At 40.6% G+C, this 144179-nt stretch overlaps 3 protein-coding genes across 5 annotated transcripts in view; 1 reads left to right on the top strand and 2 right to left on the bottom strand.

Moving 5' to 3' along the window:
* The window catches only part of LOC115232403 (4,5-DOPA dioxygenase extradiol), a 4069-nt gene extending 2539 nt beyond the window's left edge, over window positions 1-1530 (bottom strand). Inside the window, exon 1 of the mRNA XM_029802259.2 lies at window positions 894-1530. Coding sequence (XP_029658119.1) covers window positions 894-1338 — 445 coding nt within the window. The 5' untranslated portion in view covers window positions 1339-1530. The remainder of the gene's footprint in view (window positions 1-893) is intronic.
* Window positions 1531-16130: 14600 nt separating this feature from the next.
* LOC115227230 lies at window positions 16131-57895 on the bottom strand. Of its 2 annotated transcripts, XM_036500667.1 has the most exons (16): window positions 57788-57895; window positions 54529-54566; window positions 52413-52464; window positions 43876-43945; window positions 42207-42380; window positions 37789-37835; window positions 35647-35803; window positions 34823-34996; window positions 33196-33248; window positions 30426-30591; window positions 29069-29245; window positions 28086-28333; window positions 26061-26135; window positions 24118-24332; window positions 19579-19723; window positions 16131-17171 (listed from the first exon to the last, which is right to left on the bottom strand). In XM_036500667.1, the coding sequence occupies exons 1-16, from the start codon at window positions 57797-57799 to the stop codon at window positions 16944-16946; spliced, it is 2031 nt and encodes a 676-aa protein (XP_036356560.1). In that variant the 5' UTR covers window positions 57800-57895; the 3' UTR covers window positions 16131-16943. The 2 variants fall into 2 exon arrangements, with proteins under 2 accessions (XP_036356560.1, XP_036356561.1); XM_036500668.1 differs by lacking the exons at window positions 52413-52464; window positions 54529-54566; window positions 57788-57895 and adding an exon at window positions 46612-46912 and having other exon boundaries at window positions 30426-30597.
* A 30384-nt stretch (window positions 57896-88279) lies between these two features.
* LOC115229571 (protein FAM76B) lies at window positions 88280-125956 on the top strand. 2 transcript variants are annotated; one of them, XM_029799902.2, is made up of 9 exons: window positions 88280-88520; window positions 102819-102883; window positions 106935-106995; window positions 110294-110449; window positions 113447-114234; window positions 117031-117108; window positions 119620-119770; window positions 121974-122075; window positions 124374-125956. In XM_029799902.2, the coding sequence occupies exons 1-9, from the start codon at window positions 88440-88442 to the stop codon at window positions 124485-124487; spliced, it is 1596 nt and encodes a 531-aa protein (XP_029655762.1). In that variant the 5' UTR covers window positions 88280-88439; the 3' UTR covers window positions 124488-125956. The 2 variants fall into 2 exon arrangements, with proteins under 2 accessions (XP_029655762.1, XP_029655767.1); XM_029799907.2 differs by having other exon boundaries at window positions 119623-119770.
* The last annotated feature ends 18223 nt before the right edge of the window (window positions 125957-144179 follow it).

Genomic DNA, 144179 nt, shown 5'->3' on the forward strand with positions numbered 1-144179 from the left:
GGCCGCACTACTAAAAATATTCAACGTAATTCTTTGTGAGATACGCCATTCAGTGCCGTCCCGTGGCCCGCAGTTGGCCCATGGCGGTTCTCTACGTTGGTTACGTTTATAAAGAATTGCTTACGTGAAGCTCAAGAGATGCTACTGTCGTCACTTCCGATCAATTTACTGGGAATGTCGACCTCCTCCGACCAGACTTTAAATTGAAGGTTACCAACATCCCCGTGAGCCAACCGTCGACCATGTCCCTGCCCACACGGTACATCGTGTGTTTTTTGAATAACTTGGAGATACGGACAGCAGCAACTGGTGCTCTTCCTGCAGGTATGCTCTTGGGAAATCCATAAAGAAGTTTGGCTGCTATTTCTAACGTCTCGTCTATTTCAACGATAAACCAACAAGGAGCACCTGTAAGTTTTGGGTTGACGTATACGATGGCGGTTTATAGTAGCGACGTAAACAAAAATCTCTCTCTATATAAAGCTGAAGTTGTCTGTGTATGGCAGGTTTGGTAGCCTTCAACTAACACTATCTCCTCCGAGACCCTGCGGCGCAAGTTGACCAAAATTGAGAGTATGATAGAAGAAGGCTTGCTCTTCCTTTCAAAGAAGAAAAAATTCAAATCGGACCATGTTAATACCAAAAATTATTTATATAAAAAAAGGTGCTTTTTTTTCTATGAAAACCCCCTTTTTTCTTTACGATTCTTTGACTGCTGTGTTGTCATTTTTCGGTGTATTTCAACCAGAAAAATGTTCACTTAAAGAGAATAACAAGCTACATTATGCAAAATGTTTACTTTTCAAAAATTCCAATTCTAAAGGGTCGAAACAAACCCGAGCAACGCCTGGCAATACTGCTAGTGAATAAATAAAATTTGAGGGTTAACTTACTTGGAATGTCGGCTTCTGGCCAGACCAAGATAAGGGGCACAAAAACGCCATGGTCTAAACCACGACCACGCACCTGCCTGCATGATATACCGTGTGTCTTGAATAATTCGGTGACACGGGCAGCCACAGCCGGAGCTCCTTTTGCAGGCCATTTCAGGTCATACATGCTCTTGGGAAATCCGTAATAATCAAAGAACAAGGAATGGTTTTGGTCGTCCATGACGCATGGGACATTCTCTTCCCAGTGGGCGCTCACAACTAGGATCGCCTCTGGCCGTTTGTTCAGGTGAGTTCGTGTTAGATTTTGCAGGAATTTCGCTGCCTCTGAGTCCCGATCCATTCCACGCATATCTGGATATTCCTTGACATCCATGAAGAACGAAGGCCCACCTCCATGCGATAAGAAAATAACAGGCTGTACACGATCGTTCGAGTGACCCGACATAATTCTATTTCAATATTTGCTGCGAGAGTCGAGCTGACAACTTCCAACTTGTCACTTCCACTCTTCCTCTCTTTCACCCTCTCTATCTATTGATCGCTTTCTTTTCTCCATGTCTCACCTGTATTATTATTCCTTCTCTCTCTCACTCTCTTTCTTTAACCTTCACTCATTAATGGATCTTGTTAAATTTCTTCTCAAATTTTTACCAAATTTTTTTTTAAATTTCGACATTACTCTTTTACTCTTTTACTTGTTTCAGTCGTTTGACTGCGGCCATTCTGGAGCACCACCTTTAATCGAGCAACTCGACCCCGAAACTTATTCTTTGTAAGCCCAGTACTTATCCTATCGGTCTCTTTTGCCGAACCGCTAAGTGACGGGGACATAAACACATCAGCATCGGTTGTCAAGCAATGCTAAGGGGACAAACACAGACACACAAACACACACACTTACACATATATATATATATATTATATATATATATATATATATATATTATATATATATATATACATATATATACGACGGGCTTCTTTCAGTTTCGGTTTGGTCAGCCCAAGGTGCCACGCAGTGGGACTGAACCCAGAACTACTCCTGCACCTACATTGTGTAACCTTTTTTTATTGTACTTTATACGCACTTTTGACAAGTTGTGGTGCACCTGAGCACTGTATACAATAATTTCATTATTATTATTACTATTATTATTTAATTTCTAGTGGAAGTGTGTGTGTGGAGGGGGGGGCGATGAATGCAAGTTTCGTCTCCAGCTTTCAAAACTACATTTAAAAAATTATTCTAGAGAAAATACTTGAAATTTAACAAGATCCATTGTTGTATCTGTTTCGTATATAATTGGTGCCAATTAAAATTAACCCATAAGAACAGTAATGCACACTTAATAAATCAATTAAACTATGATGCCGAGAAATGACAACATTAATATACTGCAATAACTTTATCTACACTACAGGATGCAGCTAAAACAACCCATCAGTTTCGCCGATCTTGATAAACCTTTCAAGAAGAAACACAGAATACATCAATGCAAATAACGATAGTAACAAAAGCGGGGAAACACGATAAAACATTAAACTACATAAAGACACCATCGCTGCCTGTTTGAATTTTGTTAGTGTCACATCAATAGCCATGAGAAATAAGGTTTTTCTGTCTCATCTGTAATAACAATGTTGTTAAACATTTTTTTTTATTCGTTTCGATCATCCAGGATAGCCAGATTATTTATTTCTGTATATATCTCGTTACTATTGGTTTCATTCTAATTGACGACGCTATAATCAATGATTACCTCTTCTTTTTTTTTTCCTTCAACTTTCATCTGCCCACTTCGAATTACACTGGTCAACAAAATACAACTTTCATTTTCTGGCATAAAATCTTAGAGTTGTATTAGACTTAATTTTAGCAGGATGATTCCAAAACTGATCTCAGATTTGCTTTATCACATAACATTTTTGTGCCATCAGTATCTGCTTTTATTTCTTCTTTATGCCTTTAGCCCTCCAATATGGAGTATCGGCCACTTATAGGTGAATTCCATGTCGCATAATTTTTCGCTTCTGTACTTATACTCTGCCATGAATGTCCCCCTTTCTCTAGTTCCTTTTGTGTTGATCTACGCCACGAGTTCTTAGGCCTACTTTTCTTCCTATATCCATCCGGTTTCCACTCTAAAGCCCTTTTCGCTACATTTGGTGAGTCTTTTCTAATTGTGCTACCAATCCACTCTCAAAGCCCAACCCCTCATCCTCGTCGTGAGAGATGGAACCAGGTAAAGCTGGCGCTGGTGAAGTTGAATGGGCTAATCACCCGTGCAATGGGTTTTCAAATTGATTACGAAAACACTGATACTTTTATTTACCTGAAGTATATCAAAAGTTAACTTTACACCACTATTTGCAGGAATTTTGGATTGTCATGCTAATTCTGAATAATATGTTCAGGCGGAGTTTTGCTTTAAAATCCCATCTCTTCTTTTCAGGTGGGAACTAAACCACTGTGCTCTAGTTAGGGATACAACATCAAAAAGAAGGACGTGCTGTAACGACCCCTGATATTTCTGTTAAATCTGTGGAGACTTCACTCCACAGCCTTAAAGGCACAAATATTAATAACTTTGTCGAGGTGTCTCTTGCTTACTTTAAAATAACTCTCGGAGACTAGAATAAAACCTGTGTTGAAGCAATTTATCAAAGCTCTCGATCAAAGTGGAGACTGCTTCAGATGTAGATGTACATATTTCTTTACTACCCACAAGGGGCTAAACTCAGAGAGGACAAACAAGGACAGACATAGGTATTAAGTTGATTATATCGACCCCAGTGCGTAATTGGTACTTAATTTATCGACCCTGTAAGGATGAAAGGCAAAGTCGACTTCAGAACGTAACAGCAGATGAAATACGGCTACGCATTTCGCCCGGCGTGCTAACGATTCTGCCAGCTCGCCGCTTCAGATATATATGTACAGCCTTTCAAAGTCTCAGTAACGAGAAAAAGGCAGGAATATTTGATGGGCCTCAGATAAGAACACTCCTCAGGGATCCACATTTTGTTACCACAATGAGTGCGGTGGAGGCTAGAGCTTGGAATGCCTTCTCTGATGTGGTGAAGAATTTCCTTGGAAACAGGAAAGCTGACAAGCATCAAGAGATTGTGCAGGAGCTGTTCTGGGGCTTGCAAGCAGCTGGATGTAGAATGAGCATTAAATTGCACTAATAAGATGGTCCCTTGTGTGAGTTTCCAGGGAATGTGGGCGAGGTTAGTGAAGAACCAGGTAAACGCATTCATCACGATGTAAAAGTAATGGAAGAACACTGCCAAGGCTGATGGGGCTCAAATATGTCAGATTACTGCTGGAGCTTGATGGGAGGCATTCCGGAAGCCGTGCACAAGAAATCATCAAATAAGAGGAAGTAATAAGATGATCGTGGAGGCACATGGCCTAGTGGTTAGAGCACGGACTCGTGGTCAAGGGATCGTGGGTTCAAATCTCAGACCAGGCGATGTGTGTGTTTATGGGTGAAACACCTAAGCTCCACGCAGCTCCGGCAGAAGGTAATGGCGAACTTCTGCTGACTTTTTCGCCACAACTTTCTCTCACCCTTTCCTCTTGCATCTAGCAGCTCACCTGAGATGGACCGGCGTCCCGTCCAGGTGGGAAACCTATTTGCCAAAGAAACCGGGAAACTGGCCCTTATGAGCCAAGCATGGCTCAAGAAGGAACAAGCAACTGTTCCTTCTAAAGGAGGAAACAATAAGATGACCAGAATGAATGACCACAATGAACAGAGATTTTGTATTCATAGAAATTGTAGTTGTGATACCTGTGCCGGTGGCACGTAAAAAGCACCATCCGAACGTGGCCGATGCCAGCGCCGCCTTGACTGGCGTCCGTGTCGGTTGACACGTAAAAAGCACCAACCGATTGTGGTCGTTTGCCAGCCCCATCTGGCCCCTGTGCCAGTGGCATGTAAAAATCACCCACTACACTCATGGAGTGGTTGGCGTTAAGAAGGGCATCCAGCTGTAGAAACACTGCCAGATCAGACTGGAGCCTGGTGCAGCCTCCTGGCTTACCATACGCCAGTCAAACCTTCCAATCCATGCTAGCATGGAAAACGGACTTTAAACGATGATGATTTTGCTATGACCAAGCTTAATTCTTACCTGCTAATGTGCATTTTTTACTCCCATAGCTTTGTGTTTTGGTTTATTAGATTAAAAAATGACATACAGTCTATTAAAAATTGCATCTACGTATGTTTAATTCTTCCTTAATGAGAATTAAATAGCTGTTTCTAGCAAAACTAAAAGATTTTATATCTCAAAAATCTGATCTGATAGACAAAATCTGATGCCAGATTTTAGATCCATCATCATCGTTTAACATCCGCTTTCCGCGCTAGCACGGGTTGGACGGTTCGACCGGGGTCTGGGAAGCCAGGGGCTGCACCAGGCTCCAGTCTGATCTGGCAGTGTTTCTACAGCTTGATGCCCTTCCTAACGCCAACCACTCCACTCCAGTACCCCAAAATTAGCTAAAAACCATTGATAAATAAATTGCATCGTGGAAGGTGTTTATAAGCCATTTAAGAAACACACAAAAACCGTTAGATTCACGTCAACATTTAAATTTAATTTGTGTCTCAAAGCGACGAAAATATTTTGACACAAATTAAATTTAAATGTTGAAGTGAATCTAACGGTTTTTGTGTTTTTAAATGGCTTACAAACACCTTCCACGCTGCAATTGTTTTCGTTCCAGCACACGAACTCAGATCAGGTCACTTGCTATGCAAGTACATCTCCATTGATAAATCTTGTGCCAGAAAATGTGATGACCAGCATTATCATATCAGCTCCATTTTCGCTACAAACACGGAGTTGTATATTCCACTATTTGGCATTCTTTCGATATTGGTACACAAAGCAATTCACCCATACAACCTTCCATCATGACACAAAAGGGGCTTAGCTGAAAAAGTCGGTGAATGAGGTCCTCCCCTCCTCACACTTTGCAGACCAATGCCGAAGGAACACCTTCCATTATTTAGATTTGGGGAAATTTCGAACCTGAGTTTTCATTCCTACGGTATTTTTTGATATTATTATTATTATTATTCAGACATATGGCGTAGTGGGGTTAAGAGCACAGACTACTAACCCCAAGATTCCAAGTTCGATTCCAGGCAGTGAACTGAATAATAATAGTAACATCGAAAAATACCTTAGGAATGAGAACCCAGGTTCGAAATTTCTCCAAGACACCTGAAGAAGGCTGGAGGGTATATCAGCCAAAACGTTAACAACAAAGATGAGGACAAATATCTGTCGAGTGTAAATAATGTACATAATTCCTCATTATTTCATTCTCTCTTCTTTGTCCCCCACTATCTTCTTTTTTCTTCAATGTTCTGATTTGTCTCAATCATTATTCATTATTCCCATCCACGTGTGTGTGTTTACACAAACACAAGAAACACTATTTCTTTCAAACATTATATTGAAAACACAACAGTTTTTTTTTTATTAATGATTTTTCACATTTTCTTTTAAAGTTTGGCACAATAACAGTTATAAATGCGTTAATATTTTTCAGTCTCTCATCTTCTAAATAATGTACTTGTTAGTCATGTTTCTGTAGTATTTATACATACATACACACACATATATATATAATCATATCAAAGGGAAATAGAAATTTTCATTTCCAGTGGCCTTGCATGTAAAAATTTAGTCCAAAGACTATGTATTAGTCATAAAATACAGTGTACATTTAAACACATGAGGAATCCACTCGTGGGATTCAACATGCTAGCTGTTCTTTCTAGCATGCTGAATCCCATGAGTGGATTCCTTATGTGTTTAAATGTACACTATTTTATTATATATATATATAAAATATGAATTAGAGATAAAACCACTATTATGCAACTCAAACAGTGATAGACATAAACCAATACATAAATAACAAATAATATATATTTTTCTAAAACATATAACTAGTTTTTTTTTATAACTAGTCTATCACTGTTTGAGTTGCATAATAGTGGTTTTATCTCTAATTTATATATATTATATATTTATTTTGGGAAATTTGATTTAATACTAAATTGAATTTTTCCCTGTAAGTTTGGAGTTATACTCCCTAATACTATTATTATATATATCCCATGCTAGCATGGAAAGCAGACGTTAAATGATGATGATATATATAATCATTAGTATTTGTTTTGGTCATTAGACTACAGCCACAAGGTAAACCAAACTGATTTAAGTTTGGTATTATTTTATTGTTCACTTTTTGATGAACTACTCAGTCACAGGCTTCCACACAGTTTCCATCCACCAGATCCACTCCCAAGGCATTGGTCAGCCCAAGGTAACATGCAGTGGGACAGAACATGGAACCACGTGATTGGGAGACTAAGTTCTCAACCCCATGGCCCTCTGTCTTTGGTTATGATGACGGGGGTTCCAGTTGATTCAATCAATGGAACAGCCTGCTCATGAAATTAAGGTGCAAGTGGCTGAGTACTCCACAGACACGTGTACCCTTAGCCTAATTCCCAGGGAAATTCAGTGTCACACAGAATATGACAAAGTGAGCCGTTTGAGTTATAGGCACAACTCATGTTTGACTGGAGCAATGTGAAGTAAAGTGTCTTGCTCAAGAACACAGCTCTCTCGCAGGAATTGTCTACTTTGTCCATAGTGGTCATCATTGTCTTGTGGCAAGCTACTGCATTCACCCATTGCGACTGGCATTCCGTTGTTTATAACCACGAAATTAATAGGCAAGTGGATGAGCACCCCACAGACACATGTACCCTCAATGTAGTTCTGAAAGAGATTTAGTGTGACACAGAATGGGACAAGGTTGACCCTTTGAATTACTGGTACAACTCGTTTTTGCCAGCTGGGTGGAGTGGAGCAACGTGAAATGAAGTGTCTTGCTCAAGGAAACAATGCACCGCTGGGAATCGAACTCACGACCTTACAATTGTGAGCCGAATGCCCCAACCACTATTCCATGCGGTGAAGGCACGTGGCCCCACCTGCACCAAATAAATACCACTGGCCGTACGACTGGGTTAATATTATCACAACCGAAATCCCTTGCAATGGTTTCTAAATTTAATACATTTTCTCTCTGTGGCTCAAGTGATGTTGGAGGCCTGAACTGCTGGAGGATTAACAGATGTTACCCCACCATCTGGCCCTTGGGTGCCTCTATCACAATCCACTCTGTTGCAAACATTCTAATCTAACCTCTGGTCCCTTTCACCCTCAACAAGTCTTGGAGATATTGCACTAAACTTATAAGGCACTTCTCTCTCTCTCCATTCATTAGTCATGTGACCATGGAAATAGAAAAATAAAAAACAAAACGATATTTACATTATTTAGATTTGGGGAAATTTCGAACCTGGGTTCTCATTCCTAAGGTATTTTTTGATATTATTATCACTATTTCACCTTACTGGCTCCTGTGCAGGTGGCACATAAAAAACACCATTTGAGCGTGGCTGTTGCCAGTAACGCCTGACTAGCCCACATGCCAGTGGCACATAAAAGCACCCACTACACTCTCGGAGTGGTTGGCGTTAGGAAGAGCATCCAGCTGTAGAAACTCTGCCAGATCAGATTGGAGCCTGGTGCAGCCATCTGGTTCGCCAGTCCTCAGTCAAATCGTCCAACCCATGCTAGCATAGAAAGCAGATGTTAAACGATGATGATGATGATGATTATTATTCAGGCATATGGCATATTGGTTAAGAGCACAGGCTACTAACCCCAAGATTCCAAGTTCAATTCTAGGCAGTGACATGAATAATAATAATAATAACAACATTGAAAAATACCTTAGGAATGAGAACCCAGGTTTGAAATTTCTCCAAGACACCTGATGAAGGCTGGAGAGTATATCAGCCGAAATGATGTGTTGACAACAAACAAGATGAGGACAAATATCCGTCGAATGTAAATAATGTACATAATTCCTCATCTCTTAAATATAGAACTGTATTCTCTCAATAATGTGTATCTCACACAGTCATACATGCAATCATATTTATTTAAAATTTCTTAAAAATTGGATGAGTGATGCCATGATGAAAAATAAGTTCTAATGTGAAGGATTATGGTTTGTAGAAAAAAATAGACATCATCATTCAGTGTGTCTTCCATGCAGGCATAGGTTGGATGGTTTGACAGGACCCAATAGGTCAGAGAACTGTACCATGCTCCAGTGTCTGGTTTGGCAAGGTCTCTATGGCTGGATGCCCTTTCTCACACCAGCCCCATTATAGTGTGGTGTGCAGGGTGGTTTTTGTTTTCATGCCACCCGTACTAATGAGGTTACCATGTAACTCACAGGACTGGAAAAGACCCTTCGACTGATTGGTGGTAAGGGGTTTTTGTGCCAGGTGTTGAGAGGCTGAAGCATGATCAACGGACAGGCACAGGTGTCTTGCTGTAGATGAGATACATGCCTACCCCACATAAGGGTGAGCAGCTGGAAAGAAGACGACGATGGGACCTGGAATGTTAAGATTTACTTCTCATTACAACACTTAGTTTAATAAATCTATTATTTTATCATTTATTTGTTTCAGTTACTAGACTGTAGCCATGCTGGAGCAATGCCCTGAAGAAATTTTGTTGAACAAATCAACCCCAGTACTTTTTTAAAAAGTTTGGCACTTATTCTATTGGTCCTTTTTGTTGAACTGCTAAGTTATAAGGATGTAAACACACCAACACCGGTTGTCAGACAGTGGTAGGGGACAAACACAAAAGATACACACACACACAAGATGGGCTTCTTCCAGTTTCCTATTTTCTTTATTGCTCACAAGGGGCTAAACAAGGATAGAAAAAGGAATTAAGTTGATGACATCAACCCCAGTGCATAACTGGTACTTAATTTATTGACCCCAAAAGGATGAAAGGCAATGTCGACATTGGCGGAATTTGAACTCAGAACATAACGGCAAACGAAATACTGTTACGCATTTCGCCCGGCATACTAACATTTCTGCCAGCTCGGCACCATATACAGGCTTCTTTCAGTTTCCATCAGAACCATGGGGTAAGGAAGCACACATCTTACCACACAGTCACACTAAATGCACCATCTGAGCATGATCGTTGCCAGCATCGTGTCAGTGGCACGTGAAAAACAACATTCAAGCATAGTCGTTGCCAGTGCCGCCAGACTGGCTTCTGTGCAGGTGGCACATAAAAAACACCTTTTGAGTGTGGTCATTGCCAGAACCACCTGACTGGCCCTCGTGCCAGTGTCAAGTAAAAGCACCCACTACACTCTCGGAGTGGTTGGCGTTAGGAAGGGCATCCAGCTGTAGAAACATTGCCAGATCAGATTGGAGCCTGGTGCAGCCTTCTGGCTTGCCAGTCCTCAACCAAACCGTCCAACCCATGACAGCATGGAAAGCGGATGTTAAACAATGATGATGATATAATGTAATCTTTGCTGAAATACTCAGTTACCGGTGCCAATGTCAAGTGATGGGAGGACAAACACAAAGACACGAACACACACACACACACACACATATGATGGGCTTCTGCATAGTTTCCACCCATCAGATCCACTCACAAGGCAGTTGAATATATAGAGTGTCATTTGTAGAATATATAATGTAATTACAAAATATAATTATAAAATACATAATTTAATTACAAAAATTAAAATTAGTAATCTCTTGGCACATGTCTATGTGACTAGTAACGTTTCCAAAGAAACAGAATAACGATATATATAAAGGTTTGTTATTTGAAGCACTACTTTACAGCTGGATGCTTCTCCTGTCACCAACCCTTGCTTGTTTTTCAGTCAAGAGATTTGTTTTTGTTGTTCCATTTGTTTTCAAAAGCAGAGTTATGAGATGCTTTGTTAAAAGGGGATGTCAACATGATGTCACCGTTTTTGCTTGAGCAGTTTTATGTAAAGATGCCACAGAATATAAACATTAACACACGCACCATCATCATTTAAGGTCCACTTTTCATGCTTGTACGAGTCGGATGAATTTGTTGAAGCAACTTTTCAGTAACAGCAAGCCCCTTCCAGTCACCAATTCTCACCTGTTTCACAGCAAGGTAACATTTCCCCATGACCAGACATGTTTTCATGGAAGATTGGAAATGAAAATCATCTCTTGTATAACAGTGATAGTTACTTACAAGTGTATTGTGGTAAGACAAGGAGACAAACACTTGCACCTACATACATACACACACGTATGTAAATATATATATATATATATTTTTTTTTTAAATAGGATAAAATCTTTATAAGAAATTATCAAGTAGTTAGCGTGAAAAACCTCGTAAGAGAAAAAATCTGTAAATTTTTTCAACTTTGAAAATACTTATTTATATTATATAGAGGGTACTATTATTCAATAGGTACCGCACTGCAAAAGTCCCTCCTAGCGTGCGGTACCTATGAATAATAGTACCCTTTGTCTCCCGATTCATACAAACCCATTTGCTAGCTCACGATTAACAGAACCTCTTTACTCAGCTACGGTGTTATATTAGCTATCAATAATGATATTCCCTCTGATTTTTCTGATTTTCAAACCTATTTATCTAATGTTTATTTATCGACAATGCCGTCCCCAGTCAAATTCCCTCACACCGCTTATTGTCACGTGTCCCTTGACCTCTCTCTCGCTATGTCCCCCCTTCCCATAACCATCATCGCCATGGTCCTCTATGCCCCCCCCTCCCCAAAACCATCATCGCCATACATAAAAGAGCCATCGCATTTATCGTTAACCCCACTCGCTTCAAAATATCTAAAGAATACGCACAGATCATGAATGGCTAAAAGTTAAGTGAATCGTCCAACCTCGCTACGACTACCTTCTTTCTTGCACTTATCCTTATTCTTTCTCTATTCTTCAATTTCCATCTCATTGTATTGTCCCTCATTCTTTCAGTATTCCCTCATTACCCTGTCTAGCTCAAACATTTTTTTTTTTTCGTTTAGACTTGTCTCCAGGTTCATAGCCACTCTGATTTTTCAATTTTTCAATTTTTCGTTTAGTATTGTCTCCCGATACATACAAACCCATTTGCTAGCTCACGATTAACAGAACCTCTTTACTCAGCTACGGTGCACCCGCCCTCCCACCCCCACCACGCATGCCGGAAGTTCCTATTCTCTTCCATCCCGGGGTTGCTTCCCATGAAGACTGCAAATGCTCTCACTATCCCTACCCCTCCCTAGTCTCGACCTATGTAAGGTAATGTTCATACAGTGCAAAATATGAAAGGCTAGCGTTATGCAGGTTGTACTGAAGGCTACTTTACTACTTCATTTCTTGCACATGAATTCTGCCAAATGCGAGCTTTCTTTTCAGGTACACGAAGCTACTGTCCACCGTCCCAGGGTCTCTAGAGCCCATGCCTTCCACACCCTCAGGGTTGGCACCCTCAACGTTGGCACTCTGAAAGGTAGGTCTGGTGAGATAGTCGAGATGCTTGAACGGAGATGTGTGGATATATGTTGCATGCAAGAAATAAGGTGGAGAGGAGGATCAGCTAGGTTCCTCACAGGCAAGGAACGCAGGTACAAGATTTTCTGGGCAGGGAACACTGACGGGGTTGGTGGCGTGGGTATACTTATCGCTGAGAAATGGGTAAAGTAATTGAGGTAATCAGAGTAAGTGACAGAATACTTAAGATTAGATTAGTGCTTCATCATAGTTTAGCAACCATTATATCAGCCTATGCTCCTCAGTCGGGGCTACCCGATGGACAGAAAGACCGATTCTATGACACTCTACTGCAGACTACCTCATTGACGAACGACAGAGACCTTATCTTTGTGGCTGGTGACTTCAATGGTCACGTTGGACGACATGCTGGGGGCTTCCATGGCGTACATGGAGGCTATGGCTATGGCTCCCGCAACGAGGAGGGAACCAGGCTGCTGGAGTTCTGCGATGCAAATAATTTTATGATTTGCAACACTAACTTCAGGAAACCTACCAGCCACCTAGTCACTTACCAATCGGGCCAACATACCAGCCAAATTGACTACATCCTTACAAGGCAAAGGGAGAGATGGCTGCTTATAAATGCCAAAACCTTCCCAGGTGAAGAATGTACCCCACAACATAGACTGGTAGTTAGTGACTTTAGGATCAGGACTAGGAGGACAACCAGAAGACGACAAATATGGAGAAGAAGGATCTGGAAGCTTAAAGATCCTGCAAATGGACAGAGATTTAGGGACATATTACTTGAAGCCTCTGACGAAGTAGAAGGGGATAGAGCATCACAGGGGGTAGAAGACAGCTGGACGTTTCTAAGGGACAACCTGCTGAGAGCCACTGACCAGATCTGTGGCTGGTGCAAAGTCCCCTCTCGACCTAGAATAACGTGGTGGTGGAACAATATTGTAGACAGGGCTATTAGAGAAAAGAGACAGGCTTGGAAGGTCTGGAAAAATGGGGGTAGCAGGGAATTGTATCAGACTGCCAAAAGAGAAGCTAGGAGACAGGTTTATTTAGCGAGAGGGGAAGCAGATAAGAAAAAATTTGCCAATGTTCTGCGCCGTGAGGACCAAAGACTGGAGGTGTTTCGTGTTGCAAGACAGTGTGTGAGAGAGAATCGTGATGTGGTAGGAGAGAAGTGTGTTCGCATGGAAGATGGTTCACTTGCGCTAAATGAGGATGCAAGAGAGAGGTTTGGAGATGCCACTATGAAAGGTTGCTGAATGAAGAAAATGAATGGGATAAAGAGAGTCTGCCGAATGTTGACCCAACAGAGGGACCAGCTATCCGAGTTGATAGTTCTGTGGTAGCTAAGGCAATTAGAAGCATGAAGACAGGGAAAGCCCCAGGCCCATCAGGAATCACTGCAGAGATGCTCAAAATGTCTGGTAGTGTCGGCTATAGCCTAGTCACCCATATAGTTAATCAGGTGATACACAAAGGGGTCATACCCAATGACTGGTGTAGCAGTATAATAGTCAACTGCTACAAAGGTAAAGGTGATGCCCTAGATACAAATAACTACAGAGGTATCAAGCTGTTGGACCAGGTGATGAAGGTTACGGAGAGGGTCATAGCCCAACTAATTAGAGAGAGAGTTAGTTTAGATGAGATGCAGTTTGGGTTTGTGCCAGGGAAAAGTACTACTGATGCTATATTCCTGGTAAGGCAGCTGCAGGAGAAATACCTAGCCAAAGATAAGCCCCTGTACCTGGCTTTTGTTGACATGGAGAAAGCCTTCGACAGGGTCCCCCGATCCCTTATCTGGTGGGCAATGAGAAAACTAGGGATAGATGAATGGTTAGTGAGAGCTGTGCGGGCCATGTATAGGGACGCCGCTAGTAGGGTGAGGGTTGGAAATGAGTACAGTGAAGAATTCCGGGTAGAGGTAGGGGTCCACCAAGGCTCAGTACTCAGCCCCCTCCTATTTATCATAGTCCTCCAGGCAATAACGGAGGAATTCAAGACAGGATGCCCTTGGGAGCTCCTCTATGCTGATGACCTTGCTCTAATTGCTGAGTCGCTATCAGAACTGGAGGAGAAGTTTCAGGTGTGGAAACAAGGATTAGAATCGAAGGGCCTCAGAGTCAATCTAGCTAAAACCAAAGTCGTAATCAGTAGGAAGGTAGACAAATCACAAACACCTTCAGGTAGATGGCCCTGCTCGATCTGTAGAAAAGGTGTAGGTAGAAACTCTATAAGATGCACCAAGTGTAAGCTATGGACACATAAGAGATGCAGCAATGTCAAAGGAAGGCTAACTAGGAAGATGGTTTTTGTATGTGGCAGATGCTCAGGAACAATAAACACTGAAAATGCTCTGAGACCAACTTCCGTCACTTTCCAGGGAGAAAAACTAGAAATAGTTGATAGTTTCCGTTACCTAGGTGACCAAGTCAGCAGCGGGGGCGGGTGTGCTGAAAGTGTAACTGCTAGAGTAAGAATAGCTTGGGCAAAGTTCAGAGAGCTCTTACCTCTGCTGGTGACAAAAGGCCTCTCGCACAGAGTGAAAGGCAGACTGTATGATGCGTGTGTACGAACAGCCATGCTACATGGCAGTGAAACATGGGCCGTGACTGCTGAGGATATGCGTAAGCTCGCTAGAAATGAAGCCAGTATGCTCCGATGGATGTGTAATGCCGGTACTCACACTCGGCAGAGTGTAAGTACCTTGAGAGAAAAGCTGGACCTAAGAAGCATCAGTTGTGGTGTGCAAGAGAGACGTTTGCGCTGGTATGGTCATGTGGCGAGAATGGATGAAGATAGTTGTGTGAAAAAGTGCCACACCCTAGCGGTTGAGGGAACCTGTGGAAGAGGCAGACCCAGGAAAACCTGGGACGAGGTGGTGAAGCACGACCTTCGAACTTTAGGTCTCACTGAGGAAATGACTAGAGACCAAGACCTCTGGAAGTGTGCTGTGCGCGAGAAGACCCGGCAGGACAAGTGAGTCCACAACCCGTGGCCTTCTACATGGGATGGAGCCAGCCTACGTATGCATACCTTCCCTTCTTGGGACACAAAACTCTACTTGTGAAGACGTGTTGCGGCAAGTGAGGATCAGAATCGAAATCGATCAATGGAAATTGCGGATGTGCTACCAGTGCCGGTGGCATGTCGAAACTCTGCTTGTGAAGACCCATTGAGGCAAGTGAGGATCAGAATTGAAATCGATCAATGGAAATCGATCAATGGAAATTGCAGATGTGTTACCAGTGCCGGTGGCATGTAAGAGAACTTTCTGTTTCGCGACCATTGCCAGCACCGCCCCGTTTCGTGTCCGTTGCCAGCCTCGCCTGGCCCTCGTGCCGGTGGCACATAAAAAGCACCATCCGTTCGTGGCCGTTTGCCAGCTCTGTCTGGCACCAGTGCGGGTGGCACGTAAAAAGCACCCACTACACTCACGGAGTGGTTGGCGTTAGGAAGGGCATCCAGCCGTAGAAACACTGCCAGATTTGACTGGGCCTGATGAAGCCTTCTGGCTTCACAGACCCCAGTAGAACCGTCCAACCCATGCTAGCATGGAAAACGGACGCTAAATGATGATGATGATGATGATGCAGGTGGCACATAAAAAGCACCATTTGAGCATTGCTGTTGCCAGTACTGCCTGACTGGCCCTCGTGCTGGTGGTACGTAAAAGCACCCACTACACTCTTGGAGTGGTTGGCATTAGGAAGGGCATCCAGCTGTAGAAACAGTGCCAGATCAGACTGGAGCCTGGTGCAGCCTCCTGGTTTCCAATACCCCAGTTGAACTGTCCAACCCATGCCAGCATGGAAAACGGACGTTAAACGATGATGATGATGATGATGATTTGAATCAACAATGCATATCTGATGGCTCTGAGATTTCAATGATGTGATTGCGCATTTTTAACATGACATTGTAGGCTATGTATAAGAGGCTGGATTTGGTCCGTTTGAACATAAAACATGTGGAATATTTGGGCCCAGATATGGCCAGTTTAAATGCTAGAGGGTTAAGCAATGGAAATGTAAATTAGAAAAATGAATGAAAGAATCTATTAAGGTCTTTGGATCAAGCAAAAGTTCTCTGGAATATTTCAGAGACGGAATGATATTTGCACCTTGTTTGAATCTCTTTAAGCAGTATTAACCCTTACTGCACAGGGACTGACTAAACTTGGTTCCATGCACGTGCACTTGAGACAGGGGACCAAGTTAAGTCGCTTCTGACAGTCAGGTACTTTCTGGAATTCTCCACATCTCAAATGACAAAGTATGCATAAATCTAATCAGCGCAATGAGGACTACTTACTTCCACAAAGCAATTTAGCTAAGACCAGGAATCAAAGCAAACGAGGGACACAGCTCGTTAGGGTCACCTCACTCCATTGATTGCTTCAAAAATATATTTTAAAAAATAAAATATAGAGAATAGTGCAACGTCTTGCAGAACCATTCCAATATTCTTGAACAGAAAAAGGCATGATTTGAAATGCTGACGCCATTCGTTTCTGTGTACCTTTCAATTGTCAAAAATGGTTTAAAATATGAGATAATCCCTAACACATGTCTGATAATCACACCCAACGTAAATCCTCTTGGCGCAACGTAGCTTGTAATTTTCTGGTATCTTTTGAAATTTGATGAGGTTTTCTCGCCACATTTTCTGAGCCTGTCTGTGGTAGATTCCTGCAAGCCCTTTTCGAAGTTCTTGAATGATTCCCTAAGGAAGCAGTTTTGGTTTTACACAGTGATTGGTTGGTTTCTCGTTTTTTCCTCTTTTCATGTTTAGTTTCTTTCTTTGGCTGAAGAGAAACGAAGAAATATGAAATGGAATTGAGAAAAAAAATGGAAATACATCATTTTTACATTTACGTGTGTAAAATATATATATATCTATAACAAAAACAAATTTTAATAAAGCGGGGAAATAAAACAAGATCTTTCAAAGACTCCCGGAATGAAATCCTCAACACATAAGAGACTTCCCCCTCTTCCCATCACTCCATCTGTTTCCTGCATTGTCTCTCCTCCATTGTTAAAAGTAAACAGAATAGAAAATATCAATCATATTTACTCTTTACTCTTTTACTCGTTTCAGTCATTTGACTGCGGCCATGCTGGAGCACCGCCCTTAGTCGAGCAAATTGACCCCGGGACTTATTCTTTGTAAGCCCAGTACTTATTCTACTGGTCTCTTTTGCCGAACCGCTAAGTGACGGGGACGTAAACACACCAGCATCGGTTGTCAAGCAATGCTAGGGGGACAAACACAGACACACACACACATACATATACATATATACGACAGGCTTCTTTCAGTTTCCGTCTACCAAATCCACTCACAAGGCATTGGTTGCCTGGGGCTATAGCAGAAGACACTTGCCCAACATGCCACGCAGTGGGACTGAACCCGGAACCATGTGGTTGGTTAGCAAGCTACTTACCACACAGCCACTCCTGCGCCTATATTTGTGTATAATGTTAATTTTAATTCTAAATGACTGTCTGTTCACATCTTTTCTCTTCTGTTAAGAAAGTAAAAAAAGAAAAGGAAAATCAAGTAAAGTGCAGGTGTGGCTGTGTGGTAAGTAGCCATATGGTTCTGGGTTCACTCCCACTGCATGGCACCTTGGGCAAGTGTCTTCTACTGTAGCCTCAGGCCAACCAAAGCCTTGTGAGTGGATTTGGTAGACAGAAACTGAAAGAAGCCCGTCATGTCATCATCATCATTGTTTAACGTGAACAAAATGAGAAACGAAATCATAAAAAACAAAAACATGAAAAACGAACTTCTTTTTTGAACAACAAAAGAAACAAATAGAGAAACAAGAGAGGCAACATGAATAACAATCCCATCATTAGTTGTCCCCTGTTTTATCTACTCTGTGTTTCGAATGTAGGGACAAGACATGACAGTTGTTCCAGCAAAGCAAATTTTAAAAAATTGGAGATTTGTGGAGGATTAAAGTGGTGACAAAAACAGGACAGTGAGAACAAAACAAGTAAAACAACTGGTAAGGGCTGTTAAGCGAAAACAGGATGGTGAGAAGAAAACAATAAAAACAAAATAATGTCGAATGAATGAGAACAGAGTCCTTAATACACGTTGCAGAGATCTTAAAACTGAAATAATTTGTCTCGCAACAGAAGTTTCACACTCATCTGATCATCAGGTGGAACTAACATGACACAGTATTGGTGGCACATGTCTGAGATTTGGTCAAAAAAGTATTGGGTCTGTTGCCATGGCAACAGAGCTAAGGCACAGATTGACCAGGAGTTCCAGGAATGCTTCCATCAATGGAAACGATGCTGGATAAAGTGTGTGGATTCAGAAGGAGACTTCTTTGAAAGGGATTCAATGCTGTTGTAGTTGCCTTTTATAGCACTGGTCCCAATTCTTTTTGATCAGAACTCGTATTATATTATAATGTATTATATATGTCATCCACATCATCATCGTCGTCCTTTAATGTTTGCTTTCCATGCTGGCATGGGTTGGACAGTTTGACTGAAGGTTTGCAAGCCAGAAGGCTGCACCAGGCTCCAATCTGATGTGGCAAGCTTTCTAAAACTGGATGCCCTTCCTAATGCCAACCACTCAAGAGTGTAGTGGGTGCTTTCTACGTGCCACCTGCACGGGTGCCAGTCAAGTGGCACTGGCATCGACCACGCTAGAATGGTGCTTTTTATGTGCCACCAGCATGAGGGCCAGACAGGTGGCACTGGCGCTGACCATGTTTGAATGGTGCTTTTTACATGTCACCAACACAGGGGCCAGTTAGGCAACAATGTGTATATCATCATCATCATCATCAACGTTTAACGTCCGCTTTCCATGCTAGCATGGGTTGGACGGTTCAACAGGGGTCTGGGAAGCCAGAAGGCTGCACCATGCCAGTCAGATCTGGCAGTGTTTCTACAGCTGGATGCCCTTCCTAACGCCAACCACTCCAAGAGTGTAGTGGGTGCTTTTTATGTGCCACCGACACAGGTGCCAGACGAGGCTGGCGAAAAGTAGAAAAAGATAAATAAATAAAATGAAAGGACTTAAGGTAAAAAAAGGTAAAAAGAAAAGATATCTAAGCAGCAAGGATGCTGGGGGGGTTGGAAATGTGTGAGTGTGTGGGTGAGTTTGTGTGTCGTGGGATGGAGGTGAACCCCCCCCCCCCAAAAAAAATAGAAGCAATTATTGATAGATTCCTTTACCGGGTAGAGGACTTTGCGAATTTTAACCATTTGCTTTGCTTTTGTTTCCATCAGATCCACAAGGTTGTCAATCTCCGTCTCAAGATCTTTGTGTAATTGGCTCTCACAGGTTTCATTATACAGTTTCGTTAAATTCTGGTGTTTCCTGTCAATCAAATATTTTAAAGATTCAAAATTTAGTCAAAAATGACTGAAACAAGTAAAAGAAATAAAGAATATTAATTACTACTATTATTATTATTATGTGAAGTCTATTTGCCACTTAAATGTGGTTAACCACTAAGGGTGGAAGATATTGTAGCTTGTAGCCCCAGGAGAACATCTCCAGCTGGCTATTGACACACTTTCTGTGCCCTATCGTGTGTCAATAGCCAGCTGGAGAAGATGTTCTCCTGGGGCTACAAGCTACAGTAGCATCTACCCTTAGTGGTTAGCCACATTTAAGTGGCAAATATACTTCACATTATTGTGCAGCTACTGTTTATAACTCATTCAGAGATTTATTATTACTACTATCATTATTATTATCATTATTGCTGCTACTGCTACTACTACTACTTCAGTGAATGTGGATTTACATCATCATCATCACCATCTTCATCAAGTTAAAATTCTACATGTGGCATTGGTTTCCGGAGTGGACAGCCTTGCTCTCACCACTTAAATTACAGGGTGGGCTGAATGCATTTTCCCATGCCACCACCACTAAAGAGATTGTCTCACAGAACTCAACTATCCTCTCTACACTCAGATTTTATTTGGAGTTGCCTTCACTATGGTTTACAAAATTTATATCCAGACTGATAATGTGTCAATTCACAAGGCTAATGTTATTCAAAATTGGTACAAAGGCATGGGCATGGCTGTATGGTTAGGGAGCTTGCTTCCTAGCTACATGGTTTCGGGTTCAGTCCCACTGCGTGGCACTTTGGGTAGGTGTCTTCTGCTATAGCCCCGAGCCGACCGAAGCTTTGTGATTGAATTCGGTAGGCGGGAGTTACGGCAGTGTGTGTATAGCTGCTCAGTGCCTCTCCGAAAGAGAAAGAGGGAATACAAGAGCAAAGCAGGCCACATGAACTGATCCTTTCAATCACCAGAACTCAATATAAGCAAACAGTTATGGTAGACTTTGGAGCAATAAGTGGGGAGCCACTTCTTTCGGCCAGAGTCACTGAAAGAAGTAAAGCAGGTTTCACTTAAAGAACGGTACAAATTCCCGTAAAAAGCATTCATAACCTTTATGAATTAATTCCTAAACACATTAACCCTTTCTTTACCAACCCGGCTGAAACCGGCTCCGGCTCTGTAGTACAAATGTCTCATTTTCACAAGATCTGAATTAAAATCTTCCACCAAACCTTAGTCACAATTTATGTTCCTAACACTAGCTTAATGATAACTAAGTTATTTTACTAAATTCTTTGTTGTATTTAAAGTAATTGAAAGAAACACAGAGCATCTCAAAATAAATACAGTAACGAAAGGGTTAAAGCTGTGACTGATGCCAAAGGTAAAATCAATTCTATATTAAATAATATAACTTCCATTTAACGAGGTGATTCCATTATTTTGTTCAGCCCCTGGAGCAATCAAACTTCTTGATCAAGTTATGAAGGTCACAGAGAAAGTCAGAGGCCAACTGATCCTTAATAGTGTAGACATGGATGTGATGCAGTTTGGTTTTGTCCCTGGAAGTGGCACCACAGATTCAATCTTTCTAGGGAGACAATTACAGAAATTCCTGGCTAAGAATAAACTGCTACACTGGGCTTTTGCTGGTTTGAAGAAAGTCTTTGACATTCAGTAATCTGGTGGAGACTGAAGAAACTAGGAGCAGATGAATGGTTTGTGCAGGGGGTTCAAGCCACGTACAAGGATGCGACAAATGAGGGTTGGCAATGACTTGAGGGATGAATTCAGTATGAACATAGGGAGTACTTCAAGGTTCTCTCCTCAGTCCCCTCTTATTCATTGGTCCTGCAATGCCCATCACAGAGGAGTTTAAAACAAACTGTCCATGGGAACAACTATACGATGATGATGATCTAGTTCTCATAGCTGAATCACTAAGGGAAATTGAGAAGAAACTACAGGCATGGAAACTAAAACTGGAATCGAGAGGTCTTAAGGTAAAGATGAAGGCTTTAGTAAGACCTTGGTAATTTTAGAGGAATGGCCCTGTTTGATAAACGAAAAAGGAGTAGGTATAAACTCTTTACACTTATTTCTTTATTGCCCACAAGGGGCTAAACATAGACAGACAAAGGGATTAAGTCGATTATATCGACCCCAGTGTGTAACTGGTACTTATTTAATCGACCCCGAAAGGATGAAAGGCAAAGTCGACCTCGGCGGAATTTGAACTCACAACGTAAAGGTGGATGAAATACCACTAAGCATTTCACCCAGCATGCTAACATTTACTCCATACACTGTACTTGATGTAAGGTATGGATACACAAGAGATGTAGAACAAGCACTGGCTGATTATCTGAAAATGTCAGCTTCATATGTAGTAGCAGCACTGGAGCAGTTCATACAGGCATCCAGAAACTGAGTCTCTTAAATACCCAGATGATTCATTAGAAGTAGTTGTTAGCTTTTGTTACTGAGATGTAATTAGCAAGGGAAGTGGTGTCTCTGGAAGTATTGTAGGCACAGTGAGAACTGATTGGAGAGAGTTCAGGGAGCTACAATCCCTGCTGATAACAAAAACGAAGATCTTTCCTGTAAGAGTGAAGGACAGACTGGGTGATGCTTGTGTCAGAACTGCAGTGCTGCATGGTGGTGAGACATGGGCCTTAAATGCAGATGGAAGACTGGAAAGAAATGAAGTGAGCATGCTCTGCAGAATGTGCAATATGAGTGTGCATGAAGGAGTTGGTAGAAAGGGCATTGGAGAAATGAAATGTGTGAAAGAAAGAAGACTGCACTGGTATGGACACACGATGTGTATGGATGAGGATAGCTGTACAAAGAAGTGGTGATCACTAAATGTGGCTGGAACTTGCAAAAAAAGGGATGGGACAAAGTGGTTAAGGCTGACCTTAGGACTCTGAGCTTGATGGAGATGACAAAGGACCAGTATCTCTGATGATATGAAGGGTGGCATGCATAGGCGACTGCTGGTCTTCCATAAACAACCTTGCCCAGATTTGTGCCTTGGAGGGGAACTTTCTAGGTGCAATCCCATGGCCATTCATGACCAAAGGGGGTCCACAAATCCCTTCAGGTAGATGGCCCTGCTCAATCTGTAGAAAAGGTGTAAATAGAAACACAATAAGATCCACCCAGTGTAAGCTTTGGACACATAAAAAGTGCAGCAACACCAGAGGAAGGTTATCGGGGAAACTTTTGTATGTGGAAGGTGCACAGGTACAATAAACACTGAAAATGCACAGAAAATAGACTCCATCAAGTACCAGTGGGGTAAGCTAGAGGTAGTAGATAGCTTCTGTTATCTTGGTGATCAAGTTAGTAGTGGAGGTGGATGATCCAAGAGTGTAGCTGAGGATAAGATTAGACTGGGCAAAGTTCAGAGAGCTCCTACCTCTACTGGCAACAAAGGGCTTCTCTCTCTCAAAAGGAAAGGCAGATTGCTTGATGCCTGTGTGCAAACAGCTATGCTACATGACAATGAAACATGGGCTGTGACAGCTTTGAACGTGCGTAGGCTTGAGAGAAATGAAGCCAGTATGCTTTGCTGGATGTGCAATGTCAGTGTGCATGTTCGACAGAGTGTAAGCGTCTTGAGAGAAAAGTTGGCCATAAGAGGCATCAGATGTGGTGTGCAAGAGAGACGACTACGCTGGTATGGTCATGTGATGTGTATAGACGAGGACAGCTGTGTAAAGAAGTGCTGATCTCTGTGGAGGGAACCGGTGGTAGAAGTAGGTCCAGGAAGACATGGGTCTTCAAACTTTGAGCCTCACAGAGGCAATGACTGGTGACCGAGACTGTTGATGTGCTGTGCTTGAGAGGACCTGTCAAGCCAAGTGCACTCGTGCTGGGGGCACATAGAGAACATCTTTTGAAAGTTTGGGCCTCATGGAGGCAAAGTGGCTGAGTTACATTTGAGTGTTGGGCCTCACGGAGGCAATGACCAAAACCTTTGACTTTATGTTGTGCTTGGGAGGAGGACCCATCAAGCCGAGCAGAATCGCAGTGATGGTAAATATCAGTGTTATGCAAATCAATATCCGTGCCGGTGACATGTAAACGCACCCCAGTGTCACTCAAATGGCACATAAAAGCACCCATTACACTCTTGGAGTGGTTGGTTTTAGGAAGGGCCTCCAGCCATAGAAAACCCTGCCAAATCAGACTGGAGTCTGGTGCAGCCTTCCAGTGTGCCTCTCCTGGTCAAACCATCCAACCCATGCCAGCATGGACAACGGACATTAAATGATGATGATGATGATGATGGGTACAAGCGACAAGCGTGCACAGAACCCAGAACCGTGCAGTTTGTAAGCAAACTTCGTAACACACCATCAAGCACAAACACAACTAAGTTCCACAAACAATGGCATTTCCTACCATGTCAATTGACAGAATTCTCTTTGGAGTTGAGCAAACAGGTCTTGGAGGTTATTACAGTTCAGCAAAGAAGAACTTGCACAGTCTGTCGAAGCGGTACCAGTAATTAGTCTTTTGTTTGCCGAAGAGTCGAGATGCTGACATTTGCTGTGTGGTTTCGTTAAAGTGAAAACGTCCTGCATGTTAACATCGGCGCCATCTTGATGGGTTAACGACTGGAAAGAGAAAGACAACGGAGTTATCCTTTATTTTTTATTTGTTGCAGTCATTAGACTGCGGCCAGGCTGGGGCACCACCTTGGAGAATGGTTGGTCAAACAGATCTACCACCCCCACAAGACTTATTGTCTATAAAAGCATGCACATACACACATCTCTCTCTCTCAATATATACACACACACACACACACACACATATAAATATAGTTCTGTATTTAAGAGATGAGGAATTATTTACATTATTTACATTTGACAGATATTTGTCTTCATCTTTGTTGTTAACACGTTTCAGCTGATGTACCCTCCAGCCTTCAGTCAGGTGTCTTGGGGAAATTTCGAACCAGGTATTGTTCACTGTTATTATTATTATTATTATCACTACTACTATTATTATTATTATTATTATACGTGGCATGTAAAAAGCACCATCCGATCGTGGCCGTTTGCCAGCCTCATCTGGCACCTATGCCGGTGGCACGTGAAAAGCACCCACTACATTCACGGAGTGGTTGGCGTTAGGAAGGGCATCCAGCTGTAGAAACACTGCCAGATCTGACTGGCCTGGTGCAGCCTTCTGGCTTCCCAGACCCCAGTTGAACCGTCCAACCCATGCTAGCATGGAAAGCAGACGTTAAATGATGATGATGATGATGATGTCACTGCCTGGTATCAAACTCGGAATATTGGAGTTAGTAGCCTGCACTTTTAACCACTACACTGAGGGGTACATCAGCTGAAATGTTGTGTTAACAACAACCAAGATGAGGACAAATATCTGTCAAATGTAAACAATGTAAAATAATATATATACAATGGGCTTCTTTCAGTTTCCATCCACCAAATCTACTCACAAGGCTTTAGTGGGCCTAAGGCTATTGTAGGAGACACTTGTCCAAGGTGCCACACAGTAGGACTGAACCCGGAACCATGTGTTTGAGAAGCATGCTCCTTACCACACAGCCCTACATGTGCCTATAATTGTGGACAGTATTTGGAAAGATTAAAATTTGAAAATTAAATATAAAAGTAATTAACAAACAAATGAACTCAGCAGAGAAATTTAACCACCATCACCACCACTGCTGGCCCCACCACGACCAAAATTGTTTGAATCATCATCATCAGCATTTAATGTCTGTTTTTCATGCTAGCACGGGTTGGGCGGTTTGACCAGAGTCTGGGAAGCCAGGAGGCTGCACCAGGCTCCAGTCTGATCAGGCAGTGTTTCTACAGCTGGATGCCCTTCTTAACGCCAACCACTCTGTGAGTGTAGTGGGTGCTTTTTACATGCCAGGGGAGGCTGGCAGCGGCCACGATCGGTTGGTGCTTTTTACGTGCCACCGGCACAGAAGCCAGTCAGGGCAGCGCTGGCATCGGCTACGTTCGGATGGTGCATTTTATGTGCCACCGGCACAGGTATCACAACTACAATTTTCACTTGACGTTGATGTTGATGAATAAGTTTGTATTTTGTGGGGGGAATGAAAAAATTGGCATTTTGAGGACTGTCCCTTTAGTCTGAGAGAGAGGGAGAGAGAGAGAGGGAGGGAGTGAGTACAATAATCTCAGATTGAAAAGTCATCCCTAAAATATCAGACCCCTCTCCTGGTTACATCAAACAAACTTTTCTAAGTTCGTGACCATGTTGAAACGTCCTCATTATCTTCAGCTACCATAATGGTCTCTGCATAAACACTAACTTTGAAATAAAGTTTACTCACTTACTTTTAAGGCCGTCTCTAATCTTTCCATTTGTTTTTTCTCTATTGCCAGGGCTTGTTCCAAAAGCTTAATCCGTTGCTAGTAAAAGAGAAAAGAATTTAAACTTCATATAACAGAAAATTACCAATTTTTAAATCTCACAACGAAAGATATTCACCAACAGTTCTTTGGAGTAAAGACTGTTTGCCAACATAACATGGCAGTCCTGGTTTAATTTAGCCCCAGGAGACATCATGTCCAGCTGGCTATACGACACGATCTGTGTCCCTATATTTTCGAACAAGGGTATCTAGCACCCCCACTCAGCTCAAAACAATATCCGTGTATAGTGATTTCTGTTGTATAGCCAATGGAGATGATGTCTCCTGGGGCTAAATGACAGCAACATTCATCCTAAACCAGGACTGCCATGTTATGTTGGCAAACAATCTTTACTTCGTAAAACAGCATAAAATTCAAGGTTGATATTTACTCTCTCATTGTTCATCATCATCATCATTTATCGTCCATTGTCCATGCTGGCATGGGTTGGACAGTTTGACCAAGGCTGGCATGCTGGAAGGCTGCACAAGACTCCAGTCTGATTTGGCATGGTTCCTATTGCTGGATGCCTTTCCTAACGCCGACCACTCCGAGAGTGTAACAGGTGCTTTTAACGTGTCACTGGCACAGGTGCCATTTGCTTGACACCAGTATCTGCCATGACTGCAATTTTACTTGGCTTGATGGGTCTTCTTAAGCATGACACAATGCGAAAAGTCTCGGCCATTGCCTCTGTGAGGCCCAACATACAGAAAATAAGAAATGGTTGTTTGAATCAAAGAATGTGTATTCTATGTAAATGTGTCTGTAAAATGCATTTTTGAAAGTTGAGAATATCAGAACGCCCTGAGAGAAAAGTTGGGCATAAGAAGCATCAAATGTGGTTTGCAAGAGAGACGACTGCACAAGTATGGTCATGTTCTACATATGGATGAGGACAGCTGTGTGAGGAAGTGCCACACCTTAACAGTGGAAGGAACCTGTGGAAGAGGTAGACACTGGAAGACATGGAATGAGATGGTGAAGCATAAACTTCAAACATTGGGCCTTGCAGAGGCAATGACAGGAGACCAAGAGCTTCGGAGATATGCTGTGATTGAGAAGATCCGGAAACTAAAGTGAGGTTGCAGCCAAGTATATCCAGCCCAGTTAAGTGTACCCTGTACAATATCATAGCTGTGGCCACTGGCTCTTCACTGGCTCCCATGCCGGTAGCACGTAAAAAGCACCATCTGAACATGGTTGATGCCATGCCCACATGACTGGCTCCTGTGCTGGTGGCACATAAAAAGCACCAACCAAATGTGGCCAATGCCAATACCTGCTAACTGGCCCTGCAGTGCCGGAGGCATGTAAAAAGCACCAATTGAGCGTGGTCATTGCTAATCCCATCTAACTGGCTCCCGTACTGGTGGCACGTAAAAAGTACCCACTGTAGTCTTGGAGTGGTTGGCATTAGGAAGGGCATCCAGCCGTAGAAACATTGCTAGGTCACGTTGGAGCCTGGTGCAGAAAGTATACAACCCTAGTGTTGATCTGCTAGAAAAAGCAGTCCAGTCTCTCTTAAACTACACCCTACCACAGTAATCCCTCACCATATTGCAATTAACCTATCGCGGTTTATTATTTAAGCTTACGCTGATTCCTTCGTGGTGTTGTTTTGCATTTATAATAAAATAAATATATACACATCTTTATATATAAAAGTAAGGTTGTGTGTTTGTCTCCTACGATTTAGATTCCTAACTACTCCCACATTTTGTGGGTATTAGCGTGCGTCTACGATGAGTCTACGATTTAAAAAAAAATTTACCATCATTTTTATTCCCATTTTTAATGCATTTCTTTGCTATTTTTTGGCTATAACTCTCTAAAAGTGCTTATATAGTTATTTCCCTTACAAACCCAAGCAACGCCAGGCGATACTGCTAGTTATTAAAATAAAAAAAATTTACAGTACAGTACTGAAATTAATGGAATACTTACTTCAGCCACATTTTGAATAATCGACAGTTGTAATATTTCTCGTTCAAGTCCTGTAATTTGGTCCAGAGATAATTGATGCGTTGAGGATTGATGAAGTGTTAAAGTTTTACTGCTCTTTTGATTTTCCAGCTCTTTCTGTAGGTTTACCTTGTTTTGCTCTGCCTTCAAAGCCAATTGCCTCAGCTGTTCTAAGTTTTTCTTCAGCAAAACACACCTTGATTTAATTCTGGCTATTGATGCAATTACATCTGGATGAAGAGAATAATTTCGAGTATGTAATAAATACATATTTCATTCAAATTTTTTATGCATGTTTTTCCATGTTAACATAGGTGAGACAAAAATGAGGTTTGTTTTATAGCCAGATGTCCTTCCAGTTGCTAACTGTTCCCTGTTTTTCAAGCAAGGGATCTCATATGTTAGAAGTTATTGAGGCAGCAAAGCTGGCTGATGGTTCATTGATAGGCAATGGCAACAAACACAGACATACATGCTGTATAGTGAAAGTGGTAGTAAAAAGCCATTATAAATAGACCAGTAAAGGTCGAGAGTATGTGTCAACTGTGTTGATAGTCGTGTCTGTGTTGATATAGTAATTATCCTGTGATACTGAGTGGATATTATAACGAACCAATTTTTTTGAGGATAATAACACTCCATGACTGGGGGGTCGTACAGTGCCAGATAGAACCATTCTATCGACAACTTTGGACTATAACAATATCTGTCAGAGCGACAACCGTCATCAAAAGACAGATACACAAAGTGGCAAATGACTGCTTTACAACAATACATATATGCACAATCACACATAACCAGCTTCTTTCAGTTTTCATCTATCAGCCCAGGGCCATAGTAGAAGACACTCGCCCAAGGTGCTACCCAGTGTGACTGAACCTAAAACCACATGGATTGGGAATTGAAAATTTTAAAAACACAGCTCATGATAAACGGATGCATATATCAAAATGCTACTATTTTACCTTGAGGATGAGTCCATCTTTCAGCTGTTGTTTCATTCCTTGAACTCCTTTGTGAATGATTTTTGTGATCATCTGTCTCAGTAGAGGCGCACTGTGTGGTATGAGTTACAGCTTGGCTAGGTCCAGATTCCAAAATATCAACATGCTGCTTATAACTTTTTAGACCATTCATTAAAGCTGGAAAGAAATCAACAAAACATACCGTAAATCCTCGAGTATAATCCGCATTTTCCCCAAAAATTTAAAGGTCAAAATCTCTAGTATGTACTATATACGAGGTTAAAAATGAAAAATATTTTCTAAGCAATGTCCAAGTCTCTATTTGCTGTCCGGCAATGTTTATTCAGACGCATTTTGTGATGTCGGGCGCGAAAATACCTTAAGCTAAGCCTAAAAGCAATGAAGTCATAAAAGAATCATCCATAACTTGCAGTAAGCAACATTTATTAAACGTTATTACTGTTATTTCTTTATTTTCTGCGAACAAAATGCACAAAAAAGCTACACGTTTGTATTACGTTATATATACAATAATAATAAAGGACGTTAGCGTATACATTTTTACAAACCAAGGACGTTATATAGACCTCCTTGACTCAAGTTAGAGAAGGGGTGCGTATTATACACAAGGTTTAGCGTTTTCAGAGGTACAGCTCCCTAAAAATCCACTGCGTATTATACACAAGGGCGAACTATACTCGAGGATTTACGGTACGTTTGGATATAATATAATCTTTTCTACTTTAGGCGCAAGGCCCGAAATTTTGGGGGAGGGGGCCATGGTACTTAATTTATTGACCCTGAAAGAATGAAAGGCAAAGTTGACCATGACAGAATTTGAACTCAGAACGTAAAGACACACGAAATACACTAAGCATTTTGTCTGACATGCTAATGTTTCTGCCAACTTGCCACCTTAATAATAATCTTTTGTACTCCAGGCACAACGCCCGAGACTTCGGGGAAGGGAGCCAGTCGATTAGATCGACCTCAGTATGCAACTGGTACTTAATTTATCGATCCCAAAAGGATGAACGGCAAAGTCAACCTTGGCAGAATTTGAACTTAGAACATAAAGACAGACGTGCCAAAATTTTTTTTGTGAATGAAATTGCCTGAAAATTCCCAGAAACTATTATTTTGTCCTAAATAACAACTGAAAAAAAATTTCATTGAAATCCGTTTGATAAAGATTGCATACGCATTAAGAACATGTTTCATTCTTTGATACAGATCATACACAAATCACAATTTGTATCACAAGTATTTGTTTTACACCCTTACAAATTAAGGGTCAGTTTGAACAGACGATCAGCATGAATGGGTTAAAGTAATACAAAGATAGAGAATGGTTTACCTTCTATGTTTGTTTCAGAAAAAGTGTAGACTGGTTTATCAGAAGTCTGATGATCATCGTTGATTGAAGGCTTTGTTGTTGGAAGTTTCTTGTAAGAACCAGTGCTGATATCAAAAATCTGATCTGAGTGTGGTCTGACATCACAACAGCTGGGAGGACTAAATATCTGTACCAAAGAAAACAGAGACTCATGTAACACAACAAAAACTGCACTGGAATAATAAGCCTTCCTTTCCTACATGCTTGGTCACATTTCGCTGAATGAAGGGAAACAACACAGAGCTGTGAGGACATTCTTCTGTCCTGCAAGGTACAAGGCAACCTCACTCATGTTGGTGCCACAATAAAATGTACCGAGTACAATCTCTAAAGCAGTTGACAGATTACATTGTTGAGCAGACTCTTTTAGTCTTCTTAGGGGATGACTAAGTACGTTGGGGCCATAATAAAATGCACCCAGTACACTGTATAAAAAGTCTGGTATAAAGAAAAGGTTCCAGTGTAGAATTTATGCCAAAATAAAATCTACAGAGCAAGATATATATTTTGCACAATTTGTACTGAGTAATTCCATAATGAAGTTGAAACAAACCTGAAAACACTTGGTCGTCTACTACTACTACTACTACCACCACCACCGTTGCCATGACTACTAGCGTTCCTAATCCTCAAATTGTCCCCAATCATGTCTAGGAGGGCAACTGCTCCTAATAAGTTTTTTATATATAAAGGATGGAAGTGGAAATAGTCCAGAAGTCTAAAACATTGCAATTTAAGAAGGAATTTAATAAAAATGATTTTGAAAAAGAAGATATTACTGGTTTCAATGAATCTCATCAGTAAAAATTTTATTAAAAAAATGGAGTAAAAACAGTTTATCTTCCGTCTGGGGATCAAGAACATGTCTGGGGGTGGGGTCAAGAATGTCTTGATCCCCAGACAGATGACAAACTATTTTTACTTCAAATTTTAATAAGTTTTTACTGATGAGATTCATCGAAACCAGTAATATCTTCTTTATATAATTTTTAAAATCATTTTTTATTAAATTCCTTCTTAAATTCTTGGACTTATTTCTGTGCTATTTCCACCTCCATCCTTTATATATATATATATATATATATATATATAATATATATATATATATATATATATATATATAAAGTTCAGCAACAATTTAGATTCAAATGAACATGGTACTTAATTTAGATGCACCAGAATTTTGTATGGTGTTATCCATAAAAATTTGCGAGGTGATTATAATAAAATGATGTAGTGCGAAACAATTGTACCAAATTACCGGAGTCATTCTTGTTGCTTATTTTTTAGTATATATATATATATACATACATATAGCTAGCTAGATGCAAGCCCATGATTCTGAGTTCAGTCCCACTGTGCAGCACCTTGGGCAAGAGTCTTCTATGCTCGCCCCAGGTCAATCAATGCCTTGTGAGTGAATTCGGAAGACAGAAATTATGTGGAAGTCTGTTGCATATATATGTGATTGTGTGTGTGTGTGTGTGTCTGTTACATTTTTGTGTCTGTTACATTTTTGTGTCTGCCCACTCTCCCCCTCACTGCTTCACATCTGGTGTTAGTTGCTGATGTTCCCTTAACGTAGAGGTTCAGCAAAAGAGACAAACAAAATAAGGACCGAACTTAAAAAGAAAAAGAAGTATAGGAGTTGAGTTATTCAACTAAACCCTTTGAAGTGATGCCCCAGCATGGCCACAGTCCAATGACTGAAACATGTAAAAGAAGGTACCTTTTATCTTTTACTTTATCACCATCATTTAACACCTGCCTTCCATGCTGGCATGGGTGAAACAGTTTGACAAGAGCTGGCCAGGCAGAAGCCTGCACCAAACTACTGTAACTGTTTCAGCAGGATGTCCTTAGACTGTGCCCATGCTGGAGGACACAAACACACCAACATTGGTTGTTAAATGGTGGGAGGGGGGGGGGGACAACCACAGACACAAATACAATTCACACACTGTGCTTGAGGAGACCTATTGAGTCAAGTACATCAACATCAGAAATCAAATGGAAATTACATTTGTGATACCTGTGCCGGTGGCATGTAAAAAGCACCATCCGAACGTGGCCGATGTCAGTGCCACCTTGATTGGCTTCCGTGCTGTTGGCACGTAAAAAGCACGAACCGATTGTGACCATTGCCAGCCTCACATGGGATCTGTGTCGGTGGCATGTAAAAAGCACCATCCGAACGTGGCCGATGCCAGCGCCACCTTGACTGGCTTCTGTGCTGGTGACACGTAAAAGCACGAACCGATCATGGCCATTGCCAGCCTCGCATGGTACCTGTGTAGGTGGCATGTAAAACGCACCCACTACACTCACAGGGTGATTAGCATTAGGAAGGGCATCCAGCTGTAGAAACACTGGAGCCTGGCGCAGCCTCCTGGCTTCCCAGACCCCGGTCAAACCGTCCATCCCATGCTAGCATGGAAAACAGACGTTAAACGATGATGATGATATATATATACATATATATGTGTATAAATGATAGGCTTCTTACGGATTCTGTCTACTGAATCCACTCACAAGGTTTTGGTTAGCCTGGGACTATAGAAGACGCTTGCTCAAAGTGCTAAGCAGTAGGACTGAACCCAAAACCATGTGGCTGAGAAGCCAACTTCTTACCACACAGCCACTGGTTTCCAAAATATACATAATTACATGGGTTCTAAAACAGAGACAATTCTTGTAGCACAAATCAATGTTAAATCAACAGAATACTTACTTGATCAGCCTTCTGTTTAGTGGCAGTCACTGATGTTCTTTTTCCTTCAGGTTCTGTAATATAAAAGTAGAGATTCAGGTGAGGTCAGGTGTGAGAGGCATGAGCTGTTGAGGCACTCTTGGGTCCTCCCAGGCAGCCTGTTAAACAGGGTCCCAGTCAGTCCCTATGTGCACAAAATATCTCCTCATCTGCCGTGATCATGTGGCATGTGGTCATCGACACAAGCTGTCAGGCCAGCTGGAGGCTCAGTGAAGAGAACACAGTAAGCAGGGGCTAACTCAGAAAATTGACCAACATGGCCAAACAGTCTCTGAGCTGGCGTCCCTCTGTGTAGAGTCGAGGGTTGGATATGGAATCTGAAGAATGGTAACTCATAAGCCTGTAAAACATCTTTGTACCAAAGGAGTTCAAGCAATTCCTAAGGGTCCCAGACAGTGTCCAAGTCTCACAACTAAAGAGCAGGACAGGGATAAAGAAAAAAGAATGCTAAAGGGTTAATTAAGAAACATTCTTTGCAAACCCATTTGTTAAGATATTATACAATAAATTCTTTTGAAAGTCATCCGAACGTGGCTGTTGCCAGCGCCGCCCCGACTGGCCTTGTACCGGTGGCACGTAAAAAGCACCATCCGATTGTGGCCGTTGCCAACCTCGCCTGGCCCCCGTGCCGGTGGCACGTAAAAGCACCCACTACACTCTCGGAGTGGTTGGCGTTAGGAAGGGCATCCAGCTGTAGAAACATTGCCAGATCAGACTGGAGCCTGGTGCAGTCTCCTGGCTTCCCAGACCCCAGTTGAACCATCCAACTCATGCTAACATGGAAAGCGAGTGCTAAACGATGATGATGATGATATTATTGGGAAAACTGTTTCGGTTGAACAGCAGAGATGAGATTGAAGTTATTATTTGTCAATCACGATATAAGAGAAATTTTTAAAGATCCCAAAGAAGCAGTTTTTAGGGTTTTTGTCTATGTCTGTAATGTAGCAATCATAAGAAACATTGGTGTCTCAGTTTGATGTTATTAAATGTTCTGGCGAGACTACAGCAGCCTTTGAATGGAATAGATGGGACCACTACATATAAACAGAAGCGGTCTGATGTAGTGGGCAGTTTGTAGTTTGGTCTTTGAAGTCAAGGTACAGTTTACAGTTCAAGCTAGTCTGTTAGAAATATTGATTGTTGGTTCTTTGCGTGTCTGTTACTGCCATTGTTTCTATTTTGTATTGTTATAACACTGTTACAGTGTATTCTTTATCTATTGTCAACAATATGAACCATACCACAATATTGGAGGCATAAGGATCATCATCATCGTTTAATGTCCGTTTTCCATGCTAGCATAAGTTGAACGGTTCAACCGGAGTCTGGGAAGCCAGGAGGCTGCGCCAGGCCCAGTCTGATCTGGCAGTGTTTCAACAGCTGGATGCCCTTCCTAACGCCTGGCATCAACCACGTACGGAAGGTGCTTTTTACGTGCCAGGGGAGGCTGGCAACAGCCACGTTCGGTTGGTGGTTTTTACATGCCACTGACACGATAGCCAGTCAAGGCAGCGCTGGCATCGGCCACATATAACATTAAAACACTGAAAATGAAAAGAGTCAATTATCAACAGAAGCTACTTACTACTCTGCTGAGGTGCTAAGCTTTCAAATGTCTCCTTCCCAGCCTTGTTTTTTGGGCAGTTTTTGTAAGTGTCTGCCTCAGAGAGGAGTTGCTTATTGCGACTCATTGCTAGATTAAGCTCAGATTCTAAATTCTTCATCTGCTTCTCAAAACTTCTCAAAGCAGTCATTAAAGCTGGAAAGATATCAACAAAATACAAAATACACCTTTAAATCAGTAGTTTTCAACAAGGGTCCATGTAAAATTTTGCTTTAAAATTTATCTGCAATAAATTGCTGATACTTCGACAAGACACAAAATATTTCAACATTTATTTTATACAATTTCTAAAGGTATTTAACTATAAAGCGGCGAGCTGGCAGAAACGTTAGCATGCCAGGCGAAATGCGAAGCCGTATTTTATCTGACATTACGTTCTGAGTTCAAATTCCGCCGAGGTCGACTTTGCCTTTCATCCTTTCGGGGTCGATAAATTAAGTACCAGTTGTGCACTGGGGTCGATATAATCGACTTAATCCGTTTGTCTGTTCTTGTTTGTCCCCTCTGTGTTTAGCCCCTTGTGGGCAGTAAAGAAATAGGTATTTAATTATGAAGATGTGATAGGATTTTTTTTAAACATTCAAGAGCGCTGAAAAGGAGAGTAAAACAGAAATCTAAGGGATCGACAGGTAAAAATTGGTTGAGAAACACTGGTTTCTGTATAATTATGATGATTAAAAATGACTAACAGGTATTTTAAGTCTCATACTGTAACAGAGATAGTGTGTGTGTGTGTGTGTGTGTGTATATATATTAATGTAATACAATGATGAAGAACAATTTACCTTGTGTTTTAGGTTTAGGAAAACCATAGACTGGTCTTTCAGAAAGTTGTTGAGAATCACTGGTCAGAGGCAGCTTCCTATAAGAACCGGTACTTATGTCATCAAATATCTGCTCTGAACCAGGTTGAAGATCAGAACTGTCAGAGAGATTAGCCATCTGTACCAAAGAAAATGGAAATAATACAGTATAGAGTGCTTCACAAAGATTGGTCCAGAAAATTCTAGACTCAAAAAAAAAAAAAAAAACTACTAAACATCTACAAATCTCAAATGAGACCCAAAATGAAGCCTGGATACTAAATCAGGCATAGAAGCTATAAAAACATCCAGACATCCTAGAACACATCCAAAGAAGGTCATATAAGTTACAGGCAAGAAATCACTCACCAAAACGTCCCAACCTCTGAACCACAGAACTACTGTCTCCTCCCCACTTCCTCTAACACTCTTTTGTACCAATACTACACTGACTACTACCTGGCTTCTGACCAATCAGGCACTGAAGACTCTCTCATCTCTCCAACTATGGAGCGTCAATACACCAAGATCCTGCACTATTCATTCCACGCCATAAGCCCACGGGCATATGACGTAGTGGTTAAGAGTGCAGGCTACTAACCCCAAGATTCTGAGTTTGATTCTGAGTTACGTACCTCTGGCACAGGAGCCAGTCAGGCGGACATAGCACTGATCACGTACAAATGGTGCTTTTTACGTGCCACCGGCACAAGAGCCAGTCAGGGGGCACTGTATTGGCCATGTTAGGATGGTGCTTTTTACGTGCCACCACAGCAAAAGAACCAGCCAAAGGGCACTGCATCAGCCACATTTGGATGGTGCTTTCCATGTGCCATCGGCACGAGCCAGTCAGGGGTCACTGCATCAGCCACATTTGGATGGTGCTTTTCATGTGTCACCAGCACCGGAGCCAGTCAGGTGGATCTGGCATCGACCGTTGTCTATTTTTAGTATTTTATTTTCTTTCCCTGCATGTGTTCTTCATTATTGATTTATTGGGAATCCAGCAGGGATTTCATTTAGGGCCCTGTGAGTGAATTCACTAGACGGAAACTGTGTGGAAGCCTGTTAGAGGGACTATACCTCTAACTCAAAGACCAAGATTGTTTACACACTGATAATGAATCTGTCTGAGGACCATGTTAAGGGGTCACATGTCTGTGGGATACACAGCCATTTAGGTAATCAGTCAATGTTTAGGTTTCTCAATTGATGGAACAACTGGAATGACCATCAAAACTGATGTGTTGTGGGGAGGGGGGGGTCTGTCTAATCTTTTTATCAAACTCTACCACAGCAGACAAATGATGTAGGATTTGAACTCACAAACTACTCCACTGCATTGTCTTCTAACTATTGGAAACTGAAAAGAATCATGAAATGGTGTTATGTGGAGACCCTGAATGTATCAAAATGCCTGAGTAAACCTAAGCAGAGTCTGCAACTTCTTGTGTATCACCAAGTTAGCAGCATCCAGGCTTCAGCCCCAGCTTATCTCAATTGTCATGATATTGTCCAAGATAACACCCGTGCTGGTGGCACATAAAGAGCATACTTTGAACATTGGGCCTCACAGAGGCAAAGAAGCTGAGTTCCTCTTGAGCGTTGGGCCACACGGAGGAAAAGTAGCTGACTTGCTTTTGAGTGTTGGGCCACACGGAGGTGAGGTGGCTGAGTTCCTTTCAAGCGTTGGGCCTCACAGAGGCAATGACCAAAGCATTTGGCATTATGTCCTGCTTGAGAAGACCCATGAAGCTGAGCAAAATCACGGTCATGGCAGATACCAGTGTCATGCAAATTGGCACCCGTGCCGACGGCACGTAAACACACACTGGTGTCACCAAATAATACCTGTGCCAGTGGCATGTAAAAGCACCCATTACACTCTTGGAGTGTTTGGTGTTAGGAAGGGCAACCAGCCATAGAAAACTATGCTAAATCAGGCTGGAGTCTGGTGAGCCTTCCACCGTGGCAGCCCGGTCAAACCGTCCAATGGACATTAAATGACGATGATGATAAATACTAATTGACTGAGTTGATTGAGAGCGGTTTGTTCCGTTCTCCAAAAGAAAACTCCGGGAAATGATTTAAGTAGAGAAATTACTAAATTAATAAAATACTTACTTCAACCTGTTTAGCAGCAATCACTGATGACATCTTTTGTTGAGGTTCTGCAATAAAAAAGGATTCCATTCTTAAAAAAATACTGGCTCTCAACGATTCATATCCAGACATTCAAGACCCATCACATTCATAGGAATCATGGAAAAAATGGGATTAAAGCAATGTTTCTGGACACAGGTTTGGTTGTGTGGTGGACAAATTTACTTTGCTATCATGGAGTTCAAGTTCAATCCCATTGTAGGACATCTCCAGGAAATGTCTTTTACAAAATTATTTGGGAGCGTAAGGAGACATAAATACTCATTACTTTCAAGAAAAAACTGCCTTATTTAGTGAGGTAGGGAGTAAACAATGTTCTTCTAAAAACCAACCCCAATAGAAAGGCATCCATTTTGTAGACAGACGACAAAAGGAGGAGAATGTTGAAGTAATGAATTTAAATGTTGAATCATTCTTGCTGTCATCGTCCTAATCAACATTGGTTTAGATGATGATGATGATGATAAAATGATTAGAGCAAAAATGATTTAACATTTAACCCTTTAGCATTTAAACCGGCCAAAAGTATTCTGCTTGTTTTATGTTCAAACTGGCCAGATCTGGTCTCTCACACCAACCCTACAATATTGTTTAAAAAATTAACAGCTACCTCATCAAAATCTCATAGCTACAAGATAATGCATGATTAGTTCAAAACTATTTGGATAAAGAAGCATTAATTTTGGCAGAATAATGCGAACACTAAAGGGTTAAATTCATTGCTTCAAAAAGAGGAGAATGTTGAGTGTGGCTGTTGCCAGTACCGCCTGACTGGCCTCGTGCCAGTGGCACGTAAAAGCACCCACTACACTCTCAGAGTAGTTGGCATTAGGAAGGGCATCCAGCTGTAGAAACTCTGCTAGATCAGATTGGAGCCTGGTGCAGCCATCTGGTTCGCCAGCCCTCAGTGAAACCGTCCAACCCATGCCAGCATGGAAAGCAGACATTAAACGATGATGATAATGATGATGACACACACATGCATTTATATAAATGAAAGGCAATTATCAATATATATCTTATTACCTTGAAGATGGGTCAATCTTTTAACTGTTGTTTCATTTTTCCCCTTTCTTTCCTTTTCTAGTTTCAGCTAAAGAGCTGTGGCCCCGCTGTTTGCTTTGCTATACTTTCATTAAACCTCCTCTGATATATGGCATTTGGTGAATGAGGGAGTTTGATGCTGCTGCCCTCATCCGTGTTTCTTGCTGCAAGGTAGGTCCATCTGAAACTCTTGACAAAAGGAGATCCAGTTTTGTTGCAAAGATGCCTACATCTACCCCATGTAGGTCCCTCAGGCTTTGTGGAAGGATACCGAAGAGCTATAGGCCCTTGAAGCCCAAACTGTCGCAGTACCTGGTCCTGTATCCCGATGGCAATGCTAGAATCTTTGGTACCATGCAGTGGTGCCTCGTTCTACTGTTTGTGCAACTGACACTGCCAAAGTTTGGTACAAGTTCCAGGATTTTTCTAGATGTATATTACTGCGTATCTTTCCTGCCTTTGTTTTAGGGAGTAGAGTCGTAACTTTTCAGTCTCTCCCGGTAGCTGACATGTAGCACTGAGACAATCTTCTTCATGTAGCTTTGCTCGATTGCTTGGAGTTCATGGAAATTTTAACACTTATATCCATTTATCAGATCAAAATTACAGAGAATTTTCTGTTATCCAAAGTCTTATTTGGTTATACACAAATGTATAAACCAAGGTTTTTTGAATAATGAAAGCCTTATGTTATTTTCTGTGCCCATGGCAACTTGGTGTCTATTGTTTATTGTTATATGAAATGAAATCAATATATCGATTTCGTTTATATTGATTTGAATACTAGAAGAAAACTGCTAGTGTGTGTGCATATATATATATATATATATATACCGGAGTAAACACATAAATGTGAAACAAGGTGGGAAAAAGAGTACTCAAATACCAGTGGTAGAGTAATATGCTTTACTTAAAGCAGCAGAAAATTCAACAAAACCTGTTACTCTGAGTTTCCGAACGGCAACGAGAAACTCAGAGTAACAGGTTTTGTTGAATTTTCTGCTGCTTTAAATAAAGTATATATATATATCAGGGGTGACTCCAGGTCGTCAGCATCACTCGGGCTCATTACAGATTTTTCAGAGGACACATGCCTGTTCATACAATTTCACATTTTTCTGCTTTATTTCTAGCTCCAAATGGCTTATTTTTTTTTATACCTAGCACTATGTCTTTCTCCATTTCTAAGTTAAGATTTAAAATAAAGCAACCTTGCAAAACACAATTGATTTTTACACACAGACGCACAGAATAACAGCAATCAAATAACAACAACAGAGATCTGACTGTCACCGACAAGAGATGCCAGTTAGTTTTTTACGCCTTCTAGGCTCATTCATATTAACCTGAACTGCTGGATAAATTTTCATTCCCTTAAGATTGTTGAAGAACGGAAACTTTACATAGATTGGAATTTAAATATTAATCTCTATAGAAATTTGTTTCAAGAAAACATTGAATTTGAATTACTTTCAATTTTTACGGTTATTGATAACAACTCAGGCTGTAACTTCTGACCCCGAGTCAGGCGTGTGTAAACAATGTTGAGAGAATGTCAGCCACGAATGATATTTTTTGACACAGGGCACCTCTAGGACGACCGCCAGACACTGAACGAAAATAAATGAACTGGAACCTGGATCAATAAAAGGAGCTCCAGTTATTGGCTGCTGTTACATACTTGAAGTGTTGGTAGAAATTATATCAGCTTGCAAATACACGTACACTTTACTAAATTTATACTCAGGCTAAGGCCGAACAGCCTGGGTGACAGTTGTCACTGATATATATATAAATATATATATATACACACACATACATATATAGGTCCGGCAGTCGCCATAATAGATCGGTAGCCACTACACACATTTTTTTTCTCTCCTTGTTTTTTCTGTGTCCCTTTCTGTAGAAGAGCGTAGGCTCAAAACGTAAAAGACTTTTTCAATTCCTGGGTGTTATACTAATACACTTGTTTGTTTTCTACACCACCTGTCTTCATCTTTTGTTTTTTTTCGTAAACTCCCCCTATATATATATATGTATGTGTGTATATATATATATATATATATATATATTATATATATATATATATTGTATTTATGTGTATATATATATATATATATGTATTTATGTGTATATATATATATATATATATAATATATGTATTTATGTGTATATATATATATATATGTATTTATGTGTATATATATATATATATATATATATATATATATATATGTGTATTTATGTGTATATATATATATATATATATATATATATGTATTTATGTGTATATATATATATATATATATAATATATATATGTATTTATGTGTATATATATATATATATGTATGTGTATATATATATATGTATGTGTATATATATATATATATGTATATATATATATATATATGTATGTGTATATATATATATATATATGTATATTATATATATATATGTGATGATGATGATGATGATGATGATGATGTGTATATATATGTATGTGTATATATATATATATATTATATATATATATATGCATGTGTGTATATATATATATATATATATAAAATCAACATTAACATCATCATTTAACACCCACTTGTCTATGCTCACATTGGTCACACAGAATTTTCAGCCAAGTACCCACCCTTGTGTGCAAGCAGGGTAAGATTTCCCCACAGGGCAAGAGAGTGTTATATGGAACACTAAAAAGTAACATCGCTTGTATAACAGTAATGTTCATCTGCAACTATAACATAATGTCAAGAAAATGGGTACACACAACATCATCGTTTAACAGGTTTTCCATGCTGGCATGGGTTGGATGCTTTGACAGAAGCTGGCAAGCTGGGAAACTGCGCAAGACCCCAGCCATCTGTTTTGGCATTGATTCTACAGCTAGATGTCCTTCCTAATGCTGACCACTTTACAGAGTGACCTAGGTGCTTTATACGTGGCACCAGCACAGATCCATTTTACACACCTTTTGCTTAAAAACACATCTTCTGAGTGTTGGGTCACACAGAGGCAATGACGAATGACTGAGACCTTTGGCATTATGTCATGCTTGAGAAGAAGACCCACCAAGCCAAGTAAAATCAAAGTAGCGGCAGATACTGGTGTCACACAAATGGCACCCATGAAAGTGGTACATAAAAATACTCATTACATTCTTGGAATTGTAGGGGTTAGAAAGGGCATCCAGCCATAGAAAACCATGCCAAATCAGACTGGAGTCTGGTGCAGCCTTCCAGTTTGCCAGCATGGACAACGGACATTAAATGATGATGATAGAAATGAAAGACAGTTATCAATCAATATGCTTATTACCTTGAGGATGGGTCAATCCTTTGACTGTTGTATCATTTCCTGAATTGTCTTGGGAATAGTTTCCGTAAGCATCTGGCTCAGAGATGCAGTGTTTACTATGACTCATAGCTTGGCTATGATCAACTTCTTCATTTTCTAAATCTTCCTCAAAGCTTCTCAGAGCAGCTCGAAATTCTGAAAAAAAAAAAAAGTATATATATATATATATATATTCTTTTACTCTTTTACATGTTTCAGTCATTTGACTGTGGCCATGCCGGAGCACAGCCTTTAGTCGAGCAAATCGATCCCGGGACTTATTCTATCGGTCTCTTTAGCCGAAACGCTAAGTGACGGGGACGTAAACACACCAGCATCGGTTGTCAAGCAATGCTAGGGGGACAAACACAGACACACACATATATATATATATATACATATACATGACAGGCTTCTTTCAGTTTCCGTCTACCAAATCCACTCACAAGGCATTGGTTGGCCCGGGGCTATAGCAGAAGACACTTGCCCAAGATGCCATGCAGTGGGACTGAACCCGGAATCATGTGGCTGGTTAGCAAGCTACTTACCACACAGCCACTCCTGCGCCTATATATATATATATATAAGCATGTAAAAGGCACCATTCGAGCATGATCGTTACCAGCATCGCCTTATTGGCACATAAAAACACCATTTGAGCATGGTCATCTTACTGGCCCTCGTATCGGCGGCACATAAAAGCATTCAGCTGTAGAAAATCTGACAGATGAAGATTGGAGCCTGGTGCATCCATCTGGTTCGCCAGTTCTCAGTCAAATTGTCCAACCCATGCCAGCATGGAAAGCAGACGTTAAATGATGATGATGATGCTGCTGTAATATAGCCCCAGCTGGCTATACAACATGATCTGTGTCCTTATATTTTCAAACAAGGGAATCTAGGACTACTATAAGGACACAGATCATGTCGTATAGCCAGCTGGATACAATGTCTCCTGGGGCTAAATTACAGCAACATTCGTCCTAAACCAGGACTGACGTGTTATGTTGGCAAACAATCTTTACTCCAAAGTACTGTTGCTGAATATCTCTCGTTGTGAGATTTACAAATAGTAATTTTCTAATGATGTTGGTATGTTTATATGCATGTAACTTAGCAATTCAGTAAAAGAGACTGACAGAATAAGTACTCATCATCATCATCATCATCATCGTTTAACGTCCGCTTTCCATGCTAGCATGTATTAGACGATTTGACTGAGGACTGGTGAACCAGATGGCCACACCAGGCTCCAATCTTGATCTGGCCGAGTTTCTACAGCTTGATGCTCTTCCTAACGCCAACCACTCCGAGAGTGTAGTGGGTGCTTTTTACGTGCCACCAGCATGGGGCCAGTCAAGCAGTACTGGCTATGACCTCGCTCGAATATTTTACACATGCCACCGGCACAGGCGCCAGTAAGGCGACGTTGGTAACGATCACGCTCGAATGGTGCCCTTTTACATGCCACTGGCACGGAGCGAGTTGGCTGCTCTGGCAACGATTACGCTCGGATGGTGCTCTACCGAGCTTAAGAAAAAAACCAGATTCAATCAATTCATTCAACTAAAAGTTCTTCAAAGCGGTTCCCAAGCATGGTTGCAGTTTAAAGATTGAAACAGCAGATAAAAGTTAATGGAGAATGATTTACCTTGTACTTGATTTTCGAGAGAAGCGTCCAAAGGTATTTCAATGCTAGAACTACCTGAAAGACTAGACATCTGTATCGAAGAAAACAAAAAGCAGGATTATTATTTCAACATCAGAATGGTTGCATCACAAAGACTGGCTTACCTTTTCAGAGCCAGAAAATTCTTCAGTCTTCACCAAACAATACCAAGAATCTAAAAATCTCAGTTGAAACTCAAAATGAAGAGTTGCTTCCACATTTAGGATGGCGTTACGACAACCACACAGACATCATTGTCATTTAACAACTGTTTTCCAAGTTGGCATGGATAGGAGACAGTTCGATAGGATCTGGCAAACCAAAGGACTGCACCAAGTTCCAATGTCTGCTTTGGCAGGGTCTCTGTGACCGAATGTCCTTCCTTAACGCCAAATACTCAACAGAGTGCACTGGGTGCTTTTTATGTGACACCACGTAGCTTGCAAAACAAGATCCCACAACTGAGGCAGGAGTGGGAGGTGTAGAAAGAGGGGATGTGGCTTTATGTTTTTAAAAAATGTTTCCTATCAACTAGAATTACATTAAAAATTCAATATGGTAGACGGAAACTGAAAGAAGCCCATCGTATATATGTGTGTATATATGTTTGTCCCCCCAACATCGCTTGACAACCGATGCTGGTGTGTTTACGTCCCTGCAAAAGAGACAGATAGAACAAGTACTAGGCTTACAAAGATTAAGGCGGTGCTCCAGCATGGCCACAGTAAAGAGTATGATCAGACATTTAAATTGCAGAACATCTTACACAATTCGAAACTGATTTTCTTTCTTTCCTTAAATTTTAGAGAAAAGCTTCTCAGGTGGGTTTTTTTTACATATATGATTCATGTCGCATTTAAACTTTCAGCAACAGTTACCTACAATTATATTTTGTGTGAGAAAAGGACGACTTACATACTGCACTGACTTCCTTAATACAACACCTCACTCGGTTGTGCAAGTTGCATGGTGACCCCACAAGTGTTTGTGCCAAATAGAAATAATGGAAAAAAAAAAAGAAATGAAGGAAATTTCAAATGAAGAAAAAATAGCTTTGAAAACAGCTTGAAGCAGGGGCAGGCTGAGCCTTCAGTAAAACGGGCACTGCTCGAGGGCCCATACTCTAATCAATGCTAAGGCGCCCGGTAAACAGTTGTGCCCGAGGGTTCTTAATACTCTCGGTCCGCCCCTGGCTTGAAGGATCAGGTAAAATATACCCTTATAAACGCAAAAAAAGTGGCCCATCCATAAAGGTATTTTACCTGATTACATAGCTATTCTTCTGCAATCAAGATTTTCTTCATTTCTAAGATGCCAACTCACTCAGTGCTTCAGGGTTTGTTCATAAAGATGTTCTAACAATCGAAAAAATATAAATACCTATTCATTGAGTTGCATTTATCAACTGTCCTAATACACACACACACACACAAGGCATACCTACACATACCTGCGACTTTGTTTCCTCATAACTTTTAGAAAAATAGATATTTTTTAAAATGAAATCTTCTACAGATACCTCTCAGATGGTGTAGATTACTATAATATCGGAATTTAATGTGAAAAATACGTATGTGTACGTTGGGCACGTCTACATACATACTGAGTTACACAAATTTTTCGAAACTTCAGTTTCATTTTCTAGATACACGTGATGTGTATCAGTTATGTATTTTTACGCGCCCAACAAACTTTTTTCTATTCATATTGAATTCCGATATAACTGTAATCTTCACCAACTAGAATATATTTAAAGAAAATTTCAGGAAAAAAAAAAGAAAACAAATTTCAGGAAGTTGAGAAAACAAAGAAACGTGGGAATTTTCTGAAATTCTTCTCTCCACTCTCGAAAAAAATTTTTTTTTTCTCACAACAATTTCTGATATAACTGAAACAGGTATTCTTTCGGTTTGACTCGACGATACGTTTTTGTGAAAATTCATTTTAAAATATCCATTTTTCTGAAAGTTATGAAGAAATAAAGTCGGAGACACATTAGTGGAGATATGCCTCTATATAATATGTATTTCTTTACTACCCACAAGGGGCTAAACACAGAGGGGACAAACAAGGACAGACAAAGGGATTAAGTCGATTACATCGACCCCAGTGCGTAACTGGTACTTAATTTATCGACCCCGAAAGGATGAAAGGCAAAGTCGACCTCGGCCTATGCCTCTATATAATATGAGCTGAGAAAGGATTGAAAAATCGCTTTGGCCCCTGTTTGGCTGTGGATTTGTAATCCTTTTATATTGACATCACGCGAAAATGCTCCCACTACCCTTTATAAAGTGGTTGCAAAAACCAAATGACACGGAACAAGCACCAGTCTGCGACAGTAGTGGATGCTAATGGGAAATGATTGAAATTATGATGACCCGTCCAACCCATGCCAGCGTGGAAGACGCACATGAAATGACGACGATCTCTGTTTACATACACAAGAAGGAACATAGGAACTCAGTGCTTCAAAGTTGTTAGTAAGAAAGTTTTTAAATTGCAACTGATTTTTCAGAGAGAGAAAAAAAGAAGAAAACGGCGGGAGAATTGAGGAAAAACAGAATATAAAATAATAATACGCCATAAGAAGGAGCAGATAAGGAAGATGGATGTAGTAAATGTTTCTATTGTGAATGTTGGGAATAATTTCATGATTGGAGACGATGTTTCCAAGGAGATTTCAAACCGAGCAAAGAATATAATAACAATACTTACAATTAAGGTAGAATAAGGTAATTACTTATAAACTTTGTGTCTGGAATATAGGAATATGTTCATAGCGTCAAAATGTCGTATATTTGTCATTTCAATGAGAAATTTAGTCCACATTTAGTCTAAATATGTTTTGCCAACGGAGGATATTAACAACATAACAACTTCACTGAAACTTATTTATTTACGCCTGTTGCTAAGTCGATTACCTCCCCTCTCTTTCTTCGCTTCTCACATTTACCTCCCCTGATTATTAGCATCATTTTTGGCGCCATTTCGTTTCTAGGCCCCCAACTACAGGGAAAGACGTATTTTTCTTTGTCAAAAATATGTATTTTCCAGGTCCAAAACGGAAATTCTTCTCGTACATGGAAAGTCACAGTTTAATGAAATTTTTAAAACTTCAAACGATAAACTAATCAAACACCTTTAAATAACTGTTCCAATGGGTTTTCATTCATTTCAACGGTGTCAATAGCACCAATTTGAATTGAATCTCTCTAATTATAAAGCTGAAGTTGTCTGTGTGTGGCAGGTTAGGTAGCCTTCAACTAACACTATCTTCTCCGAGACCCTGCAGCACAAGTTGACCAAAATTGAGAGCATGATAGAAGGAGGTTTGCTCTTCCTTTCGTAGAAGAAAAAATTCAAATCAGACCATGTTAACACCAAAAATTACTTACATCAAAAAGGTGCTTTTTTTTCTATGAAAATCCCTATTTTTTACGATGTTTTGACTGCTGTGTCGTCATCTTTCGGTGTATTTCAACCAGAGTTTGATGACTTGAATAAAAATTCCCAAGATAAATGTGTCTGTTAGAATAATTCCGTTGTTTACTTTCCACACTGAATGTCCATGAAAAGAATAAAAAATATGGAATTGGATGTGTCTTGGTGACAAAACACATCACCTGCAGAACTGACGTCACAGGAACTAATTTAAATGAACGAACACTAATGAAAATGGGTCGTTTCTCGATTATGTCTGTTATATCCTTCCATACTTAAGGTTGCTGTTTGTATTACACAATAGGTTATGTGTTGCACGACAGTGAACATGGATTTTAAGCGGGAAAGGGAAGGCTTCTTTTGTGCGGTTTAATTAATGAAATAAATATACAGTTATTTAAAATACGATAGGCATACAATACCTCAATATCATCATATTTGTTTTTTTCCATTCTAAACTGACTTGAACGATGTTTTAGGTACAGAGGCCCTCTCTGTTGGCAATTCCTTTAGTCGCCCCTTGCAATACGTAGATATATGGTGTGCCTGTTGAAAAACTCGGACCCGTTTGGCTTGGTATATAGGCTTTCAGGAAAATAAACGATGTTATACGAATATAAATACAAAAATACAATAATAATAATAACCGGACATAACAACAGGCTTCATTTCCACACACGCCAGCTGAATTCAAATCGTCCCCAGTCGAAAGACGCCTGTTGTTATGCCCTGTTATTATTATTTTTATTGTATTTTTGTATTTATATTCGTGTAACATTGTCTGTTTTTCCATCCTTGTTTTCGTACACATTCGATGCTTTTTTCCAAGGAATCTAATGCTCTTAGTTTAGTTTTTTCCTTGGGGCTGGCCAGATTGGAGCAATCTCAAGATTAATCAGCCGAAATTGCGAGGATGATCCGGTTCTTGACTGAGGATAAAAGGCTTCGAATGACCTGTCCTTGTTTTTTAGTATCGTCTATCTGGATGTTTTGTTGTCCCTTTTTGTATCACCTAGCTGTCCAGATGTTTTGCGTTCTTGTCCCATTTTGTATTTTATATATATATCATCATATATATATATATATATATAGTGGTGTACATACACTTTGTTCTCATATATATATGTATATGTTTGTGTGTCTGTGTTTGTCCCCCACAACATCACCTGACAACCGATGCTGGTGTGTTTACATCCCCATAACTTAGCGGTTTGGCAAAAGAGACCGATAGAATAAGTACTAGGGTTACAAAGAATAAGTCCTGGGGTCGATTTGCTCGACTAAAGGCAATGCTCCAGCATGGCCACAATCAAATGACTGAAACAAATAAAAGAATATTAAACATAACTTGCCCAGGAACTCTTTGATACCACCTCATACATGGAAGGTACACGCGTCCATGGAATACTCAACCACTTGCACGTTAATTTCATGAGCAGGCTGGTTCCTTGATCAACTGAAACCCTCACCATTGTAACCAAGGGAATGCCAGTTTTGTTTTTAATCATCAGGTGTGGCTGTGTGGTTAGGAGTTCATTTCCCTGATGTCGTCCGCTATAGTCTCGGGTTGATCAAAGTGGATTTGGTAGATGAAAACTGAAAGAAGCCTCTGTGTGGGTGTCTTTGAGTCTATGTTTGTCCCCACCCGACCACTTGACAACCGGTGTTGGTGGGTTTACAGCCCCATAACTTAGAGGTTCAGCAAAAGGAACTGATAAAAAAAATACTAGGCTTAAAAAGATCATGTACTGCGGTTGATCCACTTCGTCTAACAGTTCTAGTGACTGAAGCAAGCAACAGATAAAAGGGTAAAAGACCATTTAGGGTGTCAAACAGGATGGCAACAGAAATATAGCTGGAGTTATTGTTCCTCGGCTGTGATATAAAATATATTTTAAGAACGAATCGAAATCGAACCTCATCCAACGACTGGCACCCATGCCAACCTCCCTTCATTGGACACTAAACTCTGCTTGTGAAGACCTGTTGGGGCAAGTGAAATTGAAATTGAACCAAATCCTATGACTGGCACCCGGCCGTTGCCAGTGCCACTGGACTGGCTCTTGTGCAGGTGGCAAGTAAAGAAACACTGTTTCGACCCTGTGCTTGAGATGACCTATTGAGTCAAGTACATCAACATCAAAAATCAATGGAAATTGTAGTTGTGATACCTGTGCCGGTTGCATGTAAAAAACACCATCCAAACGTGGCCGATGCCAGTGCCACCTTGACTGGCTTCTGTGCTGGTGGCACGTATAAAGCACCAACCGATCATGGCCATTGCCAGTCTCGCCTGGCACCTATGCTGGTGGCACATAAAAAGCATCCACTACACTCATGAAGTGGTTGGCGTCCAACTATAGAAACTCTGCCAGATCAAGATTGGAGCCTGGCGCAGCCATCTGGTTCACCAGTCCTCAGTCAAAATCATCCAACCCATGCTAGAATGGAAAGCGGACGTTAAATGATGATGATGATTTTAAGAAGGAATTGAAATGAAGGTGTTTGGTGTTCAATTCCCTGTGTTTCTAACGCTGCAATTATCAAAATAATTGAGATTTCTTTTTCATGTTATAAAGAATTTACAAATCAAAAGTAAAAATACGTATTTATTAATTGCTGATATTACTTTCCAGAAGCACCAGTCTTTCAGCTGTTCTTTCCTTCCTTGCGTTCTTTCATAAACGTTCTTTGAAAGCATCGAGTTCTTCATTATCAATCAAAGCTTGCCTATGTTTGGTTTTAGCATGTTTTAAATCTTCGACAAAGTTTTTGAGAAGATCTTCAAATTCTGGACAGACATGAGCAAAAAAACATTTGAAGCTAATTATGATGATTAAAAGAAACATCATTAGACATTTACACGTATAATATTTCGACTGCAATGGACATAAGGTGGATGGATGGATGGATGGACAGATGTTTATATATTTATATGATACAGATCATACACAAATCACAATTTGTATCAAGTATTTGTGTTATACCCTTATAAATTAAGGGTCAGTTTAAACGGACGATTGGCATGAATGGGTTAAGCAAGAACCAGAGGTCAATAACAAGTAAGAGAGATGGTATGGAAAGCAGTGACTATTGGGGTCGACTAAAAATCTCAATCTCTACTCTTTCCAATGCCGCCAGGAGTGCTACAAAATTTGTGTGATGTGGAAATATTCCATCAATATTGCTCAAATGATATTGGCATCAGTTTTAAAATCCATCCAAGACTTGGCCCCATGCTATCTGCCCACTTCAAAAAGTTACAAACACCCACTTGATATATCGATAAATAAAACCACTAGAGTTGTTTTGTAACTCTTTTACCTGTTTCAGTCATTTGACTGTGACCATGCTGGAGCACCACATTTAGTCAAGCAAATCGACCCCAGGACTCATTCTTTGTAAGCCCAGTACTTATTCTATCGGTCTCTTTTGCTGAACTGCTAAGTTACAGGGACGCAAACACACCAGCATCGGTTGTCAAACAATGTTGTGGGGACAAACACAGACACACAAACATATATACACACACACATACATACATATATATATACGATGGGCTTCTTTCAGTTTCCGTCTACCAAATACACTCACAAGGCTTTGGTCAGCCCGAGGCTATAGTAGAAGACACTTGCCCAAGGTGCCACGCAGTGGGACTGAACCCGGAACCATGTGGTTGGTAAACAAGCTACTTACCACACAACCACTCCTGTGCCTAAAGTCAGAGTAAATTCATGATTATTTTAGAATTTAAGTGAAATATTGGTATTTTAGTTTGAAATATAGTAAAGATTACATTAAAACATCTTTCAACCAAATGAACTTTCTCTTTTGGTTTTATCATTACTAAGCTAAAACAACAATGGGTTTGTCGCATCCTTAGTACTGACATGCATAAGATCTGGTCATCAAATCTAAGTAGAGACTTCAAACTTGAAATCTTCAAAGCCACAGTCGAACCAATTCTACTATATGGCTCAGAAACCTGGACGTTATCAAAGAAGTTTGAGAGGCGGTTGGATGGAACCTACATTTGCCTCCTTATAAGAGCTCAAAATCTCTCGTGGAAGCGCCATCCAACCAAAGTACAAATATATGGGAAACTACCACCTGTATCATCTCTTGTGAAAGGTAGAAGTGTCCAGTTTGCTGGACATTGTTGTAGAGCTGAAAACGAGGTAATTTCTACTCTTCTCCTCTGGAAGTCATCTACTCGCAATGCCAGAGGGCGCACACTCTCCTACCCTGATGTAATCTCCAGGGATACAGGCATCCAGCAACAGGACCTCCATAATGCTATGATGGACTGTGAGGTCTGGCGTAGCATGGTAAATTCCATTGTCTCGACCACAGTCGAACAATGATGATAATGATAGTACTGAATCAGTTAAAATATATAGGTGTGTAACGAACTTAGCGAGTGTGAATATCTTGTCTTGTACTTTCGGGGTACAAGAAAGCAATCACTCACTAGCCGTTGCTTTAATAATCCAGAAATCTACTAGTCAGAAACAACAAGACGCAGACATAAAATATATATATTCTACTTTATTCTCTTTCTTGGTAACAGTAACAATAAGTGTGTTATCTGATGTCCTTGGTTCTGGGCGCACAAGGCTGAAAGTTAATCGATTGTAATATTTACAATATTCAGCCGCCAAAACCAGAACGGGTTCAAGATGGCGTCGAACAATGGAGACGATGTTGGTCTGCAACAATTTGGTTAAAGGCCTTTGGTAAGGACTGCTAGAAGCAAGTTCAAACGGAGAGAAAATATGCGTGACCGTCGCGTTCAATCGCTGCCGTCCCAAGTCGCCGCTGCTGCTGCTAGCGGTCAAACGTTCCACGACCCCCCCTGCCTCGCTAACTATCACGTAGGCAAAAGGGTCGTGCTTCCAGTGGTTCGCGCATGCGCGAAAGGGCCCTTCCTTTCTCTGCCTTGGTAAAGGCACCAACACGCGCGAAATACAAATGGACGGTGCGCGAGCGCGCACCGCTATAGGGTCACTACAGGTGGCTATTAAAGAAAACGTAGACAGTATATTAATGTAACACAATGTAAAAGTATGGCTTACCAAGCACATTTTCTGAAAGAATGCTTTTATGGGGTGACACAGCAGGAAACTCCTGAAGCAAAGAAGACAGAAAAAGAAAAAATACATTTGAGAGGAGAAACTGCATCTCAAAGATTGGCCTTCGTTACCCTAACAAAGCTTAGACATGACCCAAATTGTAGTACAGTTTCCACATCTGGAATGGTGCTGCAGTTACGAACACCAAGACATCTTACACTATATCCAAAAATGACCATATGGCTGAGTGGTGTGAGGTAAATCACCAAGGACTACAGATCTACTGCATCTCTCACTGTCTTTCGCAATTATAACTACAAATTATCATCATTACCACTGCCTCCACTGACATTTCTTCATAATAATGTTTACTAATCAATTTCTACTGTTAGAATTGGTGACCCACGACTTCAACTAAAAACTTTATCATTACAAATATTCTAATAAAAACTCTGCTGTTACAAATGTAATGTGACAGGAATTGAACCCCTGAATCACTCAACTATTTTGTTTTGTAACTGTTGAAAACTGGAACCAATTATGAAAAGTCAAGTATCATATTGATCTTGAATGGATTAATGGCTAAGTCAACCTAAGCAGAGTGTAAAGATTAAGGTGCAAAACCAAATAATATAGAGTTACCCTTTTTGTTACTATATTTGTATGAAAATACACCAACTTTGATTTAATTACTTTAAAAGAAAACGAAGAATTTAGAAAATAACTGTCATTGTTATTAAGCTGGTGTAAGGTGGCAAGATGGCCAAATCGTTAGCACACCAGGTAGGAGGAATTACAACTGTGTTTCATGGTCTGCTACCACAACAGCTCCTTTATAGGGTCCAGTTAGCTCAAGACATCATCAGGAGGAACCACGTCCGGTTTTGGCCCCTACTCTTCTACCATTTTGATGTGGTGGGGCCCCTCCTTTCAGAGCTGTCTTCAGTCCTGGTGTTGGGTGCATGTCTTCTTTCTTCTGTTCCCTTAACATCATTTGGTCTGTCTTTACATTCTGAGTTCAAATTCTACCAGGGTCAACTTTGCCTTTAATCTATTTCAGGGTCAATAATATAAGTACCAGTTAGGCACTGGGGTCTGTGTAATTGACTTAGTCCCTCTCCCATAACATTGCTGAACTTGGGCCAATATAGGAAACCATAATTAAAATGTCGTTTGGAACGTAAATTAATGTGAAACCTTGATAGAAAGTTTTAGTTACGATCTCTTTAAAACAGTGAATATATTTCATAGAACCAGGGGATCTCTCAAACAGGTTGATATCAAAAGGGTTAAGCTTCAAACCACAGCCCACATGCCCCTACTGTTTGAGATAAATAAGTGTACTGTTTGAGATAAATAAATATTTATTTCTTTATTGCCCACAAGGGGACAAACAAAGGGATTAAGTCAATTACATCAACCCCAGTGTGTAACTGGTACTTTATTTATCTACCCCGATAAGGCGACAAGCTGGCAGAAACGTTAGCAAACCGGTCGAAATGCTTTGTGGTATTTCGTCCGCTGCTGCATTCTGAGTTCAAATTCCACCGAGGTCGACTTTACCTCTCATCCTTTTGGGGTCGATAAATTAAGCACCAGTGACGCACTGGGGTCGATGTAATCGACTTAATCTGTTTATTTGTACTTGTTTGTCTCCTCTATGTTTAGCCCCTTGTGGGCAATAAAGAAATAGGTACTTAATTTATCAACCCCGAAAGGATGAAAAGCTAAGTTGACCTCAGCGGAATTTGAACTCCGAACGTAACGGCAGACGAAATACCTATTTCTTTACTACCCACAAGGAGTTAAACACAGAGAGAACAAACAAGGACAGACAAACAGATTAAGTTGATTACATCGACCCCAGTGCATAACTGGTACTTATTTAATCGACCCCAAAAGGATGAAAGTCAAAGTCGACCTTGGCGGAATTTGAACTCAGAACGTAATGGCAAATGAAATACCGCTAAGCATTTTGCCCGGCGTGCTAACGTTTCTGCCAGATCACCGCCTTAATAAATATATATTGATTGATAATTGCATCAGAGTGATTTGGTTTCTCGCTTTCTTCAAAAGAGAGCTCCAGTAAATATTTAAAGTAAAGAAGGTAGTATATTACCTCTTCAGGGATAGAATAAAATGCTTCTTCTTCAGCTTCTGTAATATAAAAGCAAGTGAATTCCATTATAAAAAAATATCAACTTATAACAATTCACATTCAAACATTCAAGATAAATCTTAACTTATGGAATAATGGGGAAACAAAATTGAAATAATGTTTCTGGATCCTAAGAAATGAAGCCAACTTTGCAATCCATATAGTTGCAACATTTCAAAGAAATATATATATGCATACATTGGGATCACCAATACTTTATTATCTCCCCTTCTTTCTACCTCTCTTGTCCTACCCTTTTTTTCCCTCAAGATTTTTTATTCTCTCCCTGTTTATTTTCTCTTATTGCTTTCTATTGAAGAGCTTAAGCTCAAAACATAAAACACTTTCTCACTTTCCCAAGCGTCAAACTAACACACCTGCTTGCTGTTCATACACCTGTCTTCATCACCTTTTGTTTACCTGTAAATTCCAACTCTCTCTCTATATATATATAAATTGAGATAGGGGTTGTGAGTGCAACCCACCATGGGATAACATGTATCCAATATGAGCATAATGAGGCACCCATGGCTGAAACAGCTGTAAGATGTAGTTTATATTTATATTTGTATTTATTTATATTCACTTATACATACTGTACTTATTGTATCGTATTACTCATTGATGTACACTGTTTTGTTCTATATTATTATGTTTGACCTTAATGTTCATTTGTAGTGGTTTAATAAATTATGTGATTGGGTATTATCTAGTAGTTGATTATTGATTAAGGTGTATTTCTCCATTTCCTTATTTTGTATATATATATATATATATATATATATATATAGCAAGGATTTGTGTCCTAGTTGCCAGATACTTGGTTGGGCCATGCTGGAGTACCACCTTTAGTCGAATAAATTGAGCCTAGGACTTATTTTTGTAAGCATAGTACTTATTCTATTGGTCTCTTTTGCCGAATCCCTAATGTTACATAGGCGTAAATGCACCAACATCAGTTTTCAAGCGACAGTAGGGGAGACAACTACACACACACGTACACACACACATATATATATGTATATACATACATATACGAAGGGCTTCTTTCAGTTTCTGTCCACCAAATCTACTCACAAGGCTTTGGTCAGCCAAAGACCATAATAGAAGACACTTGTCGAAGGTAACATGGCGTAAGACTGAACCCAGAAGCATGTGGTTGAGAAGCAAGCTTCTTACCACACAGCCACTCCTGTGAATGTATGTATGTAAATATGCATGTATGTATGTATGTATGTATGTATAGCAGCTAAGCCTGGTTTCACCTGGTCGGGTTGGATGATGTGGCTGTAAAACCTGCTCTGTGTAAGCATTCGACTTGTTTGGGCATGCTTACATTAAAAAACAATTTTAGAATGACTTTTTTCTGTCAAAACAATAAAAATAACTGATCAAAATATAAAAAAACCAAGATTCAACCAAATAAAAAATAAACCCAAATACTAAGCGAACAAAGATGAACCATCCCACTTCCATTGCAAGTACACACGCACACACACAAACACAGACACACATACACATACACACATACCCCACCCTTTTACATACACACAGTGTTGAAACGCTGTTTGATTTATTTTTTCAGCGTACAATTTTCATCATCCCACTACCAAGTATGACATCACCCCTTCCTTCCTTATTCATCTATCACTCCTTCCTTTCTCATTCATAAACACGAGAGTATTATTATAGTAGATTATCTCGGTAACCATGGGAGCTATGAAAAAATACAGCAACACCACCGGATCATTCTGCACATCTGTGTAATTTTTTGCGCAATTCCACACAGTGAATCCCAAGACAAGAAAGAATCGCCCATGTCAAATTTATATGTGTATATATATATATATATATCATCATCATCATCATCTTCATCGTTTAGCGTCCGTTTTCCATGCTAGCATGGGTTGGACGGTTCTACTGGGGTCTGTGAAGCCAGAAGGCATATATATATATATATATATAATATATATATATATATATATACATACATATATATATTATATATATATATATATATATATATATATATATATATATATATATATATATATATATGCATATAAATTTATGCAGATACACACACACATTGTGATACAGAGATGTGTTATCTGTTTCCCTACTCTGATTCCTTATAGTGTTATTAGTAAATTAATTTTGGTCTGTTTTATACACACACAAGTTCAATTAAAAATGCAGTAATATGCACAATTCTTCTCAACTCCAATTCTGTGATTTATTTCAGGTGAACATTAACCAATGATTCATTAAAAGATTCATTAGTCTGTTGTAGCTCTGGCTGAGGAGACACAACAATGTTGAAACACCAGGGTTCTCAAAGATCCCCGATGCTAATGAATCAAATGTGTTATGAAAGAAGAAGCAGTTCTCCAAATAATGAAATACAGCAGTGATTAGCATATTCATGTTCCTGTGATCAATGACAGGCCTGCCTGACTGGCTCCTGTACCGGTGGCACATAAAAAGCACCCACCACACTCTTGGAGTGGTTGGCGTTAGGAAGGGCATCTAGCTGTAAAAACTCTGCCAGATCAAGATTGGAGCCTGGTGCAGCTACTGGCTCTCCAGACCTCAGTCAAACCGTCCAACCCATGCTAGCATGGAAAGCAGACGTTAAATGATGATGATGATGTGTTTCCCGAAATGTTAAATGTAAATATAATTATTGTCAAGCATAATCATTGACAACGTCACCTTGCTGGCACATGTGCCAGTGACATGTGTAAAACAACATTCGAGAGTGGTCGTTGCCAGTGCCGCTGGACTGGCTCCCATGCAGGTGGCACGTAAAAAACACCTTTTGACCGTGGTCGTTGCCAGTAGAATGTAAAAAGCACCCACTACACTCTCAGAGTGGTTGGCATTAGGAAGGGCATCCAGCTGTAGAAACTTTGCCAGATCAGATTGGGGCCTTGTGCAGCCTCCTGGCTTCTCAGTCCTCAATCAAACTGTCCAACCCATGCCAGCATGGAAAGCGGATGTTAAATGATGATGATGATGATGAATTTACTGATTCTTGCAGTTCCCATGCACAGGATGAATTTTTAAGAAGTAACCGAAAAAAAAACCCATCTTTTGTTGCATTTTGTCCCTAATTAAGCAATTTTCAGATTAATTTGTTGTGAGAGGGGGTTTCCTTTTCATGTTTTATGTTACACTGCCCCTCCCCAAAGAAGCCATTTACAATAAATGCCATTACCGTGTGGTACATATACAACTGTTTGATCCATCACATCTGAACGCTCTTCGAAATCAGACAGGCTTTCTTCATAATCTTTATCTCCTAAAAACAACTCTTCTTTCAATTCTGGAAGCACATCAACAAAAGAAATGTTTAGATATAAAGTTTAAAAGAAATCATTGTTAGATATTTAACACATTTTACAATAATGGAAATCTCTCTCTCTCTCTCTCTCTCTCTCTCTCTCTCTGTCTCTCTCTCTCTCTCTCTCTCTCTCTCTCTCTCTATTGGTTCTTTATTTTATTGACCCCGAAAAGATGAAAGGCAAATGTGACCTTGGCAGGATTTGAACTCAGAAGGTAAAGACGGATGAAATGCCTCTGAGCATTTTGTCCGGCGTATCAACAATTATGGTAGTTCACCGCCTTGCATCAGCCAAATTATGTCAACTCCAATATCCCTACACATTTGTTGGGGGTTTGTTGGAGAAACAGAAAGCTGATGAAGGACAGTGCTTTTAATTTACCTATAGGCATAGGAGTGGCTGTGTGGTAAGTAGCTTGCTTACCAACCACATGGTTCCAGGTTCAGTCCCACTGCATGGCACCTTGGGCAAGTGTCTTCTGCTATAGCCTCGGGCTGACCAAAGCCTTGTGAGTGGATTTGGTAGACGGAAACTGAAAGAAGCCCGTCATATACATATATGTATGTGTGTGTGTAAGTTTGTGTTTGTGTGTTTGTACCCCCAACATTGCTTGACAACCGATGCTGGTGTGTTTACGTCCCCATCACTTAGCAGTTCGGCAAAAGAGACCGATAGAACAAGTACTAGGCTTACAAAGAATAAGTCCTGGGGTCGATTTACTCAACTAAAGGCGATGCTCCAGCATGACCACAGTCAAATGACTGAAACAAGTAAAAGGGTATGCCAATAGTTCTATGTATAAACTAGCTATAAAAATGTTGCAAGCCAAACAAAAGGGAGGCAGTTATCACTACAAGGTATTACCTGGTATATATCGTGTCCTATCCATTAGGCCCACTGTGGAAACGTCCCCTTCAGCTGCTAGATAAGACGAGTACCATTTACTTTGATTCACATTCCTCTTAAGTTCAGCTTCTTCTAATTCTAACTCTTCCTCAAAGCTTTTTATAGCATTTAGAAACTCTGAAAAGACATCAAAGAAACATTAATTTAGATATGAGGCCACATTTGTCTATCTGAGACCTTGTTCCTTGTACATGTGTAGAACAGGGCTCTGCAACCGGTATGCCATAGCATGTATTCCACAGCACACTGGTGTGCCATGAGATGATGCTAGGTGTGCTGCAGTGTAACCTGAATATAATTTTCTTCCTTGTACTTTTAGTTGTAATTTTAAAACATCTTTCAACCAAATGAACTTTCTCTTTTGTTTTTATCATTACTAAGCTAAAACAACAATGGGTTTGTCCCATCCTTAGTACTGAATCAGTTAAAATATATAAGTGGTTATCAAAGTAAACGTTACTACTATGGTACTCCGTCGGTTACGACGATGAGGGTTCCAGATGATCCGATCAATGGAACAACCTGCTTGTGACATGTGTACCCTTAATGGAGTTCTCGGGGAGATTCAGCATGACACAGAGTGTGACAAGACTGGCCCCTTTGAAATACAGGTACAACAGAAACAAGAAGAAAGAGTGAGAGTAAGCTGTGGTGAAAGAGTACAGCAGGGTTCACCCCACCCCTGTCAGAGCCTTGTTGTTGTTGTTGTTGTTGTTGTTAAGCAACAAGATAGGTAAGGGTGATTAGGTGATGGTCTAGGGCTTAGGGGTAGGAGACGCCAGACCTTGGGAAAAAAAATACTTTGGTCATCTTGTAGTCGAGAGCTCTTCGTTGACGCCTGACACCACTGGGAGGTGAACCTCAAAGTCACTGGAAATGGAGATCTTCAGGTCCAAATTCTTGAACGGCGCCAGAGCCTCATGGAGTTTTAGGTGTTTTTGCTCAATAAACACTCACAATGCTCAGTCTGGGAATTGAAACCGCGATCCTATGACTGTGAATTTGCTGCTCTAACCACTGAGCCATTGCACCTCCACAAAGTAAATGTAGACGGTATATTAATGTAACATAAAGTAAATTTATGGTTTACCTTGTATTTCAAGTTGAGTAGAAATGCTCAATCGGTTATCAGGAGCTGGCAAGTCTATAGTATGAAGCTGTTGAGAAAGTTCCAAAGAAGGTTCCGAAGGAGGCGCTCGGGAAGTTCTCACAGGATGTGCTCGAGAAGTTCTCACAGGTGGAGGTCTGAGACAACATAATAAACGATACTGAAATAAACGAAGGAAAAGCAATGTGGTGATATTCTCACAAAGTATTAGTGTAATTAGGAAAATGGGTTCAAAAGCCTCCGGTTCATAAATTTAAAATACTTCATAGTTGTTTAATCAGAAACTTGGCTGCTTGGTCAAAATCTCAGGGTCACTACTTCTAGTTAGTTAAAGAATGTTCAAAGAGATTACAACATTTAGTCATATACAGAAAGGGTCAAAGGTCACAGAGGGATCCCAGAATTCAATAACTCCTTTTTCTTTGAAATGTGTGCAGTCGGTGACTGGGCAGTACGGCAAATGAGCTAGTGCGTGTGTACGCGTGAGGACGTATACACGAGTGCAGGTGCGCGTATCAAAATTCACTGTAAAAATGAGCTCAGGTGATCGAACGAGTATATTCTCAATCCATGATATCGAAGATCTTCTTGTAGGGTTGCAGTGTATGAAATGCCTTGAAGGTTTTTCAGAAGTGAAATGTGTCTGGCGCTGTTGTCGTGGGTAATTGCTGGGGTTAGCAAGAACGAAAGTGTAGCATGCTGGGGGGGGGGGGGGATGCGCGAGACAGGTAATTTTTCTCCCTTCAATACGTGACCAAACAGGGGTCTAACAGAGGGAAATTATGTCTAAGCATGAGCGCAGAGCATGTGAACATCCGACATGCATCGAGTCTGGAAAAGAGCTGAGCTGAGCTTGCACAAACAAGGCAGTAGAGGCATGATAGAGTTGCGTGTGTGTGTGTGTGCAAAAGGGCTCATGGCTGAGGTAGTATGCTAATGTAGTGATTACAAATACAGTGTTGAATATGCCAATGCTTAAGGCAGTGCTGGATATTTCAGCCAGTGCATCAGGTATTAAACACCTTGAAATGTGCAGGAGCAAGAATGAGGCATGTGGCGCATTGTAGAGGAAGAACAACTTTCTCTATGCATACGCGACTGACCTAGGGTCTTACAGAGGGAGGATGGAAAACAAGCAAGAAAGGCAGGGTATGGTGCATGAATGAGATAGTGTTAACATGTATCATCATCATCATCATTTAACGTTTGCTTTCCCTGCTAGCATGGGTTGGATGGTTTGACTGTGGGCTGGCAAACCAGATGGCTGCACCAGGCTTCAATCTTGATCTGGCAGAGTTTCTACAGCTGGATGCCCTTCCTAACGTCAACCACTCCGAGAGTGTAGTGGATGCTTTTTACGTGCCACTCAGGTGGTACTGGCAACGACTTTGCTCTTTTTTTTTTTTTTTTTTTTTTACACATGCCAACGGCACAGGTGCCAGTAAGGCGATGCTGGTAATGATCCTGCTCGAATGGTGCCTCCTACATGCCACCGGCGCAGAAGCCAGTTAGCCGCTCTGGCAACGATCATGCTCGGATGGTGCTCTTAGCACCATGTTTCCAAAATGAACGAAAAAAAGTATATGCAAAATGCAACGTGCGACAATGTGATTGAAAGAAAGTGGAAGTGCATTCTGTCTGAATGGAGGCATGAACCAATGGCTAAGTCCACCTAAACAGATTGGCATTTGAGTCAGAGTGGATTGTTATCTTCTTCAAAAGAAAGCCCTAGTAAATGGTTTCAGCAGATAAGTTATTTAAGAGAATACTTACTCCCTTTGGAATACGGGGTAACATTGCCGCAATATCTTCAGGATCTGCAATGTAAAAGGGGAGAATTCCATTCATCATCATCATCATCATCATCATTTAGCGTCCGTTGTCCATGCTGGCATGGGTTGGATGGTTTGACCAGGGCTGGCACGCTGGAAGGCTGCACCAGACTCCAGTCTGATTTGGCATGGCTTCTGTGGCTGGATGCCCTTCCTAATACCAACCACTCTGAGAGCATAATGGGTACTTTTACGTGCCAGTGGCACAGGTGCCATTTGTGTGACACCGGTATCTGCCATGACTTTGATTTCACTTAGCTTGAGGGGGTCTTCTTCTCAAGCATGACGTAATGCCAAAGGTCTCGGTCATTAACCCTGTGAGACCCACTGGCTTTGCTGTATCCCTCAGTGTACATGTATCTTCCGGCTTCTATCTTTCTCACTAAACACATACTCAATGACCACTAAGCCAATGAATGTATTTTTCTGGCAAACTACCAGGTGTGTACTGTATGGTTTATTAACTACTACATTATTTACATTAGACATATATGTATCCTCAACTTGTTTGTTGTGACCACAATGTTTCGGCTGATTTACTCTCCAGCCTTCATCAGGTGTCCTGGAAGAATTTTGAACCCAACCTCTATAACTTTCCATGAGCTTATAGTGTAATGGTTAAGAGCATGGGCTACTGACCCCAAGATACCGACTTCAATTCCAAGCAGCGCCTTGAATAAATAATAATGATGATGATGATGATGATGATGATGATGATAAAAATAATAATAATAAATAGAATAGGAAGCCAGACATAGTTTTAATTGAGAAAGAAAACAAACTATGCTGGATCTTAGATATTTTAAAATTTACAGGAGGGGGGGTAACTTGAGGTGAGAAATTGATTGGGAGACGTTTTGGGGCGCTACAGTGGTTGCTTTGCTGTGAAAATGGGGATTTTATTGATTTGGGGGGACACTTTGGGGTCTAGATTGGACACCTTTTGCCCGATTTCAATCAAATTTTCAACATGGTAAAGTGGAAACGGATTTGTAATTTAAGCGCGGGAAAATGGGTTCGAAATTTTGAAAATTAAGGCAAGATTTATGAAGTTGAAAAAAATTTCTCATTTTTATGTATTTTTGCCTTTTATTTTTTATTGTTTAAAGTTTTCATTTTTTCTTAAAGAAATTTACAGCTGCATGTAGCCCGTGTTTAGAGCTTTCATTTGCATGGTCAATCGTCGAACAATTCCCAAAATAATTACTAAATTTAACAAAGAAATCCACTTTCTTCTTATTTTTAATCGCTCAAATAGTGGCACGTACAAAAGGCAAATGTGCTTTCCGTTGTCACTGCCTGATAATTATGATTGATCTTTCAAAATATTTTCTTTCTCAACTTACTCAAGATCTTTTGTTTTTTATAAATGGGAGAGAGATAGATAGAGAAAGACAGAGAGTAAGAGAAAGCGAGGGAGAGTCTGAGAGAAAGGAAGAGTAAGAGAGTGGGAAAGTGAGAGAGAAAAGAGAGAAAAACAAAGAGGGAGAATGTGGCGATAAGAAACAGAAAGGAAGCAACAGAAAGTAACAACCACACCCTCACCCGTGCGTAGAGCGGGTCACCTTAAGCTAGTAAGTTAATAGAAAGATAGAGCTGTCAGGGCTTCCCTCTAATTCTTTAGTGATAAATGTGATATGTTGTAAACCAAATGACAGAGAGGCACTTAGCACTACACAATATTACCTAGCGCTGGAGGTGATCTCAAAATTGATTTTCTCTTCACTATATCCATCGAGGGTTTCAGGCGAGGTTCACGGCGGAGCACTGGTAAAATATAAATAAAATATACTTTTTAGATATAACCAGGTTGTTGTTTGCTGCTACACTGCAGGTAAAAATATTTGTTAAACATGCACATACATCTGCATAAATGATTAAAGTGAAGGTCATTTTTTTAAAGTCTGTATTCAAACGAGGTCTTTGCCAGTGCCGCTGGACTGGCCCCTGAGCAGGTGGCACGTAAAAAGCACCATTTGGGCGTGGCCATTGCCAGTACCACCAAACTGGCCCTCGTGCCGGTGGCACGTAAAAGCACCCACTACACTCTCGGAGTGGTTGGCGTTTGGAAGGGCATCGAGCTGTAGAAACTCTGCCAGATCAGATTGGAGCCTGATGCAGCCTCATGGCTTCCCAGACACCAGTCGAACTGTCCAACCCATGCTAGCATGGAAAACGGACGTTAAACGATGATGATGATGATGTCTTGTCTATATGTTGAAAGTCTCTCAAACACACACACACAAACAATCTCACTAAAATAACTAAATATATATTATATATTCATATAAAACGAAAAAATAAATATGCCCTTTAAAAGCCTAGCCAGGCTCATGGGCCCGGTTTCCCAGTTTCAATGGCGTATGTGTTCCCCAGCTGGATGGGACACCAGTCCATCGCAGCGTTACTCATTTTTGCCAGCTGAGTGGACTGGAGCAACATGAAAGGAGGTGTTTTGCTCAAGAACACAATGCATCATCCGGTCCAGGAATCGAAACCACAATCTTACGATCATGGTGCTGACACCCTAACCACTAAGCCACACGCCTCCACATATATTCATATAGTCACCCGTATTGAAAATCAGGGAATGACTCACGAAGTGGTCATACCCAGTAACTGGTGTAGCAGCACCATAATCAACTGCTACAAAGGTAAAGGTGACGCCTTAGATAGAAATAATTACAGAGGTATCAAATTGTTGAATCAGGAGATGAAAGTTACAGAGAGGGTCACAGCCCAACTAATTAGGGATAGGGTTACTCTAGATGAGCTGCAGTTTGGTTTTGTGTCAGGGAGAAGCACCACTGATGCTATATTTTTGGTAAGGTGTAGGAGAAATATACAGCCTAAGACAAACCTTTGTACTGGGCTTTTGTTGACTTGGAGAAAGCATTTGACAGGGTCCCTTGATCCCTTATCTGGTGATCAATGCAGAAACTAGGGATAAATGAATGGTTGGTAAGAGCTGTAGAACCCATGTATAGGGACACTACCAGTAAGGTGAGAGTTGGCAGCAAGTATGGCAAAGAATTCAGGGTACAAGTAGGGGTTCACCAAGGATCGGTCCTCAGCCTCCTTTTGTTCATCATAGTCCTCCAGGCAAAAACAGAGGAATTCAAGACAGGCTGCCCCTAGGAGTTTCTCTATGCTGACGATCTTGTTTTTATAGCTGAATCACTACCAGAACTAGAGAAGAAGTTCCAGGTACGGAAACAAGGTCTAGAATTAAATGGCCTAAGAGTTAACCAAAAACCAAAGTCTTAGTTAGTAGGAAGGCAGACAAATCACAAATCCCTTCAGTTAGATGGCCCTGCTTAATCTATAGAAAAGGCATAGGTAGAAACTCCATAAGATGCACCTGGTACATCCTATAAGCTATGAACATATAAGAGGTGTAGCAATATCAGGGCAAGGTTAAGAGGGACAATAACTTTTGTATGTGGAAGGTGCACAGGTACAATAAACAGTGAAAATGTAGAGAAAACAGATGCCATCATCTGTCAGGTGAGTAAACTAGAGGTAGTAGACAGCTTCTGTTATCTGGGTGACCAAGTAAGTAGAGGAGGTGGATGCTCCAAGAGCATAGCTGCGAGAATAAGATTAGGCTGGGCAAAGTTCAAAGAGCTCCTACCTCTGCTGGTAACAAAGGACCTTTCCTCAGAGGGAAGGGCATATTGTATGATGCCTTTGTCAGGGGTTTTCTCTAATTCTCTAGTGATAAATGTGATATGTTGTAAACCAAATAAAAGAGAGGCTCTTAGCAATACATAACATTACCTGGTATACTGCCCAAAGGTCTCGTTAAATCGAATTCTGCATCATCATCATCATCTGGAATATATAAACAATACATACCTTATAGATATGATTATAACGACATTTTAAAGCATTTATACTGAAACAGACATGGTGTCCTCCAAAAATGTATGCACACTTTAGAGGAATGCCAATGAGAAATGTTCCAGAAGACTATGGATGTTGATGAGCTCCACAAAGGCACAGGAGTAGAGCAGGAGTGGCTGTGTGGTAAGTAGCTTGCTTACCAACCACATGGTTCGAGGTTCAGTCCCACTGCATGGCATCTTGGGCAAGTGTCTTCTACTATAGCCTCGGGCTGACCAAAGCCTTGTGAGTGGATTTGATAGATGGAAACTGAAAGAAGCCCGTCGAATATATGCATCATCATCATCGTTTAGCGTCTGCTTTCCATGCTAGCATGGGTTGGACGGTTCGACCGGGGTCTGGAAAGCCAGGAGGCTGCACCAGGCCCAGTCTGATCTGGCAATGTTTCTACGGCTGGATGCCCTTCCTAACGCCAACCACTCCATGAGTGTAGTGAGTGCTTTTTACGTGTCACCGGCACAGGTGCCAGACGAGGCTGGCAAATGGCCATGATCGGATGGTGCTTTTTACGTGCCACCAGTATGGAGGCCAGGCGAGGCTGGCAACGGCCACGATCGGATGCTGCTTTTTACGTGCCACTGGCATGGAGGCAGTCGGGGTGGCGCTAGGAAGTCGGGGCGGCATATATATATATATATATATATATATATGTATGTGTATGTCTATGTTTGTCCCCCCAACATAGCTTGATAACCGATGCTGGTGTGTTTGCGTCCCCATAACTTAGCGGTAGAATAAGTACTAGGCTTACAAAGAATAAGTCCTGGGGTCAATTTGTTCGACTAAAGGCGGTGCTCCAGCATGGCCGCAGTCAAATGACTGAAACAAGTAAAAGAGAGGAAGAGAAGTCAAGAAAGGATACTAAGAATGTATTGAGAAACTAGTCACGAGACAGGAATTTAGAAATCAAGCATTCATCGCATTTTATAAAGTTGTCGTTAGAAAAGTTGCATTTCAAGAAATGATTATTGCTTTTAATAAAAACGATCTGAGGAATTTTTCACTGGTCTGGATTTGGTTACAGTTGCAGGCAGGCTTGTAAGACAGGTATGATCAAGGCGGCAAGCTGGCAGAAACGTTAGCACGCCGGGCGAAATGCTTAGCGGTATTTCGTCTGCCGTTAGGTTGTGAGTTCAGATTTCGCCGAGGTCGACTTTACCTTTCATCCTTTCGGGGTCGATTAAATAAGTACCAGTTACGCACTGGGGTCGATGTAATCCGTCGACTTAATACCTATGTCTGTCCTTGTTTGTCCCCTCTATGTTTAGCCCCTTGTGGGTAATAAAGAAATAGGTATGATCCTTGTAAAACAGGTTTGATCCATTATGATCCTTCAGTGGGTGATTCTCTGCAGGTTTTTGCTTTAACATCAATTACTTTGACACTCAAATCAGAGATCAATTGAGAAGTTTCCAGAAATTCCCAGTGCAAGGCCTGATTTAGTTCAGATAGTAGGGTAAGACAGAGATCAGCAGCTGAAAGGATCAATTATGTAGTTGAATCATTTCTCAGCATTCCAGAGTCCAGAATTTTAATGCATATGTTTTTGGCTTGCCATTGTCAGGGAGTTAGAGGTGCATTAAATAAAAACCTGATGTTTATTGCAATCAACCCATTGTATCAAAGCAAAAAAGAAAAAAATGAGTTATTGGCTTTCATACAAAAGATGGCTGATGTGATCATCAAGGCATCACTCAGTCTTAGAAAAGAGACCTGTTTTTATGGTATATTTCATCCACACATGAAGCCGTGACAATTTTGTTCCATCTAACCAGCCCACCTATGTGTACCTTTCCTTCATTGGACACTAAACTCTGCTTGCGAAGACCTGTTGAGGCAAAGAGGAATTCCCATGGGAAACCTGTCTTAAATTTCTCTGTTATTGTCTGGAAGACTGTTACCAAAACCCTTATAAACTCTCACCAGCATACTAAATTAATAGCTGTACTTATTGTTAACTAGCATCTGTGCTAGTGGAGTGCTAAGAACACCATCCAAGTGTGATCATTGCCAGAGCAGCTGACTGGCTTCCATGCCGGTGGCACGTAAAAATCACCATTCAAGCATGATTATTACCAGTGTCACCTTACTGGTACTTGTGCTGGTGGCACGAGAAAAAACGTTCGAGCGAGGTTGTTGCCAGTGCCGCTAACTGGCTCCTGTGCAGGTGGCCGTTGCCAGTACCACCTGACTGGCCCTCGTGTTGGTGGCATGTAAAAGCACCCATTACACTCTCGGAGTCGTTGGCATTAGGAAGGGCATCCTGCTGTAGAAACTCTGCCAGATCAGGATTGGAGCCTGGTGCAGCCATCTGATTCGCCAGTCCTCAGTCAAATCATCCAACTCATGCTAGCATGGAAAGCGGATGTTAAATGATGGTGATGATGATGATAACCATCCATATAATTGAAACAAAGGAGAACCAATGTCTTAGTATAAAATATGTGTGCATGTGTCCATGTGTGTTTGTATGTGAGTGTGTGTGCATGCATATGTGTGTGAGTGTGTGCATGTGTGTGTGAGTGTGTGCGTGTGTGCATGAGTGTGTGTGTGTGTGTGTGCGTGTGTGCACATGTGTGTGTGAGTGTGTGCATGTGTTCATGTATATAGATGTATATGTACAAAAGTGTGTAATTGTTTGTGTGATCATTATGGAATCAAAAGAACGATGGGTTTATCCTATCGTTAGTCAATGAATGAAATAAAATAGAAAGATGTCTACCAAAGTAAATGTAGACAGTACAATAATGAAAATATAATGGAAAAGAATGGTTTACCTTCTATCTTAACTGTGGGAGTAGCACCATGCAAATCGTCGTCTTCGAAATCAGCATAATCATAAGGGGACTGGAGCAAAGGAAGCAGAAAAACATATACACAGGGTTGGCCAGAATTCACCTGACAGTAAATCAAAATTCCATAAATATTTTCTGTAATTCTGTATTCGCTCGAATGGAAAAATGTGTCGTCGCTCAAGAAGGACTTCAGTTTGGACAATTTTCATGATGTTTCATGCTTAGATGCTTTTATTAAATTCATTCTGTCATTAAACATAAATAAATCTTGGAATTAAATGGTTTTTGATTTACTGTCAGCTGACTTTTGGGCCAACCCTGTTTACACATATATATATATATATATGTGTGTGTGTGTGTGTGTGTGTGTAAATAGATGTGTGTATTTTTCCCTTGTTAACAATTAACATGGAAAAAATATATAAATAGTTACCATTTTCTGTTAAAATGTATTATTGACGAGTTTCATTTCTTCACTTCCCTGAAGAGAAGATTACATTGTTTTACACCATTTTATTCCTTTGGAATAATACCAGTGATATCTTCGAAACATGTGTCGGAAGTAAAAGAATTTGAATAACACCTGTGTTTAGCTCCATTTATATATATATATATATATATATATATATATATATATATATATATATATGTATGTATGTATGTATGTATGCATGTAGAAGGTTGAAAAGAAACACACAAGTTGATATGTATAAGGAAAAGTCAGGTAGAAAATGCTAAAATAATTTATCATGAAGAACATTTTCTACCTTGACCTTTTCCTTATATATATATATATATCTAGTAAACAGAGTTAACAGTTATAGTAATTGACTAAAGTTATGTCACCTATTTTGTTATGTCATGTTTTGTATTAAAATATAAGCTATAAATGTGGTCCAGTCGATGTGTTTGTTAATCTGAGGTTTTCTCCATTATCTGATTATTTACATTATATATATATATATATATATACACACACACAAAGTTGGCCAAAACTCACCCGATAGTAAATCAAAATACCATAAATACTCTCTGCTGTAATTCTGTATTGACTCGAATGGGAAAATGTGTCGCTCAAGAAGGACTTCAGTTTGAACAGTTTTTCATGATGTTTCAGAATTAAACACTTTTATTAAATTCATTCAGTTGTTAATCATAAATAAATCTTGGAATTAAATGGTTTGGGTTTAATGTCAGGTAGCTTTTGGCCAACCTTATATATATATATATATATATATATATTTTGGTGCGAGAGATTTTTTTATATGGCGCTGTGTTTACAATCCTGTAAATAATAATAATTGTATTTTTATATAAGCTTAAAGCTTATGGCAATCACTGTGCAATGACTAAGGAAAATAGTCTAATAAAGGGGCATATAAGCCCCCGACAGAAAAAAGAAGGCTTTCCTATTTGCTTGGGAGTCGAACCCACATCCCTTTGCTAATGTGACTAAGTGTGTTAACTTTACACCAGCGAATCAGCCTCCCCCTTTTCCTGTCAAATTTAAGAACTGAAAGCAAGTAGAAGGATTGTTTACATATAAATAAATAACAAACACAAACTATTATAGTTCTTAAATTTGACAAGAAAAAGGAGGTTGATAAAGAGATGTGGGTTCAACCCCCACGCGGTTAAGAAAGCCTTCTTCTTTCTGTTGAGGGGTTATATGCCCCTGTATTGGACTGTTTTCCTTTGTCATTGCAAGGCGATCACCATAAGCTTTAACATATATAAAAATACCATATATATATATATATATATATATATATATATATATATATATATATATATATATATAGGGGAATTCACTGGCACCCATCGTTGACCCTATCACATCACCGACTCCTTTACTTGCGTTTCTACCAAAAGCAACCCCACCCTTGCTTTCCCCACTCTCCCAGCATCGGTTGTCAAGTGATGTTAGGGGGACAAACACAGACACACAATCATATACATACATATATATATATATATATATATATACGATGGGCTTCTTTCAGTTTCTGTCTACCAAATCCACTCACAAGGCTTTGGTCGGCCCAAGGCTATAGTAGAAGACACTTGCCCAAGGTGCCACACAGTGGGACTGAACCCGGAACCATGTAGTTGGTAAGCAGGCTACTTATCACACAGCCACTCCTACACCTATGAAACCTGGAGAGTACATCAGCTGAAACGTTGTGGTAACAACAAACAAGGTGAGGACACCTATCTGTCCAATGTAAACAATGAAACTTCAAGCATGAATTACTCATTGGTTGGAAATCCAGGGGAATGCCACGCCAAGCACAAGTACAAATCATCATCATCTTCATCATTTAATGTCCGCTTTCCATGCTAGCATGGGTTGGACACTTTGACTGAGGTCTGGTAAAACTAGTGGCTGCACCAGGCTCCAATATGATCTGGCAGAGTTTCTACAGCTGGATGCCCTTCCTAACGCCAACCACTCCGAGAGTGTAATGGATGCTTTTATGTGCCACCGGCACGAGGGCCAGTTTGGTGGTACTGGCAACGGCCATGCCCAAATGATGCTTTTTACGTGCCACCTGCACAGGAGCCAGTCCAGCAACACTGGCGACGACCTTGCTCGAATGTTTCACGTGCCACCAACACAAGTGCTAGTAAGGCGATGCAGGTAACGATCACGCTCGAATGGTGTGTTCAACCTGCCATCAGCACGAAGGCCAACTTGTTGCTCTGGCAACGATCTCACTTGTATGGTACTCTTAGCACTCCACTAGCAACGGATGCCAGTCACCACATTTGATTTCGACTTCGATTTTTAAATACTATTTATATTTCACATCAAGCACACCTCCACCCCACTTCATCATTCACTACCTTCATCTCCATCTGTTACTCTCCCCTCAGTCCTAAACCCCCCACCTAACCCATCCTTTCTTTCCCCAACCCACTGTCCATACCCTCACTTCCTTCTTGAGGCTTTGCTCTGGTACCCCATCACTATCATCTTACTTTCTTCCTAGATACACCCACCTACCCTTATATAATGCAGGGTAGCCATGTATTTTTTGCTATACCAAGACACCTGCACATGTCCTTCTGGCCCAGTTTGACCTCACCACACCTGGCATAAAGCACCTTCCAAAATACTCACCCACCATGTCAAAGGAGCTTTTTCCTTTTCTCGTCCTTTCACCTATCTTGCAAGTCACCAGTCAACCTCAGTAGTTTCTGGTGGCCAGTCCTCACTGTAAAGTGGTTGGCATTTGGAAGGAAAACCAGCTGTAGAAACCCTGACAAAGCAGACATCAGAACTTGATGCAGCCCTGCAGTTCACTGGATCCTGGCAAACCACCCTTGCTATCAAGGAAAACAGACATTAATTGGTTACGATGATGATAATATATGTTTACACACACACACACCTTATATACTGGTATCAAATTTTGACACTAGTCCAGCAATTTCAGGGGTGATACAAGTAGATTACATGAACCCCCTGTGCTCATCTGGTACTTATTTTATCGACCCTGAAAGACTGAAAGGCAAAGTCGACCTTGGGGGGAATTTGAACTCAGAATGTAAAGACGGACGAATTGCCCCTCAGCATTTTGCCCAGCATGCTAACGACTCTGCCAGCTCACTGCCTTATACATACCTTATATATATATTTCTTTATTGACCACAGGGGGCTAAACAAGGACAGCCAAAGGGATTAAGTCGATTACATTGACCCCAGTGCATAACTGGTATTTATTTAATCGACCCTGAAAGGATGAAAGGCAAAGTCGACTTCGGCGGAATTTGAACTCAGAACGTGACGGCAGACGAAATACGGCTACGCATTTCGCCCGGCGTGCTAACATTTCTGCCAGCTCGCTGCCTTATACATACATACCTTATATCAGTGATTTTCAACCAGGGTTCCGCCAGTACAGTCCAGGGGTTCCGCAAGAAGTTACAAAACTGCTAAAATCGGCAGTAATTTTTAATTCTCCTGTGCAGATATGTGTGCATAAGACTATTAACTTATTGCACAGGGGTTCCTCGAGCCAGTGGAATGTTTCCTTGGGGTTCCGCTCCAGCAAAAAGTTTGAAAAGCACTGCCTTATATATTATGTAGTGATAGTGTTTCAGTTTATGGGTCAAGGGAGATTACTCTCAGTGTTGATTAAAATGTTTTTTTCTGTTAGGAATATTTGATATGTTACGGAATTAGGTCCCTTTTTATCACCAGCCACCGACTTTCCCTTCTTTCCCACACCTACAGTCCACTCTCACACCCCATAGTGCTCAAGTTTTCAAATATTATTAATGTATTTGCAGCCAAATCACGCATAATACCCTAAAGGATACTTTCACATAACTCATCAAAGAGAAGGCCTCTCTCCAAATGGTTTATAATATTCTCATACAGGCGAGTGAAGGCGCATGGCTCAGTGGTTAGAGCGTCGAACTTACGATCGTGAGGTTGGGAGTTCGAATCCCGGTCCAGGCTGTGTGTTGTTTTCTTGAGCTAGACACTTTATTTCACATTGCTCCAGTTCACTCAGTTGTGGAAATGACTTGCGATGTCACTGGTGCCAAGCTGTATCGGCCCCTTTGCCTTTCCTTTGGATAACATCAGTGGTGTGTAGAGGGTGGTATACATGGGCGACTGCTGGTCTTCCATAAACAGCCTTGCCCGGACGTGTGCCTCGGAGGGTAATTTTCTAGGTGCAATCCCATGGGCATTCGTGACCGAAGGGGGTCTCCGATATACAGGCACAAACAGAATATCTTAAATACAGTATTTTGAGACATGGAGGTTATTAAGTGTATATTTTTATATGAGAGAAATGAGGGAAGGCTGAATGGGGAACTACACTGAGCTGGGTGTGTAAATCAGTAGTTCTGGAACAGGATCAATATGGGAGTCCATTTAACCCTTGGCCTACATGACACTTGGGGGTACATATAAGATTTTGTTAAAGCTTATAATCTCTCTTTTACTCTCTTACTTGTTTCAGTCATGTGACTGTGGCCATGCTAGAGCACTGCCTTTAGTCGAGTAAATCGACCCCAGGACTTATTCTTTGTAAGCCTAGTACTTATTCTATCGGTCTCTTTTGCCTAACCGCTAAGTTACAGGAACGTAAACACACCAGCATCGGTTGTCAAGACACACACACATATATATGATGGGCTTCTTTCAGTTTCCGTCTACCAAATCCACTCACAAGGCCTTGGTTGGCCCAAAGCTATAGTAGAAGACACTTGCCAAAGGTGCAACGCACTGGGACTTAACCGGAACTATGTGGTTGGTAAGCAAGCTACTTACCACACAGCCACTCCTGTGCCTTATGAGCAATAAATTAGTTAATCTTCTTCAATGCACAAAACAGTTCAACAATTTTTTTATACAATTCCTTATAATACCGAATTATGAAAATATATCAGGATTGTTAATCATTGGCCGACATGCTGTGCTTGAGGAGACCTATTGAGTCAAGTAAATCAAAATCAAAATGAAATAGAAATTGTAGTTGTGGCCTGACTGGCGCCCATACTGGTGGTATGCAATAAGCACCATGCATGTGTGGGGGTCATTACCAGTGCTGTGTGACTAGCTCCACGTGCCAGTGGCACATAAAAATCACCATCCGAATGTGGTTGATGCATGCCCCCCGCCCTGACTGGTTCCTGTGCTGGTGGCACATAAAAAGCATCACCCAAACATGGTCGATGTCAGTGCCACCACCTGACTGGCTCCCATGCTGGTGGCATATAAAAAGCACCCTTTACACTCTCGGAGTCTTTGGCATTAGGAAGGGCCTCAAGCTGTAGAAACTTTGCCAGATCAGATTGAGCCTGGTCCAGCCTCGTGGCTTGCCAGTCCCTAGTCAAGCCATCCAACCCATGCCAGCATGATGATGATGATGGGTCCATCTGAGTAAAAAAGAAACCAAAGGGATCCAAAGGCAAAAAATGGTTGAGAACCACTGACATAAGGATACTGGTGGGATTGGAACCTCTACAGTTGTTTTTTTACACTGAGTGGGCCCCATTGTAGAATGCCTATGATCAAAACTTCCAGCTGTGATCACCTGTTGTGTAGATATTGGAAAACTGAAAATTTCACAAGGACTTGTAGTTTTATACTATGTTGTTGTAATCCTTGCAACTAGGATTTCTGGCCAATATGAAACTCTATGCCCCTGTGAAGTATTGTAATAAGTGCCATCATATGTATGTATGTTCCCTTCTCTTTTTCCTCATCATCATTTAATGCCTGTTTTCCATACTGGTGGGGTAAGATGGTTTGACTTGAACTGGAAAGCCAGAGAGCTGAACCAGGCTCCAGTCTGGGCTTGGTTTCAACAGTTGGATGCCCTTCATAACACCAACCACACCAAGAGTGTAGTGGGTTCCTCTTATGTGTCACCGAAACAGGTACCTATTTCTTTACTGCCCACAAGGGGCTAAACACAGAGAGGACAAACAAGGACAGGCAAACGGATTAAGTCGATTACATCGACCCCAGTGCATAACTGGTACTTAATTTATCGACCCCGAAAGGATGAAAGGCAAAGTCGACCTCGGCGGAATTTGAACTTAGAACGTAACGACAGACAAAATACCGCTAAGCATTTCGCCTGGCGTGCTAATGATTCTGCCAGGTCACCGCCTTCGCACAGGTACCATTCCTCTGTTACCTTCACAGGTGCCTTTTACATGTCACTACCACCGTCCATGATTACGATTTCACTTGGTCTGACAAGTCTTCTCAAGCACAGCAAATTGGAAAAGGTTTCAATCATTTGTCATTGCTTCTGTGAAACCCGACAACCTAAGATCATGTTTCACCACCTCATCTCATGTCTTCCTAAGTCTACCTCTTCCACAGTTAGGGACCAGCACTTTTTGACACAGCTGTCCTCAACCACATGCATCACATAATCTTACCAGTGTAGTCTTCTCTCTTGCACACATCTGATGCTTTTATGCCCAATTTTTCTCTCAAGACGCTTACACTGTTGTACATGCGCACATTGCATATCCACTGAAGCATACCAGCTTCATTTCTTTCAAGCTTATGCATGTTTTCTGCAGTCACAGTCCACGTTTCATTGCCATGCAGCATAGCTGTTCGTACACAGGCATCATACAATCTGCCTTTCACTCTAAGGGAGAGGACCTCTGTTACCAACAAAGGTAGAAGCTCTCTGAACTTTGCCCAGCTTATTCTTGCAGCTACACTCTTGGAGCATTCCCCTCCACTGCTGACTTGCTCACTTAGGTAATCGAAGCTATTAACTACTTCTAAGTATCCTCCCAGACAATTGAGGAACTCTATTTTCCTGTGTTTATTGTACCTCTACATCTTCCATACACGAAGACTATTTTATCCGTTAACCTTCCTCTGATATTGCTGCACCCCTTATTCATCTATAGCTTGCACTGGGTACACCTTATCGAGTTTCTACCTACAGCTTTTCTACATACTGAGCAGGGTCATCACCCCAAAGGGATTTGGAATTTGTCCGCTTTCCTACTTACTAAGACTTTGGTCTTTGCTAAACTAACTCTAAGACCTTTTGATACCAGACCTTGCTTCTGCACCTGAAATTTCTTCACTGGTTCTGGTAGTGATTTAGCTACGAGAACAAGATCGTCAGCACTGAGGAGCTCCCAGGGGTAGCCTGACTGAAATGACATTTGTACATTACTGCATATGCTTTATACGCACTTTTGACAAGTTGTGGTGCACCTGAGCACTGTATACAATAATTTCATTATTATTATTATTTTAAATACATGTGTGAATGAGTGCAGTGTGTGTGTGTGTGTGTGTTTCCTTGTTTTGACATCAAGTGATAGTTGTAAATGATAAATGAGTATATGAGTGTCATACAAGTATTGTTTTTCGTTTCCAATGTTCTGCAAAAACATGTCTGGCCATGGGGGAATATTACCTTGCCTAGAAATAGTGAGTGTGGGTGACAGCATGGTCATCAAACAGTAGAAAATCTCTCTTAATAAACTTAATGTTATGTCATGTAAGCAGGGAAAAGCAGACATTCTTTTCTACTCTAGGTATAAGGCCTGAAATTTTGGGGGAGGAGGGGGCAGTCGATTGACCCCTGTACACAACTGGTACTTAATTCATCGACCCTGAAAGGATGAAAGGCAAAGTCGACCTCGGTGGAATTTGAACTCAGAACGTAGCAGCAGACTAAATACCTATTTCTTTATTACCCACAAGGGGCTAAACATAGATGGGACAAACGGATTAAGTCGATTACATCGACCCCAGTGCATAACTGGTACTTAATTTATCGACCCTGAAAGGATGAAAGGCAAAGTCAACCTCAGCGGAATTTGAACTCAGAATGTAATGGCAGATGAAATACCGCTAAGCATTTCACCCGGCATGCTAACGATTCTGCTAGCTTGCCACCTTTAAAATTAGGGATAAGCACATATTAAAACAATGATGATGATATGTAGACACACATGAACAGAAGCCTCGTAAACATCCTCTGATGGTTAAATGCTGTTTGTCTTTCATCACGATTGAAGCTTGTAATGTTCAGTAGGATATGTGAGAGGTAAAATATTAGGATGTCCAATTGCATGAAATAAAGTCAGAGGGGGACGGGATAAACTACCTGTATCAACTTGCTATAAAAACAGGTGGTAATTTTACTTTGTGCTTATTCTTAGTGCAAGTTTTGAAGAGTGTAATTCGATTTTAACAGTTATTTTTTCAAAGCTATAACGGAAGTGACAAAGGAGCATATTTTGCTTTATGAGTTCAATAAAGGCAACAATGCAATGGAAAGTGAGAGGAATATTAATGCAGTATATGGGGATCGAACAATAAGTGTAAGCCAGTGTCAACAGTGGTTCCAGAAATTTAGAGCTGGAAACTACAGCCTAGAAGACAAGCCTCATTCTGGAAGATCTGTAGAGCTCAATGAGGAAGTCCTGCAAACCCTGGTGGAACAAGATCCCATCATAACTGTTGAGGAACTAGCGGAGAAGCTTGGATTTAGTCATTCAACCATTCATTGACACCTGTGTGCCATTGGAAAAGTCAGCAAATTGGGTCAATAGAATCCTCACAAACTTTCTGAGTCTAATTGCAAGACAAGGCTCCACAACTGAGTGGTGAGCAGTATTGAGGGAAGTTGCTTTTTACCTGGTAACGAGAAGTTTGATAAATGAACAGGAACAGGTGTCTTGCTGTAGGGGAGACACACCATTAACCCAATTGCAAAAGAGAGACGTGTTACAGGAAGGTGAATATAAGTGAAGTGAGACAGAGGATTGAACAGGGTGAGTTTTACTTGTTTGATTATGTATGTAACTAACTTGGACCGTTGCAAGACATTTTCAGCATTTCAACAGCTACATTTGACAGAGATGTTACTTCTCTCAATTTCATACTTTTAATGGCATTTTGATGATGCCACTGTCCATTTCATTAACTATTGGGTTGGTGCATAATTACTGCGTCACCTTACTAGCACTTGTGCTGGTGGCACGTGAAACATTCAAGCAAGTCCTTGCCAGTGCTGCTGGACTGGCTCCTGTGCAGGTGGCACGTAAAAAGCACCGTTTGGGCATGGCTGTTGCCAGTACCACCAAACTGGCCCTCATGCCAGTGGCACGTAAAAGCACCCACTACACTCTCGGAGTGGTTGACGTTAGGAAGGGCATCCAGCCGTAGACACTATGCCAGATCAGATTGGAGTCTGGTTCGCCAGACCTCAGTCAAATCGTCCAACCCATGCTAGCATGGAAAGCGGACGTTAAATGATTAAATGATGATGCTCATCTGAAAGTCCTATAGCACCACCATGTTATCTTATGTTTCACTGCTCCAGCATGACAATGGTCTCTAGCTTTCAACAGATTGTATTGTGAAAACTCCCTGTTGTCCTCTGTGGCCCTGGGTTATCTATCTCCATCTTCTCCTGATGCACATATAAAAAAAAATTGAGAATAATCAAAAACATGTCTTCTAGAGAAGGAGAGTGTGGTAGGGCATCCAGCTGTAGAAACATTGCCAGATTGGATCGGAGTCTGGTGCAGCCTTCTGGTTTGCCAGTCCTCAGTCAAACCATCCAACTCATGCCAGCATGGAAAGCGGATGAGGATGATGTATTTATTAGAAGAATGTTAGGATGTCTCACTTACCACACTCTCCTTCTGTAGAATATCTTTTGCATTTCAATGTTTATTTGCCCTCGTTGCCAGTACCGCCTGACTGGCCCCTGTGCCGGTGGCACGTAAAAAGCACCCACTACACTCTCAGAGTGGTTGGCGTTAGGAAGGGCATCAAGCTGTAGAAACTCTGCCAAATCAAGATTGGAGCCTGGTGCAGCCATCTGGTTCGCCAGCCCTCAGTCAAAATCGTCCAACCCATGCTAGCATGGAAAGCGGACGTTAAACAATGATGATGATGATGAATTCTATTTCTAAAGCCATTCCCCAATAACTAATGTTGAGGGGTATATTCTGCACTGGGGAAGGAGGTAGCATTTACAGCCTTCCAGTCATGCCATTTCCTGCTGAGAATGAAATCTTTGTGGCTCTGTTTGAAAGGTGAATTAAATGGCCGACTGCTTTCTTTAGGTTTGTGTTGCAGTTGTAGGCTGTTAGTTCATTTACATCACAGAACTCTATGAGACTTGATTCCAACTCATTCCCACAATCGTAACCATAGCCACCATGTATTCTGCAGCAGCCACTGTAGTGCTGCTACGTAACATGCATATTGAGAATTCAAGAAAATAATGTAACCATAGGCACAGTGGCTGTGTGGTAAGAAGCTTGCTTCACAACCACATGGTTCCTGGTTCAGTCCCACTGCATGGCATCTTGGGCAAGTGCCTTCTATTATAGCCTCAGACTAACCAAAGTCTTGTGAGTGGATATATGTATATGTGTGTATTTGTGTGTCTCTGTTTGTCACCGCACCATCGCTTGACAGCCAATGTTGGTGTGTTTATGTCCCCGTCATTTAGCAGTTTGGCAAAAGAGACCGATAGAATAAGTACCAGGCTTGCAAAGAATAAGTTCTGGTGTCGATTAGTTCAATTAAAGGCAGAGCTCCAGCATGGCTGCAGTCAAATGACTGAAATGAATAAAAGAATAACATTTATAATTAGCCTTCCAGTAGAGGGCAAATTGCATCTGTGGCTGAAAACTAAGGAGAGCTAAATAGCATGACTGTAATACATCTATAATGACTGTATGCCCTGGTGATGTTTGGTGAGAGGTTAAGGATGGATGAGAATTAATTCTGTAATGCAATCATTCTATTGTTCCAGTCCCAAGTTGAATTCCAACTGTTGGTCAATTTGTTCCAAATTTCTTATCTTGATGTAAAATTAACAAAGTGAATATCATTTATCTCCCTCTTGATTTCTGACATCATCTGACAAACACCAACCAAGATGGCACGAATCAGCCACACTTTACCTGCAAGAAACAGCAACCCAAATTCTTTTAAATCAGATCTCAATGCTGGATGTTCAAGAACCAAATGAAGGGCAGATTTTCAATCCTGGGATCATCCTGATTCCAAAAAGGTATAATATGTCAATACAGAACAAATGTTGACTGAGATAGAGTGGTCCCAGACAGACATAATTTCACTTTTATGGTTATAGATTGAAGGCATGTGGCTAAGTGGCTATGGTGTTGCACCCATGATCTTGCAATCATGGTTTCTATTCTCAGACCAGGCAGTGCGTTGTGTTCTTGAGTTACACATTTCATGTTCACTCCAGGTGTAAATGAATAAGCCTGGCATCCTGTCCAGGGGTTAACGTTGTGGCTTCAGTCACTTGTATGCCCAGGAAACTAAGTAACCGGCCCAAAGGATTCTAGGGTTAAAGACATCAACATCCAAGAGTTGGTGATGATTTATCATTAACCCTTTCATTACTGTTATCTATTTTGAGATGCTCTGTATTTCTTCCAATTATTTTAAATCATCATCATCGTTTAGCATCCACTTTCCATGCTAGCATGGGTTGGACGGTTGAACTGGGGTCTGGGAAGCCAGAAGGCTGCACCAGGCCCAGTCTGATCTGACAGTGTTTCTACGGCTGGATGCCCTTCCTAACGCCAACCACTCTGTGAGTGTAGTGGGTGCTTTTACATGCCAGACGAGGCTGGCAAACGGCCACGATCGGATGGTGCTTTTTACATGCCACCGGCACAGGGGCCAGGCGAGGCTGGCAATGGCCACGAACGGATGGTGCTTTTTACGTGCCACCGGCACGAGGCCAGTTGGGGTGGCGCTGGCAACGGCCACGTTCGGATGGTTCTCTTACGTGCCACCGGCACTGGTATCACAGCTGGAATTTCCATTGATGTTCATTGATTTCGATTCCGATTCTTACTTGCCTCAACAGGTCTTCACAAGTAGAGTTTTGTGTCCTAAGAAGGAAAGGTATGCATAAGTGGACTGGCTACATCCCATGTAGAGGCCAGTGTTAGGAACATAAATTGTGACTAAGATTTAGTGGAAGATTTGAATTCAAAACTTATGAAAACAAGACATTTATACTAAAGAGCCAGAGCTGGTTTCAGCCAGGTTGGTAACAAAAGGGTTAAGATGGCTCATCAACGGGCCTTATTCTGGCTAAGAAGCTCTCAGAATAACCTCATCTACTACTGATTAGGCTTACCATTATTTTCAGCTTTAAAACTGACCAATATGATGCAGGGCTTGAAGAGCTATAACATGAAGATTATGTAATGAGGGAGAGCAAGCCTCCTGTATGCAGTAGTCAGGGGTCTGGAGGATATTTCATTGCAAATATATTAATACTAGCAGTATTGCCCGGTGTTGCTCGGGTTTGTTTCAACCCTTTAGAATTGGAACTTTTGAAAAGTAAAAATTTTGCATTATGTAGCTTGTTATTCTCTTTAAGTGAACATTTTTTCTGGTTGAAATTCACCGAAAAATGGCAACACAGCAGTAAAAAAAGGGACTTTCATAGAAAAAAAGCACCTTTTTGATGTAAATAATTTTTGGTGTTAAATTGGTTCGATTTGAATTTTTTCTTCTACGGAAGGAAGAGCAAGCCTTCTTCTATCATATTCTCAATTTTGGTCAACTTGCGCCGCAGGGTCTCGGAGGAGATAGTATTAGTTGAAGGCTACCTAACCTGCCATACACAGACAACTTCGTCTTTATATAGAGAGAGATAACTGCTGGTGTCATGCAAAAAAATACCTGTGCTGGTGCCACATATAAAGCACATGTGCCGGTGCCACATGAAAAGCACCCAGTACACTCTGTAAAGTGGTTGGTGTTAGGAAGGGCATCCAGCCACAGAAACCATGCCAAAAGAGACAAATGGAGCCTGGTGCAGCTCTAGTCAACCCAGATGTTAAATGACGACGATGATGATAGCTGCATCATCATCGTTTAACGTCCGCTTTCCATGCTAGCATGGGTTGGACGATTTGACTGAGGTGTGGTGAACCAGACTCCAACCTGATCTGGCAAAGTTTCTACAGCTGGATGCCCTTCCTAATGCCAACCACTCGGAGAGTGTAGTGGGTGCGTTTACGTGCCACCGCACTGGTATCACAGCTGGAATTTCCATTGATGTTCATTGATTTCGATTCCAATTCTTACTTGCCTCAACAGGTCTTCACAAGTAGAGTTTTGTGTCCTAAGAAGGAAAGGTATGCATAAGTGGACTGGCTACATCCCATGTAGAGGCCAGTGTTAGGAACATAAATTGTGACTAAGATTTAGTGGAAGATTTGAATTCAAAACTTATGAAAACAAGACATTTATACTAAAGAGCCAGAGCTGGTTTCAGCCAGGTTGGTAACAAAAGGGTTAAGATGGCTCATCAAAGGGCCTTATTCTGGCTAAGAAGCTCTCAGAATAACCTCATCTACTACTGATTAGGCTTACCATTATTTTCAGCTTTAAAACTGACCAATATGATGCAGGGCTTGAAGAGCTATAACATGAAGATTATGTAATGAAGGAGAGCAAGCCTCCTGTATGCAGTAGTCAGGGGTCTGGAGGATATTTCATTGCAAATATATTAATACTAGCAGTATTGCCCGGCGTTGCTCGGGTTTGTTTCGACCCTTTAGAATTGGAACTTTTGAAAAGTAAAAATTTTGCATTATGTAGCTTGTTATTCTCTTTAAGTGAACATTTTTTCTGGTTGAAATTCACCGAAAAATGGCGATACAGCAGTAAAAAAAGGGACTTTCATAGAAAAAAAGCACCTTTTTGATGTAAATAATTTTTGGTGTTAAATTGGTTCGATTTGAATTTTTTCTTCTACGGAAGGAAGAGCAAGCCTTCTTCTATCATATTCTCAATTTTGGTCAACTTGCGCCGCAGGGTCTCGGAGGAGATAGTATTAGTTGAAGGCTACCTAACCTGCCATACACAGACAACTTCGTCTTTATATAGAGAGAGATAACTGCTGGTGTCATGCAAAAAAATACCTGTGCTGGTGCCACATATAAAGCACATGTGCCGGTGCCACATGAAAAGCACCCAGTACACTCTGTAAAGTGGTTGGTGTTAGGAAGGGCATCCAGCCACAGAAACCATGCCAAAAGAGACAAATGGAGCCTGGTGCAGCTCTAGTCAACCCAGATGTTAAATGACGACGATGATGATAGCTGCATCATCATCGTTTAACGTCCGCTTTCCATGCTAGCATGGGTTGGACGATTTGACTGAGGTGTGGTGAACCAGACTCCAACCTGATCTGGCAAAGTTTCTACAGCTGGATGCCCTTCCTAATGCCAACCACTCGGAGAGTGTAGTGGGTGCGTTTACGTGCCACCGGCATGAGGGCCAGTTTGGTGGTACTGGCAACGGCCATGCTCAAATGGTGCTTTTTATGTGCCGCCTGCACTGGCAACGACCTCGCTCGAATTTTTTTTTTTCCATGTGCCACCCGCACAGGTGCTAGTAAGGCGACGCAGATAACGATCATGCTCGAATGGTGTGTTCAACCTGCCATCGGCACAAAGGCCAGCTTGTTGCTCTGGCAACGATCTCACTTGTATGGTATGTTTTCTTAACTGGAGGAAGTTCCTGGCAAATGCTGTAGTGATACATGTGATCTGATACGAATGTATGATTTTTTTTATCAATTACAGAAACAAGGAATAGAAACAGATGTACAAAGCAGGTACACTTTACTTGACAGTAGAAGCATGTAAAATATTGTTAAGGAGAACAGGAATGTTTGAAGATAAATTAAACTAAACACATGTTTTATTGTCAAGTAATATTTTATTTTATCATCCACACTTTCATATTTTTCACTTGAAATTACTTTTCAAAGTAATTCAATGTCATATTTGATATTGTCAGAAAATTCTGAAAATCTTAATGGAATATTAATCACCAGAAGGTCCCTAAAAGTATCTTCTGCCATATTGCTCTTCTCTTCCAACCTCATTATTACAGTAAATAATTCTTTAACTGGTGCAGAAGTACCAAAGTGACAAAGAGTGTATTCTTCTACAGTACTACCCAGAACTTTTTACTAATGTGGGTCTTTTTTTGCAATGAGCATTAAAACAAAAACTTTACATTTTCCTCCATAGTTAAAATCCTGTGTCTCCTAAACTTCTGCCTGAGAAGCCCAAAAGCTTTTTGCAGTTAACGACCTCATTGAATAATTACTGTGTTTGATGGTGCATATAAGACACACACTTTTCCCACCAAATATCTCTAAAAGATGACCCCAGATCCTGTATGCAAAGTTGGGCCTTATAATGCACGTTTTAATGTACTAGAAGCTTTTTGCAGTTAACAACCTCATTGAATAATTACTGTGTTTGCTCGTGTATATAAGACACACACTAAAAGATTACCTCAGGTCCTGTATGCAAAGTTGGGCCTTATAGCGCATGTTTTAATGCACTAAAAGCATTTTTTCCTGTATATGCACTGCAGAAATGGGGATGCCTCTGATATGTCTGTGTGTCTTTTATGCCATCAAATAATCAATGTTTGTTACTTATTTCCCCAAACTTTTGGTTGGTCTTAATTACTGACTAATCAACACTGGGTCAATGTGTATCCTTTTCTACTCTAGGCACAACGCCCGAAATTTTTTGGGGAGAGGGGGCCAGTTGATTAGATTGTAGAGGGTAGTGGGTGCTTTTACATGCCACCAGCACGAGGGCCAGTAAAGTGGTACTAGCAACGGCCATGCTCAAATTGGGCTTTTTATGTGCCACCTGCACAGGAGCCAGTCCAGCGGCACTGGCAACAACCTCGCTTGAATGTTTTTTCATGTGCCACCAGCACAGGTGCTAGTAAGGTGATGCAGGTAACAATCACGCTCGAATGGTGCTTTTTACATGCCACCGGCACAAGTACCCCTCCTCAAATACCTTGCCCCTCTCATCGTCATCATTTATATATATATTTGTCTGTTACAGTACTGCCTGACTGGCCCCCGTGGCACATAAAAGCACCCACTACACTCTCGGGGTGGTTGGCGTTAGGAAGGGCATCCAGCTGTAGAAACTCTGCCAGATCAAGACTGGAGCCTGGTGCAGCCATCTGGTTTGCCAGCCCTCAGTCAAATCGTCCAACCCATGCTAGCATAGAAAGCGGACGTTAAATGATGATTCTAACCTTTCATCATTTGATACTGGATCACCTCTTCTAATGCCCTCTCTACTGTGGAAAGACACCTGCTTCTGTCTTTTTGCCTCTTTGTCACACTCTAACCTTTCATCCTCTGACACAAGTTCCCCTTCTCAAATGCCCCTGCCCCTCTCATAATTCCTTGTCTTGTGAGTTACTTGGTTACCCTGCCAGTGCTGGTGTTACATTAAAAGCATCTAGTCCGCACTGGCAGTTGATGGAGTCTGTTTTCTCTATGTTTTCAGCGTTTATTGTACCTGTGCATCTTCCACATACAATAGCTTGTTTCCCTGTTAAACTTCCTTTGATGTTGTTGCACCTTTTATGTGTCCAAAGCTTACACTGGGTGCATTTTATGGAGTTTCTACCTACACCTTTTCTCCAGATTGAGCAGGGCCATCTACCTGAAGGGATTTGTGATTTGCCTGCCTTCCTACTTACTAAGACTTTGGGCTTTGCTCAGTTAACTCTAAGGCCATTCAGTTCTAGACCTTGCTTCCACACCTGAAACAGGGGCAGCCTGTCTTGAATTCCTCTGTTATTGCCAGGAGGACTATAATGAATAAGAGAGGGATGAGGACTGATCCTTGGTGAACCCCTACCTGTACCCTGAATTCTTTGCTGTGCTTGTTGCCAACCCTCACCTTACTGGTAACATCTCTGTACAAGGCTTGTACAGCTCTCACCAACCACTCGCCTATCCCTAGTTTCCACATTGACCACCAGACAAGGCACCGGGTGACCCTGTCAAAGGCTTTCTCCATGCCAACAAAAGCCAAGGACAGAGGTTTATCCATGGCTAGGTATTTCTCCTGCAGCTGCCTTACCAGAAATATAGCATCAGTGGTGCTTCTCCCTGGAACAAACCCAAACAGCATCTCATCTTGACTAACTCTCTCCCTAATTAGTTGGGTTATGACTCTCTCCATAACTTTCATCACCTGATCCAATAATTTGATACCTCTGTAATTATTTCTATCTAAAGCATCACCTTTACCTTTGTCGCAGACAATTTGTTGACAGTGAAAACTGATAACACTACCTAATACACATTTGTACATTATATGTGTGTGTGTGTGTGTGTGCAGATGGATGGATGGTTGGATGGATGCATGCATATCTGTGAAATTCCAGGTGTAGAAGAGAAACCTGGAATCAAAAGGCCTTAAAGTTAAATTAGTAAAGACCAAAGTTTTAATTAGCAGGAAAAGAGACAGGATACTAATCTCTTCAGGAAAATGACCCGTTCAATATACAGAAGAGGTGTTGGCAGAAATTGAACAAGTTGTACTCAGTGCAAACTATGGATACATAAGAGGTGCAGTGGAATCAGAGGAAGATTAACAGAAAGTAGATTTGGTTTGTGGAAGGTGCATCATCATCATCATCATCATCATCGTTTCATGTCCGTTTTCCGTGCTAGCACGAGTTGGATGGTTCGACCAGGGTCTGGGAAGCCAGGAGACTGCACTAGGCTCCAGTCTGATCTGGCAATGTTTCTACAGCTGGATGCCCTTCTTAATACCAACCACTCTGTGAGTGTAGTGGGTGTTTTTTACGTGCCAGGGGAAGCTGGCAGCAGCCACAATCGGTTGGTGCTTTTTATGTGCCACCAGCACAGAAGCCAGTCAAGGCGGTGCTGGAATCAGCTACGTTCGGATGGTGCTTTTTACGTGCCACCAGCACAGGTATCACAACTAGAATTTCCACTTGATAATAAACACTAAAAGCCCAGGTGGATCATTAAAAGCAGTAGATGATAGTTTCTATGATATAGGTGACCTTATTAAGAATGGAGGGTGATGTACTGAAAGTATAGTTATTAGAATAAGAACTGGCTGGAGAAAGTTCTGGGAGCTATTGTCTCTGTTGACAACAAAAAGCTTTTCTCAGAGTGAAGGGCAGATTGTATGATGCGTGAGTACATACAGCTATGCCACATGGTTGTGAAACTTGAACTGTGAATGCAGAGGACATGCAAAGACTAGAAAGAAATGATGTAATTGATCAGTGTGCATGTAGGAAAAAGTACAAATGTGATGAGGAAAATTTGGCACAAGTGGCATCAGATGTGGTGTGCAGGAGAGAAGATGGTGCTGGTATGGTCATGAGATGCAGATGGATGAGGAATTCTAAAGATGTTTTGGTAAATTATGGGAAGTGCATTTGCACGATTTTCCCTAAGAAAAAAAACTCGGATTTTTTTGCAGCACATTAGGAGGTCAGGGTACTTGATTCCACGCAAAAGATCCGTTTTTTTTTCTTAGTGAAAATCGTGCGGGTGTACTTCCCATAATTTACCGATGTTTTTATAATTTTTGTCTTAATAGCGGTAAATTAGAAGAATCGTTAGAACGTCTGAGAAATCAAACCGTATTTAGTTACTCCCCTTTATATTCTGGGTAAAAGCTGATGTCAAGTTTGGTTTTTTACCCTTCTCAAGCCGATAAAATAAAGTACTAGACAAATATTGGAGCTCAATTAACTCGATCATCTTCCCAAATTTGATATCCTGGGTAGGAATTTGGCGAAGAGTTGCCAAGGCGAGGCAAGACTGCATAGAACTCCGGGGAAGTGGGAACTTCTCATAATTCAAGAGGTCGTAAGTTGATTTCTTCAGGGAGGGAATCACTAGTCACAAGCCCCATATTGGGGCCTCATTAACAATGTACAGGCCAAGCATCACTCTTATTTGAGCAGGATCTGTGCGTATGTTAGGCGACGATACGAGCTGGTGGGTGTTCACACACGCTTCGTCATATTGTATAAATATGTAAATGAAAATAAAGTTTTAAAATCACAGATCATACGCTTTCATCGAACATTTAAGCTAAATTAGACAAACGGATACCTACAGCGCTAGTAGCTCCGCAACAAGCCATTCTCGGTTCCGATTGAGACCAAAGTAATGCCAAAAAATAGACAAACTTAAATTTCCATGACAACGCGGTAGAGATACGATAAATCATGGCTATCACGCAGAAATACCGCTGGGAGCTATTTGATTGGCTGAATATCAATACACTAGGTAAGGTGTATAAATAATTTATTTGACACAATGTTGATTTATAAGTGATTTAAAAAAAATTATTTGATTTATTTGGGTGTCGTTTATCGGTAAAACAGGGGGGAAACGTGAAAGGTGTTTTTTTATTTCAAGGCCCCCTCGCAGTTCGCACATGCGCAGAGAGTTAGTTTGTGTCTGCTCAAGAAAGCTTCCGGGTAGACATCGCTACTGGAAGTTTTCTCAAAGAATTCGAGCTTCTTTTATGTGGAAGTAACTGACCGTTTGGTTGCTTCACCAGCTCAGAAAAAAAAACAACAACAAACAAACACATATCTCGACAAATGGCAGCTCTATTCGCTTGTACGAAATGCCACAGCAGGCATCCGTTCGAAGAACTTTCTCAGGGAGAGCAGTTATGTAAAGTGAGTAAAAAAAACCCAATCACAGACATTGCTTCTTCTTCCCAAATGTTTTCCTTTCTCTTCTGTCAATTAAACCCCGTTTTCTCGCATTTATTTCCGCTTCAATCTACCAAATCCGTTCCTCCACCACTATCTCCTAATTCCCTAACCCCCAAACCCCAACAGATCGCCCCTATTTACCCATCCCGATGTCCATTCCACATTCTCCGATTCAGTTTTACGCAGTATTACGCCTCAAATGGCCTCATCAAGATTTTTCCAAGCCAAATCATTACCATTTCTTACTTAAAACCCACCATCGTCTTCAAATTTACACCAATTTCTCACCCCATAAGATACTCCTGAACATCATTCATTACACAAAGCTTATATTTTCGCCATCGTACACGAAATATTCCAATGATAGAGATTTCAAAAATTCAAAAATCCTCCCCGATCGTTGTAAATAGCGCCTAATCTCGCCATTGACTGCCTTTCACTGACACAAAACCACCGAGAATTTATTCCTTTTTCCTATTTATTCCCTCTCAGTTCTCCTCTCCATTCATCCAAAACACATTTCTGTCATCCTATATCGAACCACTCATCCGTTTATTTGTTTTAAATAAAGAATATTTTAATTATGTAACGACGAATGCTTCTTAACAAAACACATCCTCACACACATAAACACACTTGCAGGTTCTTGTTTTTATTTTCTCTCGCGGATTAATATTTTTTTCTCATTATTCTTCCACATACAAATTAATATTTCTATTTATCAATGTCTTTCTTTCCCTATCGTCTTTGTCATTCCATGTATTTTCCCTCAACTATTTCCATATTTTCCTCTTTAATATTTTTTCAATATTCCAATTTCCTGGAATATTCCGTCCTTTCAACTTTTCGGTGCCGTTCACCATGTCCCCCCTGTCCGATTGGCACCGGTGACTCACGTTTAAAGGTCCCTAATAATTATTTATTATTGTTTTTTTTTTTTGTCACACTCCCAATCAGTCACACCTCTACACAAAAAATTTTAAAAAGATTAAAAAAACAGAAGTACTAGACAAATATTGGATATACAGATGTATATATACAAATATATGTATTTTCACTCAGTCGCAGAAATACACATATAAATATATATACATATATACACACATCTGCATATACATATATTTCTCCCACTATAAAAATACACTCATTTATACTGTCTTCTTTATTCTAATATTCAATCTTGATTGAAATTATCTGCTGATTAAACCAATCTCCTCTTTAAGATTTATAACAGAGGTTTTGGTTTGAAATCTTTGTTTCCTGGTTGGTAGTTTTACATTAAAATTCCAGAGATCTACTTACCTGGCTAATGAATTGACGTGAGATCGTGTGTTGAAACGAAAAACAATTACAATATACCTGTCGCCGCCAAACTATAATCGGCGGACTTTCAGAATAGCTATTACTTATTTCTTTACTACCGACAAGGGGCTAAACACAGAGGGGACAAACGAGGACAGACAAATGGATTAAGTCGATTATATCGACCCCAGTGCGTAACTGGTACTTAATTTATCGACCCCGAAAGGATGAAAGGCAAAGTCGTACTATCTTACGGAGGAGGAAACGAGTAAAGAATTCCGTGGTTGTTTCCTTCCGGGAAAGAATTTTTTGTCCAAAATATTTTTTTTTATGTCTTCGTTCCCCCCCAATTTCGCGCCTTTTTCCAGTGAAGTTTTACCTGTTACACTTCTTTTGGAAAAACGGATAAATACCAAATTTTTGACAATGTCTAACACGTAGGAAAGAGTAGTGAAAGTTGAAATCGAGCTATCGTCATGGCTTAGAATATAAATAAGATACTTCCTGCATATATTCTAGGTGTGTTTGGTTTTTTTATGAGTCAAACGGAAATCCAGTATTTCCGGGTCACTCTTAATTGACGGGCACTGGCGTCATTCAAAGCGAAGTGGGGGGAGGGGTAGTTATTAGTAACCGTCATCGGTCGACCGTCGGATCTGCTGGAAATAGCAACCAAATCGGCGGAGGTTTGGAATAGGTCGGCCAATTTATGTGGGCGATCCCATTCCGGGACCTCCGCCATCGAATATCCCCCGAACCATATTTCACCCCCTGAAAAAAATATTGTTAAATAAATAAGGAAGTAAGGTCCATATTCAGTGAAGATTGACCTAGATTAACAACACGGGTCAATGACACTCCTTTGTTTACAGTCTGCGTTGATTTATCGAATTATGTCTGTCTCGCATGTTTGAGTGTATTTATATGTATAAATGAGTGTATTTTTATAGTGGGAGAAATATATGTATATACAGATGTATATATACACACGTGTATATATGTATACTCTTTTACTCTTTAACTTGTTTCAGTCATTTGACTGCGGCCATGCTGGAGCACCCCAGTACTTATTCTATCGGTCTTTTTTTGTCGAACCGCTAAGTGACGGGGATGTAAACACACCAGCATCGGTTGTCAAGCAATGCTAGGGAGACAAACACAGACACACAAACACACACACATATATATATATATATAATATATATATATATATATATATATATATATATATATATATATATACGACAGGCTTCTTTCAGTTTCCGTCTACCAAATCCACTCACAAGGCATAGGTCGGCCCGAGGCTATAGTAGAAGACAGTTGCCCTAGGTGGCACGCAGTGGGACTGAACCCGGAACCATGTGGTTGGTTAGCAAGCTACTTACTACACAGCCACCCCTGCGCCTATGTGTGTGTATTTATATGTATAAATGAGTGTATTTTTATAGTGGGAGAAATGTATGTATATACAGATGTATATATACACACGTGTATATATGTATATGTATACATATTTATATGTGTGTTTCTGCGACTGAGTGAAAAACCTGTTTTGATTTTTGTGTTTGCAAAATCCCATGTCGTCACTCTTCTTTCGTCAGCTGTTCAAGTGATTGTAGACGTGTATGGGTAGTAGTATCTAGTGGTTGTATTTATGCAATTGAGAAAGAACTGTTGCATCTTCGTTGGCACTAAAACTAAGATAATGCCGATAAACCCGCGCGCATCTTGCTAGGTGGGCGGAAAGTTGTTATCAGTGAAGTGTTGGCACCTCAGTATATTATTAACAAAACATTATTAGATCATTGACACTAGTTTTCCGTAAACACTCCTTGAGAGCTGATATTAGTATGGTTAGTGAAAGAATGGGAGGTTTGTGAGAAATTTTATATTAAAAGTAGGTCGCTAATAGTGCACAAAATTTGAACGGTAAAATAGGATTTCGTCTTAACATAATCCGCTGATTCCCTTCTAAAAGATCCCTTATAAACTGCTGTGTGTGTCTCACCGCCTTATTTTTATATTTCCGTTTGTTACCAAATTCTTTGTTTCTTTTATATAATTATCTTTTAGAACAGAAGAACCTGTTAGCTGCAACTCTGTTAATTTGAAGTTTTCAATATAATTTTATACATAAAAGAAAAAATATATATATTTTTAAATAAAAACTTTTTCGAAATCGTGTTTTATATATATATATATATATATATATATATAATTTCGTGTACACACACACACTCTGAGTTCAAATTCCGCCGAGGTTGACTTTGCCGTTCATCCTTTCGGGGTCGATAAATTAAGTACCAGTTTCGCACTGGGGTCGATGTAATCGACTCAATCCCTTTGTCTGTCCTTGTTTGTCCCCTCTATGTTTAGCCCCTTGTGGGCAGTAAAGAAATATATATATATATGTGTGTGTGTGTGTGTATGTATATATATAATGGTTCCAAACTGCGTGATGCAGCTCATGTCGTACCCTGATCACGCATACCTATGATAGAATATATTCCAATCGTGACCCTCTCGTTTATTTCTCCACATAATCAGACTATCCACAGTGTTTGTTTGTTATATAAGACTGTAAAAATAGGATTGGTGGGAAAGTTAGCAGCTGTAGACAACAACATCGTTTCTGCTTCTAAATTTGGAGAACAAGTAAACAAACGAACTCGGCCGTTAATTAGTGCGCGACACGCACTGTAACGAAGCCATTCTCTTTAGTATTTTTGTTGATAATAACTGTTTGTGAATAATATACGACGAGAAACTAGACAGTTCGTATTTGCTCTACTTTCTATTGTTTTCGACCAGTTTTGCCTGCTGGCTTTTAACATTTTTACATTTAGCGCCAATTTCAGTTTCAGAAATGTATCAAATTATGGCGAATTTCGTTTTACTTTTTTTTGTTACCATCTTCTGCTGCATTAAATTCTCTGGTGCTTTGGGGTCGACTTTATCTCTCATCCGCCAGGGCCTGATGATTATAGAAGCATCAGTCGTGCGGGGGAGGGGGTTGATTTAAACGCCTGGCGCCCCCTAGATCCGTCCCGAATCTGTGGATTTTGTATCCCTGTTCGCAATTATTGACAGAATCGTTGGAGCGTCAGACAAAATTCTTTGTGGTATTTCCGTCTGTCGCTACGTTCTGAGTTCAAATTCCGCCGAGGTCGACTTTGCCTTTCATCCTTTCGGGGTCGATTAAATAAGTACCAGTTATGCACTGGGGTCGATATAATCGGCTTAATCCGTTTGTCTGTTCTTGTTTGTCCCTCCTGTGTTTAGCCCCTTGTCGGTAGTAAAGAAATAGGTATTTTAGTTTACAGCTTCTTATGTTCTGGAAGGTGCATGGCCTAGTGGTTAGGGTGGTACACTCATGATCACAATATCGAAGTTTCGATTCCCAGATCGGGCAGTGCATTGTGTTCTTGTACAAAAATCATTTCACGGCCCCATTCCACTTGCTTTAATGTAAATAAGTAACCCTGCAACGAACTGACCCCTCATTCGAAAGGAAATGCCCTGATCTCGGTCGCTTGTACGCCACAGACCCTAGACCCTGGATAAGCAGCTCTATGGGTCTTAGGACTAAAAATGTTTATTTTCTGGGATCTATTCGTTCCAAGGTGCTTCGTGGGGGTCGATAAAATGAAGTATCGCTTAAGTACTGGAAGACGTTAGAATTGATTGCTCCTTTCTCTTGAGCTTAGACATCTCGGTTCTATAGCTGTAGTCTTCATTCAAAGTAAGACTGCGTTTGTCTACAAAGTGGGTACTGGTACGGTTTGAGTCATTAAGAAGTTTACCTTGTAAATAGTGGTTCCCCGTCATATCCTGCTGTGCAGCACTTGGGACACAGTCCCTTACTACAAACCGACCTTAGATCGAACAATGCCTTCCGACTGAAATTTTATAGAAACTGGAAACGTGTGTGTATTCTTTTACTTGTTTCAGTCATTAGACTACGGCCATGCTGGAGCACCGCCTTTAGTCGATCGAGCAAATCGACCCCAGGACTTATTCTTTGTAAGCCTAGTACTTATTCTATCGGTGTCTTTAGCCGAACCTCTAAGTTACGGGGATGTAAACACACCAACATCGGTTTTATATATATATTCTTTTAGTTCTTTCGGTCATTTGACTGTGGCCATGCTGTTGCACTGCCTTGAAAATTTTTTAGCTGAATGAATCGATCACAGTACTTTTTTTTCTTTTGTTTGTTAAGCCAGGTATATTTCTATCGATATCTTTTGCCGTACCGCTAAGTTACGGGGACGTAAACACGCCAACACCGGTTGCCAAGCGATGGTCGGGAGCAAACACAGACACAAAAACACACATGCACACACATATATATATATATATGACGGGTTTCTTCCATTTTCTGACTACCAAATCCACTCACAAGGCTTTGGTTGGCTCCAAGCTGTGGTAGAAGACACTTGACCAGAGTGCCACACAGTGGGGCTGAGCCCGGAACCATGTAGTTGGAAAGCAAGCTTCTTACCACAGCCATCCCTGCAATATTTATATATATATATAAGAAAGAAAAAAAGGTGTTCAGAATGGTGGATGGTTGTAAAAATATATATTTCTCATTCTCATTCTCTCATTTACTTGTTTCAGTCATTTGACTGCGGCCATGCTGGAGCACCGCCTTTAGTCGAGCAAATCAACCCCGGGACTTATTCTTTGGAAGCCCAGTACTTATTCTATCGGTCTCTTTTGCCGAACTGCTAAGTGATGGGGACGTAAACACACCAGCATCGGTTGTCAAGCAATGCTAGAAGGACAAACACAGACACACAAATATATACACACACATACATATATACATATACATATATACGACAAGCTTCTTACACTTTCTGTCTACCAAATCCACTCACAAGGCTTTGGTCGGCCCGAGGCTATAACAGAAGACAGTTGCCCAAGATTCCACGCAGTGGGACTGAACCCAGGACCATGTGGTTGGTTAGCAAGCTACTTACCATGCAGCCACTCCTATATATTTACATTTCACATATTATTTCTTCATATTAGAGCTTTCATTTACTGTCCATTTTCCATGCTAGCATGTGTTGGATGGTTTGATAGGAGCTGGCAAGGCCTGGAGCCACACCAGGTTCCTTAGTCTGTTTTGGCCTGGTTTCTACAGTTGGATGCCCTTCGTAACGCCAACCACTTCACAGAATGTACTTTTTGTGCTTTTTACGGGGCACCAATACTTCATCAAATTCTATCTGACCTTTGCAAGCTTGGAAAAATGGCCGTTAAAAGGACTATGATAATGGAACGGCAGTTTTTGTTGTTCTATGGTGTTGATGCGTTTGAAATGTGGGTGTACAGGAGAATGTCATGAGTCCCTTAGAAGGACCCTCAGACAAATGAATAGGTGATGCAACAAGTAGGTGAAAGATGACAGCCCCTAAACATCATCATCATCATCATTTAGCGTCCGCTTTCCATGCTAGCATGGGTTGGACGGTTCAACTGGGGTCTAGGAAGCCAGGAGGCTGCACCAGGCCCAGTCTGATCTGGCAATGTTTCTACAGCTGGATGCCCTTCCTAACGTTAACCACTCCGTGAGTGTAGTGGGTGCTTTTTACATGCCACTGGCACAGGTGCCAGACGGGGTTGGCAAACGGCCACGGACGGATGGTGCTTTTTACGGGGGCCAGGCGAGGCTGGCATTGGCCACGATCGGATGGTGCTTTTTACGTGCCACCGGCACGGAAGCCAGTCAGGGCAGCGCTGGCAACGGCCATGGTCGGGTGGTGCTTTTTACGTGCCACCGGCACAGGGGCCAGGCATGCTAGCAACGGCCACGATCGGATGGTGCTTTTTACGTGCCACCGGCATGGAGGAAAAAAAAAACAACAACAAAAGCTTGTCTATTATGGCCATGTTTGAAGAAGCAGAGGTTTGGTAGGCATTATTATGGAAGGAAGAATAGAGGGCAGAAGATCAAGGGGCAAGTAAAGACTACAATGGTCAGACAATACGAAGAGCTGGTTGGACAAGAGTGGCAAGGTCTCTGTAGGACCCTGCTTAATCAGAAAGACTTTTGTTGTAGTGTCAATACTCTGCTGATGTGCAGTATGTGATAACCATGGTGTCTACAATATTGCTCTCTCTCTCTCTCTCCCTCCCAATAACAAACTCATAAAGAAATACACTTAGGTCAACGTCATTGACATATCCTTTCCCTGGGAATTGCTGGCCTTGTGCCAAAAATTGAAACCAATATTACTGTTGACTTGACTCCGGTTTGGTCTTATTCCTGGCAGGATTTCTGTGGGTAGCAGGTAACTACCTGTGACCATAGGTATTCACAAGCTTTCAATAGTCTTTCAAAGGCTTAGAACCTTCCTGGTAATCTTTCCTGTCCCCAAGAGGCAAACTTTCTGTAGAAGCTCTACAGGACGTTTTATTCGAATCTCCTTCAACCATTTGTCTATACCATTGCTTAGAGTTCCCAATGCACCAATTATTATAGACACAACCTTTACACGTTCCAAATTCTTGCAATTATAATTAATCGGTGGTGACCATGTTGGTGGCATGTAAAAAGCACCAACCGATTGTGGCCGTTGCCAGCTTCCCCTGGCACCTGTGCCGGTCGCACGTAAAAAGCACCATCCGTACGTGGCCAATGCCAGCGCTGGCTTCCGTGCCAGTGGCACGTTAAAGGCACCAACCGATTGTGACCGTTGCCAGCCTCCCCTGGCACCTGTGCAGGTGGCACGTAAAAAGCACCCACTACACTCACGGAGTGGTTGGCATTAGGAAGGGCATCCAGCCAAAGAAACTCTGCCAGATCAGACTGGAGCCTGGTGCAGCCTCCTGGCTTCCCAGACCCCGGTCGAACTGTCCAACCCATGCTAGCATGGAAAACGGACGTTAAACGATGATGATGATGATGATGATGCTCACTCCTCCCTTAAAAAAATTATTGGACTGCAATGAACAGACGAGACTGAATTATTCTTAGTCTAGTATTGGAATTTTAACTTCAGATTGGTGGGTATTTAAACATTCCGTTTGACTATTATCTACCGTAACACAGGCTGTGAAGTCAGCCATAGAGTTGGTAGCATTTATGAGCTGTTATAAATTTTTTTACCTGCTGCCCCTCTTTAAACTCTGATTTTTATTTGCCACTCTCAAATCTTTTCCCCACCACACACACTTAGTCCAGGGGGATTTTTCTTGCTCTTTTCCTGTCTTGCAAGTTGCTTGGTGACCTCACTAGTACCAATGGTACAAAAAACACCCAGTACCCACTGTAAAGTGGTTGGCATTAGGAAGGGCATCCAGCCCTTGAAACAGTACCAAAGCTGACATTGGAGGGCTACACAGCTCTACAGCTTTTCAGATTCTGTCAAACTATCCAACCCATACCAGCATGTAAGATAGAGTCCAATTTGGAATCGGTAAAATTGTACCAACTCTGACTAAATGTAAACTGTAATTTAAAGTTATTAAAATTTCCAACTTTACATATTCTAATTTGTTTGTGGTAGAAGGAATTCTCATTTCATGGTACATCATGATAGTAAGTTCTAGAATTATGTTTTTGTTTTAACTCCTCTAATCTATAAGTGCGACATTTCTTTAATAAATTTTTTAGGGTTGAACTTTTTAGTATTTTATGATATAATTTTCATTTCATTTAATGTTACCTTTTAGGTTACATTCACTAAAATTTTTATTAAACCATACCTTAATCGCGAAAAGGAAGTGGTATATCTGTAGTAAAGATTGTTTGCCAACATAACATGGCAGTCCTGGTTTAGGACGAATGTTGCTGTAATTTAGCAACATTAGTCCTAAACCAGGACTGCCATGTTATGTTGGCAAACAGTCTTTACTCCAAAGTACTGTTCCTGAATATCTCACATTGTGAGATTTAAAAATAGTAATTTTCTAAGGTATAAACTCCATCTCTCTAACACCCATGGACATGTTTACAAAGTCAGAAAACAGCACAGCTCCCATGACTTTCGGAAACATTTTTTCATGCCAAGAGTTGCTGAAGCATGGAACAAACTGCCAGCATCAGTTGTTAGTTTTTGGAGCACTGCATCCTTCAAAACTTCCATGCTTCCTGAGATTCGCCAACACTACACCTGATTTTCTCCCCTCCATACACACACGCAAGCATGTATCTGACTCATACACTGTTCACTTCCCAGGCATTCGTACATTACTGCATATGCTTTATATGCACTTTTGACAAGTTGTGGTGCACCTGAGCACTGTATACAATAATTCCATTGTTATTATTATTATTATATTTCTGTTTGAGTTAATTTAAAATGGACATTTGTTAAGTTGCTTTAAATGTTCAATCTTTTAGTTTAATCATTGTCATCAGGTGGCTTCTAAAGGCCCTGGACACTGTCCAAGTCTCACAACTATAGAGCAGGGCAGGAAGGACCACATACCTCGTGGTCACAGAGAAGGGGACTGACTGGGACTCTGCTCAACAGGTTGACCAGGAAAACCTGGGAATACACACACAAATGGTGAATGCAGCAACACACTGCAACAGCATATGCTCCCACACCTTACCTCACCTGATTATCATCATTTTTAACATCCACTTTGCTATGCTTGCATGGGTCAGATGGAATTTATCGAGAAATATTTTCTAGGGACAGATACTCTTCCTTTTGCCAATTCTCACCAATTTTGAAGCAAGATTATATTTCACAATGGCTAGAAGACTGGCCATTGTGCTTTTCACAGAAGACTGGAAATGAACATCATCGCTTGTACATCGGTGATGGTCATTTTTGTGTTGTCAAGACAAAGGTACATACACACACAAAACAGGCTTCTTTCAGTTTCCATCTAGCAAATCCACTCAAGGTTTTGAGTGGCCAGGGCATATAGGGGTGTCACATGGTTCAACCCCACAGCCACACCTCTACCTATTATTTACTTTGATGTACTTCAGTATTTTGAATTCATATTCTTTTATAGTATTTCGATAGTTTATTTCTTTTATTTATTTATACATGATAGTATTTTGAGAAAATTTAGCCTCTTTAATTTTATTAGTGTCCTGTGCTTAATTGTTTGTCAGCTCTTCACCATTTAAACTGGTCATATCCAGCCAAACATCATCGTCATCATGATGGTTTAACGTCTGTTTTCCATGCTGGCATGGGTTGGATGCTTTGACTGGGGACTGGCAAGCTAGGGGGCTCCAATCTTATCTGGCAGTGTTTCTATGGCTGGATTCCCTTCCTAATGCCAACCACTCCAAGAGTGTAGTGGGTGCTTTTTACATGTCACCGGCATGGGAGCCAGTCAGGCGGCACTGGCATCGGCAACGTTTGGGTGGTGCTTTTTACGTGCTACCAGCATAGGGAACCAGTCAGGGCAGTGGGGGCTGGCATCGACCACATTCAGGTGGTGCTTTTTACGTGCCACCGGCACTGGAGCCAGTCAGGTGGCACTGGCAACAGCCACAACTACAATTTCCATTTTTTATTGTAATTTGATTTTTGATGAAATCTGGTTGATAGAAACTGGTGGAAATATTTAATCATATTTAATCTTTTTTGGAAAGACTTATTTTTGTAACCCCTCCCCCCAAGTTTTTTTTAACCCTTTAGCGTTTGCATTATTCTGCCCAAATTAATGCTTCTTCATCTACATTGTTTTGAATTAATCATGCATTACCTTGTAGCTATGAGATTTTGATGAGGTAGCTGTTAATTTTTAAAACAATATTGTAGGGTTGGTGTGAGAGACCAGATCTGGCCAGTTTGAACATAAAACAGGCAGAATATTCTTGGCCAGATATGGCCGGTTTAAATGCTAAAGGGTTAAAAATTATCACACTTGGTGGAAAATTGATTTCTTACCACGTCTTATAATAAAGATGATGAGAAAGTCTTAAAAATCGAGAATTTCTATTAAAAAAAAATACATTCCTCTATTAGGTATATTCATGTCCCCAAGGTTAGGCAAATTTCATAGAATTGGACAATTTAGGCCTTAACGTTAAACAAATTGGGACATGAAGATACAAAATACAGAAATGATGACTTTTAATGGAAATTCTCAATTTTTATGACTTTCTCATTATTTAAAGACATGATTAGAAATCAATTTTCCACAAAAAAACATTTTAGGTGGGGTACAAAAAGAAGTCTTTCCCCTTTTTTACTTGTTTCAGTCATTAGACTGCAGCCATGCTGGGGCATCACCTTGAATAATTTTAGTTGAGCAAATTGACCTCAATACTTTATTTTTAAAGCCTGGTACTCAATTCAATCTCTTTTGCTGAACTACTAAGTTACAGAGGCATAAACAAATCAACACCGATTGTGAAGTGGCAGTGGGAGACAAAGACACACACACACACACACACATGTGCTTCTTTCAGTTTCTGTTTACCAAATTCACTCACAAGGCCACTTTAGAGGGGCTTAACCTAGAACTATGTACTTGGGAAGCAAGCTTCTTTCCACACAGCCACACCCTAACTCTGGTAAACTTAGCGGTTTGATAAAAACGTACCAGGCTGGGTGTTGGGGAATAAAGGAGTGACATTTCTGTATATTCAAAGGTCCCTATATAAATAAAGACATGTTTTGAAAGCAAAAAGTTGTGAAGAACTTTTGTAAATCAGAAGGATGCTGGGACCTACCTGAATTCTTTGCAACTCTTATTACTAACACTTTTTGAAAGCATCTCTGTACATAGCTTTCACTGATCTTTGGTATTCATCTTGACTTAGTTTTGTTAGTGACCACCAGACTACAGATTGTGAAACCTTGTCAAAGGCCTTCTATGGGTCAGCAAAAGCTAAGTATAAGGATTTAGCTAAAATCATCTCCTTTAGCTAAAGATGATTTAGCTAAAATCATCTGGGGAGGGTCATTCTCTTTTAGTGTCTTATTATTTAACACAACGAAAATTTTAGGAAAAATAAGTAGGCGCAGGAGTGGCTGTGTGGTAAGTAGCTTGCTAATCAACCACATGGTTCCGGGTACAGTCCCACTGCGTGGCACCATGGGCAAGTGTCTTCTGCTATAGCCCCGGGCCGACCAATGCCCTGTGAGTGGATTTGGTAGACGGAAACTGAAAGAAGCCTGTCGTATATATGTATATATATGTGTGTGTGTGTTTGTCCCCCTAGCATTGCTTGACAACCGATGCTGGTGTGTTTATGTCCCTGTCACTTAGCGGTTCGGCAAAAGAGACCGATAGAATAAGTACTGGGCTTACAAAGAATAAGTCCTGGGGGTCGATTTGCTCGATTGACTAAAGGCGGTGCTCCCGCATGGCCGCAGTCAAATGACTGAAACAAGTAAAAGAGTAAAAGAGAGAGTAAAACTAGTTTGAGTCTAGAGAAATATGGTAATGAAAGGTTTAGTAAACACCACAACAGCATGACCCCTAAACTTCAACAGGACAGGATGCTTACGTATAATAACCTGGTAATGCGTCTTGGCCATGTGTGTTGAAATATGTCAATTATTCTAATTACAAATAGAATTGATGGCAGCAGAAATTGACGAGTTGGAATCAGTTGAAAGTTTTGTGTATTGATTCCACAGTCCTGACTGTAACAGAGGGGCCTATGGAGAAGTTGTTAAAAGTCTGTGATATATTTAGCAAGAGTTTCATGTCAAACATTACCAGTGAACAGACCAATATTTTGCTTTCACCATTAATATGACATGTTGAAGAATATGGCATCAGTGAATCTAGCTTTCACAACTAAACTTGTTTCATCTGCTGAAAGAAATGGTAGAAATTGACAGATTTTGTTCATCACCTCCAAGTATTAACCTGTTTGAAATGAAATAACTTAATCATTCAAAATCGTTAGCTTGATTGGTTATGCCATCTCACATATTGATACATTTGCAATTGTTAGTGGCATGTAAAAAGCACCAACCGATCTTGGCCGTTTGCCAGCCACCTCTGGCCCTTGTGCCGGTGGCACGTAAAAAGCACCCACTACACTCACGGAGTGATTGGCGTTAGGAAGAGCATCCAGCTGTAGAAACACTGCCAGATCAGACTGGAGCCTGGTGCAGCCTCCTAGCTTCTCAGACCCCGGTCGAACTGTCCAACCTATGCTAGCATGGAAAACGAACGTTAAACGATGATGATGATGACCTCAGTGTATAGTTTTTAGTGTTAACATGGCGCATCCTTTTTATGACAAAATTGTCTTATACAGTGATTGGTATTAAATTGCATTATTATGTTCTCAGCTCAACTACTCCCAAGGTCAATTTTACCTTTCTGTGGTGTTGTTTTGCATTTATAATAAAATAAATATATAAAAATTATGAAAATAATCAACCTCATCGTTTATTGTCTGTTTTCCATGCTGGCATGGGTTGGACGGTTTGACTTCGATTTGGGAAGCCAGGAGTGTGCACCAGGTCCCAGTCTGATCTGGCAGTATTTCTACAGCTGGATGCCCTTCCTAACACCACCCACTCCAATAGTGTAGTGGATGCTTTTTATGTGCCACCGGCACGGGCCAGGGTAGCTGGCATCAGCTACAATTGAATGATGCTTTTTACGTGCCACCGGCATGGAAGCCAGTTAAGACGGCACTGGCATCGGCCACATTTGAATGGTGCTTTTTATGTGCCAATGGCACAGGGGTCACAACTACAATTTCCATATTGTAATTTGATTTGATTTTGATGTTCAATAAAAAAAAAATATACAGTACTGTTTCTACTTTAGATTTTCACCTATGGAGGGAGGGGTGGAACATAACACCTGTGATAGTCGAGGGGTTACTGTACTCTGCGGTTGTGAAGCTATTTCTGTGTCTGTGCTGTTTGTTTTTATTGTTTTTATTGCAAGCTTGTATTTGTTATTAAAGGGAACTCTGAAGCAATTGTACAACCAAATTAATAATTTAGTTGTGGTTGTTATATATTATAATGTTTTTTTTTTATCTTTTAGGAATGCCGGAATAACTTTCCTATCGTGAAATGTACATATTGTCGATCAGAATTTCAACAAGACAGGTATTTCTTTCACTTTTACCATCATCATCACCATCTGTGTAGGTAATGGATTACCTAGAATCATTAAGAGTGTCAGACTAAATGATATTTAAGTACATCATTCTATGTTCTGAGTTCAAATCCTGCTGAGGTTAGCTGAACCTTTCATCCCTCCAGGATTGATAAAATAAAGTAGCTGTCAAGAGTATTGGAAATTTCATCATCATCATCATCATTTAACGTCCATTTTCCATGCTGGCATGGGTTGGACAATTTGACTAGGAAGCCAGGAGGCTGCACCAGGCTCCACTGATCTGGCAGTGTTTCTACAGCTGGATACCTTTCCTAACGCCAACCACTCCGAGAGTGTAGTGGGTGCTTTTTATGTGCCACTGGCACAGGGGCCTGGCATCGACCAAGGTGGTGCTGGCATCGGTCACGTTCAGATAGTGCTTTTTACGTGCCAGTGGCTCCCTCAAAATTGCTGGCCTTGTGCCTAGATTTTAAATTGCTGTTCTAATCACCATCATTGTCACAAAGGGTAGCATTATTAGACTGTCAGATTAAGTGCCTTGTGGTATTAAGTTGGATTACTATGTTCTCAGCTCAACTACTCCCAAGTTCAGTTTTACCTTTCATTTTTTTCTTTAGTGAAGTACCAATCAAATACTGTGTGGCAGGCAGGGTTCCATCATCATCGTTTACCATCTGTTTTACATTCTAGCAAGGGCTGGATAGTTTGACAGGAGCTGGAAAGGTCAGGGGCCCCCATCAGGTTCCACTGTTCATTTTGGCAGGGTTTCTACAGCTGGATGCCCTTCCTAATACCAACCACCTTACAGACTGTACTGGGTGCTTTTTACGTGGTACCACAACCAGTGCTTTCCTTGCCCTAAAATTTCAGGTTTTGTGCCTAAATTAGAAACTCTTATATTACCTATGATATGACTTCTGATCTAGAGAGAGAGAGAGCTAATATGTCAGGCCTGTATGCTTTCCTCCCTAAGTAAATACCAATTGCTGTGGGATGCACATGTGGTGCTCCTGGCCAACTCTTTCCAAAACAGATTTTCTTTGGTGAACCAGTAATTGGTTTTTGGTGAACCAAAGAAATGATACAAAGATATTCTCAAGACAAGCTTGAAAAAGTGTAACTGAGAGCAGTGTACTTGGGAACATCTTGGTCAAGATTGGTCACTGTCGGTCAGTGCTGTGTACTCTGGAGTACAGTATTTTGAATCTGATATGACCAGAGAAACTGAAGAGAGGAGGGCTGCATAGAAAGCAAGAGTCCCACCAGCTCCTAATTCTACTATTGTATGTCCCCATTTTGACTGTGGATTTTCTGCTAATGCTGGCCTAATAAGTCACCTGAGGACCCACAAAGAATAAAGATGCCTACCTGGCCACCTTCAGAGTCATGACGGATGAATGACATAATATTATTCTGTATTGTAGTAAGGTGGCAAGCTGGCAGAATCGTTAGTGGCGCCAGCCAATATGCTTAGCAGTATTTTGTCCGTCTGTCTTAAAGACATTCTGAGTTCAAATTCCACTGAGATCAACTTAGCCTTTCAACTTTTCAGGGTTGATAAACTAAGTACCAATTGAGTACTGGGGTTGATGTAATCAACCACTGCCCTCTCCCAAATTTTCAGGCCTTGTACATATAGTAGAAAGGATTATTCTGTATTCTGCTAGGATCTACATATGTAATCTATAATAATAAATGACAAGTTTGTGTGTTTGTGAATTTGTTACTTTACCTCCTCCGAGACTATCCAGCAGACCTTGATGAAACTTGACACGTGTGTGGGGTTTGTGCCCATGCAGTCATTTACACACTTGGAATTTTTTAAAAATCGATTTTTAATCAGTATCTATTTTTCAAAAATCGTAAAATTTTCGCATTTTTCGCATTAGCCATTGTAACATCAATTTGACGAAAAATGCTGAAATGTGATGAAAAATTTTTCATGAGTATAAACAGACATCTTATTAATGGTAATCTATTTAGCATTTGCTAATTCTTCATTTCAATGCAAATTTTGATTTGCAAAAACTTTTTTTTTTTCAATTTGTTGTTTTAATTCCACAGTGTTTCAGGTTTTGATTAAGTAAGAGCATTTTAGTTCTCAAACAAAATTTAGTCAGTTTGCACACTAGTCATCGTGACATCAATTTGACATAATCTGCCCCAAAGCGTAAAATTTCACCATTTCATGCGCATGCACAAAAATGACGACGACATGGGTTCGCTATCAGACTCTGCTTGTTTTGTTGTTTTTTTTTTGTCAAATTGGTCCTACCTATTAATATAGATTTTAGATTTTTGAAAAATGTTGAAATTTGATGAAAAATGTTTCATGGCTATAAACAGACGGTAATTTATTACCGAGTACCTCAGCTAGTAATTAACTATGGAATAAAATCAAAATCACAGTCAATTACAAACACAACATTTGTGTGTAATCATCATCATTTAATGCCTGTTTTTCATGCTGGTATGGGTTTGATGGTTTGAACGAACTTGCAAGACTTGGAGTCACACCAAGTTCCATTGTCTGTCCTGACATGGTTTCTACAGCTTGATGCCTTTCCTAATGCCAACCACTTTACAGAGTGCTTTTATATGGCACTAGTTCTAAGATGATTAATAAACTGTGGAATGGCATAAAAGTCACAATGTATATTGTATTAGAAATACAATGTGGGTGCTTTTTACGTGCCACAGGCACGTAAAAAGCACCCACTACACTCTCGGAGTGGTTGGCATTAGAAAGGGCATCGAGCTGTAGAAACTCTGCCAGATTAAGATTGGAGCCTGGTGCAGCAATCTGGTTCACCAGTCCTCAGTCAAAATCATCCAACCCATGCTAGCATGAAAAGCAGACATTAAACGATGATGATGATGATGAAATAATACATTTCTAAATCTCTCAGAGAAATTTATACAGTAGCAGCACGATAAAGTGATAGTATATTGTCAGCTTAATATGACAGTCCCATGAAAGGGAAGAATGCTACTGTTATTTAGCCCTAGGAAACACCGTTTTCCGTTGGACTTGACACATTTCCTATGTCCTTATGTTTTCAAAGTGAAGATAAGCACCTCCACCCAACAAAGCCAGCATCCAGAGACTAGTTTCAGGGCCATTGCTCATCATCAGTCTGGAGTAGCATGGCTTGCTGGCTGTCGATGCCTATCCGCCTTTGAAAACATATATATATACATATACATTCACTGATTTTTGAAAATAGAAATAATACATTTCTAAATCTCTCAGAGAGATTTATGCAGTAGCAGCATGATAAAGTGATAGTTTGTTGTCAACTTAATGTGACAGTCCCATGAAAGGTGATATGATATGCTTGAGAAGACCTGTTGAGCCAAGTAAAACCAATATAGTATTGCAATACAGTTGATCAGGAAGCAAACACATCTTATAAACATATTACTGATACTAGAGTGTTACCTGTAATATGACAGGTAACTCTAGAAGTATACTTTTGTGGCCATAGGTAAACAGTCACTTAATATTCTTTTCTGCTCTAGGCACAAGGCCTGAAATTTTGGGGGAGGGGGCCAGTTGATTAAATCGACCCCAGTATGCAATTGGTACTTAATTTATCGACCCCAAAAGGATGAAAGGCAAAGTTGGCCTCAGCAGAATTTGAACTCAGAACATAAAGACAGACAAAATGCCGCCAAGGATTTTGCCCGGCGTGCTAATATTTCTGCTAGCTCTCCACCATTACAGTCACTTAATATTAAATATATATGAATGTACGTACACGCACACATACACTTTATATGTTCTTAAACTTGTCCTGCCACTAAGGCAAGAAACAAAACAGAAGAATCCAAAAAGAAATTTACTATTATTTTTTGCTTTGGTCTGTCAGAGAATCAGCTCTTTAACTCGTCTGTTATGTAAAACTTACTTACATTGCATTGTTAACATACTTTCAGTTTAGATATATGCAGCCTCTAAAATTTACTTGCTTTAAATTATTTTTATCAAACTTTTTCAGTTCTGTTAGTGCAAATTCTAACCATTTTATATTCCAGCAAAAGCAGCACAAATTCCATCTGCAAGAAGTGTGCACACAATGTGAAAATATATGGAAAGGTAATGTATTGCCACTGGCATTTTCAATTTTAGATTTCTTAATAATGCATGTCTGGCCCTGTTAAGAATATCCCTGATGTATTGAGCAATATGATATGCTTGAGAAGACCTGTTGAGCCAAGAAAAACCAATATTGTAGCTGTGACCAGTACCCTCTGACTGGCTCCCGTGCCAGTGGTACGTAAAAAGCACCAGCCAAACGTGGTCGATGCCAGGCCTGCCTGACTGGCTCCTGTCCCTGTGGCACGAAAAAGCACCATCTGAATGTGGCTGATGCCAATACCCCCTGACTGGCTCCCGTGTCGGTGGTCCGTAAAAGGCACTATCTGAATGTGGTCAATTCCAGGCCCGCCTGACTGGCTCCTGTCTGTGGCACGTGAAAAGCACCCACTATACTATTGGAGTGGTTGGCGTTGGGAAGGGCATCCAGCTGTAGAAACCTTGCCAGATCAGATTGGAGCCTGGTGTAGTCACAGGCTTTACCAGACCTCAGTCAAAGCGTCCAATCCATGCCAGCATGGAAAACGGATGTTAAACAATGATGATGAGGATGAATAACGGTCACTCCCATCAGTTTCACTGTATGAGTATTTGAAGGAAAGGATTAAAAAAAAAAACAATTAAAAATAAAAGAAGCTGCCTTTATTTGTGATGGATGCGTAAATGTGATTTGAGTCTAGGAATGGATTTTGCTATGAAGTCACAATGGGAAAACTGATGAGTTTTGATCTTGCCTCGGATTGGACAAATATGTCTGTTGATTGCAGGATAGAATTCTTTTACTGTTCTGTTTGTTCAACTCAACTTGTTTAGATCAGAAGTTCTCTAACATTTTGGGCCACCGCCCCACCTCATGGCCACATAATGTCCCTCAGCGCCCCACCCCTATTTTTATGCATAAATAAATATTTTATAATCATCATCATTGTCGTCGTTTAATGTCAGCTTTCCGTGCTGGCATGGGTTGGACGGTTTGACTGAGGACTGGTAGCTAGAAGGCTGCACCAGGCTCCAGTCTGATCTGGCAGAGTTTTTACAGCTGGATGACCTTCCTAACGGCAACCACTCCGAGAGTGTAGTGTGTGCTTTTTACGTGCCACTGGCTAATTTATATATACTATGAATGTGAAGACGCGTGGCTTAGTGGTTCGGGCATTGGCTCACGATTGTAAGGTCGTCAGTTCAATTCCCTGTGATGCGTTGTGTCCTTGAGCAAGACACTTTATTTCATATTGTTCCAGTCCACTCATATGGCAAAAATGAGAGTTGTAGCTGTTTTTCAAGGGGCCTGCCTTGTCACACTTTTATGTCGTGCTGAATATCCCTGAGAACTACTTTAAGGCTACACTTACCTGTGGAGTGCTCAGCCACTTGCACGTTAATTTCACAAGCATGTATCAGTATCAGCTGGCACCCTCATTGTCGTTGTAACTGACAGAGTTCTCCTATACTAGGAATCATTTGATATTTGATATAATATTATATAATTTGTATACAATACTATAATATAATAAATTCATCGCATCCACTGCCTTCTTCGAACACCTCATTTTTCTCTGCTATTTGATTTCACTGATGCATCTAAGAAATAACCTTTAAATATTGGCTGTGTAAAGAAGTGTTACTGTCTAATTGTGAAGGGAACCTGTGGTAGACGTAGACCCAGGAAGACATGGAACGAGGTGGTGAAGCATGACCTTTGAACTTTGGGCCTCACAGAGGCAATGACTGGTGACCAAGACCTTTGGTGATGTGCTGTACTTGAGAAGACTTGTCAAGCCAAGTGAAATCATAGTCATGGCTGGTGTTGTGTAACTGGCACCTAAAAAGCACCTTTTGAGTGTTGGGCCTCATGGAAGCAAGGTGGCCAATGCCAGTGGCACATGAAAAGCACCTTTTGAGTGTTGGGCCTCACGGTGGCAATGACGAATGACCGAGACCTTTGGTATTATGTCATGCTTGAGAAGAAGACCCACCAAGCCAAGTGAAATCGCAGTCGTGACAGATACCAGTGTCACACAAATGGCACCTGTGCCACTGGCATATAAAAAGCCCCCATTACACTTTTGGAGTGGTTGGCGTTAGGAAAGGCATCCAGCCATAGGAACCATGCCAAATCAGACTGGAGCCTGGTGCAGCCTTCCAGCTTGCCAGCCCTGGTCAAACCATCTCATCCATGCCAGCATGGACAATGGATGCTAAATGATGATGATGATGATGATGATTGAAGTTATTGCATCATTTTGTATAGTGCAGGTATGGCTGTGCGATGTAGAAGTTTGTTTTGGCAACCACTTGGGAAGAGGGTTTCTACTATAGCCATGAGCTGACCAATGCCTTTTTAGGGCATTCAGCTGACAACCATAAGGCCATGACTTCGATTCCCAGCAGCACGTTGTGTCCTTGAGCAAGATACTTCATTTCACATTGCTCCAATCCACTCAGCTGGCAAAAATGAGTTGTACTTGCTTCAAAGGGCCGGCCTTGTCACATTCTGTGTCATGCTGAATCTCCCTGAGAACTACGTTAAGGGTACATGTGTCTGTGGAGTGCTCAGCCACTTGCACGTTGATTTCCCGAGCAGACCGTTCCATTGATTGGATCAACTGGAACCTGTGCCGTTGTAACCGACCGAGTGTCAGTAGTTGATATTCCACACTTGTCTTTGCTTAAACAAAGTGTGGATGCTGATGTTGATGGTCTTCATCAACATCATGTTACTCTGCACTTTTAAAGATCTGTGAAATTAAGAAACCCCTTCAAAAATAGATTAGGAGGTCGGTGACAGAAAGAGCATCCTTGATGTCAAACCTTGCTTCAAAACCCATCCTTGTAATGAATTTCAAAAGAGGGGCAAGCAAATTACACATTTTATTTCAAGATGTAGAAACTATTTCTAATTATCTTAGGCTCATATCTTAATTAATTATGCCATCAATTAAATTTGAAAGCTAAATTATATTTAATGACTATTATAGGCGGTGAGCTGGCAGAAACGTTAGCGCGCCGGGCGAAATGCGTAGCCGTATTTCGACTGCCGCTACGTTCTGAGTTCAAATTCCGCCGAGGTCGACTTTGCCTTTCATCCTCTTGGGTCGATAACTAAAGTACCAGTTTCGCACTGGGTCGATGTAATCGACTTAATCCCTTTGTCTGCCCTTGTTTGTCCCCTCTATGTTTAGCCCCTTGAGGGCAGTAAAGAAATATATATTTAATGACTTTGAGAGTTTTTTTTTCATTTTCTTTTTAATAAAAAGTAAATTTGTATTATGTGCTTTTTCTTCTCCTCTGTTTGCAGCCGACTGCCTGTGAATATTGCAATGTCATTGCGTCTTTTATTGGGAACAAGTGTCAACGTTGCACAAACTCTGAAAAGAAATGGGGCCCTCCACAATCTTGTGAGCAGTGCAAACAGCGATGTGCATTTGACAGAAGTGATGACAGCAGACGAAAGGTATGGAATTGGGGTGTCTGAAAAATGAAGCTTTTTAATGGTTCTGATCATGTCTTTATATATAAAAGTAAGGTTGTGTGTCTGTCTCCTACGATTTAGATTCCTAACTACTCCCACATTTTGCGGTGCAGTTTAACCAAAACCGGGTATCTTATAGTCGGGATTCATATCGAGCCCTTCTGGGTATTAGCGCGCGTCTACGATGAGTCTACAATTTAAAAAAAATTTTTCCATAATTTTTTCCCATTTTTAATGCATTTTTTTGCTATTATATAAGGGAGGTAACTCTCTAAAAATGTATTATTAAATCTCAGAATGTAAAAAGCTACAGTAATACCCCCCTTTGTGGTTAGCCATATTGAGATGGCTATTATACTTTACATCTCTAAAAATGCTTATATAGTTATTTCCCTTACAAACCTGAGCAACGCCGGGCGATACTGCTAGTCTTTATATATAAAAGTGAAGTTGTGTGAGTGTCTGTCTCCTACGAGTTAGATTCCTAACTACTCCCACATTTTGCGGTGCAGTGTAACCAAAACCGGGTATCTTATAGTCGTGATTCATATCGAGCCCTTCTGGGTATTAGCGTGCGTCTACGATGAGTCTACGATTTAAAAAAAAATTTTCCATCATTTTTTTTTTCTATTTTAATGCACTTTTTTCGCTATTATATAAGGGAAGTAACTCTCTAAAAATGTCTACGATGAGTCAACGATTTAAAAAAAAATTTACCATCATTTTTTTCCCATTTTTAATGCATTTTTTTGCTATTTTTTGGCTATAACTCTCTAAAAATGCTTACATAGTTATTTCCCTTACAAACCCGAGCAACGCCGGGCGATACTGCTAGTTTTTTCCTATAGAATAACAGCCTTGTTAATTATTAACTCAAACAAGTTTTCATTCTGTTTGTGTGTTTTTATATTCTTTGGTTCAAAAATGGTGTTAGGAATAAGCATTGTGTCATCTAGAACTCTGGTCTACAAACATTACAGCTTAACAATGGAGTTTCCTTGTGGCCCCTTGTTGTAGCTAGATAAAGGATTTCGATGCTGGCATACAAACAGTGTCATTGTTTACAATCTGCTTTGAAAACATGTCTGGGCATTGAACTGTTTGAAGGACAAGGAGAAGTATTACCTTACTAAGCAGGTGAGGGTTGGCAGCAGGAAAAGCATCCAGCCATAAAAAAAAATCCTGACTTATGCCTGTGTTGATAATAGGAAGTTAAATGACAGTAATGATGAATATACTGTCAATTAGATTATAAAATAATTACAATTTAAACTGGTTCATAAAGCAAACATATATATATATATATATATATATATATAATTTGTTATTAATGTATTAAGGTAGTGTTTGAAACACAAATCTCTAACCATAACCTTTATCTCTAAGCTAATCCTTTTGCAAATAAATTCAGTGAATTTTAAAATAATCTGAATTCTGTGTTGTGTTCTGGGTGCACTTTATTTGTGGCACCCGCACTAGAGTTGTTGTCTTGCTTTCAGCAAGACAAAAGAATCCTCTCCACCTTGCAAATGTGTGTGTATTGTATACACTCATACAGATAGAGAGAGTGAGAACTAGGAAGTCTCTACCAGGTCTCTTTACCTGTTGGAAACAACAGCCAAATCTCCTTCATGTCACACCGTACCACCTTAAAATAGGAAAAAAGCACATTGGATAATGTAGTCCCAGATACACTGTACCTGAAATTAAAAACATTATGACCATGGCTGGAATATCTTTGATCATGGGTCTGCTTGATCAGGGTTGATGTGAAAGTTAAACAGCAACGTATGTGGCTAAACAAAAGATAATCTCTTGGCTGTTTGGTAAGAAAGTCATCTGCTCTTCATAGATTAAAACATTCACCAAGAATAATCATCATTTGATGTCTGTCTTCCATGCTGACTTGGATTGGATGGTTTGACAGGATCTGATGGGCTGGAGCATTACTTGGAACCCCGGTGTCTGATTTGGCATGGTTTCTATAGCCGGATGCCTGTCCTAATTCCAACCACTTTACAGAGTGTACTGGGTGCATTTTCCATGGCACCAGCGCTAGTGAGGTCATCAGGTAACTCTCAAGATAAAAAAACCCTCAACTAAAGGGCTTGTTATTGAGAGGAAGGTGGATTTATGCCAAGAATTGTGAGGCTAAATTAGGGTAAAAAGACAAGTACGGGTGTCTTGCTGTAGAAGAAATACATGAAATGTGCTAAACCTTTCTACTAAAGGTACAAGGCCTGAAATTTGGGCGGGGTAGGACTAGCTGATTACATTGACCCCAGTGTTCAACTGGTACTTAATTTATCGACCCTGAGAGGACAAAAGGCAAAGTCGACCTCGGCAGAATTTGAACTCAGAACGTACCGACAAGCGAAATATTGTTAGGCATTTTGCCAGACGTGCTAATGATTCATTCAGCTTGCTGCCTTAAAATTTGTCAAATAAAGATATAATCGTGACGTATATTTGCCATTTGAATATGGCTAACCCCTAAGGGTAGATGCTACTGTAGTTTGTAGCCCCAGGAAGACACCTCCTCCAGCTGGCTATAGACACACTTTCTGTGCCCTATCAGTATTTGTGAAGGGAAGTCATCCTTCCGTCTTCAACTTATGATACACACGGACTCGAGTTTCAAGGTATTGACCTATGATCGGCGTGTGACAATCATAGTTGTCGACGAGAAGTCGGCTCCCTTCACAAATACATATACTTTTTCCAGTATCGATTGACACTGATATTGAAAAAGTGAAATCAAACAATGATAAATCTCAGAGCGAATGCTTTGCCTTTACGAATAAAACAAGATTTTGTTAGAGTAGTTTGGTTTAAATTGAGATGAATTCTCTACTGCATGCTAGTTTCCTGATACTGGTGGATTGAGAATAACTTGTGTGAGTTGTTGATTTATTATTCTGACCGAACCTTTGTAAAGACAAATAATAATGCTGTGATTTGTTTTGCTTTGTCTGACAGGTTGATGGGAAACTGTTATGCTGGCTTTGCACTCAAGCGTATAAAAGAGTCCTGGCCAAAACTCGACACAGGCAGGAGGAAGCGAGACAAAGCATGGCCAGTCGCTGGGGGAACTTCGAAGGCTCTAACAGCAGCAGCAGCAGCAACAACAACAACTCTTCACGCAAAACCGGCAGCATGTTGGACAAGAATAAGGACAGCGGAATAATGTTTAACCAACACAAAGAAACCAGTCACGATAAAAACAAAGAAAAGAGTAAAGAGCACGTTGGTTTGTTTGAGAAAAGTGCAAAAGACTTCACGAGTATCTTTGAGAAGAACAAAGATTACAACAGTGCATTTGACAAAGCTAAAGAAATAGGTCCAAATATGGAGAAAAATAAAGAACACAGTAGTGAGAAGGGTAAAGAACATTGGGGCGTGTTCGACCGAAGCAAAGAGGGCGGCCGATCCTTTGATAAAATGATGAAGGAAAAATCTCGCGAACATACAAAAAAGGGCTTTGACATGGCAAAGGATAAGTCCAAGGTACACTCCAAAAAAGTCCATCGGAGTCGGTTTACTTCCGGCGATGAACCAAGCAGTATGTACGAAGGGAGTCCAGATGGTGCGGAGGGCAGCGTGGGTAGCCACAAGGAAGGGAGCAGTGGCAGTGGCCACAAGGATCATCATCATCATAAAACTCACAAAGAACATCATCATCATCACAAGTCCCACAAGACCACACCGAAAGAGGATTTGAAAGAGTTACATCATAATTCTCACAAGAACAAATCTTTGAACAGCATGTAAGTATCTTTTGCTTCCATATTTCCCGTACATGTCTGAATACGAGACACAAATAGCTTTGAATGCCTGAATTCTATTCATAACCATCATCATCATCATCGTCGTTGTCGTTGTTTAACATCCGCTTTCCATGCTGGTATGGGTGGGACGGTTTGACTGAGTGCTGGCAATCCAGAAGGCTGCACTAGGCTCCAATCTGATCTGGCAGAGTTCTACAGCTGGATGCCCTTCCTAACGCCAACCAGTACTTATTCTGTCGGTCTCTTTTGCCGAACCGCTAAGTGACAGGGATGTAAACACACCTGCATCGGTTGTCAAGCAATGCTAGAGGGACAAACACAGACACACAAACACACACACGCGCATATATATATATATATATATATATATATATATACACATGACGGGCTTCTTTCAGTTTCCGTCTACCAAATCCACTCACAAGGCTTTGGTTGGCCCGAGGCTATAGTAGAAGACACTTGCCCAAGATGCCACGCAGTGGGACTGAACCCGGAACCATGTTGTTTGTAATTCGTAGAAGTCTGTTTTCTATATGTTTGCTTACATTCTTGAGTGTGGTGGTGGTTGGTTGATGTTCCCATAGCATGACTAGTTACAAATGAGTGGTGGATTTGGTCGGTGTTAGTTTGAGTCTTGCAGTAGAGCCTGGATTCTGGTTGGTTGGTGTAGAGTTGAAGAGGTTGTGCTGTAACCGTTGGAAGAGATGACTGCAGTGTCATCTGTTTATGAGGCTTTGTGTTGGCTGAACAGTTCGATCTTTTATGGGCAAGTGAAATCGGAATCGAAATTGAACCAATTCTATGACTGGTACCCGGCAGATGCCAGAACCCCTGGACTGGTGGTACATAAAAAGCACTATCCGAATCGTGGCCGATGCCAGCGCCGCCTTGACTGACTTCCGTGCCGGTGGCATGTAAAATGCACCAATCCAACCGTGGCCGTTGCCAGCCTCACCTGGCACCTGTGCGGGTGGCACGTAAAAAGCACCCACTACACTCACGGAGTGGTTGGCGTTAGGAAGGGCATCCAGCTGTAGAAACATTGCCAGATAAGACTGGAGCCTGGTGCAGCCTTCAGGCTTCCCAGATCCCCGGTCGAACCGTCCAACCCATGCTAGCATGAAGAACGGACGTTAAACGATGATGATGATGATTCAAGAAATTATAAATTCTGGGATGTTTTGCTTTTGTATACTCTATACCAGTGGTTCCCAACCTGGGGTCTGCAGACCCCTGGTGGCCTGCAAAGGTAGTACTGGGGGTCTGCGAACTAAATTCAAAATTTCATATATATATATCAGGCACGTACTGTCAATAATTACTCAGGGTAGGCAGTTGGTGACCTTTGCGTAGTAAAATACACAAAAAATAAGTGAAACACAGACACACAACCAAGTTGAAGGCAGATTTACTTCTGCCTTTATAGCACATAAAGAAAACGGTGTTGTAGGAGTGTACGCAGCATGTGTGCTACAGCAGTTCTATGCATAGCTTTAATACTGAGATTGAAAAGCAGGGGCGAATTATGCCTACCTAATCTACAAAAAAATAAAATATTTTGCATTTTATACATAGTAATCAAAGTAACTTTAATAATTTTATTACATTAGGTGCATATTTTGCTATAAAAGGAAAATATGGCTATCAATCTATTTTATTCTAGATAGAGACTGCCTACCTAGGTGGCACATCCCTGATATATATATATATGTATGTATGTATGTGTGTGTGTATGTACATAAGGATATTCCTATTAAAAGGGGTCTGAGGGAAAACTCATTTAAATGATAGGTTTGGGGGACCACTTTGGAGAACCACTGTGGAAAGGTTGGGAACCACTGCTGTATAGGCTTGAAGAAGGTGCATGGCTTAGTGGCCAAGGTATTTGGCTAACAATCATGAGTTCAATTCCCAGCAGTGTATTGTGTCCTTGAGCAAGACGCTTTGTTTCACAATGTCCCACTCCACTCAGCTCACAAAAATGCGTTGTACCGGTAATTGGAAAGGGGCCAGCCTTGTCACATTCTGTGTCGTGCTGAACTACATAATCATCATGAACATCATCATCATCATCGTTTAACGTCTGCTTTCCATGCTAGCATGGGTTGGACGATTTGACTGAGGGCTGGTGAACCAGATGGCTGCACCAGGCTTCAGTCTTGATCTGGCAGAGTTTCTACAGCTGGATGCCCTTCCTAATGCCAACCACTCCGAGAGTGTAGTGGGTGCTTTTATGTGTCACCAGCACGGGGGCCAGTCAGGCAGTACTGGCAACGACCTCGCTCGAATCTTTTTACACGTGCGACCAGCACAGGTGCCAGTAAGGTGACGTTGGTAACGATCACGCTTGAATGGTGCCCTTTTACATGCCACCGGCACGGGGACCAGTCAGGCAGTACTGGCAATGACCTCGCTCGAATCTTTTTACACATGCCACCGGCACAGGTGCCAGTAAGGTGACGTTGGTAACGATGGCGTCATCGTTAATTCTACAAACAGGCTGTTACATCGGATCAACTGGAACCCTTGTCGTCATAAGGCTTGATTGCAAGAGGGAGAGAGACTTTTCGCAGCTTGCATTTTGTGCTGATTTCTTTAGAAAGTCCTTAGTATTTTGTGTGCAAATGTGTAGCGGTGGGTGTGGCTGAAAGTTTTGCTTATATTGGTGGTAGTTAGGTGGTACCCGAGTACTGTTGTGGGTGGTGATGCACCAGTTAAACTGTGGTGTCCCTTTTATATTTTCTGCTTTTAACTGTATTTTGCTGCTTTCTCCAGACTAATGGACCACAGTCCCCCAACCAAAAAGTCCAAAATTGAGAAAAGCACAAGTAATGGCCTATCAAGCAGCAAAAGGTACGTATCGTATGTCTTTTTTCTTTTCTTTTCTTAAAATACTCGGCTGAGGACATGCGTAGGCTTGAAAGAAAGGAAGCTAGTATGATCCACTGGATGTGTAATGTCAGTGTGTATACACGATAGCGTGTGAGTGCCCTGAGAAAAACGTTAGCACGCTGAGCAAAATGCTTAGCGGTATTTCGTCTGCCGCTATATTCTGAGTTCAAATTCCGCTGAGGTCAACTTCGCTTTTCTTCCTTTCGGGGTCAATACCAGTGTTGCATGTCCAGCCCATTTTAAAGTACCCTTGATGCATCAGGCAATGTGATGTGCTTGAGAAGACCTGTTGAGTCAATCATCATCATCATCATCATCGTTTAGCATCTGCTTTCCATGCTAGCATGGGTTGGACGGTTCAACTGGGGTCTGGGAAGCCAGAAGGCTGCACCAGGCCCAGTTTGATCTAGCAATGTTTCTACGGCTGGATGCCCTTCCTAACGCCAACCACTCCATGAGTGTAGTGGGTGCTTTTTACGTGCCACCAGCACAGGTGCCAGACGAGTCTGGCAAACGGCCACGATCGGATGGTGCTTTTTATGTGCCACCGGCACGGGGGCCAGGTGAGGCTGGCAACGGCCACGAACAGATGATGCTTTTTACGTGCCACTGGCACGGGGGCCAGGCGAGGCTGGCAACGGCCACGAACGGATGGTGCTTTCAAGTAAAACCAAAATTGTAGCTGTTGCCAGTGGCCCTGACTGGCTCCTGTTCCGGTGGCACATAAAAAGCATTATCTAAACATGATTGATGCCAGTACTGCCTGACTGGCTCCCGTGTTGTTGACATGTAAAAAGCACCCACTACACTCTTGGAGTGGTTGGCGTTAGGAAGGCATCCAGCTGTAGAAACATTGCCAGATCAGAGTGGAGCCTGGTGCAGTTGCTGGTTCTTCAGATCTCAGTCAAACCACCCAATCCATGCCAGCATGGATTGGACGGTTTGACTGGGGACTGGCAAGCCCCCACTCTTACATTCGCCAAAACAAAAGCAGCCAGTCCATTGTGTTGGAAACAATGTCAAAGCACGCATTGTCTCACTACAGTTATCTGACTTGTTCTCTCCTGTCAAACCATCCAAACTAGCATCAAAGACAGATATTGATGATGATGATGAATGCAAGTCATTATTACTTGCATTGCAAATTATATCTCAGGTGTCGCTAATTTGGAGTGCCATCTTTCTGCTGTTGAAATCACATCTTACAACATGGACCAATTTCCAATTCACAAATTTCAAACTCCACCTGTCTAACACCCATGGACATGTTTACAAAGTCAGAAAACAGCACAGCTCCTTCCATGACTTTTGGAAACAGTTTTTCACGCTAAGAGTTGCTGAAGCATGGAACAAACTGCCAGCATCTGTTGTTAGTTGTCGGAGCACTGCATCCTTCAAAACTTCCATGCTTCCTGAGATTCGCCAACACTACACCTGATTTCCTCCCCTCCATACACACGCAACAATAACCCTGAGCACCTTTTCAAAGTCCACCTGTCTAACACCTGTGGACATGTTTACAAAGTCAGAAAACAGCACAGCTCCTTCCGTGACTTTCGGAAACATTTTTTCATGCTAAGAGTTGCTGAAGTATGGAACAAACTGCTGGCATCAGTTGTTAGTTGTCGGAGCAATGCATCCTTCAAAACTTCCATGCTTCCTGAGATTTGCCAACACTACACCTGATTTCCTCCCCTCCATACACACGCAAGCATCTATCTGACTCATACACTGTTTGCTTCCCAGACATTTGTACATTACTGCATATGCTTTATACGCACTTTTGACAAGTTGTGGTGCACCTGAGCACTCTATACAATAATTTCATTATTATTATTTTTTAAATGTATCTCTTGTTTTTTCAGTCTGCCAGCCATATACTGATAATGGTTTTAAGTGTCTTGTGTACAATTTGCAGGAGGGTCCTTTTTTTTTATTTTCCCATTTTTTACAGTTCTCCAAATAACGCCCTAGTAAAATATAAAACTGTGGATCTTTTCGGTTTGAACGGCAGTTTTTTTAAAATAATTTCCACGTAACTAAACACTTTTAAACTTCGTATACTGGTAGAATGTGTTTATAAAACATCTTTTTCTCTTGGCTTTCTTGAGAAAATTCTATAGTTTGTAAGATACTTGTTTGTTTTTTTTCTTCAATTTCTGTAATTTCAACCAATCAATGACGTCTATTGGGGTGAAAATATTCTGTGCCGTGTGAATATGTCCCTCGTTTAAGAAACAGATTGGGTTTGTTTACATTTCTGAAGAAAAAAAGATACCCTTCCCCCCACCGCTAACCCTAACCCTAAAACAGATTGAAATGCAATAGATCGATATTAGGGTCATAATTATGGGTGACAATTTCATATGACACCGCTAGAAAAAAACTGCCGTTCAAACCGAAAAGATCCAAAACTGTTTCTGTTGTGTGTTGTCTTTGAAATGTTCTGAGGTTATATTTATTATATTTCAGCAGCTTGAGCTTGAGTTTCGCTGATGCCGCTTTGATGGACCCCAACAGTTCAGACCACGTCATTGCAATTCAAAGACTGCACGATCAGATTGAGGCCAATAAGAAACAACTGCTTTCAAAGGATTTACAGCTGAAGGAAAAAGAACTGAAGGTATTTTCTTTCTTCCTTAACCCTTTGGCGTTCACATTCTTCTGTCGCGTTTTGAATAATTCTTGCACTATCTTGTGTGCCTTTAAGATTTTGGTGAGGTAACAGTTAAGTTTCAGAATGATATTGTAGGGTTGGTGAGAGAGGCCAGATCTGGCCTGCTTAAACATAAAACAGGTAGAATATTTGGGTCGGATATGGCCGGTTTAAATACTTAAAGATCTGCAATATCATTGTAAAAATTAAGTTACTTCACCAAAATCTCAAAGCTACAAGATAATGCAAGATTAATTCATATTCTTGTAATGAATATATTACTTTATTGTAGCCTCTTGTAACATTTTGACTTCCTTGTGGAACTATAGTTGTTACAAAAGAATTATAAAGCATCTGGATTAACCCATTTGATACCAACCTGGTCAAAACCGGCTCTGGCTCTGTAATACAAATGTCTTGTTTTCATAAGTTTTGAATTAAAATCTTCCACCAAACCTTAGTCACAATTTATATTCCTAACACTAGCTGAATGATAACTAAGTTCTTTTACTAAATTCTTTGTTATATTTAATGTAATTGAAAGAAACACAGAGCATCTCAACAGAAATATGGTAAAAAAAGGGTTAAAATATATAACAGAGAAACAATTCTTAACCCTTTTGATACCAACCTGGCTGAAACCCGCTGTGGCTCTGTAGTACAAATGTCTTCTTTTCATAAGTTTTGAATTAAAATCTCCCACCAAACCTTAGTCACAATTTATGTTCCTAACACTAGCTTAATAATAACCAAGTTCTTTTACTAAATTCTTTGTTATATTTAAAGTAATCGAAAGAAACGGGGAGCATCTCAACAGAAATATCGTAACGAAAGGGTTAAAGCAGATTGCTACATGCAGCTTCCCCATCCCCATATTAACCCCAGTGTTTCCATATTTCTGTTGAGATATATTAGGTTGTCCCAAAAGTTCGTAAACACTTGCGAAAATTGAATTTTTACTCGCCAAGTACTAACAAAAGCAACAAAAATTATTCCTCAAAATAAAGACCATTATTTTCCAAGACTTTCTACGAACTTTTGGGACAAACTTATATTACCTTTATTGTAACTTATTTTCAGAATAATAAAGAAGTTACTAAACTAACTTTATTACGGATATGTACTTGCATAGCAAGTGACTTGATCTGAGATCGTCTGCTGGAACAAAAGCAATTGCAGCTTGGAAGGTGTTTATAAGCCATTTAAAAACACACAGAATCTGTTAGATTCACTTCAACATTAAAATTTAATTTGTCAAAATATTTTCTTTGCTTTGAAACTATGACCTGTTCACTGACAAAATTCTGTGCTGCATCTGAGAAAGTAACAGTTCATGATATGTATGTATGTGCGTATGCATGTGTGCATACCTATGAGCATGTATGTATGTATGTACTTATCTATGTACGTACATTAGTACGCTTATCTATCTACACATGTATGTCACTATTTTCACACACAATGGTTAAAATCCAAAGACTTTTTTCCTTGTATTTTACATAGGCATATACATATATATGAGCATACATACATACATATAATATATACATAGTCTTATGTGCTTACATGTACACACTCATACACAGACCCCTACACACATATACACGCACGCTAAAATATACATACATCTACACATACATATTAATCTATGTACACTCATACGATTATATATAGCTACATATATGTATTTCAGTATCATGCATCTCAACATGCATGTATGAATTTCTACATGTAAATGAGAGAAAGAGGTGATTATAGATGGGTACTCCTGGGTGGAACCTGGGTGTTACCCCATTCGGATTTAAATTAACTTTGTCATTATTAAACTGGCTTTTGAAAAATAAATCAACATGGAAATTTTGATGATATGGTTTTGATTAAAGATCACTTTAGAACTGAAAATTGGTATCAAAGGAGCCAGAGCAGTGTCGGGCAGGTTGCTGCCAGAAGGGTTAAATCTTAACTCCTTAATCCATGTCAGTTTAAACAAAAGAAAAACAAAGAGAATTTGATTAAAATATAATTGGGTTGGTTTGAATTAGTTTTTCCTTTCTTGTTAAGTATTAAATTTTTTTCATCTTATTCATACCTGCATTTATCCTGAATCTAATTAAAAAAAAACCCACCTTTTAATTTCCATTAATATCAAATTTTTCTTTTCTCGTGATAGATCACAGAGCTGAAAGCGTATCAATATGAACAAGAAAAAATATACAGATTGAAGATTTCTGGTATCCAAGAAGACAATTCTAGAAAGATGGATGAACTCAGTGTAAGAATTTTCTCAATGTATTTCACCCTCAAAAAATCTACCAGTTCCCATATGCTACTCATATCTGCATTAGGTCTACTTAGGAGGTTATATCTGTCAAATGTAAATAATGCACATAATTCCTCATCTCTCAAATATAGAACTGGGCTTCATTTTATGTTGCTCCAGTTCACATGGCTGGTAAAAATGAGTAATTCTGTGACAGACCGGCATCCTGGTCCTGGGAGGAATATATATACCAGAGAAACCAGCAAACTGGCCCTATACTCATCATCATCATTGTTTAACATCCTTTTCCCATGCTGGCATGGGTTGGACAGTTTGATTGAGGTCTGGAAAGCCAGGAGGCTGCACCAGGTTCCAACCTGATCTGGCAAGGTTTCTACAGCTGGGTGTCCTTCCTAATGCCAACCACTCAGAGAGTGTTGTGGGTGCTTTTTATGTGCCACCTGCTCAGGAGCCAGTCAGGTGGGCCTGGCATCAATCATGTTTGGATAGTGCTTTTTATGTGCCACCAGTACAGGAGCCAGTCAGTGGGTACTGGCATCGGCCATGTTTGGATGGTGCTTTTTATGTGCCACTGACACAGGAGTCAGTCAGGCGGCACTGGCAACAACCACGCTCTCTCTTCAACATACTCCCACTCATCAAAGAGCCTTCTTTTTTTCTTTGTCTTGCAAGTCCCTTAATGTCTTCACTAATGTCAGTGTCATGAAAAAAAGGCATCCAACAGACATTGTAAAGCAGTTGGCATTATGAAGGGCTAACACCTGAAAAACCATGCCAAAGCAGATATTGGAGTCTGACACAGCCCTGTGGTTTGTCAGATCCTATCAAACTATCCAACTCCTTCAACATAGGAAATGGACATTAAATGATGGTGATGAGGGTGATGAAATATGAAATATCAAAGATGTTTTGACACACAAGTTGGGAATCAGTGGCTTATATTTATGAAACCCTACCTGTGAATACTGAAGACTTAAGCTTTAGAACGCCAAGGGTTTCTTAGTCTAAAAGTTATTATTAGCTTGGTGTTTTTGCTGTCACTGAGGTCAGATGAAGGTAATGTTTCTTTGTGTACAGCATATGACTGAAGATAGGTGAGAAAAGGTTTCAGTCTGTGGGAGGCTAGCAGAAATCATTTGTGATGTTTGGAATGTGCTTTTTGAATGAGTTGTGCCCTGGAACTGGCCCTCCATCAGTTTTGACAAGGGTTCCAGTTCATCCAATCAACAGAACAGCCTACTTGTGAAATTAACGTGCAAGTGGCTGAGTAATCCATAGACACTTGAACTCTTTACCTAGACCTTCGAACATTAGGCCTCACCAAGGAAATGTCTAGCAACCGAGACTTTTGAAAATATGCTGTGCTTGATAAGACCCGGCAAGCCAAATGAGACCATAACCTCGTGGCCTATGCCAGGGGTGTAACCAGCCCACTTATGTGTACCTTTCCTTCATTGGACACTAAACTCTGCTTGCGAAGACCTGTTGAGGCAAGTGAAATCAAAATCAAATTCAAGGACTGGCATTCGTGCTAGCGGGGTGCAAAGAGCACCATACGAGTGTGATCATTGACAGAGCAGATAACCGGCTTCCGTGCCAGTGGCACATAAAAGGGCACCATTTGAATGTGATTGTTACCAGTTTCGCCTTACTGGCACTTGTGCCCGTGTTGGTAGGGTGCCAAGAGCACTATCCGAGCGTGGTCGTTGCCAGAGCAACCAACTGGCTTCCGTACCGGTGGCACATAAAAGGGCACCATTTGAGTGTAATCGTTACCAATGTTGCCTTACTGGCACCTGTGCCAGTGGCATGTGTAAAAAGATTCGAGCGAGGTCATTGCCAGTACCGCCTGACTGGACCTGTGCCGGTGGCATGTAAAAAGCACCCACCACACTCTCAGAGTGGTTGGCATTAGGAAGGGCATCCAGCTGTAGAAACTCTGCCAGATCAAGATTGGGGCCTGGTGCAGCCATCTGGTTCGCCAGCCGTCAATCAAAATCGTCCAACCCATGCCAGCATGGAAAGCGGACGTTAAACGATGATGATGATGATGAGAACAGCCTGCTCCTGAAATTAACGTGGCAAGTGGCTGAGCAATCCATTGACACATGAACTCTTTACAAAGGCAGTGCTCCAGCATGGCCGCAGTCAAATGACTGAAACAAGCAAAAGAGTACTTAGGGAATGTGACAAAACTGGCCCTTTTTTTCACTCCCCCCACTAAAACTGGGCCTTATCGTTTGACTTGTATTTGCCTGTTATTAATATAAATTTTTTTCATCATTTCAGAACAAAAACCGCGACCTGATGAAACAAATAGCCTGCCTTTCAAAGAAACGACACAACAACACCAACACCAACAACACACAATCGTCTTCAACAACACACAGTCCATCTTCATGAGCATCGCCTTGCAGGCTCTTCTTAGTCTTACCAGCATCCTTCTCGTCCCTGATCCCCCTACTGAAAACACTCCCCTAATCATCAGAACGGAAGTGACTCATTGTAGACCTTACTCCAGCTAAGTCACTTGCTCTGGTTCCCTGTTATTATTTTGTTACTATCACCCTTGACCCTTGCCCATTCTCCTCACCCCTGCTCTTATTCTGTATGAGTCTCCTTTTTAAAAGACAACACATCATGTTTTTCACTGAAAAAAATGCTCATCTCTGTTAGACCGTGTTCACACCGCACGGTTTCAAACATAGTAGAGGAAGAGTAAAAATAAAACAAATATAAATAAATAATACAAAAAAAAGAAAAAAAGAAAGGAAAGGAGCATTGTCTCTAATTCTTGACATTAGAGAAAAAAGTCCGTAGAGATACTTAATCACACAGCTTGGATGAATGCTGCATGAAAGGGAGTTGTCTTCCCAACGACTGAATGAAGAAACAAATTCTATTTAGCTTGGAGATAGGGTGGTTTATGCCTGCCTGCGTGTGTGTCTGTGTGTGTGTTTGTGTCTGTGTGTGTTTTCTTTTTTTATTTCAACCTTTTAAAACGGAAATCAACAAAGTTTGATTTTTATAAGTTTAAGCTGCCATCATCGTTAATTAAAAGATTTTACAACACAACATCATTTGAAATTATTCCAGTCTCTTAAGAATCTTTTTTTTTTTTTTTTCGTTGGAACATTGAATATTTAGATTCATATTCACTCTCTCTATCTCTCTCTCTCTCTTTTTTTTTTCTTTCTTTCCCTTTCTCTGTGTATGCACCCCTTCATTTCCTTTGTGATGTTAGTTACCACCCAGTTTATTTGTGAATACAAAATCTGCTACAAAACTCTTCAGTCCAGGTTTCTCTCTCCTTATCTTCCTCCTCTCCTTATCTTCTTCCTCTCTATTTCTCTCTCCTTATCTTCCTCTCTATTCCTCTCTCCTTATCTTCCCTTATATTTCTCTCTCTTTTCTCGATTTCAACCCCACCACCATCTCTCTCTCGGTTTTACCCCAACCCAATCCTACGGCTGTCGCATGCTTCTTTCGTTCCATTCATAATTCCATTAACTGAATACAGATTTTCAAAAATAGTTTTCCTTATATTGCTATTTTAACTCTTTCATCAATTATTTTTCATGAAATTTCAAAAGCTCACATTTTAAAGTAATTTAGCATTTCTTCCATTTAAAAATTATTTCAGTTTTAAACGAATTCATAACTTCATCAAAATCATTTGGAATTTGGAGTTAGGGTTCCAGTGAGCTGCCCCCTTCCCTTTGCTCTATGGAATACAAGAAAACTATTTCTCGCGCTTCAGTAATGCTCTTTCAAAAGACAGAATGCTATAAATAGACCCCCCCCTCCTGTCATTTCTAGGAATTTCATGGTCAGATCACATTATCATGGATCTCAAAAGTTATCCCATTTCTCATATTAAAAAGAAAAGATGCCATCTCATCTTCTGGAAGGGAAAAACCCCACAAACCCTCCTCTCATACCTCACAAATTTAATTTCTTTGCAACAGTTATCGATTAGACTGAATGTATGTATCCCTCTGTATGTGTGTGTCTGTGTGTATATATGTACATATATATATATATATACACACACACACACATATATAAATATGCACAAACACACACACTTACATACACAGATGTCTGGTTGCATTAATTTCAACAAGATCTCAGGGTGCCATAATTATGTTCAGTGTGGCTTCCTTTGTTAACTAGATCAGTTAGCAAAACACTACATGCCCTCCAAGGTCTGTGTATGTATATATGTACATATATATATATAATATAAATTAGAAAAAAACCCACCTTTTATCAATTCAAAATGAACAATAAAATTACACCTTTTATTATTATTTTGCAATTTACTTAATCATCGTTATATTATTGTTATTTTATTTTTAATATTTCTATTATATGTAATTTTCTAGATGGTGTAATTTAATTGTTCATTTTGAATTGACAAAAGGTGGTTTTTTTATCCAATTTTTATATATATATTATATTTTGTGAAATTTGATTTAGTATTTCTAAATTGAATTTTTTCCTGTAAGTTAGGAATAATATTCCCTCAAATTATTATATGTATATATATATATATATATATATATATATATATATATATGTGTGTGTGTGTGTGGTGTGTGTGTATCTGTGTGATTGGTAGGATGTATATAATATTTCCGTGTGTATGTATAATATTTATAAAGTGGCTTAAAGTTCCAGTACTGCGCTTTTAAGCTCAATCAAGTTGTTACTTGAAAGCCTGCTAAGTAGAGTGGTGTATCCTTAGACGAGGTACACCACTCTACTTTACCTCCAGAGAGCCTTGCTGAAAACGCATGCTGCTCCTCACACTTATAGTTTATTTGGTTTACAGCTGTAAAAATACAATTGATGCAACAGTTTATATGAGTTAATTTATAAATCAAAGGCGCATGCTAACATAGAAATTTGTACGTAAAGTAGTAAAATGGTTTACAACAAAAAAAAAGAAAAAAGAAAAAAAGGAAGAAAAAAAAAGTTTAAAAATGGAAAAAAAATTGCTCTCACTACTCAATTCAGAATCATATATTTCTCTCCGCTGATTATTTTAAGTGTTGCAGCTGTCATAGAGGTAAACCATAATAATGATGATGATAAAAATAATAATAATAATAATAATAATAATGTGGTTGGTTTGAGACTCTCTGTGTAACTAAACTGAACTGTATTGTTTTCAACCTCACAACAAATCATGTTCATTCTTCGCTCTCTCTCTCTCCTCCGTCTCCTCCTCCTACTCTCGCTCCATAGAACATTTTGATTAATTCTAAGGAAAACATAAATATATTTTTATATTTGTAACTCGTAGGTTTTATTAAACTCACAAATTGAGTTGAATATTTGAGAAATCTTAGCTTTGGTAGCCTATTTTCCGGTGAGCTTTAATTTTATTTGATGGTTTTTTAATGTTTGTAGATTTTGTTTGCAATTTCGATTCTTTTAAACAGTTTTCTTGGGATGAAACGAGTGTCAAGGGTGCAGCAAATCATGTTTTAGCTTCCTTAATACGTTGAACTGCTACACGTACAACCAGTGGAACATTTTCATAATTTGAGAGACATTGCCAGATCAAGATTGGAGCCTGGTGCAGCAGCCTTCTGGCTTTCCAGCCCTCAGTCAAACCGTCTAACCCATGCCAGCATGGAAAGTGGACGTTAATCTTTGATATGATTTCTAGGATATTTGAATAACATGAGTGCTAAAATATTACAGTTTAATTATGAAATATCGTAATATTGCACTGAGAGCAATGATACACGAAATGTGTGGTATCACTGGTAAATTCCAGTAATGGAAGCACTCCGTCGGTTATGACGACGAGGGTTCCGGTTGATCCGAATCAACGGAACAGCCTGCTCGTGAAATTAACGTGCAAGTGGCTGAGCACTCCACAGACACATGTACCCCTAACGTAGTTCTTGGGGATATTCAGTGTGACAAGGCCGGCCCTTTGAAATACAGGCACAACAGAAACAGGAAGTAAGAGTGAGAGAAAGTTGTGGTGAAAGAGTACAGCAGGGATCACCGCCATCCCCTGCCGGAACCTCGTGGAGCTTTTAGGTGTTTTCGCTCAATAAACACTCACAACGCCCGGTCTGGGAATCGAAACCGCGATCCTATGACCGCGAGTCCGCTGCCCTAACCACTGGGCCATTGCGCCTCCACAAATTCCAGTAACCGGCAGTAGCAGTTAACATGTTAAAGCATCTTTCAATTGTTCAATTATTTTACTGTGTCTGTGTGTGTATGGGGGTTGTAACTATCTGGCTTGGACACTGCCTTCAAAGGTTTTTAGTCGATTTATATCGACCCAGGTACTTGTTTCATCGAATACGTCAAGCTGTCCTCTGGTGTAAGGGGATGTAACTCACAAGCTACTTTTGCTCATTGTAACAATAAATATATATGTGTGAGTGCATGTTTTCTGGCAATGGATCACACAGAAATGGAATAATTGCTGGTAGGTAGCAGAACTGGGTACGTTTTTATGACATTTTACATAGTCTCTTGTCTCTTAGAATCAGTTTGAATAAGGAAAGACTTCGTCTAGTTTTATCTTGGTAGTCACATCTTCTGTTATTTCATGTCCAACATCATAGAATCTATGGCGCTGAAGAAACATTAAATATTTTTTTTACTATTGTAAAATATCTCAACCTCATTCTCTTTCTCACGAACAGGATTTTTTTTTTTCCATATAGTCAGGGTTTAGTGTGTTTTTAATTGTAAATTAAATTACTTTGAAATTAAATTTTCACTTCTAATTAATTTGACAAATCGTGTGTCTGAAGTCTTATTTTGTGACCTAAATCAAATTTTGCCATTTTTTCTTCACTTTCCAGTCAAGTCTTGGTTTATTCTTGCAATTTAGAGAACCTGCGTTGCTCGTTTTGATTATGTTTACAGGACCAACGTTGGCAGGGGAAAAAGGATTGGTCAGTTGGATTGATGTGGAAGTGTTACTAGTAATGGTACTTGCTTTACTGGAACCAGAAAGCTTGAAGTCTGGTGAATCATCAAACCCCACAATGGACCACACCATTATTACATTTCATATAGCAGACTAAAGCTTTATGAGGGGATTTTCCAGATGGAAACTGGAAGAAGCCCATCATGTGTGTGTATATGTATATATGTGTGTATATGTGTATATATACATATATATATATATATACACACACACACACATATACATGTATATGTATATATGTGTGTGTATGTGTATATATATATATAAATATATATATATACACACACACACATATATACATATATTTTGTGTGTCTGTGTTTGTCCCCCTAGCATTGCTTGACAACCGATGCTGGTGTGTTTACGTCCCCGTCACTTAGTGGTTCGGCAAAAGAGACCGATAGAATAAGTACTGGGCTTACAAAGAATAAGTCCCGGGGTTGATTTGGTCGACTAAAAGGCAGTGCTCCAGCATGGCCGCAGTCAAATGACTGAAACAAGTAAAAGAGTATATGTGTGTATATATATATATATATATATATATATATATGTACAAGGATGATGATGATGATGTGGCTGTGTAGTAAGAAGCTTGCTTCCCAACCACATGGTTCCAGGTTCAGTCCTACTGTGTGGCACCTTGGGCGCAAGTGTTTTCTACTATATCCTCAAGCCAACCAATGCCTTGTGCATGGATTTGGTTGTCGGAAACTGAAAGAAGCCTGTTGTATATATGTGTGTGTGTTTGCATCTTTGTGTCTGTATTTGTCCCCCTACCACTTGACAACCGGTGTTGGTGTGTTTACGTCCCCGTCACTTTGTGGTTGGGTAATAGAGACTGATAGAATAATTACTAGGTTTTAAAAAAAGAAAGTCCTGGGGTTGATTCATTTGACTAAGAATTCTTCAAGGCGGTGCCCCAGCATGGCCACAATGTAATGGCTGAAGCAAGTAAAAGATAAAAGATATATGTCTGTGTGTCCCCTTATCTTGACACATCATGTGATGTTTGTCAACAAACATCGCTATCATAACAAGCCGTGTTATTTGTTTCCAGTTTTTCATGAGAAGCTTGTCTGGCCATGGGGCCAGATATTGCCTTGACAAATTCCGTCTGACCCTTGCAAGCTGGAAAAAGTGGATGGATGATAGCATTTTCAATCTTGGCTCCCTTAATCTGTCTGACATTGACTTCTAAACTTTGTTACAGGTTGTACATTCCTGGTAGGGAGCACGGCCAATTAAATTGATCCCTGTATATTGATCGGTACGCATTTTAAGGGACCCTCAGAATGATGGAAAGCAAAATTAGATTCAGGTGAAATCAGAGAATGGGAAATGTTACGAAATATTACAAATGTGTGTGATTGATTCTGTTACGAACTGGCTTAGGTTGATGGTAAATGTTGAACCTGTCAGTGGCCACCACTCCTTGAAAACTCAAACGTAGGTAGGAAGTGTTGCAGAAGGAAGCAGACAGCACTTGGAATCACAATTTTCTTTGTTTTTGTGATTCAACTAAAGCATAAAAAAAGAAAGGGATTGCTCAGTTTGCTGGAAATAACTGCCAAATTATACTCCATTATTAGAAAATTACTATTTTTAAATCTCACAAGAGAGATGTTCAGCAACAGTACCTTGGAGTAAAGATTGTTTGCCAACATAACATGGCAGTCCTGGTTTAGGACAAGTGTTGCTGTAGTTCAGCCCCAGGAGACATCATTCCCAGCTGGCTATACGACATGATCTGTGTCATATTTTTCAAGCAAGGGAATCTAGCACCCCCCCATTCAGCTCAAAACAATATCCGTGTATCGCGATTTCCGGGTCTCCTGGGGACAAATTACAGCAACATTCTTCCTAAACCAGGACTGCCATGTTATTTTGGCAAATAATCTTTACTCCATTGTCTTCGAAAAAGACACGGCAATTAAGGTTGAAACATGGCTTTGGCCTGTGACTAACAAAAACATAGTATTTTAAAAATTAAAAAGTGAAGGGGTCTCTTATCTGTTGATGTGATTTAACCCTTTAGCATTCAGATAACTCTGTCAAATGTAATCCTTATTTATTCACATAGTTTTGAATTAATCATGGATTATCTCATAGCTTCAAGATTTCAGTGAAGTGGGTATTTTTATTTTTACAATGGCATTGTAGAGTAGGTGTGAGAGGCTGGATCTGGCCAGTTTGAACATAAAAACAGGTGGACTATTTGGGCTGGACATGTCTGGTTTATATGCTAAGGGGTTAATATTGATTCTGTTTAGAAAGATTAGTAATTGAAGATAACTGACAGGAAGATTAGAGCTATAAGACGGGTGACTGAAAATCACTGAGTTGGAGAAATATGGTTGATACTTGAAAATCCCTGAGGGAGAAGTTACAACTACAAGGGTTTTTTTATATATATATATATTAGCTTTTACTTTTATTTATTTCATTTTGTGCTTCCATAATCTTACTTGATCATATTTTTTGTTACAAATTCATTTCTCAAAGTTTTATTATTATTTTTTTCTGCATGAATGAAACGCCATCTGGATTTACTCTCAACAACATCTCTTATTTATTTTTCTCTGCCCTTAAAAGATGCAATACTGTTTTTATACTGGCACTTGTGTCCCATGTTAGTAGGGTGCTAAGAGCAACATCCGAGCGTAATCATTGCCAGAGTGGCTAACTGGCTTCCATGCCGGTGGCACGTAAAAGTCACCATTCGAGTGTGATCGTTACCAGCGTCGCCTTACTGGCACATGTAAAAACATTTGAGCTAGGTCATTGCCAGTACCGCCTGACTGGCCCCCGTGCCGGTGGCATGTAAAAAGCACCCGCTACACTCTTGGAGTGGTTGACGTTAGGAAGGGCATCCAGCTGTAGAAACTCTGCCAGATCAAGATTGAAGCCTGGTGTAGCCATCTGGTTCGCCAGCCCTCAGTCAAATCGTCCAACCCATGCTAGTATGGAAAGCAGACATTAAACCAGTGGTTTTCAACCAGGGTTCTGCCAGTACAGTCCAGGGGTTCTGCAAGAAGTTAAAAAATTTCCTGTGCAGATATGTGTGCATAAGACAATTAAATTATTGCACAGGGGTTCCTCGAGCCAGTGGAATGTTTTCTTGGGGTTCCGCTCCAGCAAAAAGTTTGAAAAGCACTGCATTAAACAATGATACTGATGATTCTAGTGTGTTTTCAAAGTTATAAATACTTTTGCAAGAAACTATCCAACATAGAGCTCGACCGTCTAATGCCAACTGTTGTTTTCTCATTAGTTTCACCTCTTTTAATTTAACCCTTTCGTTACCAACCCAGCCAAAACCGGCTCTGGCTTTTTAGTATAAATGTCTTCTTTTCATAAGTTTTGAATTAAGATCTTCCACCGAACCTTAGTCACAATTTATGTTCCTAACACTAGCTTAATGATAACGAAGTTATTTTACTAAATTCTTTGTTTTATTTAAAGTAATTGAAAGAAACACAGAGCATCTCAACAGAAATAGGGTAACGAAAGGGTTCAAATATATAAAAGAGAAACAATTCTTAACCCTTTTGATACCAACCTGGCTGAAATTGCCTCTGGCTTTGAGTACAAATGTCTTGTTTTCATAAGTTCTGAATTAAAATCTTCCACCAAACCTTAGTCACAATTTATGTTGCTAACACTAGCTGAATGATAACTAAGTTATTTTACTAAATTCTTTGTTTTATTTAAAGTAATTGAACAAAACACAGAGCATCTCAAAATAAATACAGTAACGAAAGGGTTAAAGAGCCTTGATCAAGTTATCGTGGTAAGGGGTGAGGGCAATGGTTTGTTTTAAGTTTTTCAATTTAACCCTGTAGCATTTAAACTGACCATATCTGTCCCAAATCTTCTGCCTGTTTTGTGTTCAAACTGGCCAGATGTGGCCTCTCATGCCTATCCTACAATGTCATTCCAAAAATAAACGATCTCATCAGTGAAATATGAAAACTATGGGATAATTCAGGATTAATTCAAAACAATGTAGATTTAATAAGGATTACATTTGACAGAGTAGTCTGAATGCTAAAGAGTTAAGTTGCAACAAATAGTCTTGAAAGTAGCAAAAGAAATGAATGTGAGGTTGATGCGTCTGGACGACTGATGTAGTCAGAGGTTTGGGAAGTTGCTGTGACCGTTGCTCTGTTCTTAGGCAAGGTACATCACTCTACTTGGCTGGCATTAGCTTTCATGCGTATCTACCAGAAGGAAAGGACAGACAGACAGACATAGTTCTAAAACTAAAACTAATCCTTGCAAAAATATACAAATATATTAAGGCGGCGAGCTGGCAGAATCGTTAGCACGCCGGGCGAAATGCTTAGCGGTATTTCGTCTGCCGTTACGTTCAGAGTTCAAATTCCGCTGAGGTCGACTTTGCCTTTCATCCTTTCGGGGTCGATAAATTAAGTACCAGTTGCGTACTGGGGTCGATATAATCGACTTAATCCATTTGTCTGTCCTTGTTTGTCCCCTCTATATTTAGCCCCTTGTGGGTAATAAAAAAACAGGTATTTCGTCTGCCGTTACGTTCAGAGTTCAAATTCCGCTGAGGTCGACTTTGCCTTTCATCCTTTCGGGGTCGATAAATTAAGTACCAGTTGCGTACTGGGGTCGATATAATCGACTTCATCCATTTGTCTGTCCTTGTTTGTTCCCTCTATATTTAGCCCCTTGTGGGTAATAAAGAAACAGGTATTTCGTCTGCCGTTACGTTCTGAGTTCAAATTCCGCTGAGGTCGACTTTGCCTTTCATCCTTTCGGGGTCGATAAATTAAGTACCAGTTGCGTACTGGGGTCGATATAATCGACTTCATCCATTTGTCTGTCCTTGTTTGTTCCCTCTATATTAGCCCCTTGTGGGTAATAAAGAAACAGGTATTTCGTCTGCCGTTACGTTCAGTGTTCAAATTCCGCTGAGGTCGACTTTGCCTTTCATCCTTTCGGGGTCGATAATTAAGTACCAGTTGCGTACTGGGGTCGATATAATCGACTTCATCCATTTGTCTGTCCTTGTTTGTTCCCTCTATATTTAGCCCCTTGTGGGTAATAAAGAAACAGGTATTTCGTCTGCCGTTACGTTCAGTGTTCAAATTCCGCTGAGGTCGACTTTGCCTTTCATCCTTTCGGGGTCGATAAATTAAGTACCAGTTGTGTACTGGGGTCGATATAATCGACTTAATCCGTTTGTTTGTCCCCTCTGTGTTTAGCCCCTTGTGGGTAGTAAAGAAATAGATAATATACAAATATCCATGTTTAGGAAACCCAACCATGTTGTGTGCTGCATGAGAGGGGTGGAGAGAGAGACAATTGTACCTGCCAATTAATGGGGATAAAAAAGGAAAAAAACAGATAGCAAAATTTCCTGAGGCCAACAACAGCTAAAATTAGTGTATTTATGGATATTTCAGTTGTCATTGGAAGCTACATGTTGGTCGTTATTACAGTATAACTTTAGTACAACTGTCAGAACCAACCAGCATCTCCTTGGACTGGTCCACATTTTCCTTTGGACTTTTCACAAACTTAATTCAAATTGCTTTTTATTTATTTTAATTTTTTTACATTTTATTTTTTAGCAGCTAGTAAATGTTCTTGTGAGGTTATTTAATTTAATTTATATCTAATAATGTTCTCTCATAATGCAAATAAATGTATTTTACTAAATGATGTTATTTATCGCATAAGTTAATCGCATATCGATCGCCATTTTTTGTCCTTTAAGCGAAGGTAATAATTTAGAAGAATTCATTGACTATGGAATATGGAAGCTATTTCTTCAATTATTCTTGTGTTTGGTCAAGCAGTGAATGGTGGAGTTTCAAAAATGCAAGTGCCAATAGAGAAATAAAGGGAAAGTTTTTTGAAGTTTTATCTAAGATATTCTGATTTTCTTTTGAATATTTTAAATGAAAACTATAATTAATGTGTTTCTCAATTAGATTTTTTTTTATTTATGTGCCCTCTTTCAGCCTGGCCAGGCTCATGGGCCCGGTTTCCCGGTTTCTGTGGCGCATGTGTTCCCCCCCAGCTGGACGGGACGCCAGTCCATCGCAGCGTTACTCAAGAAACAGGAAGAGAGGGTGAGAGTAAATTGGGGCGAATGAGTACAGCAGGGGTCGCCACCACCCCCTGCCGGAGCATCATGGAGCTTTTAGGTGTTTTCGCTCAATAAACACTCACAACGCCCGGTCCGGGAATCGAAACCGCGATCCTCCGACCACCAGTCCGCTCCCCTAACCACTGGGCCATTGCGCCTCCATCAATTAGATTATTAAATATTAAAACATTATTGTGTTTCTTTTTCTTTTTTTTGCTTTTTTTTTAAAGAAAACTACTTTACTTTTATCCTCATCTGTTTTGAATTTTGTCGTTTTTATTCTCTGTTTTCTAAAGAAATCAAAATTTTTTATAAAATAAAATAAACATTTTTTAATTTCTTTTTAAATGAACATTCAAAAACTAGCTCCACATTAAAAAAAAAACAGGAAAATTCAGACGAATAAATTTATTATTGTTGTTCCGTAACAACAACAACAACAATAATTAAAATGATAATCATAATATTGATTGTATTATGTTGATTTTTATTTACATTTCTCGGATCATATTTTCCTAAATGAACTTCACTAATTACTTCGTTAAATTTCCTGATCAAACTAGTTTATGTGACCACCACCACTAAACCTCCAAATTACTACCTTCTCATCATCCACTTTGCCCTTGTTCCTTTCATCCCTTCCATAACATCTTCATTTCTTCCATTCTGTTAATATTTCTCTCGGTTTATTCACCCAATCCTTGTTTCACCTCCTCCTCCTCCTCCTCCTTCCACTCCTTTTTCTTTCTCTCTCTCTCTCTTTCTCTCTTTTCCCGTCCCCCCTCCCAACTTCCCACTCTATGATACAAACTAATTTTTCTGTATTCAACTTTATTGAAATAAATAAATAAAATTAATATATATGATATTTAATAGAATCAACGCTTTGTTTTATTTCTTTCTTTCATTTCCTTCCAAAAGCACCATAGGAGCATGGTCAATGCCAGTGCCGCCTGACTGGCTCCCATGCCAGTGGCACATAAAAAGCATCATTTGAGCATGGTTGGTGCCAGTGCCACCTGACTGGCTCCCATACCGGTGACTCATAAAAAGCACTAATCATGCATGGTCAATGCCAGTCCCACCTGACTGGCTCCCGTGACGGTGACATGTAAAGGCCACCATTTGATCGTGGTCGATGCCAGTGCTTCCCGACTAGCTTCTGGCACATAAAAAGTACCATTCAAGCATGGTCGATGCCAGTACCATCTGAGTGACCGTAGTGCCGGTGGCCTGTAAAAAGCAGCCACTACACCCTCAGTGTGGTTGGCGTTAGGAAGGGCATCAAGCTGTAGAAACCTTGTCAGATCAGACTGGAGCCTGGTGCAGCCTCCTTGCTTGCCAGCCCTCAGTCAAACCATCCAACCCATGGCAGCATGGGAAGTGGATGTTAAACAATGATGATGATCGTCATCGTTTCATCATCCACTTTTCCATGCTTGCATGAGTCAGGCAAGGGTTTCACTGAAGCAGGTTCTCTCTGCTCAGGTGTGCCTCCTGTTACCAACCCTCACCTGTTTCCAGTCCAAGGCATATTTCCCCTTTGCCAGACGTGTCTTCACACAACATTGCAAGCGAATGTCTCTGCTTGTATAACAGTGACACTCATTTACATCAATCACAAAGAGATGTAAATACACACACACACACACACACACTCGTTTTATTATCTTCTTGTTTCAGTCATCAGACTGTGGCCATGCTGGGGCTCTGCCTTGAAGAATTTTACTCACTCAAATTGACCCCAGTGCTTATTTTATGAAGCTTTGGTATTTATTCTATCAGTCACTTTCGCTGAACTGCCAAGTTACAGGGATGTAAACACACCAACACTGGTTATCAAGTGATGGTGGAGGACAAATGAAGACACACACACACACGCATATGGTGCGGTGAATATATTGTCTAAATTACGCAAAAATGCAAATAAAAGTCACCTTTCATTTTAACAGATATATTTTCCAAAATTACATAAAAATCAAAATCAAATCAGATATCAGTAATCAGAACCAAAATCGAAATCGATCAACATCAATGGAAATTGCAGCTGTGATACCAGTGCTGGTGACAAGTAAGCGAACCATCCGATCATGGCCGTTGCCAGCGCCGCCCCTACTGGCCTCCGTACCGGTGGCACGTAAAAAGCACCATCCGTGCGTGGCCGTTGCCAGCCTCGCCTTGCCCCCGTGCCGGTGGCACGTAAAAAGTTCATAGTCCTGCTGTTAACAGTGACCTAATGGTTAGGTGTCGGTGTGATGATTGTAAATTCGAGGTTTCGATTCCCAGATCGGGCGGCACGTTGTATTTTAGAGCAAAACACTTCATTTCACATTCCAGTCAGCTCACAATGAGTATCCGCAACTGTTAAGCGTTGGGCGAAATGCGGAGCCGTATTTCGTCTGCCATTACGTTCTGAGTTCAAATTCTGCCGAGGTCGACTTTGCCTTTCATCCTTTCGGGGTCGATAAATTAAGTACCAGTTACGCACTGGGGTTGATATAATCAACTTAATCCGTTTGTCTGTCCTTGTTTGTCCCCTCTGTGTTTAGCCCCTTGTGGGTAGTAAAGAAATTGGTATTTCATCTGTCTTTATGTTCTGAGTTCAAATTCTGCCGAGGTAGACTTTGCCATTCATCCTTTCAGGGTCGATAAATTAAGTACCAGTTACGCACTGGGATCAATGTAATCGACTTAATCCGTTTGTCTGTCCTCTCTGTGTTTAGCCCCTTGTGGGTAGTAAAGAAATTGGTATTTCATCTGTCTTTATGTTCTGAGTTCAAATTCCGCCGAGGTCGACTTTGCCATTCATCCTTTCAGAGTGGATAAATTAAGTACCAGTTACGCACTGGGATCAATGTAATCGACTTAATCCGTTTGTCTGTCCTCTCTGTGTTTAGCCCCTTGTGGGTAGTAAAGAAATTGGTATTTCATCTGTCTTTATGTTCTGAGTTCAAATTCCGCCGAGGTCGACTTTGCCATTCATCCTTTCAGAGTGGATTAAATAAGAACCAGTTACGCACTGGGGTCAATGTAATCGACTTAATCCGTTTGTCTGTCCTTGTTTGTCCTCTCTGTGTTTAGACCCTTGTAGGTAGTAAAGAAATATATTTTACAACGGACTGACATCTAATTCAGTATGTGTGTGAGTGTACGTGTAAGGGAAAATATTGAACTCGTTGTAGTTTACACGACAGGGAAACCTACCTAAGTTCCTGTCAAATGAGCCTGTAGTCACGTGACAGACCCATTTACGCTGTTAACTGTACATATGTAGCGTGGAACGGTGATATCCCTACTGTTTGAGAGATATATTAGAAATGATCTCGTGTTAGATAGCAACCATCTTCGGCTATTTGGACCCTGTTGTGTCCACTGCTCTGATTGGTTGGCATTGGTGTAGTTTGTCTCTTGACTTATTTCGCGCCAGTGTGTGAACCAATCAATCAGAACCTTCCAATAAGATCACGTGACACAGTCTTTTGGATTTTCTTCTGGAGCCTCTAGCAGGTTATGAAAGGGCCCCAGCATTTACGATATCTCTGTCTTAGGCTCTAATTCTTCTAAGGACTAACCTCTGACCACAGAGCGACTCAGTTCTAGCGACAGAAAACATGCAGCAACTCTGGGCCGTTCTCCACCGTCGCCATCACCAGCGTCGACTTGTGTGGATGGATTGCCTTATTATCGTAGTTTTGCTTTCGTTAGAACTGCGCTGAGTTGGGATGGGGAAAGGAGGGTAACACTATCGAAGCATTCTTTCTCGCTCTTATCTTTACTACACTTCTATCTCGCTTCCATACAAATTATCTCCCTCTCTCTCTCTCTCTCTCTCTCTCTCTGTCTCTCTCTCGCACACACACACACAGCTTACACTTTCTCTCTGTCACTCTCTCACACTTTGTTTCATAAACCCATTGTCCCTTTCATACACACACACACACTTTCGCTATCTCTGTCTCTTTCTTACTGACATACACGGTCAATTCCCACTTCACACTGTCTATCTGTCTGGCTTTCTCTCTCTCTCTCTCTCTCTCTCGCTCGCTCTCTCGCTCTCTCTCTCTCTCTCTATCGCTCTCTCGCTCTCTCTCTCACACTTTCCTTGGGGGTGGGGAACCTCTGGCCTTTGCAGCCCTGTAGTGGGGACACTTGGAAGATGTTTAATTTGTCCGTATATTAATTTTTTCTTTAATGCCGCCTTATTGGATTCTATTTTAAATTCTATCATGAAACAGTTCCCGCCGTTTCTCCGTTCCATCACCCACTCTCCCACCCCACTCTCCCTCTATCACCACCACTACCACTACTACTTTGACGACCACCTCCATCGCCGCCGCCGCCACCACTCCCTGACCTTCTCAAATCCTTTGTTTACGCCGAGGGTTCGTGTTGTGGTTAAGAAGCGTGTTGGAACACATATTTCGGAAGTGGGGTGGTGGTGGTTGTAGTTGTTTAACCCCAGGTAAGCCCTAAATCAGCAGACCTATAATAAAAGGCATCTCTTTACCTATTTCTTTACTACCCACAAGGGGCTAAACACAGAGAAGACAAACAAAGACAGACAAACGGATTAAGTCGATTACATCGACCCCAGTGCGTAACTGGTACTTAATTAATCGACCCCGAAAGGATGAAAGGCAAAGTCGACCTCGGCGGAATTTGAACTCAGAATGTAGCGGCAGACGAAACACCGCTAAGCATTTCGCCCGGCGTGCTAACCTTTCTGCCAGCTCGGCATCTCTTTACTCCCTACCTAACCAAAGATCGCACCCAAAGTGTCTTTTTCTAAGATAGTAGGCTATGATTTAAGGGAGACTGGCTGCTATTTCTAGTAGGTGGAGCAATCATGTAGAGCAGGGATTCTCAACCATTTAAAAAAATCTATGGACCCCTTTGATTGTTATTTTATTCTGGTGGATCCCCATAGCCATTCGATGTTTAAAAACGAGTTTAATAGAAACTTCTTTCAAAATTCCTTCTCTAGGTTGAGTTAGAGAAAGAAATTTAGCTATTTCTTGCAACACGTACCAATACATACATCTAAAGCAAAATTGGATCTTTTTCGTTTGGCTACCAAAGTCAATTTCTGTTTGAATTTATTTCACATTCAGTATAATGATACACTTTTATAGGTTAATCAAAGCCATGAAAATCATTTTCGCCATAAATTAATAAAGAGTTACTAGCAATGAAATTTTGAAAATTTTTTGGTAATTTTAGCCAATCGTAAGCTACAGATACATTCATGCCTATTTCCATAGTAACAAGCCGAAATGAGAACTCCTTTGTCTGCGAGAAAGCACGCGTTGACAAATATTTTGAAACCATTTTTTGATGCTGTATTATACTGTTTTACCCACCTAGGGAAGTATGTGCGGAAGACCTGCATATGCTCAGGGTCCTACCTGAGCAGTGCTTTTTCGGAGGACAGGTTTTTCTTTATGCGGTGTCATGTCGGAATCGTGACACACTGGAAGAATGCATACGTCACTCGATTCTTCCAGGAACCTCAATTTCCAGCGATTTGTGGAGAGCTTACTCTCACAATCCTGAAATTGATAGTAACAGTTTTGAGCATAGAACCGTGAACCACAGCGTTCGGTTTTGTTAACTCAGAAGATGGCACCCACATTCAACAAGAGGCGAGTACAAGGACCTCTGGAAAGCGAGTTAATAAACGACGCTGTGGCACTTGCTGTTCTATGGTACATTCATATCTCGGAATTTATGTGGAACAGGAGATATAAAAATTGTGATTTGTTCGAGAAATTGCTTGAATGTATTTCTTACTTTCGTTTTCAACGAACTGTCAACAAAATGCTTGTTTTTTTTTATATTTAATTTGTAATGTGCTTTATTGTTTTAAAACAAATCTTTTAAGTTCGTGCTATAAGTCTCTTATTTTGAGAAATATTTCATTTGTAATGTTCTGTTTCTCGTGTTAAAAATAACAGGTAAATAATGTTTTGCGATAAATCTTTTAAGTTCCTGTTATCGCATTAAATGCATATTGAATGCTTAAAACTACAAAACACATGTTGCGTACTCATTTTCTGCGTGTAGAATACAAATATTGGCAACAAGTGCTATTTTCAGGATGTTGATGAAACGTGCAGCTTCCAAATCCTGTTTCCTGACTGGATGAAAATGATGAAATTTCAAACCTCTATAACAAAAAAAAAAAAAAAAGGCAGTTCTGGAAAAAGTAAAGTAACTCCAACAATTCAGCTTGGAAAAGTACATTAATGTAGCAAATTTTAAAATTTTCGATAATAGTTTTGAAATCTTGCCAGACAAACAGAAAAGATCCGCAAAACTTTTCAAGGCCCCTAAAATACTATTGTGGATCCCCAATTTACTATGATGTTGCTTGGACCCCCAAAAATTTTATATGGATCCTCAGGGATGATATGGACCCCGGTTAAGAACTCCTTCGAGGGGACGATAGCAATGTAGTGATAGCAGAGATAATTTGGTGATGACGGTGATCGTAATGGTGGAGGTTTCAAGTGGATGTTGTAGTGGTATGAGGTGGTCGTTGTTTTAGTCGTAGGACTGATCGAGCCAACCTTATGATCAACGGCAATTCAACCATGACCAGCCCATCTTATATTCAGACTGTTTCGAAGACTATGTTAGCCAATGTATCCTTCCTGTTGGGTGCAATTCGAGAAAGATTTAACTGTTATTTCTAGCGGACTGTTTGACTGCTACGAGACCCCCACCTATTTCTTATCTATTGTATTTATGATTATGAAGGGGGGAAAATTAGATTAAAGTTTCGTATAAATATGGTCTACCATACGTGTGTACATACATGCTTACACGCATCTCTATATATATGTGTGTGTATGTGTATATATATATGTGTATATATATATATATGTATATATATATAAATATATATATATATACATATATCAATGCACACAGATGCATACATACAGTAATGTATCCTTCTTGCTTCTATGTATACACATAGAGGCAGGAAGGATATATATGTATGTATACACACACACACACACTTCACTTACATGTATGTACCTGCGTAGTTACACACACATACACACAGAGATATAATGCAATAGTGTGTCTGTAATAACTGAAGAAGAAAAGAGCCGAGTAGAGGATTAGAGTTCTATTAGAAAGAATACCTTGGCTAAGTAGTCTCAGATACACCACCTGTAAATACAAGTTGAATTCGAATGAAATTTAGATAATCCCGACCTCATTAAATACCTCCTTGGCTGGGGTTAAATGTCACCACAGAAAGCTGTATCTTAGCAACATTTCGACACAGCCGCACGTAGTTAGCCCTCTTAACTAACCTTGACACGGCGCAACACTATCTTCAAGTACGCCTCACACACCCGTTCTTCATGACTATAAATCAAAACAAGTCAGCAAACTAGAATTTACAATAAGATAGATCCCTCCATAACACTTCCTACTGTATCTCAGCTGCTTGAATATTCAATGAGAATGCAGGCCTATACGTGATCGCTAGAACAGCCAAATCTACCTTCAAATTGCACAGTACTGTCGTAACTGTTCGCCTGTCCTGTGTATTACATATGTGAAGAGAGTAGAAGAAAGTGTCAATGGCGTAGACTTGTTTAAGGTGGACCTCAAATTGCCAAGAAGTGACCTACACACTTGGCTTCGTGACCTTCCTCTCAGGCACATATAGAGTGAGACGTGCAGGATCCAGTATTGAAACTGCAACGGATGCCGCTGACCCGGTCAGAGTTCTGAGTGGCGCCTTCTGTAGCATGTCCGTCATGAGTAGCCTTCTTCATCCGCTGGTTTCAAGAGTTGAGATCTGTTGTAGTAACTATCCGCTTGTTCCAGCGTCGGTATCTTTGGGAGTTGGTCACGCTTAGACTGGATCCTCATCCTCGACCTTGCCGCTAAGGGTTGCCCCACCATGAGTTTAGGACTTCTGATGGCATCGCTCTCAGTGTCATTCGTTCACGCAAGCCCCTCCACTACGACAAGGAGCAGCCATTGCATATGATACACAAGATTTATTTCCCTGGTGTCCATGCATCATAAACGATACATACTCTCTCCTTTTTTCTTTCATCAACCACCAGCATGACCTGGGACTTATGAAAGGAAAGCTTAATGTAACTCAGAACGTATGAAACAAGGGCTAGATGAAAAATTTGAAAACAAGCATCGATATTTTTGGCAACCATAAGAAAATGCTTTGGAAGGCAAAGGGTTTAAACAAGAACAAGACAACGTTTTCTAATCGTTTCATCCTCGAGGAAGCCTTAAAATACATTCCATGCAGTGACGGCTCGTGTACAGGTACAGCGGGACTGCAGCAACCCTTATTTCCACTCGATATTTTCGATAACATTCAATATAATGAGTCCTTTTTTCTTTAATTCTTTCTTTATATTTGTACATTATATAATCCTTAAGCTTAACGTCAGTAGCTATTCCCTAGTTTATGAAGAAAATACAGAAATCCTTGTATAGAACTGTCCGCTTCACAGTTTCAGCGACGCGGTGTTTGCCTGTTGTGAACATGCTCTATGTCCGAGATAGGAAGCTTCACGCTAGGGAGAGAGAGCACTGTTGTTCACGCAGTGCCGGTGAAAGGTAGTGTTTGTTTTTTAGTCCGCGTGTGTTGTGCTTAAAAACGTGTTTATATTCTTGAAGGTGATGAATAGATTATTATCCTGCTTCCAGCTTCAGTGTTGCTGCCAGTATTTGAAAAATAGGGCAGATCTTCCCCACATATTTTGTGATTTAGGGGAGAATTTTGAAAAACAATGGGGGAATTCGCGGCGGTGTTCAGTAAACAAATTAAACACACTACCCCGTAGATGCTAAAACGCGAACTGATCAAGTCAATATCTATAAAGCTGAAATGCGAAAAAGTTGTTTGTCTTATTTTCGGACGGGAACGGTTAAGGGGCGGTAGATGGGGTCGGATTTGCGCCAAAATTTACAGGGACATGTAAAAATAGGCGAGGAAGCAACTGGAC

This window comes from Octopus sinensis, linkage group LG2, assembly GCF_006345805.1.
Source record: "Octopus sinensis linkage group LG2, ASM634580v1, whole genome shotgun sequence".
Taxonomy (NCBI): Eukaryota; Metazoa; Mollusca; class Cephalopoda; order Octopoda; family Octopodidae; genus Octopus; species Octopus sinensis.

Excerpts from the sequence above, each read along its gene's own strand:
- LOC115227230 (XM_036500667.1), bottom strand. Across the intron at positions 33,249-34,822 it reads CTTAGCACCTCAGCAGAGTA|AACCTGAAGGAAAAAGAACA; the intron begins GTAAGTAGCTTC and ends TTTATATTACAG. Across the intron at positions 26,136-28,085 it reads TTATTCAAAATGTGGCTGAA|CAACGGATTAAGCTTTTGGA; the intron begins GTAAGTATTCCA and ends CTCTTTTACTAG.
- LOC115229571 (XM_029799902.2), top strand. The coding sequence starts at position 88,440 with ATGGCAGCTCTATTCGCTTGTACGAAATGCCACAGCAGGCATCCGTTC. Across the intron at positions 110,450-113,446 it reads GTGATGACAGCAGACGAAAG|GTTGATGGGAAACTGTTATG; the intron begins GTATGGAATTGG and ends TTTGTCTGACAG. Across the intron at positions 117,109-119,619 it reads GGCCTATCAAGCAGCAAAAG|CAGCTTGAGCTTGAGTTTCG; the intron begins GTACGTATCGTA and ends ATTATATTTCAG.